The sequence below is a fragment of the Natator depressus genome, chromosome 4 (genome assembly GCF_965152275.1).
Source record: "Natator depressus isolate rNatDep1 chromosome 4, rNatDep2.hap1, whole genome shotgun sequence".
Classification (NCBI taxonomy): Eukaryota; Metazoa; Chordata; order Testudines; family Cheloniidae; genus Natator; species Natator depressus.
The window spans coordinates 132,476,820-132,602,600 of NC_134237.1; the positions used below are offsets into that span (position 1 = coordinate 132,476,820).

Here is a 125,781-nt window from a genome sequence, read left to right on the forward strand (position 1 = left end):
CCATCCGTGGCCCCACCAAGTCGCGGGATCTCCTGGTTAGCCTCCTCCTAGCCTTGGCTAAGACAGCCATTTATAAGACCAGAGAGCGGAGGTTGGCTCATGAGGCGTCCTGCGATTGTAGGGCCGTTTTCCGATCCTCAGTACATTCACGCATCCGGGCGGAGTTCCTCTGGGCGGCGTCCACCGACTCCCTTGACACCTTCGAGGAACGGTGGGCGCTGTCCGGGGTTCTCTGCTCGGTGACCCCGTCCGGTTCCCTCCGTCTGACCCTCTGATTGAGGGACAGAGCGAGAGACGCCAGCCACAGCCGTTAGCTGCTGTGAATACCATCGTTATTGTTATTTAGGAGGGGTCTCATAATGCATGGGTGTGCCCCCTTCCCTCCCAACCACCCACCCCGCAGCCGTGCCCATCTTGTCGGGCACTCTCAGGAGAGGGAGGGTCGGTGACCCTGGGCGCGGCACTAGGTAACTCGAGAGGGTGGAAGACCACGAGTGTCGAGGAAGCCCCCCCGCTCTAGGCCACCAGGTAACTCAGGAGGGTGGAAGACCACGAGTGTCGAGGAAGCCCCCCCGCTCTGGGCCTGGGCTAGCCTGAACGCCTCTCCCTCCTGAAAGCTGTTGTGTTATACCTTCTGATTGCGTTGTTTTGTTGCTAAGTTTTTCTTTATCTTTTTGTGATCTCTGTAACTGTTACAAATAAACTTCTTTTCTGTTTCAAAAAAAAAAAAAAAAATCCTTCCCTGTTGGCTGCATGAATTGCAACCGGTCGGTTTTCAAGTTGCACCACGGCAATATTTATATACACTCACGCTCCATACCCTTCACGCCCGCACCCTGGTGTCCCGCCCCGACACAAAGTGGCGAGATCTCCTACCACCCTTGGAGGGGGAGCAACCTCGGTGGGCCAGCCTGTACTCCACCTTGGTCCCGAGGCCCGTCGGGGACATCAGTTGGCGGCTCCTTCACGGGGCCGTGAGCACGGGCGTGTTTTTGACACGTTTCACCTCCGTTCCGGAGACTTGCCCCTTTTGTAATGTGAGGGAAACCCTGGCGCACGTCTATTTAGAGTGTGCCAGATTGCAGCCTCTTTTTCGGCTCCTCACAAATATTCTTTTGCGCTTTTGGCTTCATTTCTCCCCTCACCTCTTTATCTATACACTCCCCATCCGTGGCCCCACCAAGTCGCGGGATCTCCTGGTTAGCCTCCTCCTAGCCTTGGCTAAGACAGCCATTTATAAGACCAGACAGCGGAGGTTGGCTCATGAGGCGTCCTGCGATTGTAGGGCCGTTTTCCGATCCTCAGTACATTCACGCATCCGGGCGGAGTTCCTCTGGGCGGCGTCCACCGACTCCCTTGACACCTTCGAGGAACGGTGGGCGCTGTCCGGGGTTCTCTGCTCGGTGACCCCGTCCGGTTCCCTCCGTCTGACCCTCTGATTGAGGGACAGAGCGAGAGACGCCAGCCACAGCCGTTAGCTGCTGTGAATACCATCATTATTGTTATTTAGGAGGGGTCTTATAATACATGGGTGTGCCCCCCTCCCTCCCAACCACCCACCCCGCAGCCGTGCCCATCTTGTCGGGCACTCTCAGGAGAGGGAGGGTCGGTGACCCTGGGCGCGGCACTAGGTAACTCGAGGGGGTGGAAGACCACGAGTGTCGAGGAAGCCCCCCCGCTCTAGGCCACCAGGTAACTCAGGAGGGTGGAAGACCACGAGTGTCGAGGAAGCCCCCCCGCTCTGGGCCTGGGCTAGCCTGAACGCCTCTCCCTCCTGAAAGCTGTTGTGTTATACCTTCTGATTGCGTTGTTTTGTTGCTAAGTTTTTCTTTATCTTTTTGTAATCTCTGTAACTGTTACAAATAAACTTCTTTTCTGTTTCAAAAAAAAAAAAAAAAAAAAAAATCCTTCCCTGTTGGCTGCATGAATTGCAACCGGTCGGTTTTCAAGTTGCACCACGGCAATATTTATATACACTCACGCTCCATACCCTTCACGCCCGCACCCTGGTGTCCCGCCCCGACACAAAGTGGCGAGATCTCCTACCACCCTTGGAGGGGGAGCAACCTCGGTGGGCCAGCCTGTACTCCACCTTGGTCCCGAGGCCCGTCGGGGACATCAGTTGGCGGCTCCTTCACGGGGCCGTGAGCACGGGCGTGTTTTTGACACGTTTCACCTCCGTTCCGGAGACTTGCCCCTTTTGTAATGTGAGGGAAACCCTGGCGCACGTCTATTTAGAGTGTGCCAGATTGCAGCCTCTTTTTCGGCTCCTCACAAATATTCTTTTGCGCTTTTGGCTTCATTTCTCCCCTCACCTCTTTATCTATACACTCCCCATCCGTGGCCCCACCAAGTCGCGGGATCTCCTGGTTAGCCTCCTCCTAGCCTTGGCTAAGACAGCCATTTATAAGACCAGAGAGCGGAGGTTGGCTCATGAGGCGTCCTGCGATTGTAGGGCCGTTTTCCGATCCTCAGTACACTCACGCATCCGGGCGGAGTTCCTCTGGGCAGCGTCCACCGACTCCCTTGACACCTTCGAGGAACGGTGGGCGCTGTCCGGGGTTCTCTGCTCGGTGACCCCGTCCGGTTCCCTCCGTCTGACCCTCTGATTGAGGGACAGAGCGAGAGACGCCAGCCACAGCCGTTAGCTGCTGTGAATACCATCATTATTGTCATTTAGGAGGGGTTTTATAATATATGGGTGTGCCCCCCTCCCTCCCAACCACCCACCCCGCAGCCGTGCCCATCTTGTCGGGCACTCTCAGGAGAGGGAGGGTCGGTGACCCTGGGCGCGGCACTAGGTAACTCGAGGGGGTGGAAGACCACGAGTGTCGAGGAAGCCCCCCCGCTCTAGGCCACCAGGTAACTCAGGAGGGTGGAAGACCACGAGTGTCGAGGAAGCCCCCCCGCTCTGGGCCTGGGCTAGCCTGAACGCCTCTCCCTCCTGAAAGCTGTTGTGTTATACCTTCTGATTGCGTTGTTTTGTTGCTAAGTTTTTCTTTATCTCTTTGTAATCTCTGTAACTGTTACAAATAAACTTCTTTTCTGTTTCAAAAAAATCCTTCCCTGTTGGCTGCATGAATTGCAACCGGTCGGTTTTCAAGTTGCACCACGGCAATATTTATATACACTCACGCTCCATACCCTTCACGCCCGCACCCTGGTGTCCCGCCCCGACACAAAGTGGCGAGATCTCCTACCACCCTTGGAGGGGGAGCAACCTCGGTGGGCCAGCCTGTACTCCACCTTGGTCCCGAGGCCCGTCGGGGACATCAGTTGGCGGCTCCTTCACGGGGCCGTGAGCACGGGCGTGTTTTTGACACGTTTCACCTCCGTTCCGGAGACTTGCCCCTTTTGTAATGTGAGGGAAACCCTGGCGCATGTCTATTTAGAGTGTGCCAGATTGCAGCCTCTTTTTCGGCTCCTCACAAATATTCTTTTGCGCTTTTGGCTTCATTTCTCCCCTCACCTCTTTATCTATACACTCCCCATCCGTGGCCCCACCAAGTCGCGGGATCTCCTGGTTAGCCTCCTCCTAGCCTTGGCTAAGACAGCCATTTATAAGACCAGAGAGCGGAGGTTGGCTCATGAGGCGTCCTGCGATTGTAGGGCCGTTTTCCGATCCTCAGTACATTCACGCATCCGGGCGGAGTTCCTCTGGGCGGCGTCCACCGACTCCCTTGACACCTTCGAGGAACGGTGGGCGCTGTCCGGGGTTCTCTGCTCGGTGACCCCGTCCGGTTCCCTCCGTCTGACCCTCTGATTGAGGGACAGAGCGAGAGACGCCAGCCACAGCCGTTAGCTGCTGTGAATACCATCGTTATTGTTATTTAGGAGGGGTCTCATAATGCATGGGTGTGCCCCCTTCCCTCCCAACCACCCACCCCGCAGCCGTGCCCATCTTGTCGGGCACTCTCAGGAGAGGGAGGGTCGGTGACCCTGGGCGCGGCACTAGGTAACTCGAGAGGGTGGAAGACCACGAGTGTCGAGGAAGCCCCCCCGCTCTAGGCCACCAGGTAACTCAGGAGGGTGGAAGACCACGAGTGTCGAGGAAGCCCCCCCGCTCTGGGCCTGGGCTAGCCTGAACGCCTCTCCCTCCTGAAAGCTGTTGTGTTATACCTTCTGATTGCGTTGTTTTGTTGCTAAGTTTTTCTTTATCTTTTTGTGATCTCTGTAACTGTTACAAATAAACTTCTTTTCTGTTTCAAAAAAAAAAAAAAAAAAAAAAAAATCCTTCCCTGTTGGCTGCATGAATTGCAACCGGTCGGTTTTCAAGTTGCACCACGGCAATATTTATATACACTCACGCTCCATACCCTTCACGCCCGCACCCTGGTGTCCCGCCCCGACACAAAGTGGCGAGATCTCCTACCACCCTTGGAGGGGGAGCAACCTCGGTGGGCCAGCCTGTACTCCACCTTGGTCCCGAGGCCCGTCGGGGACATCAGTTGGCGGCTCCTTCACGGGGCCGTGAGCACGGGCGTGTTTTTGACACGTTTCACCTCCGTTCCGGAGACTTGCCCCTTTTGTAATGTGAGGGAAACCCTGGCGCACGTCTATTTAGAGTGTGCCAGATTGCAGCCTCTTTTTCGGCTCCTCACAAATATTCTTTTGCGCTTTTGGCTTCATTTCTCCCCTCACCTCTTTATCTATACACTCCCCATCCGTGGCCCCACCAAGTCGCGGGATCTCCTGGTTAGCCTCCTCCTAGCCTTGGCTAAGACAGCCATTTATAAGACCAGACAGCGGAGGTTGGCTCATGAGGCGTCCTGCGATTGTAGGGCCGTTTTCCGATCCTCAGTACATTCACGCATCCGGGCGGAGTTCCTCTGGGCGGCGTCCACCGACTCCCTTGACACCTTCGAGGAACGGTGGGCGCTGTCCGGGGTTCTCTGCTCGGTGACCCCGTCCGGTTCCCTCCGTCTGACCCTCTGATTGAGGGACAGAGCGAGAGACGCCAGCCACAGCCGTTAGCTGCTGTGAATACCATCGTTATTGTTATTTAGGAGGGGTCTTATAATGCATGGGTGTGCCCCCCTCCCTCCCAACCACCCACCCCGCAGCCGTGCCCATCTTGTCGGGCACTCTCAGGAGAGGGAGGGTCGGTGACCCTGGGCGCGGCACTAGGTAACTCGAGGGGGTGGAAGACCACGAGTGTCGAGGAAGCCCCCCCGCTCTAGGCCACCAGGTAACTCAGGAGGGCGGAAGACCACGAGTGTCGAGGAAGCCCCCCCGCTCTGGGCCTGGGCTAGCCTGAACGCCTCTCCCTCCTGAAAGCTGTTGTGTTATACCTTCTGATTGCGTTGTTTTGTTGCTAAGTTTTTCTTTATCTTTTTGTAATCTCTGTAACTGTTACAAATAAACTTCTTTTCTGTTTCAAAAAAAAAAAAAAAAAAAAAAAATCCTTCCCTGTTGGCTGCATGAATTGCAACCGGTCGGTTTTCAAGTTGCACCACAGCAATATTTATATACACTCACGCTCCATACCCTTCACGCCCGCACCCTGGTGTCCCGCCCCGACACAAAGTGGCGAGATCTCCTACCACCCTTGGAGGGGGAGCAACCTCGGTGGGCCAGCCTGTACTCCACCTTGGTCCCGAGGCCCGTCGGGGACATCAGTTGGCGGCTCCTTCACGGGGCCGTGAGCACGGGCGTGTTTTTGACACGTTTCACCTCCGTTCCGGAGACTTGCCCCTTTTGTAATGTGAGGGAAACCCTGGCGCATGTCTATTTAGAGTGTGCCAGATTGCAGCCTCTTTTTCGGCTCCTCACAAATATTCTTTTGCGCTTTTGGCTTCATTTCTCCCCTCACCTCTTTATCTATACACTCCCCATCCGTGGCCCCACCAAGTCGCGGGATCTCCTGGTTAGCCTCCTCCTAGCCTTGGCTAAGACAGCCATTTATAAGACCAGAGAGCGGAGGTTGGCTCATGAGGCGTCCTGCGATTGTAGGGCCGTTTTCCGATCCTCAGTACATTCACGCATCCAGGCGGAGTTCCTCTGGGCGGCGTCCACCGACTCCCTTGACACCTTCGAGGAACGGTGGGCGCTGTCCGGGGTTCTCTGCTCGGTGACCCCGTCCGGTTCCCTCCGTCTGACCCTCTGATTGAGGGACAGAGCGAGAGACGCCAGCCACAGCCGTTAGCTGCTGTGAATACCATCGTTATTGTTATTTAGGAGGGGTCTCATAATGCATGGGTGTGCCCCCTTCCCTCCCAACCACCCACCCCGCAGCCGTGCCCATCTTGTCGGGCACTCTCAGGAGAGGGAGGGTCGGTGACCCTGGGCGCGGCACTAGGTAACTCGAGAGGGTGGAAGACCACGAGTGTCGAGGAAGCCCCCCCGCTCTAGGCCACCAGGTAACTCAGGAGGGTGGAAGACCACGAGTGTCGAGGAAGCCCCCCCGCTCTGGGCCTGGGCTAGCCTGAACGCCTCTCCCTCCTGAAAGCTGTTGTGTTATACCTTCTGATTGCGTTGTTTTGTTGCTAAGTTTTTCTTTATCTTTTTGTGATCTCTGTAACTGTTACAAATAAACTTCTTTTCTGTTTCAAAAAAAAAAAAAAAAAATCCTTCCCTGTTGGCTGCATGAATTGCAACCGGTCGGTTTTCAAGTTGCACCACGGCAATATTTATATACACTCACGCTCCATACCCTTCACGCCCGCACCCTGGTGTCCCGCCCCGACACAAAGTGGCGAGATCTCCTACCACCCTTGGAGGGGGAGCAACCTCGGTGGGCCAGCCTGTACTCCACCTTGGTCCCGAGGCCCGTCGGGGACATCAGTTGGCGGCTCCTTCACGGGGCCGTGAGCACGGGCGTGTTTTTGACACGTTTCACCTCCGTTCCGGAGACTTGCCCCTTTTGTAATGTGAGGGAAACCCTGGCGCACGTCTATTTAGAGTGTGCCAGATTGCAGCCTCTTTTTCGGCTCCTCACAAATATTCTTTTGCGCTTTTGGCTTCATTTCTCCCCTCACCTCTTTATCTATACACTCCCCATCCGTGGCCCCACCAAGTCGCGGGATCTCCTGGTTAGCCTCCTCCTAGCCTTGGCTAAGACAGCCATTTATAAGACCAGACAGCGGAGGTTGGCTCATGAGGCGTCCTGCGATTGTAGGGCCGTTTTCCGATCCTCAGTACATTCACGCATCCGGGCGGAGTTCCTCTGGGCGGCGTCCACCGACTCCCTTGACACCTTCGAGGAACGGTGGGCGCTGTCCGGGGTTCTCTGCTCGGTGACCCCGTCCGGTTCCCTCCGTCTGACCCTCTGATTGAGGGACAGAGCGAGAGACGCCAGCCACAGCCGTTAGCTGCTGTGAATACCATCATTATTGTTATTTAGGAGGGGTCTTATAATACATGGGTGTGCCCCCCTCCCTCCCAACCACCCACCCCGCAGCCGTGCCCATCTTGTCGGGCACTCTCAGGAGAGGGAGGGTCGGTGACCCTGGGCGCGGCACTAGGTAACTCGAGGGGGTGGAAGACCACGAGTGTCGAGGAAGCCCCCCCGCTCTAGGCCACCAGGTAACTCAGGAGGGTGGAAGACCACGAGTGTCGAGGAAGCCCCCCCGCTCTGGGCCTGGGCTAGCCTGAACGCCTCTCCCTCCTGAAAGCTGTTGTGTTATACCTTCTGATTGCGTTGTTTTGTTGCTAAGTTTTTCTTTATCTTTTTGTAATCTCTGTAACTGTTACAAATAAACTTCTTTTCTGTTTCAAAAAAAAAAAAAAAAATCCTTCCCTGTTGGCTGCATGAATTGCAACCGGTCGGTTTTCAAGTTGCACCACGGCAATATTTATATACACTCACGCTCCATACCCTTCACGCCCGCACCCTGGTGTCCCGCCCCGACACAAAGTGGCGAGATCTCCTACCACCCTTGGAGGGGGAGCAACCTCGGTGGGCCAGCCTGTACTCCACCTTGGTCCCGAGGCCCGTCGGGGACATCAGTTGGCGGCTCCTTCACGGGGCCGTGAGCACGGGCGTGTTTTTGACACGTTTCACCTCCGTTCCGGAGACTTGCCCCTTTTGTAATGTGAGGGAAACCCTGGCGCACGTCTATTTAGAGTGTGCCAGATTGCAGCCTCTTTTTCGGCTCCTCACAAATATTCTTTTGCGCTTTTGGCTTCATTTCTCCCCTCACCTCTTTATCTATACACTCCCCATCCGTGGCCCCACCAAGTCGCGGGATCTCCTGGTTAGCCTCCTCCTAGCCTTGGCTAAGACAGCCATTTATAAGACCAGAGAGCGGAGGTTGGCTCATGAGGCGTCCTGCGATTGTAGGGCCGTTTTCCGATCCTCAGTACATTCACGCATCCGGGCGGAGTTCCTCTGGGCAGCGTCCACCGACTCCCTTGACACCTTCGAGGAACGGTGGGCGCTGTCCGGGGTTCTCTGCTCGGTGACCCCGTCCGGTTCCCTCCGTCTGACCCTCTGATTGAGGGACAGAGCGAGAGACGCCAGCCACAGCCGTTAGCTGCTGTGAATACCATCATTATTGTTATTTAGGAGGGGTCTTATAATGCATGGGTGTGCCCCCTTCCCTCCCAACCACCCACCCCGCAGCCGTGCCCATCTTGTCGGGCACTCTCAGGAGAGGGAGGGTCGGTGACCCTGGGCGCGGCACTAGGTAACTCGAGAGGGTGGAAGACCACGAGTGTCGAGGAAGCCCCCCCGCTCTAGGCCACCAGGTAACTCAGGAGGGTGGAAGACCACGAGTGTCGAGGAAGCCCCCCCGCTCTGGGCCTGGGCTAGCCTGAACGCCTCTCCCTCCTGAAAGCTGTTGTGTTATACCTTCTGACTGCGTTGTTTTGTTGCTAAGTTTTTCTTTATCTTTTTGTAATCTCTGTAACTGTTACAAATAAACTTCTTTTCTGTTTCAAAAAAAAATCCTTCCCTGTTGGCTGCATGAATTGCAACCGGTCGGTTTTCAAGTTGCACCACGGCAATATTTATATACACTCACGCTCCATACCATTCACGCCCGCACCCTGGTGTCCCGCCCCGACACAAAGTGGCGAGATCTCCTACCACCCTTGGAGGGGGAGCAACCTCGGTGGGCCAGCCTGTACTCCACCTTGGTCCCGAGGCCCGTCGGGGACATCAGTTGGCGGCTCCTTCACGGGGCCGTGAGCACGGGCGTGTTTTTGACACGTTTCACCTCCGTTCCGGAGACTTGCCCCTTTTGTAATGTGAGGGAAACCCTGGCGCATGTCTATTTAGAGTGTGCCAGATTGCAGCCTCTTTTTCGGCTCCTCACAAATATTCTTTTGCGCTTTTGGCTTCATTTCTCCCCTCACCTCTTTATCTATACACTCCCCATCCGTGGCCCCACCAAGTCGCGGGATCTCCTGGTTAGCCTCCTCCTAGCCTTGGCTAAGACAGCCATTTATAAGACCAGAGAGCGGAGGTTGGCTCATGAGGCGTCCTGCGATTGTAGGGCCGTTTTCCGATCCTCAGTACATTCACGCATCCGGGCGGAGTTCCTCTGGGCGGCGTCCACCGACTCCCTTGACACCTTCGAGGAACGGTGGGCGCTGTCCGGGGTTCTCTGCTCGGTGACCCCGTCCGGTTCCCTCCGTCTGACCCTCTGATTGAGGGACAGAGCGAGAGACGCCAGCCACAGCCGTTAGCTGCTGTGAATACCATCATTATTGTTATTTAGGAGGGGTCTTATAATACATGGGTGTGCCCCCCTCCCTCCCAACCACCCACCCCGCAGCCGTGCCCATCTTGTCGGGCACTCTCAGGAGAGGGAGGGTCGGTGACCCTGGGCGCGGCACTAGGTAACTCGAGGGGGTGGAAGACCACGAGTGTCGAGGAAGCCCCCCCGCTCTAGGCCACCAGGTAACTCAGGAGGGTGGAAGACCACGAGTGTCGAGGAAGCCCCCCCGCTCTGGGCCTGGGCTAGCCTGAACGCCTCTCCCTCCTGAAAGCTGTTGTGTTATACCTTCTGATTGCGTTGTTTTGTTGCTAAGTTTTTCTTTATCTTTTTGTAATCTCTGTAACTGTTACAAATAAACTTCTTTTCTGTTTCAAAAAAAAAAAAAAAAAAAAAAAAATCCTTCCCTGTTGGCTGCATGAATTGCAACCGGTCGGTTTTCAAGTTGCACCACGGCAATATTTATATACACTCACGCTCCATACCATTCACGCCCGCACCCTGGTGTCCCGCCCCGACACAAAGTGGCGAGATCTCCTACCACCCTTGGAGGGGGAGCAACCTCGGTGGGCCAGCCTGTACTCCACCTTGGTCCCGAGGCCCGTCGGGGACATCAGTTGGCGGCTCCTTCACGGGGCCGTGAGCACGGGCGTGTTTTTGACACGTTTCACCTCCGTTCCGGAGACTTGCCCCTTTTGTAATGTGAGGGAAACCCTGGCGCATGTCTATTTAGAGTGTGCCAGATTGCAGCCTCTTTTTCGGCTCCTCACAAATATTCTTTTGCGCTTTTGGCTTCATTTCTCCCCTCACCTCTTTATCTATACACTCCCCATCCGTGGCCCCACCAAGTCGCGGGATCTCCTGGTTAGCCTCCTCCTAGCCTTGGCTAAGACAGCCATTTATAAGACCAGAGAGCGGAGGTTGGCTCATGAGGCGTCCTGCGATTGTAGGGCCGTTTTCCGATCCTCAGTACATTCACGCATCCAGGCGGAGTTCCTCTGGGCGGCGTCCACCGACTCCCTTGACACCTTCGAGGAACGGTGGGCGCTGTCCGGGGTTCTCTGCTCGGTGACCCCGTCCGGTTCCCTCCGTCTGACCCTCTGATTGAGGGACAGAGCGAGAGACGCCAGCCACAGCCGTTAGCTGCTGTGAATACCATCATTATTGTTATTTAGGAGGGGTCTCATAATGCATGGGTGTGCCCCCTTCCCTCCCAACCACCCACCCCGCAGCCGTGCCCATCTTGTCGGGCACTCTCAGGAGAGGGAGGGTCGGTGTCCCTGGGCGCGGCACTAGGTAACTCGAGAGGGTGGAAGACCACGAGTGTCGAGGAAGCCCCCCCGCTCTAGGCCACCAGGTAACTCAGGAGGGTGGAAGACCACGAGTGTCGAGGAAGCCCCCCCGCTCTGGGCCTGGGCTAGCCTGAACGCCTCTCCCTCCTGAAAGCTGTTGTGTTATACCTTCTGATTGCGTTGTTTTGTTGCTAAGTTTTTCTTTATCTTTTTGTGATCTCTGTAACTGTTACAAATAAACTTCTTTTCTGTTTCAAAAAAAAAAAAAAAAATCCTTCCCTGTTGGCTGCATGAATTGCAACCGGTCGGTTTTCAAGTTGCACCACGGCAATATTTATATACACTCACGCTCCATACCCTTCACGCCCGCACCCTGGTGTCCCGCCCCGACACAAAGTGGCGAGATCTCCTACCACCCTTGGAGGGGGAGCAACCTCGGTGGGCCAGCCTGTACTCCACCTTGGTCCCGAGGCCCGTCGGGGACATCAGTTGGCGGCTCCTTCACGGGGCCGTGAGCACGGGCGTGTTTTTGACACGTTTCACCTCCGTTCCGGAGACTTGCCCCTTTTGTAATGTGAGGGAAACCCTGGCGCATGTCTATTTAGAGTGTGCCAGATTGCAGCCTCTTTTTCGGCTCCTCACAAATATTCTTTTGCGCTTTTGGCTTCATTTCTCCCCTCACCTCTTTATCTATACACTCCCCATCCGTGGCCCCACCAAGTCGCGGGATCTCCTGGTTAGCCTCCTCCTAGCCTTGGCTAAGACAGCCATTTATAAGACCAGACAGCGGAGGTTGGCTCATGAGGCGTCCTGCGATTGTAGGGCCGTTTTCCGATCCTCAGTACATTCACGCATCCGGGCGGAGTTCCTCTGGGCGGCGTCCACCGACTCCCTTGACACCTTCGAGGAACGGTGGGCGCTGTCCGGGGTTCTCTGCTCGGTGACCCCGTCCGGTTCCCTCCGTCTGACCCTCTGATTGAGGGACAGAGCGAGAGACGCCAGCCACAGCCGTTAGCTGCTGTGAATACCATCGTTATTGTTATTTAGGAGGGGTATTATAATACATGGGTGTGCCCCCCTCCCTCCCAACCACCCACCCCGCAGCCGTGCCCATCTTGTCGGGCACTCTCAGGAGAGGGAGGGTCGGTGACCCTGGGCGCGGCACTAGGTAACTCGAGGGGGTGGAAGACCACGAGTGTCGAGGAAGCCCCCCCGCTCTAGGCCACCAGGTAACTCAGGAGGGTGGAAGACCACGAGTGTCGAGGAAGCCCCCCCGCTCTGGGCCTGGGCTAGCCTGAACGCCTCTCCCTCCTGAAAGCTGTTGTGTTATACCTTCTGATTGCGTTGTTTTGTTGCTAAGTTTTTCTTTATCTTTTTGTAATCTCTGTAACTGTTACAAATAAACTTCTTTTCTGTTTCAAAAAAAAATCCTTCCCTGTTGGCTGCATGAATTGCAACCGGTCAGTTTTCAAGTTGCACCACGGCAATATTTATATACACTCACGCTCCATACCATTCACGCCCGCACCCTGGTGTCCCGCCCCGACACAAAGTGGCGAGATCTCCTACCACCCTTGGAGGGGGAGCAACCTCGGTGGGCCAGCTTGTACTCCACCTTGGTCCCGAGGCCCGTCGGGGACATCAGTTGGCGGCTCCTTCACGGGGCCGTGAGCACGGGCTTGTTTTTGACACGTTTCACCTCCGTTCCGGAGACTTGCCCCTTTTGTAATGTGAGGGAAACCCTGGCGCACGTCTATTTAGAGTGTGCCAGATTGCAGCCTCTTTTTCGGCTCCTCACAAATATTCTTTTGCGCTTTTGGCTTCATTTCTCCCCTCACCTCTTTATCTATACACTCCCCATCCGTGGCCCCACCAAGTCGCGGGATCTCCTGGTTAGCCTCCTCCTAGCCTTGGCTAAGACAGCCATTTATAAGACCAGAGAGCGGAGGTTGGCTCATGAGGCGTCCTGCGATTTTAGGGCCGTTTTCCGATCCTCAGTACATTCACGCATCCGGGCGGAGTTCCTCTGGGCGGCGTCCACCGACTCCCTTGACACCTTCGAGGAACGGTGGGCGCTGTCCGGGGTTCTCTGCTCGGTGACCCCGTCCGGTTCCCTCCGTCTGACCCTCTGATTGAGGGACAGAGCGAGAGACGCCAGCCACAGCCGTTAGCTGCTGTGAATACCATCGTTATTGTTATTTAGGAGGGGTCTTATAATGCATGGGTGTGCCCCCTTCCCTCCCAACCACCCACCCCGCAGCCGTGCCCATCTTGTCGGGCACTCTCAGGAGAGGGAGGGTCGGTGACCCTGGGCGCGGCACTAGGTAACTCGAGAGGGTGGAAGACCACGAGTGTCGAGGAAGCCCCCCCGCTCTAGGCCACCAGGTAACTCAGGAGGGTGGAAGACCACGAGTGTCGAGGAAGCCCCCCCGCTCTGGGCCTGGGCTAGCCTGAACGCCTCTCCCTCCTGAAAGCTGTTGTGTTATACCTTCTGACTGCGTTGTTTTGTTGCTAAGTTTTTCTTTATCTTTTTGTAATCTCTGTAACTGTTACAAATAAACTTCTTTTCTGTTTCAAAAAAAAATCCTTCCCTGTTGGCTGCATGAATTGCAACCGGTCGGTTTTCAAGTTGCACCACGGCAATATTTATATACACTCACGCTCCATACCATTCACGCCCGCACCCTGGTGTCCCGCCCCGACACAAAGTGGCGAGATCTCCTACCACCCTTGGAGGGGGAGCAACCTCGGTGGGCCAGCTTGTACTCCACCTTGGTCCCGAGGCCCGTCGGGGACATCAGTTGGCGGCTCCTTCACGGGGCCGTGAGCACGGGCGTGTTTTTGACACGTTTCACCTCCGTTCCGGAGACTTGCCCCTTTTGTAATGTGAGGGAAACCCTGGCGCACGTCTATTTAGAGTGTGCCAGATTGCAGCCTCTTTTTCGGCTCCTCACAAATATTCTTTTGCGCTTTTGGCTTCATTTCTCCCCTCACCTCTTTATCTATACACTCCCCATCCGTGGCCCCACCAAGTCGCGGGATCTCCTGGTTAGCCTCCTCCTAGCCTTGGCTAAGACAGCCATTTATAAGACCAGAGAGCGGAGGTTGGCTCATGAGGCGTCCTGCGATTGTAGGGCCGTTTTCCGATCCTCAGTACATTCACGCATCCGGGCGGAGTTCCTCTGGGCGGCGTCCACCGACTCCCTTGACACCTTCGAGGAACGGTGGGCGCTGTCCGGGGTTCTCTGCTCGGTGACCCCGTCCGGTTCCCTCCGTCTGACCCTCTGATTGAGGGACAGAGCGAGAGACGCCAGCCACAGCCGTTAGCTGCTGTGAATACCATCATTATAGTTATTTAGGAGGGGTCTTATAATACATGGGTGTGCCCCCCTCCCTCCCAACCACCCACCCCGCAGCCGTGCCCATCTTGTCGGGCACTCTCAGGAGAGGGAGGGTCGGTGACCCTGGGCGCGGCACTAGGTAACTCGAGGGGGTGGAAGACCACGAGTGTCGAGGAAGCCCCCCCGCTCTAGGCCACCAGGTAACTCAGGAGGGTGGAAGACCACGAGTGTCGAGGAAGCCCCCCCGCTCTGGGCCTGGGCTAGCCTGAACACCTCTCCCTCCTGAAAGCTGTTGTGTTATACCTTCTGATTGTGTTGTTTTGTTGCTAAGTTTTTCTTTATCTTTTTGTAATCTCTGTAACTGTTACAAATAAACTTCTTTTCTGTTTCAAAAAAAAAAAAAAATCCTTCCCTGTTGGGACACGGGACCGTCCCTCGCTTGCTCCTTAGCTATCTGCTCTCTATTCTTTCCTAAAGCCCCTTGGCCTGGATTTTTCTTACTTTTGGACCCTGCCTTAGTTTCCCCCCCAGACCAGGCCAGATGCTTTTTTGTTTTGTTTTGATTTTTTTGCCGTTTTTTTTCTTCCTGCCGTTTTAAGTGCTGGTCGTCCTCCAGCTTGCCGCCAGCACCCCCCCCCCCCCCCACGCCTGTTTTCGGGCGCAGCTATTTGCCTTCCTCCGGGGGTTTCAGCTGAGGCTCCGGATAGCAAAGTCGGGAGTGGAAGCCCCCAGACCCAACCGTTTTGCTGTCTGTTTGGAATTCCTTTCTTATCTCGGCCTGCCGGAAGCCTTGGTACACAGCCAACAAGCTGGAGAAGAAATCACCCAGGGAAACTACAAATCATCGTGAAGGGGGCCGTAAGACTGAGTAATTTTTTGAATTATACTCTCGTGGGGGGGAGTTTGACTGTGGTTTAATTGCGTTTGTGGCGGCACAGCTGCCCCCCGATCCATTGGTGCCCCCCCCAACATTACTACAACTGTCACGGCCCCCCCGCCGTCCGTCCCTTCTGGCAACCTGCCATGCCTTTGGATCCAGCTGTTCGCTTTGAACTTTGCCTTTCGGACCGGACATAACAGCCGACCAAACGAGACTCTTTGGACAAACGTGCGTGGGTCTACACCCCCCCCCCCCGAACTGCTTATCCCACAGCTTGCCCCTATTACTGGACCCCGATTTTTGTTTTTCCCCCCCTCCCAGTCCAAGCCATTTGGCATTCCCCCTCCCCCCGCCTGCAGCCCAGCAGGGAGGAGCAGTTAATCTGCTTACCCCTCCCCCCTCCTCCTTCCGGTGTCTCCCCGTCTCTCCCTGCTCACAATGGCGGGGAATGAGAAGGGCGAGGCCCCTCTAATAATATCAGTTGTCCCTCCCCCACCTACCCCCCTGCCCAACCCCCAAACCCCCCCACACACCACCACTGTTAGAATACCTGCCACCGCCCCGCTGGGGCACCGGCAGCAGGAGGCACCGGGGCGATTACTGCTGCTGCTACGTCCACCGCCCCCCCAGATTCTAGGAACCCCTCCCCAGTTGGCCGGAAAGGCCAGGGCGGGAAGAAAGGAAAGGGCCCCGCTAAAACCACTAGGCCCTCCATGGCAGGGGCTGCCCCCACCGTTGTGGCCTCTTCATCGACCATGGCATCCCTCCCTGCTGGTCCCTCTACCAGCTCTGCGAATGTCCCTCCCCCGGCCCCCAGGACGTATGCCCGGGTGGTGGCAGGCTCCCCCCTGCCTGCCTCCTCGTCATCTCGCCCACCCACTGCCTCCGCTACCATCACCAGCGGCCAGGGCCGCTTCCCCACCTTGACCAGGAGGCACGGTGTCCGTTGCCTCCTGGTGCCCGCCTCACCCCACGTGGAGACATACGTGCAGGCGTTGGCGAAGGTGGTAGGACCCACGGCTATTGTGGCGGCCTCCAAAATGTATGGGAAGGTCGTTCTTTTCTTGGCTTCGGAGGCTGCCGCCCAGGAGGCGGTGGAGAAGGGCCTGGCGGTGGGGCGGGTGTTTGTCCCCCTAGAGCCGCTAGAAGACCTGGGCGTTCGCCTCGTCCTCACCTCCGTTCCTCCCTTTCTACCCAATGCTGCCCTGTTACCCGCTCTCTCCACCCTGGGGAAACTTGTTTCTGTCATCAGCCCTCTCCCGTTGGGCTGCAAGGACCCCACCCTCCGTCACGTCCTTTCGTTCTGCCGGCAAGTGTAGCTTCTACCGCCGGCAGCGGCACGTGACGGAGAGGCGCTCGAGGGGTCCTTCCTAGTCCCTTACCAAGGAGCCCGCTATCGGGTCTTTTACTCCACCAGAGAGGCCCGGTGCTACCTCTGCCGCTCAGCGGGGATTGTCCGCAGAGACTGCCCTTTGGCCTGGGGGGGAGGGGCACCTGAGACCCCCGAGACCCAGCAGGACATCGGCCCCGTCGTTGCCGATGGCCCTGGCCACCCAGCACCTGAAACCAACCCTCCTCCTACTCGACCCACCGCTGCTCCTGTCCGGGCTCAAGAAACACCTTCCTTACAATGCCCAGGCGAGCAAGGGAGTCCCACCCTTGCTATTACCAATCTCAGTGCCTATGGAGGAGGATGTGGCAAAGATATTACCGGGTATAGGAGAGGGCCCGCCCCAAGGAGAACCCCCCACCCCTCATGCTGCCTCACCGTTACGCCCCCGAACCCCTGAACCATCGCCTCCGCCCCCCGACACGACCCCTGCTAACCAACCCCCAGACGAGGGCTGGACCCTAGTCCAGGGAAAGCGAGGCAAGCGGAAGGCTCGAGCTCCGCTGCACCCATCTGATGCGGAAGCCCCCCGGAAGACCAGGAAGGGAGGCACCGATATTGAGCCTTCTGCTACGGCCACGAGTGAGATCCATCCACTGGTGTTGGGAGGGGAGGACAGACTGGCATTGGAGGGCAGAATCCCCCCTCCACGGGAGACCCTCCCCTCCGAGACCCCTGAGGAAGCTCCTCCTGCCCGGATACCACCCGAACCCCCCGCGAACCCGGAAGCAACCGTTGAGGCAGGCCCTAGAGGAGAGGCCCTCGGGGTAGCAGGAGTTGGCCTCTCCTCCGTGTGTGCGGAGATTGAGGCCCTAGATTTGACCCCGGTCACCCAGGGAGAGGATGATCTACTGCCGGCTGGCCTCGATCTGGGCAACCTCACCCCAGCCCCCCTTTCCCCATGCTCCCTCCCCCTAATTGCCTTCCCGGGCGAGCACCCTGCAGAAGGTGGTCCACCACCTGATGCCATGGCCGCCAAGACCACCACGGAGCCAGCGCCTAGCGCCACTGGGAGCCCCCTCCCTTACCCCTTAACCCTTGACTCTGCTCAGGAGGCACCCTCTTTTAGCTGCTCGCCTCCTGAAACCCAGAGCCTTACCTCTGCCCCTGCCCCCACCCCTGTCCCTACCCAATTCACCTCCTCCTGCAATGCTATTGCCGCCCCTGGGGTTATTTTTTTCCCGCCTTCCGCAGACTCCCCCCAGGGAGCAGTCTTTGCACTTTCTAGTCGCGACCCATTAGGAGTTGCAATTTTTTCCCCGCCATCCCCCTCCACCCCAAGGCATGAAATGGATTTAATAACCCCAGCCTGTCAGATGCCCCGTCGGTGGTCCGCACCCTGCCTACCCACCTTGGCGGACCATGAGGCTGCATTAAGAGCCCCACCAGGGATACCCCGGAAATCGTAACCCCACCCCCCCATGAGCTGCGGCATGCACTACGGAAGTTCCTAGAACACACCCGTGGCGCCTGCAATAGGGTACAGCTGGCTCTTCAGCTATGGGGAGACTTTGATCAAATTCTTCAGGCCACAAGGGCCCTTATAAAGGAGGGCAGGGGGCAAGAAAAGCGCGGTGCTGCGGCCTATGAGCGGGCCCGCGGCTTCCGGAAAGATCTACTCATCCACGGGATGGGTCATGGGTTGCTGCGCAACCCGCCGGGGGCCACGAACACCCCCACCGATAAGAAACCTCCACCCCCCCAGCCCTCCGCATGACACCTCTCATTATTGCAACCTTGAACACCAGGGGCTGTAGGATGGCTCTCCGCAGGTCCCAGGTGCTCTCTTACCTTCGGGAAGGGGGGTACTCTGTAGCTTTCCTGCAGGAGACCCATACGGACTCGACCGTCGAGGACAGGTGGCGGCTGGAGTGGGGGGACGGGGTATACTTTAGCCACTTCACGACTTGGCAAGCTGGAGTGGCGACCCTGTTCTCCCCCACCCTACGGCCCGAGGTGCTAGGGGTCACTGCGGCCGTGCCGGGCCACCTGCTGCACCTTCGAGTCCGTATGGAGGGGCTCGTGGTCAATCTTGTTAACATCTATGCCCCGCAAATGAGTCCAAAGAGGCCACAATTCTATCAGCGGGTGTCCGACTTTCTCGGCACCCTAGATTCGCGCGAGTGCCTGGTCCTGGGAGGGGACTTAAACACCACCCTCGAGGAACAGGACCGCTCCGGGGCCGAGCCGAGCCCAGCCGCCGCAAACATTCTCCGAGGAATAGTCGAACATCACTCCCTAGTGGACGTCTGGCGTGACCATCACCCAGATGACACTTCCACGTTCACTTTTGTCCGGCTGGAGGCCCATCGGTCACACGATTCTCGGTTGGACCGTATTTACTTATCCCGTTTCCATCTTTCACAGGCCCACTCCTCCACCATTCAGCCGGCCCCATTCTCCGACCATCATTTAGTCACCATAACGGTCTCCCTCCGTGCAGAGAGACCGGGGCCGGCCTATTGGCACTTTAACAACAGCCTGTTGGAGGACGAGAGCTTCGTGACGTCCTTCAGGGAGTTTTGGCTGGCCTGGCGAGAGCAGTGGCGTGCCTTTCCCTCGGTGCGGCGATAGTGGGATCTAGGGAAGGTGCGCGCCAAGCTCTTCTGCTGTGACTGCACTCGGGGCACCAGCCGACGGAGAAATGCGGCGATAGAGCAGTTGGAACGGGAGGTCTTAGAGATGGAGAGGCGCCTGGCCGCCAACCCCGAGGACCCATTCCTCTGTGGAGCGTGCCGGGAGAAGCGGGAGGAGCTCCGGGCCCTCGAGGACCACCGGGCCCGAGGTGCCTTCGTTCGGTCCCGCATCCGCCTCCTTCGGGAGATAGACCGCGGCTCCCGCTTCTTCTATGCCCTGGAGAAAACGAGGGGGGCCAAGAAACACATCACCTGCCTTCTAGCGGAAGACGGCACTCCCCTCACGGATCCGGAGGAGATGTGTGGGAGGGCCCGTGACTTCTACACAAGCCTTTTCTCCCCGGATCTGACCGATCCTGACGCTTGCGGGGTGCTCTGGGAGGAACTCCCCACAGTCAGCGTAGGCGACCGAGACTGGCTAGAGCTGCCTCTCACCCTGGCCGACTTCTCGGAAGCCCTCCGTCGCATGCCCACCAATAAATCTCCGGGCATGGACGGGCTGACCGTGGAGTTTTACTGCGCGTTCTGGGACATCCTTGGCCCAGACCTAGTCACTGTCTGGGCTGAGTCCTTGCAGAGCGGGGTCCTCCCTCTGTCGTGCAGGCGAGCGGTGCTCGCCTTATTGCCAAAGAAGGGGGACCTCCGCGATTTACAAAACTGGCGTCACGTCTCACTCCTTAGCATGGATTACAAAATCGTAGCGAAAGCAATCTCGCTGCGGCTAGGGTCTGTGATGGCGGACGTGATCCACCCAGAGCAGACCTATACTGTCCCGGGTCGCAGCATTTTTGACAACCTATTTCTAGTCCGAGACCTTTTGGAACTCGGGCGGAGAGATGGTCTGTCGTTCGCCCTCCTGTCTCTTGATCAGGAGAAGGCGTTCGATAGAGTAGACCATGGGTACCTCCTGAGCACTGTGCAGGCGTTTGGATTCGGACCTCAGTTTGTGAGTTTTCTCCGGGTGCTGTATGCCTCCGCGGAGTGTTTGGTTAGGCTCAACTGGACCCTGACCGAACCGGTCAGCTTCGGGCGAGGGGTGCGGCAGGGGTGCCCCCTCTCGGGCCAGCTGTACGCTCTGGCGATCGAGCCTTTCCTCTGTCTCCTCCGCAGGAGGTTGACGGGGTTGGTGCTGCAGGAGCCGGAGGTGCGGCTGGTCCTGTCGGCGTACACCGATGACGTACTCCTCGTGGTCCAGGACCCGGGCGACTTGGTGCGAGTGGAGGCATGCCAGGCCATCTATTCGGCAGCCTCCTCCACCCGAGTCAACTGGGTCAAGAGCTCTGGCTTGGCGGTGGGGGACTGGCGGCAGGTAAGCTCCCTCCCACCCGCGCTTCAGACCATCCGGTGGAGTGCGGGTCCACTGCTCTATCTCGGTGTTTACCTTTCCGCCACGCACCCTTCCCCGCCAGAGAACTGGCAAAATTTAGAGGGCGGGGTGATAGAGCGGATCCGGAAATGGACGAGGCTACTTCGATGTCTCTCCCTCCAAGGGAGAGCACTGGTGCTTAACCAACTAGTCCTGTCCACTCTCTGGTACCGGCTCAACACCCTGGCCCCGGCCCCGGCCCCGGCCCCGGGTTTCCTGACCAACCTCCGGAGATTGATTCTAGAGTTCTTTTGGTCAGGAATGCACTGGGCCCCTGTCGGAGTTCTTCATTTACCCCTGAAGGAAGGAGGGCAGGGCCTGAAGTGTCTGTACACTCAGGTCCGCGTTTTCTGCCTCCAGGCCCTGCAGAGGCTCCTTTATAGTGCAGGTAGTTCAACGTGGAGCATATTGGCGCACGCCTTCCTGCGCCGTTTCCAAGGGCTCCGATACGACCGGCAGCTCTTCTATCTTTGTCCAAGAGGTTTTCCACGAGACCTCTCGGGGCTGCCGGTCTTCTACCAGGACCTCCTCCGGACCTGGATATTGTTTCTAACGACCAGGTCCGTGGCGGCCACCGTGGGAGCAGATCTCCTCACGGAGCCCCTGCTACACAATCCCCAACTCCGTGTGCAGGTGGCGGAGTCCCGCTCGGTGCGCCAGAGGTTGGTCCTGGCAGAAGTCACGAGGGTCGGAGACCTCCTGGACTACGACCGGAGAGACTGGCTGGACCCCCTGACACTCGCTCGGCGCATGGGGCTCTCCAGCCCTCGTACCCCCCGGCGCGTACTTCAGGAGGTGAAGGCCGCCTTGACCCCCGCTGCTCGGGCTTATGTCAACCGAGCCTTGCGCGAGGGCGCACCCCGCCCATCCTCTACCCCAGGCCCGCCGGACCTTTCCATTGGGCTCCTACCCTGCCGATCCCAATAGACCCCTCACCCTTTCACTGCAAGCCAGCTGCATGAACTGCAGCCGGTCAGCTTTCAAATTGCACCAAGGAAATATTTATACACACTCACTCTTCACACCCTTCACGCCCACACCCTGGTGTCCTGCCCCAATACAAAGTGGCGGGACCTCCTGCCACCTTTGGAGGGTGAGCAACCTCGGTGGGCCAGCCTGTATTCCACCCTGGTCCCGAGGCCCGTCGGGGACATCAGTTGGCTGCTCCTTCACGGAGCTGTGAGCACAGGCGTGTTTTTGACATGGTTTACCCCCATCCTGGATACTTGCCCTTTTTGTACTGTGAGGGAAACCCTGGCGCACGTATATTTAGAGTGTGCCAGATTGCAGCCCCTTTTCCGGCTCCTCACAAATATTCTATTGCGCTTTTGGCTTCATTTCTCCCCTCACCTTTTTATTTATACACTCCCCATCCGTGGCCCCACAAAATCGCGGGATCTCCTGGTTAACCTCCTCCTAGCCTTGGCTAAAACAGCCATCTATAAAACCAGAGAGAGGAGGTTGGCCCATGAAACGTCCTGCGATTATGGAGCCTTTTTCCGATCCTCAGTACATTCATGTATCCGAGCGGAGTTCCTCTCGGCGGCGTCCACCGACTCCCTTGACACCTTCGAGGAGCAGTGGGCGCTGTCCGGGGTTCTCTGCTCAGTGATCCCATCCGGTTCCCTCCGTCTGACCCTTTGATTGAGGGGAAGAGCGAGAGGCACCAGCCCCAGCTGCTGCCGCTGTGGATACCATCATTACTGTCATCTAGGAGGGGTCCAATAATACATGGGTGTCTACCCCCCCCCACCCCCAAACCGCCCACCCCGCAGCCATGCCCATCTTGCCGGGCACTCTCAGGAGAGGGATAATCGGTGACACTGGGCGTGGCACTAGGTAACTCGAGGGGGTGGAAGACCACGAGTCTCGAGGAAGCCCCCCCGCTCTAGGCCACCAGGTAACTCAGGAGGGTGGAAGACCACGAGTGTCGAGGAAACCCTCCCGCTCTGGGCCCAGGCTAGCCTGAACACCTCTCCCTCCTGAAAGCTGCTGTGTTATGCCTTCTGTTTGCGTTGTTTTGTTGCATAACTTGTTTTGTTTTCCTTGGTAACTCTTGCAAGTGTTACACAATAAAAAAATTCTTTTCTGTTTCAAAAATTAAAAAAAACCTTCCCTGTTACCTTACCAAGGGAAAAGGGACCTACTTAGCCTGCTCTCCTGCTGCTGCCCTCCGGCCTGGGCTTTCCTTAATTTTTGCCCCTGCTTTTTGCTTCCCGCCCCCGACCAGGCCAGACGCTCTCCCCCCTGTCTTTTCTTTTTGTTGTTTTTTTTTCTTTCTCTGCTGTTGCTAGAGTGCTGGCCAGCTCCCAGCCAGCTGTTAGGCCCCCCCCCCCGCCCTCGGACGCTGCTGCTGCTCCAGCTGAACCGCCCCCCAAGAGAGGGGGGGCCTGCCGGCCCGCTTCCCCCGGGGGGGGAGTGGAAGGACCCAGCCCCCAGACGCAGCCACTTGCTGTTTGTCTGTGGACCCGTCCCCAGTCGAGAGGACTCTTTTATCACTTGCTCCGGCATTTCTGGAATGCAAAAAAGAAAGCCCAGAACAGACAGAGAAAAAGCAGTCCACCGGAGGAACACCGCCCGGGGAATCTACAAATCTCCGTGGAGGGGGCCTAAGACTGAGTAACTTTCGAACTGTGCTCTCGTGTGGGGGGAGGCCTTGACTGTGTCTTAACTGTATTTGTAGGGACACAGGGGGTGTGGCACGGAGCTGCCCCCTGATCCATCTGTGTCCTCCCAACCCCCACACTACGATCTTCACCCCCCCCCCACTCTACCATCTTTGCTGGCTGTCTAACATCTGCCTCTGGACTCAGCTGCTCGCTCTGATTCCACCGCGTGGGCCAGAAGCACCAGCCAACCAAACAGGACTCCCTGGACAAGCGTACGGTGGTTCATGTGCCCCTCCCCCCCAAATTGTCCACCCCACAGCTTGTCCCTTTCTACCTGACCCCAACTCCTGTTAATCACCTGCCATCGCCCCCTCTGGGGCATCGGCAATGGAGGGCACTGCGGTGACCTCCGCCGCTGCCATGCCCATTGCCTCCCCAGACTCTAGGGAAGCCCCCCCTCCAGCCAGCAGGAAAGGCCAGGGCAAGAAGAAGGGGAAGGGCCCCGTTAAAACCACCCGGCCCTCCATGGCAGGGGCCATCCCCACTGCTGCAGCCCCGCCACTGATCATGGCGTCCTCCCCCGCTGCCCCCTCCACCAGCTCTACAGATGTCCCTCCCTCAGCCCCCAGGACGTATGCCCGGGCGGTGGCAGCCCCCCCACCTGCCGCCTCGTCATCTCTCCTGCCCACTGCCTCCGCCACCGTCAATAGCGGCCGGGGCCCCTTTCCCACCATGACAAGGAAGCACGGTGTCCGATGCCTCCTGGTGCCCACCTTGCCCCACGTGGAGACCTACGTGCGGGTGTTGGCGAGGGTGGTGGGGGCCTCGGCAATTGTGGCAGCCTCCAAAATGTACGGGAAGGTCATTTTCTTCTTAGCATCGGAGGCTGCTGCCCAGGAAGCGGTGGAGAGGGGCCTGGCGGTGGAGGGGGGGTGTTTTTCCCCCTAGAGCTGCTAGAGGACCTGGGCGTCTGCCTGGTCCTGACCTCTGTCCCTCCTTTTCTCCCCAATGCTGCCCTGCTACCCGCCCTTTCCACCCTGGGGAAACCTGTTTCTGTTATCAGCCCTCTTCCGTTGGGCTGCAAGGACCCCACCCTCCGTCACATTTTTTCCTTCCACCAGCAAGTGCAACTTTTACTGCCGTCGGCAGCGCGTGACGGAGTGGCGCTCAAAGGGTCCTTCCTAGTCCCCCACCAGGGGGCCCATTACCGGGTGTACTTTTCCACGGGGGAAGCCTGGTGCTACCTCTGCTGGACGTCGGGGCATGTCCGGAGGGACTTCCCCTTAGCCCAGCAAGGAGGGGCACCTGGGATCCCCGAGACCCGGCAGGACATCGGCCCCGTCATTGCCGACGCCCCTGGCCACCCGGTACCCGAACCTGCCCCCCCTTCGGACCACCACCTGTCCCGCTCAGGCCCAAGGGGCACCTCCCCTACAATGCCCAGACGAGCGGGAGAGCCCCGCCCTCGCTGCTGACAATCTAGTGGGGCCTATGGAGGAGGGTGTGGCAGAAATACTCACTCTGGCCGAGTTCTCGGAAGCCCTCCGTCGTATGCCCACTAATAAGTCTCCAGGCATGGATGGGCTGACCGTGGAGTTCTACCGCGTGTTTTGGGACATCCTCGGCCCAGACCTAGTCACCATCTGGGCCAAGTCTCTGCAGAGTGGGGTCCTCCCTCGTTCGTGCAGGTGAGCTGTGCTCGCCTTACTGCCGAAGAAGGGGGACCTCTGCGATTTACGAAATTGGCATCCCGTCTCGCTCCTCAGCACGGACTACAAAATCGTAGCGAAAGCAATCTCACTGCAGCTAGGGTCTGTGCTGGCGGACGTGATCCACCCAGACCAGACCTACACCGTCCCGGACCACAGTATCTTTGATAACCTATTTCTGGTTCGGGACCTTCTGGAACTCGGGCATAGAGACGGTCTGTCGTTCACCCTCCTGTCCCTAGATCAGGAGAAGGCGTTTGATAGGGTGGACTACAGGTACCTCCTGAACACTCTGTGAGCGTTTGGCTTCGGACCCCAGTTTGTGGGTTTTCTCCGGGTGCTGTACGCCTCCGCAGAGTGTCTGGTTAAGCTCAACTGGACCCTGACTGAACCGCTCAGCTTCGGGTGAGGAGTACAGCAGGGGTGCCCCCTCTCTGGCCAGCTGTACGCTCTGGCGATCGAGCCCTTCCTCTGCCTCCTCCGCAGGAGGTTGACAGGGTTGGTGCTGCGGGAGCCGGAGCTGCGGCTGGTCCTGTCGGCGTACGCTCATGACGTGCTCCTCGTGGTCCAGGACTCGGGCGACTTGGCGCGGGTGGAGGCTTGCTAGGCCATCTATTCAGCAGCCTTCTCTGCCCAGGTCAACTGGGTCAAGAGCTCTGGCTTGGCGGTAGGAGACTGGCGGCAGACGAGCTCCCTCCCACCCGCGCTTCAGACCATCCAGTGCAGCGCGGGTCCGCTGCTCTACCTCGGCGTTTACCTTTCTGCCACGCATCCCTCTCCGCTGGAGAACTGGGAAAATTTAGAGGGCAGGGTGATAGAGCGGCTCCGGAAATGGACGGGACTACTCCGATGTCTCTCCCTTCATGGGAGAGCACTGGTGCTTAATCAACTAGTCCTGTCCATGCTCTGGTACCGGCTCAACACCCTGGTCCCAGCCCCAGATTTCCTGACCAACCTCCAGACATGGATTCTGGGGTTTTTTTGGTCAGGAATGCACTGGGCCCCTGTAGGGGTTCTTCATCTACCCTGAAGGAAGGAGGACAGGGCCTGAAGTGTCTGCACACTCAGGTCTGCGTCTTCCGCCTCCAGGCCCTACAGAGGCTCCTTTATAGTGCAGGCAGTTCGGCATGGAGCATACTGGCGCACGCCATCCTGCGCCGCATCCAAGGGCTCCAATATGACCGGCAGCTCTTTTATCTCTGTCCGGGAGGTCTTCTGCGAGACCTCTCTGGGCTGCTGGTCTTCTACCAGGACCTCCTCCGGACTTGGAAAAGGTTTTTAATGACCAGGTCCATGGCGGCCACCGAGGGGGCAGATCTCCTCGCGGAGCCCCTGCTACACAACTCCCAGCTCCGTGTGCAAGTGGTGGAGTCCCGCTCGGTGCGCCAGAGCTTGATCCTGGCAGAAGTCATGAGAGTTGGAGATCTCCTGGACTATGACCGGGGAGACTGGCTGGATCCCCTGATGCTCGCTCGGCACATGGGGCTCTCCAGACCTCGTACCCCCCGGCGCGTACTTCAGGAGGTGAAGGCCGCTTAGCCGCCCGCCGCTAGAGCTTACCTCGATCGGGTCCTGCTCAAGGGCATGCCCCGCCCACCCTCTACCCCAGGCCTGCTGGACCTTTTAATTGGACCCCTGCCCCGTAGACCCAATCGACCCCCTTACCCCTTTACGGCGAGCCGGCTGCATGAACTGCAGCCGATATGCTTCCAAACCGCGCCAAGGAAACATCTATACACACTCGTGCTCCACACCCTTCACGCCCTCACCCTAGTGTCCCACGCCGACACAAAGTGGCGAGACCTTCTGCCACATTTGGGGGGTGAGCAGCCCCGGTGGGCCAGCCTATATTCCACCTTGGTTCCGAGGCCCGTCAGGGACATCAGTTGGCGGCTCCTTCACGGAGCTGTGAGCACGGGCGTGTTTTTGACACGGTTTACCCCCATCCCGGATACTTGCCCTTTTTGTACTGTGAGGGAAACCCTGGCGCACGTATATTTGGAGTGCGCCAGGCTGCAGCCCCTGTTCCGGCTCCTCACAAATCTTTTATTACGTTTTTGGTTGCTTTTTTCCCCTCACCTTTTTATTTATGCACTCCCCATCTGTGGCCTCACAAAGTCGCGGTATCTCCTAGTTAACCTCCTCCTGGCCCTGGCTAAAACGGCCATCTATAAAACCAGAGAGAGGAGGTTGGCCGATGGAGTTTCCTGTGATTGTTGGGCCATTTTCCGATCCTCGGTCCGTTCACATATCCGGGCGGAGTTCCTCTGGGCGGTGTCCACTGACTCCCTTGATGCTTTTGAGGAGCGGTGGGCGCTGTCCGAGGCTCTCTGCTCTGTGTCCCCGTCCGGCTCCCTTTGTTTTGACCCTTTGACTGGGGGAGAGAGTAAGGGACCCCAGCCCCAGCCATTGCTGCTGCAGACACCACCACCTTAGAGGGGTCCTTTCACACGTGGGTGCACGTGCCCCACCCCCGGGTTGTCCACCCCACAGCCTGCCCCTTTTGTTGGATGCTTTCAGAGGAGGGAATTGTTGGTGACATTCGGGCGTGGCACCAGGTAACTCAAGGGGGTGGCAGACCTTGAGAGTCGATGAAGCCGCCTTGCTCTGGACCACCAGGTAACTCGGAAGGGTGGAAGACCACGAGAGTCGAGGAAGCCCCCCGCTCTGGGCCCAGGCAAGCTTGAACACTTCCCTCCCCTGAAGCTAATGAGAAAACAATTGTGATTGGTTGCTGTGTTACACATTGCATATGCTGCTGTTTTTACTTTGTAAGTGTGTTATGCAAATAAAAACATCTTTTGCTTCAAAAAAAAAAATTACTCTCCTATAGCCATCTGGCCCGACCCTGTCGCAATACTTACAGTAGGATTTGAGCAAGGTATACCATGACATTCAAACCACATCAGCCTCACTTTTCCAGACAAGGATAAAGATAAGGTATAAAGACAGATATATGGCTTAATCCAATTCCCACTGAAGTCTTTCAGCTGATGTTAATGGCAGTTCGTTTGGCACTCTAAAGCAGTGGTTCTCAACCGGGGTACACGTACCTCTGGGGGTACACAGAGGTCTTCCAGGGCGTACATCAACTCACCTAGATATTAGCCTAGTTTTACAACAGGCTACATAAAATGCACAAGTGAAGTCAGTATAAACTCAGTGACTTATTTATACTGCTCTATATACTGTACACTGAAATGTACGTACCATGTTTATGTTCCAATTGATTTATTTTATAATTGTATGGTAAAAATGAGAAAGTCAGCAGTTTTTCAGTACTAACGTGCTGTGACACTTTTGTGTTTTTATGTCTGTTGTTGTAAGGAAGAAATTTTTAAGTGAGGTGAAACTTGAGGGGTACGCAAGACAAATCAGACCCCTGAAAGGGATACAGTAGTCTAGAAAGGGTGAGAACCACTGTTCTAAAGAAAGAGTCAATACACACACAGTACCACAACCATGAAGATGTGACCCAGGAATTTCATTGAGGGTTGATTTATTGTAACCTTTGTCCATGCCCCCCCCCTTTTTTTTTTGTTTATTACTGTAACTTGTAAACGAGGTGAGGTGATGTAGTAGAGTAGGCATTTGATTGGAGCTCCGGAGACCTGAGTGTTAATCCTAGTTCTGTCACTGACCTGCTGTGGGACCTTGGGCAAGTCACTTTACCTCTGTTTCCCTTCACACCATTTGTCTTGTCTGTTTAGATTGTTAGCTCTTTGAGGACTCTATCTCACTATGATGCAATGCCTACCTCAACGGGGTCTTAATTTCTGTTGCAGCTTCTCTTTGCACTCTAATAATAATGTAAGCCCGATGGTCCAAAGCCCTGGAAAGAAGACTCACTATTGACATTTATTGGTGAATAAGGAGAAGAGTAGCCCAGAGCTACTTGAGAACTCCAGATTGACCAGGGCTCAATCAGAGAGGGAGCTCTCTGTTGGCACCTGGTGGTGAGCAAAAAGAAATGACTGAATGGACCTGGCCCCATTTGCATTTCAGTTATGTGACAGTCTGGGACGCAGGTTAAAATACAGTTAAATTTTGAGTTTGGGGGCAATACAATTTGATTGTCTCTGTTGAGAAAATGAAAGGGTTAGAAACTGCACCAGATATGTTTGGAGTGAAGGGGTCACCCTGTCTGAAACTGCAGTCAGGCACAATTGGGTAGGGGAGCCTGGACAGGGCTAGAGAAAAGGAGGAAGAGGTTCTTATCTTTTGGGGGGAGGAAACATTGCCTTAAGTCATCCTATATGCTACCAATTTCTCCAGACACTTGGTACAGAGGCAGCATCAAGGCAGCAGACTGAGCTGAGATAGCTTGTGCTGAAGCCACAGAGAGCGAGAGTCGACCTGAGGGACTCTGGTGTGGGCTTCCTTATGCAGCAATCAAAGCTGAAATCACTTCGGCTGACTTAAGTGGTAGAGCCCACACACCAATTCCCTTAGTGGCTGCAGACTGATCTGCCTGAATCCTTGGACTCCACCAGCCCCTGAACAACAAAGTATGAGTGGAGAGCTGGGGAGGACTATAACAAGGTTCAAAAAAGAACTAGATACATTCAGGGAGGATAGGTCCATTAATGGCTATTAGCCAGGATGGGCAGGGATGGTGTCCTAGCCTCTGTTTGCCAGAAGCTGGGAGAGGGTGACGGGATGGATCACTTAGTGATTACCTGTTCTGTTCATTCCCTCTGAAGCACCTGGCATTGGCCGCTGTCAGCAAACAGTGGGCTAGATGGACCTTTGATCTGACCCAGTAGGGCCATTCTTATGAGGAGGGAAGTGGGTAGAAGGCATCAGCCACTCACAACTCTAAGATGATGTCTGAGGTTAGGACTATTTTTGAGACACCTATGGGGACGATAGCCTTACCTAATAAATATTAATTTATTGTTAGCCCATCAAAGCTGCCCAGGATGCTACGTACAGTTTCCCAGGCTTCTAGGTGGGACCTCTGCCAGTGTTTAAGTTTTCAGAAGGAACCCCCTCAAAAATTGAACCCAGCCCTTTTTGCTGCCAACAATACCTGGCTGAGAGGTTACAAAAATAAGTAAGCTGTCAGGGCAGGGACTTTGTTCTACAGAGCGGCAAGCACCTTGCATGCTTGGTGTTGTAAATAAAAATAAATAATAAAGTCCTTAGCTTGCAGGCTGAATAGGCACACACTCATCTCCAGAGACCTCAATACTTTTAGCCGTACTTACAGGGGGTTCATAGGCCTTTTGGAAGAGGAGGAAACAGTTGAAAGAGGAGAGCATTTAGGCCTGGTGGACTAGATCAGGGAGGAGTTCCAGGCCCAGGGGATTCCCTGTCTGCCCTCTGTTTTCCTATATTTCCTTACAATTTCTGGTCATTATTTATTAAACTAGCAAAGTTTTGTGCCAACGTTGACTTTTATAAACAAACACTCCATGGTCAACCTCCTCTTTGTTTGAGCTGTCGACAATTTGATCTCTGAATTAGAGCCATTTGTTCTCTCCTCTCTGTTCAAGAAGGGCCTGATCCAAAGGCCATTGAAGTCAATGGGATCAGGTCCTAAACTATCTTCTTAAGAATATAAGAATTGCTGTACTTGGGCAGACTAGTGATCCATTTAGCCCGGTATTCTTTTTTCCAACAGTGGCTGTTACCAGATGCTTCAGAAGGCATGAACAGAACAGGGCAATTATCAAGTAATCCATCCCCGGTCGTCCAGTCACAGCTTCTGGCAATCAGAGGCTTAGGGACACCCAAAAGATGGGGTTGCATCCCTGATCATCTTGGCTCACAGCCATTGAGAGACCTATCCTCCATGAATTTCTCTAATTCTTTTTGGAACCCAGTTATACTTTTGGCCTTCACAATACCCCTGGCAATGAGTTCCACAGGCTGACCTTGCGATGTGTGAAGAAATATTTCATTTTGTTTGTTGTAAACCTACTGCCTATTAACTGCATCGGATGACCCTTAGTTCTTGTGATATATGAAAGGGTACATAACACTTCCCTATTCATTTTCTCCACACCGCTCATGATTTTATAAACCTTTATCCTATCCCCTCTTAGGATATGTCTACACTGTGAAGTTGTCGACAAAACTTTTGTCTTTCATGGGTACTTTAAAAAGCCCCCGGCACGAAAGACAAAAGTTTTGCCGACACAGTGTGAACATGGCTTTGTCAGCCGCAGCGCTCTCCTGCCAACAAAGCTAACGCTGTGTTGGCACAGCCTTGTCGCTAAAAGCTGCGTGGTGTAGACAAGCCCTTAGTCATCTCATTTCTAACCTGAACAGTCCCAGTCTTTTTAATTTCTCCTTATATGGAAGGTGACCCATAGCCCTTGACTAATAGTTCTGCAAGTATTTACTATCATACATCCCAGCTTTGTTAGCGTTCATCCCACTCTCCTGCCTTTCTTTCTTGTGCTTAGGTTCTCCCATTGAGCTTTCTCAGCCAGTGGAATTGTCTGGATTTACAAGGCTAACTGTGCCCTGGATTGAGAACCTAGATTTATTTATCTTGTGCTACTAAGGAGAAAACAACTACCATACAAAGTTGTGTCAGTGCCTAGGTGCTCTTTGGGGTTCCTTGTTTCCCCACCACTTTGATAATTATATGCTGAGAAATGAGTGTATTCCCAATAAGACAAAACAGCATTTATTTCTCTCATCCTTCTCCGCCATTCCCATCCAATCAAAACAATCCTTGAACTTTAACTGATTTTTTAAACTACATTATTGATGTTTGTGAAATCCACGTTTTCATTCCGCGGCAAAGCAGCAGTAGAAAGTACTAATCTCTAACCACAATAATTTCCAGGACACTGAAAAGCTGTTGTCAAAATGTGGGATTCACTGGCTGCTAAAACACCTGTCCTGGATTATGGTCATTCTTGGATTGCTACGCCAATACAAACTGTGATCAACACAACACTAAACTAGGAGTTGGGTAGTATGCAGATGCCAACTTCAGAAGGTCCCATAGCTTCTCAGTCTAGAAGGCCTCCTACAAACTTCCTGTCCAGAACTCAAGATTTTATTAATGCATCCTCTTCCAAACCCTACATAACACAGAGTAAATCCAAGTTCTTCCTGGGGATAAGGACTATCTAGTCACCCCACCACTGGCCTAGGACTTGGGAAGTCAGATCAGTTCTTACCTCTGCCATAAACTCTGTCATCTTGGGCAAATCCTCACTTTCTAATCCTCTTCAGGCTGTAGCTCTTTCTCCCACTGTCTGTTTACACTGTAAGCTCTTCTGGGCAGGGCATGCGTATTTTAACTGTGTGTGCGTGTGTGTGTGTACAGTGCCTATCACATTAGGGCTTCTTGATGCCACTAAACATAATAGTCATAATTAACAGAGCTCTAGCTGGTCCAAACCAGCTGTTTTTCCTGCCAATGCAGGGATGATATTAATTGTCTTCTCAGAAATGGTTTCCATGAGTCATTTGGAAGGAGAGCTTGTGTCTGATTGACTCATTAGCTTTTGAGAGCCTCATTAGCCAAATGAGAAAGATAGAGTCAGATAATGCCTTTCAGGGCATGTCAGCTCTGATTTTCTCTGGACAGATAGTCGTGCACAGGGACCCTCTGGAGTTCAGCCCAGCTGCCTGCATTCTCAGAGCAGGTGTGCCGATGCTCTTATTGCTACAATTGGTACCTGGCTGGCATTTTGACAAGCAGCCCCATTTTCGCCAATTTTTAGTGCCGCTGTTGTACAGACCGTCTGGTCACAAACATCTTTAAAGGAAAAGGTGTGTTAGAAAAGGGACAGAATATCCATCTGATGAGGTGAGAGCCCCAGAAAAACCAGCTTATTAAAAAGTTAGCCATTTACACAGTGAAATTGTTAGACTTTTAACAGGATATAGGTAAACACCGACATATACACTTAGTACCTATTCTCTTATTCTTATCAATACAAAGTGAATGAGTTGGGGATTGCCAGCCTAATTAACATGTCTTTGATACCCATGCATAAGTGGATTGTCTTGATTACAATTGTAATGCCTCTTGTTAAGTTGTTATGGGTTATACACAGGTTGGCTGATCTGCCAGTGTCACAAGTATCTCCATGGAGAACAAATATTTGATAATGGCTCTTCTATCAAGCTGAGAAAAGCAGGTTCAATGGATGGAAGTTAAAGCCAGACAAATTCAGATTGGAAGTAAGGTGTAAAATTTTAACAGTGAGGGTAATTAACCATTGGAAATGTCATCTTTCTGCCGTGTGGAGTCGGCAGCAACAACGGCCAAGTTCAATATCTGGGGGCTCCTCTTAACACTACAAAACAGAACCAGGTCGAGCCCCCATCCAGTAATCTGGGAAAATTAAACACAACCATTGGGTGCCTCTAAGAGGCAATACATCCCCTCTCCAAAGCACTGCCTGTGAATAGCAAAGAAAACTTTTAACAAAAAGGGAAAAGGAACCTGGTATTAATTTGGGAAAACACCGCAACCACAATTCAAAAGCATATCACCATGAGCAAAAACCCAGTGTACATTGAGCAGTGACTTTGCAGTGTGAAAGTCTGACCACCAAATGTTCCTTTAACACGCCACTCCGCCCTCCCTCCACTGCACCCCACTCACAGTTGCTGTCCTTGGCCAGTGAAGACCCAGCGTTCACAAGTGCGTTCACATGAGATCACCTCCCACCCTGGGGGCAGACGGGTGGTGGGGGCAGAAGACATCAAGCAATGCCTCCGTGCTGTGGCCACTGCTGCACTGGCTCACAGTTGCTGCCTTTCATTCTGCGTCGCTGCCGGCTGACACTGCCACCACTCTCTGCTACGGCTCTCTCTGCTGCAACGTCACGCTCTGAGGTCCCACCACTAACCCAGCTCTCGGGGATTTCAGCAGACAGTGGGGAACCTCGCTGCTAGTGCAGGCTGTGCAGTCTCTTTCGCTGCAAGACTGTCCCACAACGGGTATAAGGGTCAGCACCTGGTTATCAGTGATTTCAGCCCTAGCGATCACTGAACAAAACTAGGACTCTCAAATGAGTCTTATCAGCCCGGTCTCTAAATAATGGATAGGGAAGGGTCAAATGATGTCTAGGGATTCTTAGGCAGAGGCCACACCACTGTGCAGGAACACCCATCCCCCACCCCTTTTTCCCTTCCCTGGGATTTGGCAGGCCTACTCGCTGCTTAGCAAATGAGGTACAGTGTAGGGTGACCCCCTCAACCAGGGTAGGCTACATACAGTTCTGCTGCCCTTTACTTATTCAGTAGGGATAACAACATTTCATTAACTCTGCACTCAATACTAAAGTGTTTGTAACTCAGCACCAGCTAAAATTCATTACTTTGGCAAAGGAGTTCCATCATGCTGCGTGCCTAGGCTGAGTAGGTGTGTTTACGCAAATATGGTCTGTTCCTGAAATCTTTTTCCCCCTCCCAGTGCATTCCTAGATGTCAAGGGAGAGCTCATTCAGACCCTGCTTACAGAACAATTTACTGAGGGTTGTGGGGAATTCTCCATCACTGGCAATTTTTAAATGAGGATAGGATGTTTTTCTAAAAGCTCTGCTCTAGGGCTTATCTTGGGGAAGCTCTCTGGTCTGTGTTATACAGGAGGTCAGACTAGATGATCACAATGGTCCCTCTGGCCTTGGAATCTGTGAATCTATAACACGGTCTGCTAAATTAATTACCGGTGTAACTTCAGTAGGATTACCCCAGGGATATCTGGCCCCGTATGTTTGTATATGACTCAGTTCTTCTTTTTATAACTTTGCTTTTTTACGCTTTTTTTTTTTTTTGGCTTTAGAAAAGTGAGGATAATTAATTAACCTGCAGTCACGCTGAAGGGCAAAAGCTCATCGAGATTTTAGTGGAAACACCAGGAGCAGTGTTGGGAGACGTACGTGCTAACATCAGCCACTGGACACATCACTCTGTTAACCACAGGGAGAACTGACAGGTTAAATTAAGCGAGCAGAGGACTCCTAGAGAGGAAAATAGAAACACATTGTCTATTTGAAAGGGAAAAAAAGTTCCTGTCTTGGCTAAGTCATTGAAGAGGGAATGAAGAGATGTGAGTATAATTCTCACTTCTACCAGATGTCTTCTGCGGCCTCAATATCACCATTCAGTGCCTCAGTGTTCCCATCAGTAAAAATGGACAATAATGGGTACTACTCATGCCTCCCAACACACTTGTGAGGGAGGTTTTTCATTAATATCTGAAAAGCCCTTTGAGATTTTGAACCAGAAGGCCTGACGTGCCCAAGCCTGTATCCACTGACTTCAATAGAGCAAGAGCCACAGAAATGCAAAACATTGCCATTGTTCTGAAATATCCGTAGCTTGGATTAGAAGCAGCTTGGTGAACCAGAAATGAAGACTGGCTTGTGTTTATGGGTTATCATTAGCGGTAAGAATAACTGATAAACTTAGGGCTCTTTTAGATTTGTAAAAGACAAACACTGTTAGTGCAGTAACCTGCATGGAACTTGGAGAGTGGAGCCCAGGTTGCAGGAGGGAAGAATTTGGAGGAGGTGCTGGGAAGTCAGCCTGTGGGCACATGGCTAGAATGCTACTTACAATTGCAGCATCTCTGTAAACAGTTCTCTTAATAAAGAGCCAGTTTAGTTTTACAAGCACGGAATCCTTTATATCACTTCCCAGCATGTGGTACAAGAAACAGATCCTAAGCAGGTCTAAATTAACATAGCTCTACTGATTTCAACGGGAGTAAGGGTAGCCGAATCTGATCCCAAGAGAGGCCAGTAGAAACCGTCTGAAGGATTCAAGTGGAGTCTACTGGGATTTTCATTGAGGATAGCCACTTATTGTTGGTATTATTAGCAGCAAGAGTAATATAGGATGCTTTATCATGGCATTGCTTTTCAGACACCACTAGAGATCCAGGTAACTCCACTGTAACTTGCACCAGGGCAATATTTGACCCACATCATTTTTAATGGGTATGACATTAAATGGAAACGACAGAGATGAAGTGGGAAGATAGTAACAAAAGTGGTGAATAGTGCTATTAATGCAAGACAGTTCTCACTTTGGGTCAGATCCCTATTCACAGGGCGTACTGCCTTACTCCATGAGTGTCCCATTGAAATCAGTGCAGCTACTTTCCAAAAAAGAGTGAGAGGGACACCATCTGGCCCTTTGTGACCAAAGAAAGCAGGCTTTGCCCCTAGTCAGCATGGCTGTGGCCAAGGCAATGGGTTCACTACAGGCAGGGGCGTTAATGCTGCTCGGGGGGGGCTGTAGTGGGGAGGAGGTTGTGGTTAACAACACAACAGGAGCTGTGTTTTCTGATCACATCAGGTGCCACTTTCAAATGACACTATAGCTCAACGAATTCACAATCTGGCTCACAATATGGAAGATCAGCTCATAGGACAGATTAAATTATCAAAGCACTTTTCTTTGCAGCTTGATGAATGTACAGACGTTGCTAATACGGCAATTCTGATGGTGTATGTGCGCTTTGAACATGAGGGTGATTTGAAGGAAGAGTTTTTGTTTTCTGCTTCACTACCAGCAAAAACAACTAGTTCTAAAGTGTTCAAGACTGTGAGCGACTACATCATTAACAAATGGGGGTTGGATTTCAAGTTTTGTGTAGGCGTATGTTCTGATGGTGCTGCCACAATGACAGGACGGCATTCTGGAGTGGTTACCCAGATTAAGGCGCTTGCACCCGAATGCAAGTTGACGCACTGCTTCCTTCACCGAGAAAGTCTTGCAACAAAAAAAATGTCAACAGAACTAAACAGTGTGCTCAGCGAGGTCGTAAAAATTGTGAACCATGTAAAGGCGAATGCTTTAAATTCGAGACTATTCACTGCATTATGTGATGATATGGGAGCTGATCATAAACAGCTCCTATTGCATACCGATGTACGTTGGTTATCGAGGGAAAAGTCCTGTCAAGAGTATTTGAGCTCCGAAACAAGCTTGCTGAGTTTCTTCAGGACAAAAAATCAAATTGGTCACAATTGTTCCGAGATGTGGATTGGATAGCCAAGCCGGCTTATTTGGCTGTTATCTTTGCCATCTTTAATGATCTCAACACCTCCATGCAGGGAAGGATAGCTTCGTGTCTTACCATGGCAGACAAGATCGACGGACAGAAACAAAAGCTAAAAGCATGGAAGAGTCGAGTGTCAAGAGATTGTGATGACGTTTCACAACTTAGCGACTATCATCGCCGATGCAGGTGAAGACCTTGATGTTACACCTCTACAAAATGTCATCAGTGAACATTTGACGAATTTGGCAGAACGTTTTGAGTTTTACTTTCCAGTAGAAGAAGATCCACGGAAAGGGACTGGATGGATCCAAAATCCATTTATTCCATTGAAAGATGACTTAACTGTCACTATGGAGGATAAATTGTTGAAGCTGGCTGCTGACGAAAGATTGAAGATGAGTTTTGAAACTACATCACTTGCTTCCTTTTGGATAAAAGTGAAAGCAGAATATCCTGAGCTTACTGAAATTGCTCTGAAAACTCTTCTCCCATTTCCTTCAACATACCTCTGCGAGTCTGGCTTCTCAACCATGAGTGTCATTAAGACAAAGTACAGGAATAGTATGGATAGTCATTCTCTATTACGTGTGGCACTGTCCTCAATCGAACCACGACTGGATAAACTGACAAAGAAGAAACAGGCTCACCTTTCACATTAGTAAAGGTTAAGGTTTTAACATGCCTATTATTGTGTTAATAAATTTTTTTATAATATCTTTGTTAGGAGACTTTGCTGGTTTGATTTTTTAATATTTTTATTTGTATTGTAATATTGTATTATTTGTTTACAAAATAAACATAAAATAAAAAATGTCTGCCAACTTTTATTTTATTCATTATATTGTTTCTGATATAAATTAATATTACTACAAATGTTCAAATAATATTTTCTTGGATCGTAAACGAATAATAGTCATTTCATGCTATCCGCACAGATGCACAGCCTTTCAGTCAGTCTTCAATGTATTTAAATGGGAACAATCTCTGCATGTACGCCACACTCCCATTCCAATTAATACAGTGAAGAGTGTTAGTTTTTCTGATCTGATATGTTACGTGCCTATGTGAAAACGATAATATGGCACACATATGGTACCGGTCCCTGGCAAATATGGTCCTGGTCCCTGGCAGATATGGTCCCGGTCCCTGGCACATTGGGGGAAAAAATTGCCGGTCCGCCACATCAGATGGTTTGAGAAGCACTGATCTAGACCATTCCTGACAGGTGTCTGGTAATTGATTGGCTCTCAAAAATCTCCAATGATGGAGAGTCCACAACCTCCCTAGGCAATTTGTTCTAGTGCTTAACCACCCTGACAGTTAGGAAGTTTTTGCTTAACCACCCTGACAGTTAGGAAGTTTTTCCTAAATGTCCAACCTAAACTGCCCTTGCTGCAATTTAAGCCCATTGCTTCTTGTCCTATCCTCAGAGATTAAGAAAAACAATTTTTCTCCTTCCTCCTTATAACAACCTTTTATGTACTTGAAAACTGTTATTATGTCCCCTCTCAGTCTTCTCTTCTCTGGACTAAACAAACCCAATTTTTTTTCAATCTTCCCTCATAGATCATGTTTTCTAAACCTTTAATCATTTTTGTTGCTCTTCTCTTGACTTTCTCCAATTTGTCCACATCTTTCCTGAAATGTGGTGCCCAGAACTGGATACAATACAATACATGTTCAGCCCTGGTATTGTACATAGAAAAAATTGTATTACCTTTTTAAAATATGTGTCTGCTTTGTTCCCTCTTGTGGTGTAACTACAATACTAATGTTAATAGCAAATAATACCAATCACTTGGTGGTTTTAAATTTCTTATTTTAATTTTAAAAGTGACCCTGTGCTCAAGAGTGCATTTAGCACTATATCTGCATAAAATTCCAAATGTTATCAACAAAGTCAATAGAAAGCTAGAGGAGGCTGAGGAAATATGAGACAACAGCCTTAAATGTCAAAGGGGGAAGCATTTGTCATTAGAACTGGTCAAAACTCAGAATTTCTGTTTCACGGGATATTCTAACATTTCAGAATTTGTTTTCATTAATTTCATCCATCTGCAATCAAAATGAAAACATAGTTTGTGTTATAACGAAACAATTTGACACTTCCAGGAAGCACTCAATGTATTAATTAGCTAAGCTGCTGTTTTCAAGGTCCTTGTGTTAGCCTGGAATCTTTTTTTTTTTTCCTAAGCTAATAAAAACAGCTGCTCCTCTAGAATGTAACACATATATTACTTACATTTCAAAATATTTTGGTGCGGGACATTTTATCATATCTGTATGATGTTGCAGAAAAAAATCATTTTCATTGATACGGCATTTCCTGACAGAAAACTGTTTCAACAAAAAGTTTCCAACCAGCTGTAGTTGCAACTCCTTTGAATTCTTAAACTGAGCAGATTGACTTGCAATCTTATCTACACACAAAGTGGCACCTCTTTGGCTAAACCAATTGAGTTTAACCAGTGCGGACACTCTTTTCTCTGTCAAAGAGTGGTTTATTTGCTTTCAGCTCAAACCTGTTTGCTAATCAATTTAAATTTAACCAAATAATCCTGATTGAAATTGAAATAAGTGGCCACACAGCCATTTGCCTCAGTTTAACTAAATTAGTTTTAAACCAAGCATTCAGTTCAACCATTGCAACTCTGTATGACAACAAGGCCCAGAGCCACAAAGGTATTTAGGTTCCTAACATCCATACCTTTGTAGATCAGGGCCCCAAAATCCAGAAAATTAAATACTTTTAGGCTAAAGATTTAGTGTAATTTTGATTGTGAGTAACATTCTATTCTGTTCTGTTCTATGTAGGTTTTTATACCATACCCACCACCATAATAACAGAGTGCTGTCCAGTAGTGCATTAAGCAATCTGTCTACACATTAAAAAGGAAATTTAAATACTGCTTTACATAAAAAGTCAACTCATCCTTAACTCTGGGGAAATGTAGGTTTTCCTCTCTTTGTGTGCACATAGATTAGATGAGATATACTTATCTAGAGCAATAGACAGTGAGATCTATCTAAAGCTGTATAGATGTAGCTACAAAATTTGCTGGGCTAAGAGGATGGCAAGATGAACTTGGCTTCCCAGGAAGAAACAAAAATAAACAGGGCAGGTTGAAATGTTTTCATCAAAGCATTTTCTTTTAATGAAAATGGCTTTTTGATGAGAAGAGAAAATTGTCATTTTGATTTAAGTGTTTTGTTCTTGCTAAATAAATAAATAAATAAAGATCCGTTTGGGCATGTTTGAGGGTTTGTGTGTGTGTGTGTGTTTGCCCTTGCCCCCTTCTTTTCCACTGGGGGAAAAAAGCTGGAATGTAGAGGAAGGAGGATGAAAATCTCCATTGCAAACATAAAACTTACACGCACAAGCAAAATTCAAATGGAAGGGATTTTTTTTTCATTTCCTTCAGAGAAATACACAATTTTTTTGAGCAGTTGCTGCTCAAAACATGAATCAGCAGCCTCTGCTCAGGCTGCAGTTAATTCACTTTGCTGCAAATGTTTGTGGTGGTGGGGGGGGGAAATAGTTGTTAAAATGCAAGATAAACATAATGGAAAGCAAATATTTCCTGTGTACAGTAGGAACTAGCTTCGGAACCATTCCAGGTCACTGCCCTACCATAAGTATGGAAGCAGGAGGGGAAGGCTCATTAGAAACAAATCACTCATTAGAAACAAATTAGGAGGGATAGTTCAGCGGTTTGAGCATTGGCCTGCTAAACCCAGGATTGTGAGTTCAATCCTTGAGGGGGCCATTTGGGAGTCTGGGGCAAAAATTGGGGATGGGTCCTGCTTTGAGCAGGGGGTTGGACTAGATGACCTCCTGAGGTGCCTTCCAACCCTGGTATTCTATGGCTGGAAACGGGACTTGGGTTTATCAGTGGGGAAAGCGACTGTATAAACGAGCCCCCAAGCGATGCCGCGACATTTTGACCACAAGCTGCTGTTTCTAAGTCTTGCAAAAAAGCTTATAGCACAGGGGGCGATTTCCTAGTCGCGCAGTAGCCCTGCCCAAGTGCCTTTCTCCTGCCCTATACTTTTGGGGGGCTGGATCTTGGAAGGCAGTGCTGCCTACCTAGGCTTGAGCTCCAGCACCTGGCTGCGGGGCGGGGGGGAGGGTGGCTAAAAAGGAAGGCAGGACGATAACTGGGGGTACAGGGAGAAGGGGAGGGGTGGATGGGAGGCAGCGGGGCTGGGAGCTCCCGGCAGAACGGGGAGGAGCTGAGAGAAGCAGGGCGCTGTTTGGGGAGGTGGCCGTGCTGGCAGTGCCAGGTAGGGGGGTTAGGGAGGAAAGGGGCCTGCCGGGCGCAGGGGGCTAAGGGGCGGAGGGAGGGGGTTGCTGGGTGTAGGCTAATGGGCAGGGGCCGCTAGCGGGAGCCTGGCAAGCCCAGGGTCCGTCTCCCAGCCTGTCATCAGCCCCCCTCACCCCCTCGGGGGGGGGGCTGTTCCCCCAGAGGGGCTCGGGACCGCTCTACCTAAGGAGGCTGGGTCAGGCCCCGGGAGGCAACCCGCGGCAGGAGCCTGGCGCTGGGCTCGATCCGGCGACTCCCTCCCCTGGAGTCTGAGCCCAGTGGCTCTGGCGGGAGAGGATTCCAGCCATTTTCTGCCCCCTAGCGTTGGACAGGGGTCTCTGTGCCGCCTCGCGGAGCGTCGGCTCGGAGCGGCTGCCGCAGGGGGTAGCGGTCTATATCTAGCGGTGCGGTTGCCTCTTTCTTTAAAAGTGCCCCGGCGTGGCTCCTTGCCCCAGCGCTTGCCCGGCAGAGAAGGCGCTTTTTGCATCCTCCTGGCGTGGCGCTGGAACGGATCCTCTTGATGCCAGGCTCGGGGATCCTTTTTCTTTCCAAAGTAACAACTCCCTCCTCTTCCTCCTGCTCCTTCAGCATCCCGCCCCCGCCCCGATCAGCAAGGGGACGCAACAGGAGCGTCAGGAGGGGTTTGGAGAACCGAGCTGCTTCTTGCCACCACCCCGGGAAGCCAGGCACAGCCCCCGCTCGCTCGCTCTCTCTCTCTCAGCCCTGCCACCCATTGAATGCAAAGTTTGAGCATCCGAGGAGCTGGTACTTTCCGCCCCTCCCTCCCGCTTAGATCTGGATTTTCCTTCCTGCCTCCTGGACTGGGAAGGGAGGGGAGGATGGGCGTGAAATTTACAAGCGGGCTCTTGTTGCATCCGTCCGGCCAACTCCTGCATCCTCAAGCGATGCATCTTCTTGGATGAAGGCGAGCAAAGGGGTCCCCACGCTCTTCGTTTCCTTTTGCTCCCCCCACACACACACACCCCCATCGCTTCCCGGGAGACTTGCCCGTGTGGGGTGGGCTGGAAAGGGGGGTGGCTGAGCTACAGCCTCCTGGCTGGGGACTTGACTGGGGGTGCGGGGCAGTGAGCTGGGGAGGAAGAAACTCTTTGCGGTGCAAGGGAGGGCGGAGCGGGGAGCATGCCCGGCGTCCCTTTCACGGCGGAGCCATCCTCCATGGAGACCGGACCCTTCTAAAATGACTTTCCCTGATCTGATCAATGCCAGCTTGAATGGGAACCGGACGGGACAGGGCAGCGCGAACCGGTCCTGGAGGGAGTGGGGGCTGCCGGGGGAGGAAGCGGAGACCAATGGCACCTCCCTGCCTTTGGCCCTGGATCTCCAGGCGGTGGGCGTAGGGGTCTTCCTGGCCCTCTTCATCCTTTCGGCTATCGTGGGCAACATCCTGGTGATCCTCTCGGTGGCCTGCAACCGGCACCTGCAGACGGTCACCAACTACTTCATCGTCAACCTGGCCATCGCGGACCTGCTGCTCAGCACCACCGTCCTGCCCTTCTCGGCCACCCTGGAGGTGCTGGGCTCCTGGGCTTTCGGGCGCATCTTCTGCGACATCTGGGCGGCGGTGGATGTCTTGTGCTGCTCCGCCTCTATCATGAGCCTGTGCATCATCTCGGTGGACAGGTACATCGGGGTCAAGTACTCCCTCAAGTACCCCGCCATCATGACCGAGAAGAAGGCGCTGGTGATCCTCGGAGTGGTCTGGCTCTCCTCCATGGTCATCTCCATCGGGCCCCTGCTGGGATGGAAGGAGCCGCCTCCCCCGGACGAGAGCATCTGCAGCATCACCGAGGAGCCGGGCTATGCCCTCTTCTCCTCCCTCTTCTCCTTCTACCTGCCCCTCATGGTCATCCTGGTGATGTACTTCAGGGTCTACGTGGTGGCCCGGCGGACCACCAAGAGCCTGGAGGCGGGGGTCAAGAAGGAGAGGGGCAAGTCCATGGAAGTGGTGCTGAGGATCCACTGCCGCAGCGTGGTGGAGGACTCGCTCTCCAGCTCCCGGAGCAAAGGGCACAACTTCAGGAGCTCGCTTTCCGTGCGCCTCCTGAAGTTCTCCCGGGAGAAGAAAGCGGCCAAGACCCTGGCCATCGTCGTGGGGGTTTTCATTCTCTGCTGGTTCCCTTTCTTCTTCGTCCTGCCTTTCGGTAAGTGAACCACCCCCTGCGCTGTCCTGTCCTCCCCAGCTAGGTGAAGGACCGCGACCCCTCTCGCTCTCAGCGGTTGCTCCCTGCCATGGGTGAACTTCCAGGCTTCATTTCAAGCTCTGGTTGCAATTAAAGGGGGGTGGGGTCCTTCTCAAGGGCGGAATAATAACGATACTCTCCAAAGAACTTCGCAAGATCTGCGCGCCCTGGTCCGCACCGCGGTGGAATGTCCATCAGCAGCTGGGTCAGAAATTGACTTAAGGTTGTGGTAAGGGGTGGGGGGGGGGGGGAAATACCACGCGTTTTATGCTGTGACCGTTCTGAAACTGCCCAAACTGCCCTCAGAGCTCGGGATCATTCTGGCAAAGAGACACTAGGGGAAAAAATCAAGTTATTTAACATGATCGGTCAGGCGCCTCAGTGGTCACTTTGGTCTATTTCTCCCAGGTTCTGTGCTCTTGGATTGGGTTGTCCTGGTGTAACGCCTACAGACCCGTTGGCAGGCGGGATCAAACCTGGGACCTCTGAAGCTAAATGCATGAGCCGCTACTGCGTGCGCTAAAAGCCACATGGCCCTGAGCTAGGGCTGGAGAGCAGACGCATTTAACTCTAAGTGGTCTGGGTGCCAGGAGCTGGGACAGAACCCCACACCCAGGAGGTGTGTGGGTTACACTGGTCCTTTCTCAGTTCCCCATGAGTCAGGCTCCTGATTGGCAGCCCTGACCCTCATCACAAATAAGTTGCCAAGACTAGAGGCCCTGAACCAGTGTCCGCACTGGTCAATGGGAAGCCTCTCCTTGACTTTGCTGGGCTTTGGATTGGGCACCACATTTGCAAATGAAGAGGGCAGACGTGGGCAGAACAGAAGGCATCCTCTTGTCTGTGGCTGCAAAAATTTTGGGCTAAACCCGTGTCTGGTGTAACTCCATTGCCTTCAGTGGAATGTGATGCCAGGGATGTATTTTGGACCATGAGCCAAAGTCTTCTCTAGAATGGTAACACCTTTCTGGGTGATGTCCTGTGATTTCCTGTGGCTGCTACCAGTCTCTATGCTAATTGCTGAGAGATGAAAATCTTGTTTTCTCTGCATTTCGCTGAGACCTTGTGATGTGCCATACTATTTATCAGGGGCTATTGATTTCCTCATTCTCTAGCCTAGTGGTAGGAACTAGATTCTATTCCTGAGTCTGATTCTGGCTTGTTCTGGTGCATTTGGCAAGCGATTTCACCTTTCTGTGCCTCCGTTTGCCCATCTGTAAAATGAATACAGTATAGACCCCCCCCTACCTTACACGGAAGATGTGAGGCTTAGTTCTGAGTGTCTGGGGAGCACTTTGCGATCCTCCAATGAAAGGTGCTATAAAATGCAAAGCACTGTTAAGATGATCTTTCCCCTGCCGTTAGAACACTCTCCCGCTTGAGTGCCTTTCCCCAGCCAATATTCTAAGGGTTAAAATCGTTGAGCCAATATTGCTCTGGCATGCAGGCAGCCTCTGTAGTTTTGGGAAGAAGAGCTGGCAACCCCCATTTCCAAAGCCAGGTTTCATTCCCTTGGTTAGAAACACAAGTACTAGTTCACAGGGTAGGACAGAGGCATCTAGGCCCATACCAGCAGATCTTCCCCTTGAAGTAGCATAGCTAGTTCATAAAGAAAAAGGAGTTTAAATACCGCTCATTCCCTTTCAGACCCCCCCAAATATAGTTAGTGGGACAGATCCTCAGCTGATGGAAATCAAAATAGCTCCTAGAAGTCAGTGTAGACCATCTACAACAGCTGAGATCTGATGCCGCATCATCAACCATCCCTCTCCAGTCACAGACAACTCAATAAATAAACAGCTTTAGGGGAAGTTCTATGGTCCAGGAAATCTTAGAGCCGTTCTGCATGGGATTTTCTCATGCTCTTAGTTATTGTTGAGGGGGTGCTAGAAAGGTCAGAATGCATCTTCTTGACACTAGCCAGGCATTTTTCCCATCCTGTTGTCATCTGAGCCTACAGGGAGGTGTCACGTGATCAAAGGCCATGTATCTTAGATTCAGATTACATGAAACACCTTATTGCTTTTTGTAGGCAGCATAATAGTCAGATTTGTTTAGTCCACTGGAAAAATCAATTACAAGAAGCATGCAGGGTCTCAGGAACACAGCAGCTCTGTCTGAACACTTTTAAAAGATATTTGTTGTGGTGGGTTTGTCCCCTTTAAAAATCATTTCTGGACTTACCGTTACAAACAACACTTTAAAAACCTAAGGTTTCAGAGTAACAGCCGTGTTAGTCTGTATTCGCAAAAAGAAAAGGAGTACTTGTGGCACCTTAGAGACTAACCAATTTATTTGAGCATAAGCTTTCGTGAGCTACAGCTCTCTTCATCGGATGCATACTGTGGAAAGTGTAGAAGATCTTTTTATATACACACAAAGCATGAAAAAATACCTCCTCCCACCCCACTCTCCTGCTGGTAATAGCTTATCTAAAGTGATCGCTCTCCTTACAATGTGTGTGATAATCAAGTTGGGCCATTTCCAGCACAAATCCAGGTTTTCTCCCCCCCCCACACACACAAATCCACTCTCCTGCTGGTAGTAGCTTATTTAAAGTGACCACTCTCCTTACAATGTGTATGATAATCAAGGTGGGCTGAGAAAATCATGGTTTAAGGTCATAGCAGGGAGCCAAGAACTTGTGTGTTCTAATCCTGCCTCTGACCATATGGCCTTGGCCAAGTCACTTGTCTGCTTTGCCTCAGTTTCTCTTTCGTGATGATGATGATGATGCTATTTTCTCTACCTAATCAGGATGTTGTAAGGATTAATTAGCTATATTTAAGAGCCAGTTCTCACCCTGAGTAAAAGAGGAAGAATATAAGAACAGCCATATTGAGTCAGATCAATCCATGGTCCATCTAGCCCAGTATCGTGTCTTCCAACAGTGGCCAGTGCCAGATGCTTCAGAGGGAATAAACAGAAAAGGGCAATTTGAGAGATCCATCCCCTATCGTCCAGTCCCAGGTTCTGACAATCAAAGATTTAGCATGGGGTTGTGTCCCTGACCACCTTGGCTAATAGTTAAGTTCATGGAGGATAGGTCTGTCAATGGCTAATTCTTTTCTGAACCCAGTGATACTTTTGTCCTTCACAACATCCCCTGGCAAGGAGTTCCACAGGTTGACTGTGCGTTGTGTGAAGAAATACTTCCTTTGGTTTGTTTTAAACCTGCTGCCTATTGATTTCATTGGGTGGCCACCAGTTCTTGTGTTATGTGAAGGGGCAAATAGCTCTTCCCGATTCACTTTCTCTGCATAGTTCATGATTTGACAGATTTCTATCATATCTCTCCTTAGTCACATATTGCATGTTGCTCAGAGCATGGGACTGGGAGCCAGGATTCTCATTCACTGTGTCACTTTAAATCACCCACTTAACCCTCTCTGTGACTCAGTTTTCTATTGCGCTAAATGGAAATAATGTTACTGACCTACCTCCTGGGAAGTATTGTGAGGCTTAATAGTTTGTAAAGAGATTTGAGATCATTGTACTTGGTGTGACCACATGTCAAATACAAAGCTGACAAAAGAGATTTGAATTTATACCACTCGTGTTTCTATAATCAAACTTTTCATTTCCATAGCACACTCTTATGCACGCCCCTTAAAAGGGCACGGATGGTCAAAACTCCAGCGTTAAATCCTACCCCAACTCTTTTGCATGCTGTTAATGAGCCTGAGAGTTTGGAAGCTCTACTACAGAGTTATTTCAAATAGGAAACAGAGGGGAAAGATTGTCCAACAATATCTCTTTTTCATAAACATGGTTTTCTTTTTCCAGTTGGAAAGTTGGACTAGATCCTCAGCTGGTGTAAATCATTGTCGTTCCATTGAAATCAATAGAGTGATGCCAATTGACACCCACTGAGATTCTGGCCCTTCTCCGTGGAGTGTATTTCCTAAGTACATTTTCCTTTCTCCGTTTGTGTAAAAACGTTTCAGTGTAAAAACGGCTTCGGTGTCAGCTTCCCGGTGGCTTTTAGATATGTTTTTCTAAATTGTACAGGTTCCTGTATGTGGTTGACTTTCAAAAAAACAACCCACGCGGCCTCTGATTTCTTTTCATTGCGTTGCACCCTTTCAAATGTGTGAATGCCTAAACAGTGCTTAGCAGGAGAGCTTTTGCAAATATACGGTGTGACTTTACCGACATAAATACAGCTCCTCCGTGGATATAAATCAATAGACCTCCACTGCAATCACACCATTTCCCACCAGCTGAGGATCTGTCCTCTGTGGAAAAGAGCATCCTTAGTGATTAGCAGGAACCGAGCAATTAGGACTCTGGGGTTCTATTCTTAACTTCCTACGTGACCCTCGACATACTACTTGACCCCGCTGCTTACCCACCAGTGAGACAGGGATAATAGTTACCAAATTTCTTGGGGTTGGGGAGCTTAACTAATTAATATTTTAAAAGCACTGTGAGATCTTTGATAAGTCTGCATATAAGTGCAGTGGTGTTATTCATTTTTTGGTCCTAGGACAATCTGCAAAAATATTGCTTGAAATTTAAATGTATTCCCTAGTACCCCTGTGGATTTTTATCAGCTGAGTAACCCACACCCTTCCTGGTATTGTGATACATATCCCCAAGCATACGATGCAATCATCAGGAGTATTGGTGCAATTAATAAGAATATGTTTGTCTGGCTAATAAGGCACTTTAGGAAGCTGTTTGCTTAGCAAGGGACGAAACCCTAATCACACCTGGAGTGTATGCTTCCCTTTCTGGGCATGTGCAGCTCCTGTTGATAGTAATAGGAGTTCTACGTTCCAATGGAGAAGAGAATGCATGGACTCTGTGAAGCAGACAACTGGAGTTAAATTACTCCCTGCTGCATATGCCATAGCATCTTTCCCATTAGCAGGGATCCAGCTGAATGCCTTTTGAGGCTAGGGACTGGATTTCTAACGGTGTTTAGGCATCTAAAGATTCAGATAGGCCCCTAAATACCTTTAAAACTCCAGTCCATAATCCGTATCTGATCTCAGGCCACCTGTGTAGTGCTGTATAGTTGTGATGCTCACCGGGGGTTGGTTGGGGGGTGGCACCTCGCAACCACCTACCCTGAGCATGAGGAAACCTAAGAGGTGTCTGGCAGAGGTCAGTTCCCTGACAGAACAAGAAGCAATGGTCTCAATGACAGAACAAGAAGCAATGGTCTCAAGTCTGACTTCAGTGAATACATCATTTGTAAATTACGTGACAGGGAAAGGGTATTTGTTTTGAAGCTAATCTGAGAAGGAGCTGCAGTCAATTTGGTCATGAAGGGGGAATGTAAATCCATATAGGATACATGGAGGATTGTTTTAAATGGGATTTAGGAAGGTGGTGTGAAAGGATGTATTGTAAGTATCATTAAGTATTACTCCAGTTTTATTCCCTTTTAGATAAGGTGGTCATCAGTCTGAGAGATGTCAGAACTAGAATGGAAAATACAATGCACTAAGCTGAACCCTGGTGTAAATCAACTGAGCCAAATACATCAGTGGTGTAACTCCACTGGCTGAATTGGGTTGATACCTGGGAAGAATTTGGACTGATCCTTTGTCTAAATTAGAATCAAACCTTTTTATGGGCACTATTGTAACTTACAGTCAAGTCTGCTATATGACCTTTTCCATGCCTGATCCATGGAGGACATAACTCTGCTAGAGTTACCAGCTGAGGGACTTAGGGTACATCTATACTGCAAAAAAAGACCCCCAGCAACAAGTCTCAGTCAAGTGATTCAGGCTCACGTTATGGGGCTAAAAATAACGGTATAGATGTTCCCACTCAGACAAGATGGGGCTGTTCTCAGAGCCCAGGCTCCAGCCCAAGTGGGAATGACTACACTGCTATTTTTAGCCCCGAACTGGGAGTCCCCAAATGCACATCAGTTGACCCAGCCGCTGGGACCCTCTGCTGCATGATTTTGGTTTTTGCAATGTAGATGTACCCTCAGTCCTTTAGCTCACACTGCTGAAGTTCATACTTTAGCCCGGGGTTGAGTCCCTGGTGAGGATCGAGATGATGTTTGTTTCAGCAAATCACTTGGACTTTTATTTATGTATTTTCTTCCTGAAGGGGGGTTCCAGAGAGGATGGAACTCAGTGGTGGCAGATGACAGAACAAGGAGCAATGGTCTCAAGTCGCAGCAGGGGCGGTTTAGGTTGGATATTAGAAAAAACTATTTCACGAGGAGGGTGGCGAAGCACTGGAATGGGTTACCTAGGGAGGTGGTGGAATCTCCATCCTTAGAGGTTTTTAAGGCCCAGCTTGACAAAGCCCTGGCTGGGATGATTTAGTTGGGGTTGGTCCTGCTTTGAGCAGGGGATTGGACTAGAACTTCCTGAGGTCCCTTCCAACCCTGATATTCTGTGATCATGAGAACAGCCATTGAGTCTCAGGGTATTTCTGCCTGGGAGAGTAAGAGGAGATGCTGAGAAGCCCATTAGAAATCCCCTTCTCTTGAGTTTTCCTGCTCCATTTTTCAGAAGCAGAAGGCTCGGATAGTACGGCTCAGGTCTAGACCTTTGGAGTCTGATCTGAACCAGCCCCCTCAAAGACCTTGCAGACTTCTTGGAGGTTCATCCCACAATAAGGGCCTACTGGTATAAGGTGTTGAACCTCCTTGATTCCCATTGACTTCCCATTGACTTCCCATTGATTGTTCAGTTCACTGGCCATTCAGAAAAATTGAAAAACAGTCTTTTTTGGGTCACCATGACAATAATTTTTTTTTCAAATTTCTGGAAAATGAAAAAGTTTTAAAAAATAGTTTTGGGTCAAATGAAATGTTTCATTTGACCCAACACAAAATATTCTGTTTTGATTTGAGCAGGGTTTTTTTTAACGTTTTTTGGGGGGGTTACGTAAAATTGAGGGAAATTTCTAAACATAAAGTCATTTTAAACAACATGTTTTATTTAAAAATGTCAAAATGAAACTATTTTTTCAGAACGTTTTAAAAGTTTGTTTTTTTCCAACCAAAACAAATTGGCAAAATCAACACAAAGTCACAAAAAGTTTAAGCAAACCTGGAATAGTCAGATAGTGGCATTTTTGGCCAGGAAAAAAGTATAGGTCGAAAAATTTTACCTAGCTCTAATTGGGGGTGCTCAACACTTTATGGGATCAGTTCCTAAAAGAGATACACTTAAACCCTAAAAGCCTGGATCTGAACATACCAACCCAGTGCTTGAAACCTAAACTGAATGATGCAAATAGACCTATTAATTCCATATCCAAACTCTGACAAACTTTAGGGTGTTTGAAATCTGGATCAGAATCCCCCTCTTTCCTTCAGTTTCACTGAGTTCTCCTAGGCTGAAGCTGAGGATTGGCCCTGCATGTATGTCTTAGACTTCACTTTTGAAATGGCAAATTGCCCTTTGTCCTTTTACTAACTGATTTGTGCCTTCCCAAATAAAGAACCATCCCACTGAAAATCACCAGGCTTATTTCACATCTCCTGGCTGAAGGTTGGGAAAGAAAGAGCACCAGATGTTCTTGCTGGGGTTAGAACAGTCTGGAATACATTTCCCATGTGAAAACTCCCTGGTAGTATTAAAAAAACAAAAGGGTTGTCATATATTTAATTATAGGAGTTTTGATAGTGAGGCATTGGTAAATGGGATTTTTTTTATTTCCTTTTAGAGGGGAGGTGTATATAGCACATAAGAATTGAGTATCATCTCTTTAAATGGTTTGGGGTCCATCCAGTGGTCCTCCGTTGTCTTCTGTCACCTAAGCCACCAGAATCTAACAGAGTAGTAGCGTAAACGTATGTAGTTAGGTTTTGTATATTTGTGTATGGTTAGTAAAAATTATATATTGTACACCAGCTATATCCGTGTACTTTCCTCCTAAACGTAATGTTGTGTAGAGCAGTAGTTCTCAACCTTTCTTTCATTTGCGGACCCCCCCGGCTACAAAATTTCGAATGGAGCTGTGGGCCCTTTTGGAAATCTATTGTCTGAATAGATAGCTGAATTCTGTTCAGTCAGTTTTCAGTCTAAGTCTTTCGCGGACCCCTTTGACATAGGGTCTGTGGACCACAGGTTGAGAGCTACCTATGTAGAGAGCAAAGCTACAGCAAGGGTCCTGTTGTGTTTTATGGTCTCTGATTCTGCATAAAGGACTTGGCATTTAGATGCCTACAATGGACATTTATAATTTTGCCCAGCTCTAGTTGGAACCAGGCTGGGCTGGGGACCCTGATAACAAGACTCCAGTGACTATGAACTATTTATAGTCCCTGTGCCCTGTCTAGTCCCCGGAACCATAGGGTGGTAGCCATTTTGCCTGGGGACATGGCTTTGATCTAACTGAAAACAGTGGGAGATAGCAGCCAACTTTATTAAGGGCAGCTTCACTTCGACATGCAGAGAGACTGTAGGGAAATGGCAGCCATCTTGCTGGCTCGAGCCCTATTGACAGTAATAGGAGATGGCGGCCATCCTGAATTTGGGAAAATTCATGAGTTGGCACCTTTCATCATATTTTCATGAGGCAGATAAATAAACACCACAAAATTGCTAGAGTTGTAAGGAAATCACAAGAGTTGGCAATAAACTCCATCAGATGGCATGAACTGGGGTCCCATCCCCCACTGCAGGCCACGGCTGGAAGAGCAGCAGTAGAAGGGCTGGGAAAATGGTTGTCTCGCTCTCCCAAATATCCAGTTTAGGCATCCAAGGTTGAACACTGGGTCTGCTTTGTCTTGCCCTAAGTGAGGTGCTGAGGCAGTGACAGAGCTGGACACAGAACCCCCCGAGTTACTCTGCCACCAGACCACATCAGCCAATTGCCAGACTGTCCCAAAGAGAGACAGTGAAAGCCAAATGGCTGTTTTAGGTTGTCGCCCTGACTCTGAATACAGTTTCTATATTGGGAAATGTCATACAAACAGGAGAAAATATAGAACCTGAAAGATTTAAAATGATTGTGATTCAGTGAGCAAAATCCTATAAACCTCTAGACAAACTCTGTGAAACCATGGAAAAATGTACTGTGTTAAATAAACGATCTGAAGCCTGTGTTATGCGGGACTCTGGACTCAACAAGTGGCAATAGAGAGGTTTCGTAGTATACAGGGTTATATGGGCATGTATCGATTTAATTCATTTCTGCACTGGAATCCATGATGTCAGGCAACACACAGTTTCAATAGGTAGTATATTTCTTTCAGCAGAGTGTATTGATTAACAGTATCACATGTCATTGTACCAAGGGCAAGGGCTAACTTGTAAATAATATGAAGGAAGAGCAAGACATGGGGCTGAAGCCTTAGCTGTGTATATTAAAGGCCCATCTGAGATAGGAGATAGGAAAGTCTGGTCCCTTTGTAATCTAGAGCAGCCTCAAGCCTGTATCAGGCTGTTCTAAATTTTGTCCAGCTTCCTTATGGCCTGCTGCCATATGGACAGCCTGTCAATGTTGCCTTTCTCCTGGGAAATCCCCATGTACAGGAGTCTGGAAGAGGGTGGCATACAGCCAGAAGGGGGCTGCTCAGGGACTCACTGAAGCTGGCTTTCTGGCTGCTTTTTGCTGGCAGAGTGTTGCAGAGGAGCTGGAGTAGACCTGAGTATCAGACCCACAGCTGAGTGAACTGTACACAAGATTGGAAGTGACAAATTCTCATTCTGCCTCGGACACCTCAGCTAACCTCCCAGGAGTGTTTTGTGGCTATATTTATTAATGCCTGTGATGTGCTTTGAAAATAAGGGCTGCTATTATTAGGCCAGACTCTCTGTTGACGTACAGATAGTGACGCTGAGACAGTTTACAGCAACAGAGACTTTTGCCCAGGGTAGCTAGTTTGACATTTTGCAGGGGAATTGCGTTGACACTTAACATTTCTTTGTTCCTGATCTTTCACCCGCAATATTTTGGATTTCTTATAAGAGGGAAAAACTGATGAATTGAAACCAAACTCGACTGCATAATAAACAGATTTTTTTTTAAATCAGCCCCATGGCCTTGTTGCATTCAAATGCATAGAAGTTTGCCCCAGAGTTCAGAGTGACCAGGCCGCCCGGTGCGTTGGGCAGTGCAGCCTCAGCGCCCCCAGCCCCTAGGCAGCACGGCCGCAGCGCCCCCAGCCCCAGTGCTCCAGGTGGTGTGGCTGCAGCATCCCCAGCCGCAGAACTCTGGGTGACCAGTCCCGGGGCTCTGGGTGGCCAGCTCCAGAGTGCCGGGTGGGCAGCGCGGTCCCAGAACCAGCCACCTTGAGTCCCTGTGGGAGGCAGGCCAGCCAGCCCCAGCCAACCTGGCCCAGCCAGGGCAGAGCGTTGGGAAAGAAGGAGCGGGCCTGACCTGGGGGCAGAGCATGAGCGGGGCCACAATAGGCTCTTTGGGGAGGCACAGCCTCCTCCTGCCTACGATTCCTGCTGCCCATGCCAGAGTTCTAGAACGGAGCATTTAATGACCTGTTCCTTTTCCATTACCCCAAATTTTGGCAAATATTTGCTGATCACATCTTGTAATGTGGTTAATGAGACATGATATAAGCTTGATGCAAAGTTAAACATGGGTGCAGATGCAGTTTTGAATGATATTACGGTGAAGCTACTTAATCATCTTTTATCAGCTTGTTTTGAATTGATTCTGCCAGAACAAATAGGATTATCTACAGCTACTAACAATTTTGTGGTGATAACAAGCCATGTTATAAAGGCGTCAAGCGATCCTGCCTATAGGGCTGTAATTTTGGAAAATTTCAGCTAGCATGGCTCAGCTATTTTTGAGAGTGAGGCTAGGAAAAAATTACATTGTTTTGCCCATGTTAAATTCTGGTGACTTTTTATTAAAAAAACCCTCCAGTGTCACCATGCTTTGGCTCAAGGACTCGAAATTTTGCAGTGGGGCGGCTGTTATGTCAGGGAGGTACCTTTTGCCATCCCCATGAAAATCCACTTAATTGTAGCCAGATTACAAGCCTTTGAAAAATTGCAGTGTGCACTTGTTCAGTAAAGACTTCTTAGTGCACATGGAATCTCCAGAGATTTTCGCTCTGAGCATACTCCCGCAGGTGAGTAGGACTTTCCCAGCAATTCCTCATCTGGAATGTTTTGGGTATTGCTGGCTCTGGGTCCAGGCACCAGAACTGAAGGCAGAGAGTCTTTCTCTCCTTTGCTTTCAATGACTCCCTTGTTGGGCCCCGGCAGCATGGAGGAGGAAGCTGCCTGATTTGACTGCCGAGTGGACAAGAGACAGCCTTATGGGGCAGATGAAATAGATTGAGCCAAGGAACTGAGGGAAGTGGGGAGAACACTGAGGCTGGACAAGGAAGCCAGGGAGGCAGACTGGGACTGGGAACCAGTGGGACTGAGGAGTATGGACAGGGCACAACTGGGGGTCAGGGGAAAGCAGAGAGACAGATGAGATGAGGAGCTGAGAGATGGGAACCTGGGACTAGACTGGGACTGGATGCATGAAGGGGGAAGTCTGAGATAGCAGGGTGGGAATTGAACCTTGGACAACTTGTCCAGAGAGGGAAACTAGGACTGGCTTGCCAAGGAGACTGGGACTGGGTTAAGAAACTTGAGGAGTAGGGAATGGGACTGGCTAGGTGAAGAGAATGGGAGTCGGATGAGGAGCAATGGGTGGGGAAGACACGAGACTCTCATAGGCAGGTTGGAGGGTACACAACAAAAGGGGACAAGTCTGGGGGAAGGAGCAGAAGAGGTTGTGCCTAGTAGAGAATATTCCCCTCTGGAGCCTAGAATGGAATCCAAGATTCCAGAGTCTCATAATTCCTCTCCGGTCAGCAATTATCTGTGAAACCTACTGGAAGTGTGTGTCCCATCCCCCTCTAGTGCTGGTCCACGTAGAGCATAACAACTTACTACTTCTGTCAGCTACTCCCTAAGCTCAAGTGGCAGGTGTCTGTGAGGTAGATCTAAAGGTTTCAGCCTTGCTGTTGACCCACGTGGGCATGGGTTTGCTTTTTTAAACACCTAGGAAATTACACACACAAAAAGCTACACGAAGAGAACTTTATTAAGGTTGCAAAGTCAAGCACTCAAAAGTTAGGATATGTCAGAATTAATGTTTCCCAAGTAACCTTGGAAAGGGGAAGTGGTGCATCATGGAAGTCTCTGGCTGTGGTGCATCATGGGAGGTGTAGTCCAATTGGGCAGCCCATTCTATTGAGGAGAATGAGGCACATGAGGCACTCAAACTACAACTCTCATGAGGCACCATGACAGAATTTCCAAATTGAAACATTGAGGCTATTTGGGAAAATATCAACATTTTCACAGAAAGTGGACACTTTTCAGACAAAATTTCACTTTTGACAGAAACCCAATTTTCTGTCAAATACAAGTTTCAATGTGAAGTTTTTACCAGCCCTAGTAAGCATGTCCCAGTGTTCCCCTCTCCACCCCTCTCACGCAAAGTTCAGTCACCTACTACCTCAGTAAGCTGCAGCAATTGACAAAGGCCCCAATTCAGCGAGGCACGTAACCTTGTCTTCACTTCAGTGGGGCTACTGGCGTGCTGAAAGTTGGGCAAGTACTTAATTACTTTGCTGAATCAGGGCCCAGATGGAGTGAGTTGTGATTAATATGATTTCTACTGCTGAGAAAACAAGCAGGCTTGATTTCCCCTTGCCTGGCATCTTGTGTCGCCACATGACTATAAAATGCTCCCATCACTGTAAACGAGTGGAGAATTCTCACTGCTAGCAGAGCAGGTGCCAACTAATGCCAAGGCCCATCCGCACTGACCACTGACAAATGCATAGCTGGAAACCAATCTGGCTCACCTGTTGGTTCGTATGGTTAAAATGGATATTAGTGCTACAAGAATGTGTTTAGTTGTTAGACTTTATGGAATGCTTGTTGGAAGCTGCATATAGGAATCTCACTTATGGTATCACAGGGTATAAAGTTATGTTGAGCGTTTGCATTCTAAACCTCTGTAACTGTGTAACTCACCAAACAGGAAAAGAAGCACTGATTAAGATAAAGTGCTCGTCCTGCACACAAGATGGCCTGTGATGGGATATTAGATGGGGTGGGATCTGAGTTACCCAGGAAAGAATTTTCTGTAGTGTCTGGCTGATGAATCTTGCCCATATACTCAGGGTTTAGCTGATCGCCATATTTGGGGTCGGGAAGGAATTTTCCTCCAGGGCAGATTGGAAGAGGCCCTGGAGGTTTTTCGCCTTCCTCTGTAGCATGGGGCACGGGTCACTTGCTGGAGGATTCTCTGCTCCTTGAAGTCTTTAAACCATGATTTGAGGACTTCAATAGCACAGACATAGGTGAGAGGTTTTCTGCAGGCGTGGGTGTGTGAAATTCTGTGGCCTGCGTTGTGCAGGAGGTCAGACTAGATGATCATAATGGTCCCTTCTGACCTAAATATCTATGAAAAAAAAAGATGGCCCATTGAAGGCAAACGAGGCATTGTATAGCATCAAAGGACAGAGACTTTGTTGATTGCATTCCGAACTCCCTCCAGGAAGGGGAGACCTGCTCATGAACTCATCTTGGATTCTGCAGTGAAGGGGATTTAAAATCCCTGACAAGGAGAAACTGAGATCTTTATGCTATCTGGACTCTGAGGGGCAAAGATTCCTGAACGTAAGCAAGAGATCCCCCTGCTGCTTGGCATGGGTCAGCCCTAAAGGACATATAGAGCTGCTAATTATAGGAGCTTATATTACGTTTTTAAAATCTAACACTGTAACTCATTTGTGTGTGTATGTAAATAACTCTCATTTCTTTTCTTAGTTAATAAATCTTTCATTAGTTTATTGCAGGATTGGCTACAGGTGTTGTCTTTGGTTTGACATCTGAGTACAAAGTGCCTGGTACTTTGGGACTGGGAGTAACCTGACTATTGTTGTGATTTTTGGTGTAAAGTGACCATTTATCCCATAGTCCAGCTTGCCCTGGTGGCAAGATAGACCGGAATGCCCAAGGGGACTGTCTGGGACTCCAAGGCTGTTATAGAGCTTTAGGAGGTCACACTTGTCACTGGGTTGGTGAAATCTAATGGTAGAACATACAGCCAGTTGGGGGTTTCTGCCCTGCTTTTTGACAGTCTACCCTCAGGTTGGCCATCACGGTCATAAGCCACTTCCGACAGCATGACAGGGCTGGTGTTTTGTGAGTGGAGAATTCTCACTGGATGGTGTTTTGTGTTGACTCTGAGTAGATGTAGATGACCACATGAGGTACAAAGGCAGTGGAGAATCAGGTCCATTCTGTCTCCATGTCCACATCTGTAAAACAGGGAGAAGGATACCAAAACACCTCTCTAGCAGGGTGGCAGATGCTGGGGGGAGGGAAGGAGTTGATCGGGGGGTGCTCAGCATCCACCCTTTTTTCCCCGCGGGTGCTCCAGCCCCAGAGCACCCACAGAGTCAGTGCCTATGTCTCCAAGCCCTTACCAGATATTAATCAATTCTTAAGCTTCTCAGACATCCCTAGAAACTTCACTGTTGTCACTTCGCAACTTGAAGTCTTTAGATGATTATGGATTTGTTGCAACATTTAACTGCCTTGCAGGGATGTTGTAGCAGGGATGTTGGTCCCAGGGTATTAGAGAGACAAGGTGGGAGAGGTCATATCTTTTATTGGACCAATTTCTGTTGGTGAAAGAGACACGCTTTTGAGCTTGCACAGAGCTCTTCAAAAGCATGTCTCTTTCACCGACAGAAGTTGGTCCAATAAAAAAATATTACCTCACTCACCTTCTCTCTCTTCCAGGGAGGTTGCCAGGCTGTTCTGAACTTCAGGGTGATAGAATTCAAATCTTCCTGCTCACAAAGAACGGGGCTTTATGGTTTGCATAAAGAAGTTTGAAGAAGAACTTTTGCTAGTGGGATCGGTTCTATGATTAAAAGCATGCAGCACAAGGAAGAGATACACATGCGAACCAACCAGGTCATTACAGCTTTTATTATACGTAGTTTGCAGTGGGGGAAACTGAGGCACAGCAAGATTATTAGGTCACTGACAAAGTCAGCAGCAGATCTGGGGCTAGCCCACAGCTCAGCAACCTCACATTCCCATATAAAAGTTGTCTTATGGACACAGAATGCTGTATTTTATCATGTCCAATATTCATTGGCATGGTTAGTGCAAGAATGGAATTATAGGAGTGGCTGGAGAATATGGCTCTTTAGCTAATCCTAACGGATAGCTTTTTGTTGATAGAGTCCTTTGCTAATGCATTTGGTATGAAGCCAGAAAGCTGTAGGCTCCCATAGCAAAAATTTCCCTGCCAGCTCACAGAAGAGAGGTCATTTCTGATGCTTATGATGTCCGAAATGGGCTGCCTGTCACAGATGAGGCATTAGAGGCTTGAACTGATCCTTTTTGCTCTGTGAGAAAAATCCCAGCTGCTTTTAGAGCCTTTTAGGGGAAGATTTACAAAAGCACAATGAGCAGGTAGGCACCCAATTCCCACTGCCTTTGAAAATCTACAGCTCAAACAATGGCAGGATACAAGACTGGGCATCAGGAAGCAAGGGTTCTAGTCCCAGCTCTTCCATTCACATGATGATGAGCAAGTCATTTTGCCACCTTGTGCCTCAGTTTCCCCCTATATAAAGTGCAGGTAATGCCTTTGTAAAGCGCTGTAAGGTCTATGGATTCAGCTAGTGAACAGGAGCAGTGAACAGGGGAGTTTGGCAAGGCAGTTCTCTGGAGGAAGGAGAAGTGACCATGTGACCCTTGTGGTGAGTTTGTTGTCTGTTGTTGTATGCTTCTTTGCATGCCCTATGCCCGCTTGATTGAAGTATATAATGTGGTCTGCTAGGGGCATAGACACCGGCTTCCTCCATGCCCGGGGGGTGGTCAAGCCCCTGCTTTGCCCCAGGCTCCACCCGCACCTGACCCCTTCTCCCAAGCCCCCGCCCCGCCTCTTCCCTGCCTCTTCCCACTCAGTTCCGCCCCCTCCCATGAGCATGCCCCATCCCCGCTCCTCCCCCTTCCTCCCAGAGCCTCCTGCATGCTATGGAACAGCTGATCGCAGAAGGTGCTGGGAGGGAGTGGGAGGAGTTGATCAGCGGGGCCGCCGGCAGGCAGGAGGCGCTGGAGGGGATGGGGGAGCGCTGGCTGCTGGTGGGTGCTAAGCACCACTGATTTTTTTCCGTGGCTGCTCCAGCCCTGACAGGGGAGTGCCCGGAAATGATGGCAATTTGCTCCTGGTTGATGCAATCTCAGTCTTTGTTACGAGTGAACAGTCTGTTGCTAACAAACTCCTTTGCTAGGCCTGTATCCCTTGCTTTCCTGCCATGTTGTCACTGAAGGGGTTACTTGAGAAACCAGAGTTCCCCCAGGCAGATGGACTCTGGGGAAGTGTGTCTGAGTGACAGGGGGCTTAGGAGGACTGTGGCACTGGTTTTGGGATCTAGACAGCTGGACTGTGGGATCTCGCTGCCCAAGGAGGATGTCAGATACAGGATCTGCACCTGAGAATGCATCTCAGAGACCCAAAAGCTAGGAACAGTGACCAGTCACTGCTCAGACCCAGGGGGCTTAGAAGCATGTGAGATCCAGTCCACTCACAATAGATGGGTGTCTGTCCAGACAGGGGCACCAGGCCAGGGGCTATAACATGATTTTGGCAATTAATTGATCTTTAACTATTCATGGTAAATAGGCCCAATGGCCTGTGATGGGATGTTAGATGGGGTGGGATCTGAGTTACTACAGAGAATTCTTTCCTGGGTATCTGGATGGTGACTCATGCCCACATGCTCAGGGTTCAGCTGATCGCCATATTTGGGGTCGGAAAGGAATTTTCTTCCAGGGCAGATTGGAAGAGGCCCTGGGGGTTTTTCGCCTTCCTCTGCAGCATGGGGCACAGGTCACTTACTGGAGGATTCTCTGCACCTTGAAGTCTTTAAACCATGATTTGAGGATTTCAATAGCTCAGACATAGGTGAGAGGTTTTTTGCAGGAGTGGGTGGGTGAGATTCTGTGGCCTGCGTTGTGCAGGAGGTCGGACTAGATGATCATAATGGTCCCTTCTGACCTTAATATCTATCTATGAGTCTATATAAGTACCTTAGATAGATGGATAGTTGTAGACACTTGGACATACTTCCTGTGTGATCTTGGCTCTCCTATTGGTGCGGGTTGATTAGAAACAAAAAGCTGCAGCGTGGTTCTGTGGCATGAGATTCCATGTCAGGGGGACTTCCAGTATTTGCAGGCAACATCGGCTTTCCTGTAAAGGAAAAGAGACCCTGCTATGGCAGATCCATGCAGCTTCCGCAGGCTTGCATCTGAAATCAGTTGACGCTCCGTTCTGAGTGACAGTCCTTTGTACATGTGTGATGTCTTCCCTCTGCGTCTGTTAATAGGCTCTAGCCCCTTCAGACACACCCAGATGGAATCTCACAACACCCCTGTGAGGCAGATGCGTTGCTATCCCTATTTTAAAGATGGGGAAACTGAGACACCAGGCACTTCCCTCCATGCTCTCTGAGGCAGCGTCCTGGGGCAGTACGACTGTTGGAAGGGAGAGTGCAATGGCACAGGGCACCTGCCACCCCCACTCTACTAGCAGGTCGAGAAGCAGCCAGTGCAGCCCAAAAAGTGGGCGGGGCTGGCTGGAGAAGGCTTGTGACCAGTGCACCGGACATAGGCACTGATTCATCCCTGGCTGCCTTCATCAGTAGCTTTTCAGAGTCAAGGGAGATCTGTTCATTGACTTCAGTGGGTCCTCCACTCTAAAGCCCCAGCGATACATCCAGGCTTCTGGGGCCTGATCCTAAACCCACTGAAGTCAATGAACAGACATTCATCAGCTTTCACTCCCCACTCTCTCATAGCTACCCCATGGGGACAACTCAGGCTGAGACAGATTAAGTGACTTGTCCAAATCACACAATAATTCGGCAGCGGAGCTGGGATTTGAATCTAGGACACCTGACCCCTAAATCCCTGGTTTCACTAGGCCTCCGTGCCTCACTTATGCTTAGACATAGCAGGGTGCTATGGAATGCTCAAGGCACCAAAAAAGAAAAAAAAAGACACGTCAGAAACAAAGAAGACGGTCAGCTGCTTGGTTTTGAGGCCCTATCTGAGCACAGCTGTGGAGGTCCTGGGTTCAAACCCCAGCAGGCAGCTGCTAAAGAATCTATGTTTTTAAAGTGAAATTAATTAGGAGACACATTTACAAAATGCACCAGGAAAGTTCTCTGAACTCCTGCTATTTCTGTACCTGGGTCCTTTCTGTAAGAATTATCTTGAAGGCTGCGAGGCTGTGTTGTGAAGTCGAGCTGGCACACAGCCACGGGCTTGCCTGCCTTCTTTGCTAACAAGATCGGACGGCGGATTTGGGAAACGAAATCCGTTAAGATACAGGGTTTGCCTTCAACGTGCTTGTCGCTGAGACTAGAATATGCCGAAGCTCTGGGACGGAGTTCATCATGAGTCATGTCAAAATCTGCTTCGTTGCTGGCTTCTCTCTGCCACCGCTCTGTACTGCAAAAGCCAGAATGTTCGAAAGTCAGTCAGACACAGGGCCTCATTTCAAGATATACTGGGCTACTTTAGCCCCAGATCTTGCACACCCTTACGTGAGTAGCCCTGCCTGCCTCAGGGTCTGATCTATCTGTCTCAGGTACTTATAGGACTCCCATGACCTAAGTCCCTGTTCGCCACACACTTTTGAGTGTATGTATCCTCACAATGCCTCTGTGAGGCAGGGCAGTGCTATTCTCCCCAGTGTAAAACGGGCTACAGAGTGACTTACCCATGGTCACTTAGGAGATCTGTGACAGATCAGGGCCTTGAATCCAGCTCCCCTTTGTCCATGCCAACCATTGAACCATCTTTGATCCCCTCAGCAGCGCGAGCTCCCATTGAGATTAATAGGAGTACTAGTTTGTGGGGTAAGTTATTTATGATAGTTATTATTGCTAATGCTTTGTATTACAATAGCACCTAAAGGATGCAACCAAACGTGGGGCCCCATTGCTCTAGGCCCTGTACATACACACAGTAAGAGATGGCCCTGCCCCCCTAAGAATTTAGGTGATAATCTATCTAGCGCATGAACAGCAGAAGTGTGTGAAATATTTGCAACAAGATGGAACGTATTTTAAAATAATATTGAGATTTCATTATGAATGCAAAATTGCCCCATTGTTTTGAAAATGTTCACAATTTGCGGGCTTTCATTTTCAGGGTGGAGCAAAGAGTTCTAGCTACCTACTGACGTGGTTACCCCACAGTATCTGAGCACTTCAAAGTTTCATCCTCACACTCTCCCGCGAGGTAGAGAAGTATTATGGTTAGCCCCATTTTACAGACACACAGAGAGATTAGGTGACTTGCCCAAGGTCCTACAGGAAGCCTGTACCAGAGCCAGCCATGTGGACCCAAATCTTTTGAGAGCCCCTCCTGTGCCTTTCCTCTCTGGGTTCTTCCACATCCCAACTTCCACTCATGATACAAGATTCCCAAGGGATCTAATGAAACAGGTCTGGAAATCAGGCAATGGAAACAGAAGGCTTGAGCCTTGTCTCACTGGCACTCCTATAAATCAGGAGTAAATCCACGAGATAATTACACGTGAGACCAGACACCCTGCAAGAGGCATTTATGGGATAGCTTTCCCACAGGAAAAGCTTCTTTCAAATCTTCCATTAGTTACATGTTGTTCGTGCCCTAAAGCATGAGATCTTGGTACCTGAATAATATCCTGTGACAATGAGTCCCACGGGTTAATTTTGGAGATGAGTCATGAGCATGGCAGCCTGAAGGCATTACGGCTGCTTTCCTGCCAGACTGGCGCTGCTTAAATCGTTACACTTGTACTGCCATGAAAGGAAAAAGAACTAGGACTAACGTCTTGATGTACTTAGCAGCATGACCGCCAATGCAATGCCAGTATGCTTTAATCTGTGCTTGAAGATACAGATGTGTGTCGAGGGGGTGGGGGGGAATAAGAAAGGAAGAGAAAACCATGCATGATAATTTCCCTGGAGCTTGAATTCTGTCGGTCAGACCCTCAGCTGGTGGCATTCTAGTGGGGCTGGGTTGAGTCACATCAGCTGCGGTTCTGTTTTTCGCAATATTGTTTCCTTTGCTGAGAAACGATCCCGGAGCCCAACACTAGCAAGTGCACGTCCTCTGAAACGCGACTGTATTCCGCGGAGCCCAACTAACTCGCCCCATTTACAGCTTCGCTGCGCTCTGCACCTGGAAGCACTGAGATGTGGAAACTGGGCCAGGAACCAGAGGCAGCAAAATGGGGCACGAGGGTGGCTTTTCTGCTTCCTTTAGTCTCACTGCATTCCCGACACACAAGGCAAATCACTCGGATTGCACACTGCTTGGTTACTTTGTGTCTCTCTACGTACAGATGGGATCAGGGAGGTCCCATTCTGAACATCCCCAAAGCTCAGGGGTGTTGGAATTTGGGGGTTTTGTTCAGCCCATTGTAGTCATAGGGGAGAAAGACAAAGTTTGTGTTCAGATCAGAGCTTCCCCAAAGTTTGCTGCTGTTTGGACTGGGGCAGGGGAGGGGAGTTAATTCAAATCTCTCTCTACTATATTTAATATGCTATTCACTACTTAAAGAATTATCCTGCATTTTCAGCTGGAAAAGGTCTGCTCCCTCCTGTTCTCTCCTGCACTGTTGTGTGGTATTGCTGTTGTAATGTATGTGAGGCCACATATTTAAAGACATTGTGATCACCAGCTACACCACCCACCTGGAGCATGGGTGATAAAACCATCCAGCTCCAAAACCACAGACATCTGCCTCTTGATCTAAAGGAGAAGCTCTTTAAATGGGAATAGTATTACGGATAGCCTCTTGCAGCTGACATAACCACAAACACTTGGTCAGGTCTGATATTCCACCAAGTAGAGGACAGCAAGTGGAGACATGTAGACACTAGCTATATATTACACTGGGCACTGGTAAAAAACAGCCGCCTTCCACCCCAGAGGTGGCTGCATTCCAGTGCTGCATGACGTGATTCCTTTATAACTCGTTGGTAGAGTGAGTGCTTTGGGATCATTGCAAATGAAAGGCCCAAAGAACATGCAAGCTCTCCTCCTTCTAGTGAGCAAAGTGGATAGAGACATCACCAGCTGTGTTTTTGACTCTGACACCGTGTTTGTCACTCATTTTCATTCTGCACACCACCTCCTACGAGCCAGCCTCTCATGGACCTCGCCTCTTAACCCACCAGCCCCTCAGTGATCCTTGCTTCTCCAAATACTAATCGGCAGATCGTTGCTGCTCTGGCATACAGATACCACTGGAAATCTTTCATTTGAGACTCGGTGCCTTTGTAAAAGGAATGCTGTCGGTCAACCACACATTCTGGGGCTCACTTGTGTCAGAAGGGCGGCCAGTTCATGCAGTGGGGTTGTAAGGCTTGCATTCTGTTGGAGGTCAGAGTAGATGTCCTTAATGGTCCCTTCCAGCCTTACATTCTACGAATCTGTTCAGCCAAAGTATTTTGATGACCTCTGAAACCTGGGGCTATATGGGAGAACAATCCGTTATGCTCTTGTTGTTATGATTAGAGAACGGATTACACTTGCCCTCCTGAAGAGGACAGTGAATTATGGCATTGAGCCAGCTGTGGGGAATGGACAATTCCCCACAATTCAATATAAGGGGCACTCTGGTATTTCAAGCTTGATATTTGGCCAACACCAGCTTCTGGCTTCTGAGAGTGTCATCAGCACACCCACAAAGCCACTTACAAATCCCAGGGTAGAGTCCATCCACAAAAACATGCCACCACCTACCCCCAAAATACGTGCGTGGAGGGCTTGCAGATTGTTTATTTCATATGATTGCCTCTCCATCCTGGAGTCTATCTGCTTAGTGGGGCAGAGGGTTTTCTGGTCAGCAGCATTCTACCTCCCTCCAAAGCCATATTTAAAATAGCTCTGCAAATCACACAAATGAAAACACGTCGAGGGCTTTTTAAAGCCTTCCAACTCCACAGCAGCCAACTGTGACGTGCAGTTCATGAGGGGGAGGTGGATGCCGGGGGGGGGGGGGGCAGGAATACTTCTCTGTGACTGCCTCCTGATGCCGCATCAGAAAGCTGCCAGATGGGCGTCATCTTGTCTCCAAATCTCATGGGTACAATCACCATGGCGACTGGGTCAAATGGGTTGGAAATCTGAGCTGGGAAAGTCAATTTTCTTTCCTCCTGATTTGTTTGTTTATTGTCACTTTCACGTCTCTTTTTCTTTCTCTTCCTCTTGGGAGCTCCCCGTCCCACCAAGGATTGAGGTGCGTTTAATCCATTTGGAAATGCACTCGCTGATTAGCTGCTCTCTGCTGCTCACATTCTCAACACCTGTTGCCTTCCAGAGAGCATCATAAGCAATTTGCTTCTTAAGGACAGAGTGGCAGAGGAACTGAGAGTGCAGGAGAGATCATCTCCCCCAGATTCTGTCCTTCTTTGCCCTCAGACGCACTTGCGATACAGGTTGCAGATAGGATGTGCCACACTAGGTTGATCCACCTCGTCTCCTATCCTGCCTCTCCCACTGTCCAAGCTCCGAAGTATCAAGGAAAAACAGACACGCTCACAGAATGTACCAAGACAATTTGTCCAATGGTGTGCATGGAGGAGACAGCAGCCTGCAGCTTTAGGACTGACACCCTGAAGATTGATGGGCATCCTGCCATTGTTGATGGCACCTTAATAAAAAAGGACCCCTCTTTTTCAGCTTCAAAACAGTGATGAGCCAAAGGCAGGGTGGAAGGGATGCTCTTGTGGCTAAGGCACTGGCTTGGCATTCAGGAGGGACAGGGTCAATTCTCCACTCTGCCACAGATTTCCTGTATGAGCTTGATTAAGTCACTCAATCTCTCTGTGTGTAGAGGTTCCCAATATGTAAAATGGGGATGTGAATACTCCCATCCCTCACAGGAATGAGATGAGGCGAAATCCATGAATGTCGTGAGGCACTTATGTGACAGCCACCATCTTGGCTGACGCAATGCAGATTAGACTGGGGATGTGGAGAGCGAAAAGCATGAGCCGTTAAAGCACCAAGGTTCAGTAGATGGGACTGTAACAAAGTCATATCCCCTGCAGATCATGCACCTCTAACACCAGTGGTTTCCATTTACATACTTCAGCCAGGAGGCTCTTAAGAAAACCCATAAATAAAAAACAAAACCACCTGTAAAACGAAGAAAGGGCAGTCTTGGCTTGTTAGACCAAGCTCCTCGAGGCAGGACTGTCTCTTACTATAGGGGTGCAATGTCTAGCTCAGTGGGGCCTGATCTCAGTTAGAGGCTGTCCTCTAGGTACCGTAACATGATATATAACCCTGCATGTGTAATGCCATTTGATAGGGTTTGTTGGCTTGATTTCAGATCCCTGCTTTTGAACCTGCCGGTGTGATTTTGTTCACTGGTCGAGGTGAATTCTGAAGGTATCTGGGCCCATCTCTAGCTTAAAGTGATACCGTATTTATAGCACTGGCGTTTCTTTTTCATTCATTTAAACATAATGGTAAATGTTGGACTCCTAACCACAGAAACAGTGACGGAAAAAACCAGTTAGGCCACCGCCTCCGGCCGCCACAAGGTTGTTCTTAACCGTACATTCTCCTTCCAGTTTTAAACATCCCAAGCAATGAGGCTTACAGTACTTCACTCAGGAGACTATTCTGCGGTTTAGAAAATTTCACAGTTAGGAAGTTTTTCCCTGATTTTCTTCCTAATTATTCAATTTTCATCTCTTTAACTTAATTTCTAGTGAGGAACAAGTTGCTGTCCCTTTGCAGCTTTTGCACAGACCTTAGAATTTGGATTCGGCACATTTTACCAGATCCTGCTATCAGTGTAAATCTGGAGTACCTCCACTGACATTACTCTGTTTAGCACTGATGTCACTGAGAGCACAATTTGTCCTAGCCAACTTTTGAGCTAAGCACTAGAATGGTGGCAAAACCAAGGTAAAAAAGGTCTAAGCAGGTGAAAGAAGGAAAAGGAATTTAGCAATGATCATCCATTATTAAAACACCGAGAGGGTGAAAATGCTGATCATTTGAGAGTATTATTATGCTTGTTATTATTTACTTGTAGTGTGGTAGTAGTGCCCAGGAGTCCCAGTCATTGACCAGCCCCCTGGACGTGCAAGTGGCTGTACAAACAGAACAGAAAGATAGTTCCTGCCTAAAAGAGTTTACAATCTGAGGCCTGGTCTACACTAAAAAGTTAAATTGACCCAACTATATCACTCAGGGGTGTGAAAAATCCACACCTCTGTGTGAGATAGATAGAGAACCCAGAAGTTCTCAATCAGAGGTCCGGGGCCCCCCGGGAGGCCAAGAGGAAGTTTCAGGGGGTCCTCCAACCAAGGATGACATTAGACTCACTGGGGCCCAGCGCAGAAAGACGAAGCCCCGCCACGCAGGGCTGAAGCCCGGAGCCCCAAGCTCTGCCACCCTGGACTGAAGCCGAAGCCTGAGCAATTTAGCTTCATGGGGCCCCCTGTGGCAGGGGGCCCCAAGCATTTGTCCTGCTTGCTGCCCCCTAACACTGGCCCTGGCTTTTATAGGCACAGGCGGGCCATGGAGGTTTTTATAGCATTTTGGGGGGAAGGGCTCGGAAAGGAAAAGGTTGAGAACCCCTGAGTTAAGCCAACCTAACCCCCAGCGTAGACAGCACTTGGGCAATGGAAGAATTCTTCCCTAGACATAGCTACCACCTCTTGGGGAGATGGAGTAACTACACTGACAGAAGAGCCCTTCCCGTCATTGCCGTGAGTGGCTACACTGAAGCACTGCAGCAATTTAAGTGTAGACGCAGTGTAGGTAATCCAGAGTAGTCTCTGTCCCTGCCAAGCTGTGTGAAGAGGTGATCTCTCTGTACACACCAGTCTGTAAAGCTCTCGGTATTCCTTCTGAGTAAAAGGTGCGGTGCAAACACCTGTTTTTCTTAGTAACAACCAGCCTGTGATGCAGTATTGTTGCGAAATTTTAAAAGTTCCCTCCTGTTGGCCAGTCTGGGGAGCAGCCCGGGGCTCATAATCTCTCAGGGCTAGAGGACAAGTTGATGAGATCTCCAGACTCTGAAATCACAGGGGGGAAACGGGCGGTTTGAGCCTATCCCATGCTGATTGGCCGTGGCATTTCATGATGGAGGGGGTTCCTTATCTGTATTTGCCTCCTGATGCCACATCAGAAAGCTGCCAGACAGGCATCATCTCGCATTTGCATGCTCTGCTGCAAATCCAAGCCTAGGAGCTGAAGGAGGGTTGTAGGCAATCATGAGAGGGTCTCTTGGCTTTTAAAGTGAAATCCGTGCGCCATCCTGTCTGGAGGGGGTCAATGAGACATTCTTGGCCTGTGATGTATCCGCCGTCTTGGCTGTAAGAGCCAAGAGAAATGCCAAGAAAAGCAGCAGCAGCAAGCTCTGTAGCAGGAACAGCAAAGGCGCGGGGCTAGCTGCGTTCTGTGGCCTCACAGGATTCCAAGCAATCTGCCTCAGCCTCACATGTGCTGGACGGAGAGAGATGGGGCTAGATCCTCAGTTTGGGGTACATGGCTGAAATCAATGGAGCTACATACATTTACGCAGCCCTAGGACTGTCTTAGCTGGCCAGGCAATTCCCCCTCTCATAGTGCCACTAAAGCTGCTCCTTTGGCATTTCCCCTTCAGCCATTGGTATAGGGGGGCTGAGTTAAGGGGAAAGAAGGGAAAGGATCATAGCTGGGTGTCTGGACACCCTGCCAATCCCCAGCTGCTGGAATACCATGGGGAATCCTCTAGCAGCAGCTGACATAAATTAGAGCAGCTCTCAGGCTGCTCTAGTTTATGCCAATGACCAGCCAGCTCAGGATCAGGGAGGTGGAAAGGGACACTTGTGTCGTCGTTCCCCCTACACACACACAGCTGTAACAAGCACTCCCAAGCCACAGCTGGGGGGTCAGGATATTCGTGTTGTCCATAGTGTGTCTAATTCCTTTTTGAATCCTGCTTAGCCCTTGGTCTCAATGATATATTGGGGAAAGGCTTTCAGAAAAGGAGCATGGCGGGTGTGGTGTTCCGGGAGGCTAACCCTGTGTGGTGCAAGACAATTCAAGGCCTTGCACAGGACTGGCCTCTAAAGGGGTGAGACCAACTCTCATCTTCTTCTTGAAGCCATGGATGGATGGATTATACAGAGAGCTTTGACACACACACACCCCGCCTCCATATCACTTTATCTCAATTGAGTTGTTCCTTGTACAGAAGAGCCTTGTTTTCCTCAATCAGACACAACAATCTCTTCTTTTAGAGCCTTTCTTTTCATTTTCCATTCAAGGTAACACAAACTAAGGTTGTGCATTAGGCATGATCTCGGATTCATACTGTAAAAAGAAAGGTTTGGGGGTGTTCTTTTCATTCCATTTTCCATTTTCAGAGAAGGTCTGTTTTCTTTCCAGGAATAGGAGGAAGTGATTCAGTTTGAATCTATAATAATGTGTGATGTGTAAGTCTGGGCCCATATGTTACGTCGACAGTTTGGAGCGGGAGGGGAGGTGGCATTTTTATTTTTGTAATGAAAAGGGCCTATTGAATGTTGTGCCTTATAAACTCATTGCAGTTGTGGGCACTCACACATAAGCAGTCATTATGGTATGCCAGCCAAGGGATTGTTGCGTCGCCAGTTTAACGGTTGTACCATTACTTCTCCACATTATAAATCATGATACTACTTATCCCCTGTGGAGGAGAGTATGTGGTCCAGGACAGCGGTTTATGTTAGACGAATGCTCTGAGATGCTCAATGCCCGTTAAATTCAGGTGGCATTGAGAATGCTCATCCCCTTGCAAAATCAGTCCCTCGGGCTTTTACACAATCTGATCCACCTGTCACCACTTGCATCCTCAGTCAGCTGATGGCGTGGGGCAAAGAGAGATAGCCTGCAAGCTCTTTGGGGCAGGGAATGGCTTTCCATGTGTGAGGACAATGGCCAGCACATTGCAGGGCACGAAAGATAATGGTAATGGGCTGAGCAAAGAGAGGTCCCATGCTCAGTTCAATGGTATTTTTCTTGGGAAGGTTGGATGGAGGAGGAGGGGGTGGGGCAAGGGGCTTGGGTGGGGGGGATGGATGGAGTATGGGAAAAGCTGGGGGGAGCTGGTCAGAGGGGATGAGGGACCTTGCTGGTGGGGGCAGGGAAGCTGACTGGTGGGAGGGGCTGCTTGGAGTGGGGTTTGAAGGGCTGTTCTGCTGAGCCCTTAGTGGAGCTGGATTGATCGCTGGTTAGCTCATTATCACGCATGTAAGTTCTTTTATTGTTTTTAATGTTTTCTATGTAGTGCTTTTACCTTAGAATAAAAGTGCTTGCTTAGAAAGAGCCGTGTGGTAACTTAAAAGTGACAACTATGCTGTTTAGCTATTAAGTGGGGTCCAATGAACAAGCCATTTTGTGCAACTTGGCACACTCTAAAAACAAAATATACATATTGCACAGAAATATTTATATTACTATTATATTATATGCTAGCATCATCTGGGTATATCTCACTAAATCAGTTACCGGTCATTGCAGGGGTCTTGGGCATTCATAGAATCATAGAATATCAGGGTTGGAAGGGACCTCAGGAGGTCATTTAGTCCAACCCCCTGCTCAAAACAGGACCAATCCCCATCCCAGCCAGGGCTTTGTCAAGCCTGACCTTAAAAACCTCAAAGGAAGGAGATTCCACCATCTCCCTAGGTAATGCATTCCAGTTCTTCACCACCCCCCTAGTGAAAAAGTTTTTCCTAATATCCAACCTAAACCTCCCCCACTGCAACTTGAGACCATTACTCCTCAATCTGTCATCTGCTACCACTGAGAACAGTCTAGAGCCATCCTCTTTGGAACCCCCTTTCAGGTAGTTGAAAGCAGCTATCAAATCCCCCCTCATTCTTCTCCTCCGCAGACTAAACAATCCCAGTTCCCTCAGCCTCTCCTCATAAGTCATGTGTTCCAGTCCCCTAATCATTTTTGTTGCCCTCCGCTGGACATTTTCCAATTTTTCCACATCCTTCTTGTCGTGTGGGGTCCAAAACTGGACACAGTAATCCAGATGAGGCCTCACCAATGCTGAATAGAGGAGAATGATCATGTCCCTCGATCTGCTGGCAATGCCCCTACTTATACATCCCAAAATGCCATTGGCCTTCTTGGCAACAACGGCACACTGTTGACTCATATCCAGCTTCTCGTCCACTGTAACCCCTAGGTCCTTTTCTGCAGAACTGCTGCCTAGCCATTCGGTCCCTAGTCTGTAGCGGATGGACCTTGATGGACCTTTCCTCTACCCGTGGTAGTGTAATTTCCTGAGGGCTCTAATACTTTGATCTAATTCTGGTTGTTGGGCTAGGTCTGGGGGTGGCTGGATGGTGTTGGTGGCTTGTGATCTCAGGAGCTCAAACTAGATAATCTGGTGGTCCTTCTGGCCTTCAACTCCATGACTCTACATCTAAACTGGGCTAATTTGTATTGGCCCTCCTCCTTATGGACTCCTTCCATCTGGAAAATATCTGGTTTGGTAACACATTGCCCTATTGACATGACCTCACAAGGTGCAGAGCAATGAGTATGGTCTCTTGTTTAGAAACCCTTTGGACTGTTCAAGACTGAGCAGTGTTCTGGTGCTCATGGCAGCATGTATCACGTAGTCAGGATTTGCCTTTTGTATTACCTGATGCAATGTCCTGGGAATGTCACCAGATTCCTGAGCAGGACTTTGGAACAATCCAAGGCATGACAAGTGCCCAAGCAATCCTTCTAGAGATGTACATTTGGCCCAGTGAACAGGGAGCTAGTACTGGGTGGATACTCATTCAACACAGACACATTCAGTCAAGCAGAGAGTCTCTTACTTCACCATTGAGCTGCAGTTCAAGAATCTCAGTTACTTAGGAACCTGAACCCATCTCTCTCTCTCTCTCTCTCTCTCTCTTCCCCTCCCCATCCCTCCCCCCCCCCCCCCACGCCCCCCATCCCCATTTCTGCTTGAAACAATTTTACTCAGACTCTTGATGAGGATTTCCAAAATTTAGGACTGTGTACATGCCTTTTCCTAACCTTGCTGCATTGTGACCTGAGTTTATTCCACCAGCAACACAGTTGATCAACTCCCATGCATGTGCCTGTTGAATACTGTCTAGCTATCAGGTTTTGAGTCCCTGCTCTTTGAGTACCTGAAAGACTTCTCTCTCTTGGGCCGATGCAGTCGCAGTTGCAATCTGTTGAAGTGCTAGCCCCTTGCTCAATTGGCAGGACGTTCTCAGGGAAAGACACTCAACTCTGAACTCACACCTCCACCCCCTACCACCACCTCTTTGGCCAGACAGAGCCTAGATCATCTGACCTTCAGAGCATGCTGAAGGGCCTGGCTGTTATCTCAGGCTTTCCCTGAGAAGGTGGAACAAAGTGATATATGTGGGGCCTCAGGGGAGGATCTGCCTCTTGGTGGGTTAGGAAGAGTTTATTTTGCAGCTACAGATGCAGCTGATGCTTGTATAAAATGAGTGTCTAGTGTGCTAGATGGGCAATTAATACATTTAGAACACGAGCCGGGAAAGCAGTGGGATTATGAGCAGTGGGTGGTGATGGTTTGGCATCCAAAAATCATCTCCCTGTAGCCTCTTCTGTACAGCTCGTAGTTTTGCTTTTCAACAGGAAGGCTTAGAGCTGTTCATGCAGATTTGTCCCTGATTAGCAAAACCTGAATTAAGCAGCCATCCCAGGGGCCAGCAAAGGTCGCCTGACACACACCCCCCACACACACACAACCTGCAGCATAGTGGCGTACAAGGAATGTGAGGGGGGAGGGGGAAGAGGGAGGGGACTTGCCTGAAATACAGTGTGTTCTGGCCCTTCGGGGCTGCTGTGGTGGCCCACAAACTCCCCCCCCCCAACAGAACAGGGTTTGGATCAACGGTTCTGGTCTCAGCATCATGCTGGAGTAAAAGCAAGTAGGTTGTGAACAGAGTTGCTCAGACTTTCCCAGAGACCATGTGAACAATATCGCTAGTTCACAAGCCCTTTGCGAGCGGGCCCCTCTAACCTTGGTGAGCACACCTACTGAAGTCACCTGCACCAGGAGCTGCTCAACAATGTCACTAAGGGGTCGCAGTCTGGCCCTTCATTTCTAGCTGGACAGCCTCCTTTAGACACTTTGGGCCCATGTCTCTCCTCACACCGATGTGTCATCCTTGTAACCCCATTGATGTCAGAGCAGCCACCCCTGTGAGAGGAGAGAATCAGACCCCTTTTTTCCCACCCTCAGACAAAGGATCAGTTAGCTTGCCCTTCCTCCTGTTTGGGGGGGAGTGATGCCAGTAGCACGGTTACCTGGGGGCTTGTTCATGAAGCATACATGGCCGCACGTCAGCATTTCAAATACTGTTGGTTGTGTCTGTAATTAAAAGTCATTAGCAAAAGGCTGGACCACGACCGCCTTCTTGATTTGTGACAGTAATAGCACTTACTGAAGCTGATGTGGATAGACACTGCAGCGGTGCCTCCATCCGGACTTGGAATTTCTAGTCCTGAGCCTCTTAAGTTACATCCTCCCAGCAAGCATCAGCGAGTCTCAGAACGCATAGGCGTTCAGGCCAGAAGGGACCACTGTGATCCTTTAGTCTAACCTGTACATCACAGGCAACAGTACCTCACCCACCCACTCCTGTAACAGACCCATAACCTTTGGCTGAGTTACTGAAGTCCTCAAATCATGATTTAAAGACTTCAAGTTACAGAGAATCCACCATTCACTCTAGTTCAAACCAGCAAGTGACCCGTGCTGCAGAGGAAGGCAAACAAACCCAGGGTCTCTGCCCATCTGACTGCAGGGAAAATTCCTTCCAGCCCCCAAATATGGTGATCGGTTAGACCCTAAGCATGTGGGCAAGACCCACCAGCCAGTCACCTGGGAAAGAATTCTCTGTAGTAACTCAGAGGCTGCCCCAACTAGTGTCCCCTCTCTGGCCATTGGGGATATTTGCTACTAGCAGTCACAGATGGGCCACATGCCTTTGTAGGCAACCCCGTCACACCATTCCCCTCCACAAACTTATCAAGCTCAGTCTTGAAACCAGTTAGGTTTTTTTGCCCCCACTGCTCCCTTTGGAAAGCTGTTGTACAGACTCTGGCTTGAGGGGCTGACACTCCGGTGATGAAAACAGCTGGGTAGACATTCAGGCTCAGGCTGGAGCTTAGGCTCTGAAGTCTAGGGTGGGGGGGCTTCAGTACCTGAGCCGAAATGTCAACACAGCTAGTTTTACTGCCATAGCGTGAGCCTGAGTCTTTGAGGCAGCAAGTCTGAGAGCCTGAGACTCTGTCTGCTGCTTGCTGTAAGCCTGGTGAGCTGTGGGTGATAGAGGGACACGTGGACACAAACACAGGCTATTGGTGAGATATAGCGCTGCTTGAAAAATTTTCCAGAGAACAGTTTCCCATCAGAAGATGCAGTTTTGTCAAAATCAAAATATTTCATGGAATCATGTCGATTCTGATTACATTTTCAACGGGAAAGTGACTAAACCAATTGTTTTGACTTGCTCATTTCAGTAATGTCAAAACATTTTGTTTCAACTTTATCATTTCAATTCATTTAGATTTGAATTTTATATTGTATTAAATTATTGATTTTAATAATATATTACATTTATCTATTTAATATTATATATATATATATATATAATTTAATGTTTCACGTCAACACTATAATATAAAACAAGCAAAACACTTTTACCTGATCAAAACAAAACGATGGATATTTCCAAATCAAACATTTTGGAATTTCTGTTCTGTGAAAAGTGTAGCCTTTTCATTCTGATTCAGAGTTAAACCAAATTTTTAAAAGTCAGAATTTCCCGCAGAACAGAAATTCCATTTTCTAACCAGTTCTACTTATATGTGCAGTAGGAACATTATAATTAAGGTCATTGAATTCATTTTGCCTTCCAATATAGGGCCATATTCTATCCTCACATTTTATTATTATTATTATTATTATGTGTGTTATTATAGCACCAAGAGAATCCAAATGAGATCAGAGACCCGTTGTGTAGATGGTTTATCTGAAGAGCTAACAGTCCAAATAGACAAGATAGACAAAGGGCAGGTCTACCCTATGGGGTTAAGTCAACCTAAGTTACACAACTCCAGCTACATGAATAATGTAGCTGGAGTTGACGTAGCTTAGGTCTACTTATTGCGCTGTCTACACTGTGCTGGGTCAACGGGAGAAACTCTCCCATTGACTTACCTTATCCTTCTCATTCTGGTGGAGTAACGGAGTTGATGGGAGAGTGACCTGCGGTCGATTTAGTGGGTCTTCACTAGACCCACTAAATCGCAGCAACGTCGATCCATGGTAAGTGTAGACCTACCCTAAAGAGTGAGAGGGGCAGAGCTCTTCTTGACCTGCTGCTCACAAACTGGGAAGAATTAGTAGGGGAAGGAAAAGTGGATGGGAACCTGGGAGGCAGTGACCATGAGATGGTCGAGTTCAGGATCCTGACACAGGGAAGAAAGGAGAGCAGCAGAATACGGACTTTGGACTTCAGAAAAGGAGACTTTGACAACCTCAGGGAACTGATGGGCAGGATCCCCTGGGAGAATAACATGAGGAGGAAAGGAGTCCAGGAGAGCTGGCTGTATTTTAAAGAATCCTTAGTGAGGTTACAGGGACAAACCATCCCGATGTGTAGAAAGAATAGTAAATATGGCAGGGGACCAGCTTGGCTTAACAGTGAAATCCTTGCTGATCTTAAACACAAAAAAGAAGCTTACAAGAAGTGGAAGATTGGACAAATGACCAAGGAAGAATATAAAAATATTGCTCGGGCATGCAGGAGTGAAATCAGGAAGGCCAAATCACACCTGGAGTCGCAGCTAGCAAGAGATGTTAAGAGTAACAAGAAGGGTTTCTTCAGGTATGTTAGCAACAAGAAGAAAGTCAAGGAAAGTGTGGGCCCTTACTGAATGAGGGAAGCAACCTAGTGACAGAGGATGTGGAAAAAGCTAATGTACTCAATGCTTTTTTTGCTTCTGTCTTCACGAACAAGGTCAGCTCCCAGACTACTGCACTGGGCAGAACAGCATGGGGAGGAGGTGACCAGCCCTCTGTGGAGAAAGAAGTGGTTCAGGACTATTTAGAAAAGCTGGACGAGCACAAGTCCATGGGGCCAGATGCGCTGCATCCGAGAGTGCTAAAGGAGTTGGTGGATGTGATTGCAGAGCCATTGGCCATTATCTTTGAAAACTCATGGCAATCGGGGGAGGTCCCAGATGACTGGAAAAAGGCTAATGTAGTGCCCATCTTTAAAAAAGGGAAGAAGGAGGATCCTGGGAACTACAGGCCAGTCAGCCTCACCTCAGTCCCTGGAAAAATCATAGAGGAGGTCCTCAAGGAATCAATTCTGAAGCACTTAGAGGAGAGGAAAGTGATCAGGAACAGTCAGCATGGATTCACCAAGGGCAAGTCATGCCTGACTAATCTAATTGCCTTCTATGATGAGATAACTGGCTCTGTGGATGAAGGGAAAGCAGTGGATGTATTGTTTCTTGACTTTAGCAAAGCTTTTGACACCGTCTCCCGCAGTGTTCTTGCCAGCTAGTTAAAGAAGTATGGAGTGGATGAATGGACTATAAGGTGGATAGAAAGCTGGCTAGATTGTCAGGCTCAACGGGTAGTGATCAATGGCTCCATGTCTAGTTGGCAGCCGGTATCAAGTGGAGTGCCCCAAGGGTCGGTCCTGGGGCCGGTTTTGTTCACTATCTTCATTAATGATCTGGAGGATGGTGTGGATTACACCCTCAGCAAGTTTGCAGATGACACTAAACTGGGAGGAGAGGTAGATACGCTGGAGGGTAGGGATAGGATAGAGAGGGACCTAGACAAATTGGAGGATTGGGCCAAAAGAAATCTGATGAGGTTCAACAAGGATAAGTGCAGAGTTCTGCAATTAGGACGGAAGAATCCCATGCACCGCTACAGACTAGGGACAGAATGGCTAGGCAGCAGTTCTGCAGAAAAGGAACTAGGGGTTACAGTGGACGAGAAGCTGGATATGAGCCAACAGTGTGCCATTGTTGCCAAGAAGGCCAATGGCATTTTGGGATGTATAAGTAGGGGCATTGCCAGCAGATCAAGGGATGTGATCGTTCCCCTCTATTCAACATTGGTGAGGCCTCATCTGGAGTACTGTGTCCAGTTTTGGGCCCCACACGACAAGAAGGATGTGGAAAAATTCGAAAATGTCCAGCGGAGGGCAACAAAAATGATTAGGGGACTGGAACACATGACTTATGAGGAGAGGCTGAGGGAACTGCATCCGATGAAGTGAGCTGTAGCTCACGAAAGCTCATGCTCAAATAAATTGGTTAGTCTCTAAGGTGCCACAAGTCCTCCTTTTCTTTTTGCGAATACAGACTAACACGGCTGTTACTCTGAAAGCTGAGGGAACTGGGATTGTTTAGTCTGCGGAAGAGAAGAATGAGGGGGGATTTGATAGCTGCTTTCAACTACCTGAAAGGGGGTTCCAAAGAGGATGGCTCTAGACTGTTCTCAGTGGTAGCAGATGACAGAACAAGGAGTAATGGTCTCAAGTTGCAGTGGGGGAGGTTTAGGTTGGATATTAGGAAAAACTTTTTTACTAGGAGGGTGGTGAAACACTGGAATGCATTACCTAAGGAGATGGTGGAATCTCCTTCCTTAGAAGTTTTTAAGGTCAGTCTTGACAAAGCCCTGGCTGGGATGATTTAGTTGGGGATTGGTCCTGCTTTGAGCAGGGGGTTGGACTAGATGACCTCCTGAGGTCCCTTCCAACCCTGATATTCTGTGATTCTATGAGAGGAAGGAAGGCTATTTCCCAAAGAGATCATCTCCCATCTGGGCACCCAAATATGTGGTTAAAATGTCAAAGGAGCACAGCATGTCAAAGTAGACAGGATGCAGTAAGAAGCCCCAAGGATGACTGTCATAAACATACAGCTAAGGGAAGCATAAAATCCCTCCTTTACCTGTAAGGGGTTAAGAAGCTCAAATAACCTGGTTGGCACCTGACCAAAAGGACCAATAAGGGAAGAAGATCCTTTCATATCTGTGGGGGAAGGTTTTGTTTTTGTGCTCTCTTTGTTGTTCTCTCTGGGACAGAGAGAGACCAGGGCAGGAAAAATACATCTCCTAAAACCCTACCTGAAATAAGCATCTAAGATTACAAATTGTAAGTAATAGCAAGGAAATGCACTAGAATATCTTTTGTTTTAGCTTGTGAATTTTCCCTATGCTAAGAGGGAGGTTTAGTTCTGTTTTTTGTAACTTTGAAGTTTTGCCTAGAGGGGAATCCTCTGTGTTTTAAATCTTATTACCCTGTAAAATTACCTTCCATCCTGATTTTACAGAGGTGCTTCTTTAACTTTTTTTTCTTTATAATAAAGTTCTGCTTTTAAGAACCTGATTGGTTTTTTTAGTGTCCTAAAAACCCAAGGGTCTGGTCTGTGCTCACCTTGTTTATCTATTTGGTTGGTATATTATTCTCAAGCCTCCCCAGGAAAGGGGGTGAAGAGGCTTGGGGAGATATTTTGGGCAAATAGGCACTCCAAGTGGTCCTTTTCCTGAATCTTTGTCTAACTCACTTGGTGGTGGCAGCAGTACCATCCAAGGACAAGGAAGGATTTGTGATTGGGGAAGTTTTTAACCTAAACTGGTAGAAATATATTTAGGGGGTCTTTCATGCGGGTCCCCACATCTGTACCCCAGAGTTCAGAGTGGGGAGGGAAACCTAACAATGATACTGGATGATTTGGGGTTTCCATAAGGGATGATCAAACAAGTGTAGAGGTCTTTCTAGGTGGTAGATGTGGTCTAGTGATATGTGCATATGGATGGGAACTACAAGCACCTGTATTTTTATTCTAATTCTTAACATTGACTACCTCAATCAACTTGAGTGGGTTCCTTAACATCTCTGCATCCATCTTTAGTTTCCCTATCTGTAGAGAACCTCATGGGGTGGTGGTATTTAAATCGTGCCAACAAGTAAAAAGAAATTGAGAGAATGAGCCTGAAATAACCCTTCAGAGCTGAACACACCCAGACTTTGGGAATTGCACATCTGGGTCGGGGTCTTATGCCTGGCCTCTCGCATTCTAAGGGATAGGATCCAGAGTGACCTAGACAAATTGGAATATTGAGCCAAAAGAAATCTGATGAGGTTCAACAAGGACAAGTGCACAGTCCTGCACTTAGGATGGAAGAATCCCATGCACTGCTACAGGCTGGGAACTGACTGGCTAAGCGTCAGTTCTGCAGAAAAGGACCTGGGGATTACAGTGGACAAGAAGCTGGGTATGAGTCAACAGTGTGCTCTTGTTGCCAAGGAGACTAACAGCATATTGGGCTCCATTAGTAGGAGCATTGCCAGCAGATTGAGGGAAGTGATTATTCCCCTCTATTCAACACTGGTGAGGCCACATCTGGAGTACTGAGTCCAGTTTTGGGCCCCCCACTACAGAAAGGATGTGGACAAATTGGAGAGAGTCCAGCGGAGGGCAACAAAAATGATTAGGAGGCTGGGGCACATGAATTATGAGGGGAGGCTGAGGGAACTGGGGTTATTTAGTCTGCAGAAGAGAAGAGTGAGGGGGCATTTGATAGCAGCCTTCAACTACCTGAAAGGGGGTTCCAAGAGGATAGAGCTAGGCTGTTCTCAGTGGTGGCAGATGACAGAACAAGAAGCAATGGTCTCAAGTTGCAGTGGGGGAGGTCTAGGTTGGATATTAGGAAAAACTTTTTCACTAGGAAGGTAGTGAAGCACTGGGTTACCTAGGGAGATGGTAGAATCTCCATCCTTAGAGGTTTTTAAGGCCCAGCTTGACAAAGCCCTGGCTGGGACAATTTAGTTGGGGATTGGTTCTGCTTTGAGCAGGGGTTTGGACTAGATGACCTCCTGATGTCTCTTCCAACCCTAATCTTCTATGATTCTATGATTCTAAGAGGCTGAAACAAATATCCTCTAGCACTTTAGGAAAATCCAGATTTGCCTGTGCCCTCTGTGGCTTGGGCCAATCAATGTTTTTCTGAAGCCCCTCAGACCTTTGGGTTATTTTATAAGGTCATTCTTCAGTTAGAAAAACAATTTTTTCAAAGTCAGAAGAACCATCTGACTGCAGCGTGTAATTACTGCACTGTGTCTGCTGCCTCGGGTCATGCCCTCTATCATTCAGACACAAATAGGGAAAGGATCAAACTACCTGATTGTCTTCCAGTGACGCACAAATGATGCTGCAAGAGATACCACACCTGACTGGCTGTGTTTGGAGAGCGGGAAATGTCTCTCTTCTTCCGGATGCAAATGCCAGCAGGTCACTTTGTGTGACATCACTGTATAGCTCAACAGTACAGAAAGCACCGAGCCCAGGATGCCTGGACTAGAATGCATTTATTAAAGCATTCATCAGCCATAGCTATTTCGTGGGCTGAGTGAGCTACAGGGCCAAAGGCACCCCTGGCATAACTCCAGAAAGCTGTCTAGATCATCGGGCTCAATGAGTAGTGATCAACTGCTTGATGTCTAGTTGGCAGCTAGTATCAAGAAGAGTGCCCTTTGTCCCACCTGCTTGGGGCAAGTCTAGCACCTCAGCGGCGATGCTAGGACCTCCTTCTCCACCAAGGGCTGTGCCCTATCTTGACAACGCTCCAATGTCCTAAGGTATTTATGGCAGCACACAGTCTTACTCCATCCCCTTTTTTGTTAATATCAGAGGTGGATTAGGGTAATGTGGGGCTCAGGGCCAGAGCAAGTGGGGCCTCCTCCCCACCCCTACCACCTGTGGTCCCACTGTACAGGTGCTCTTGCTGGGGAGCGGAGTCAGGGCACGGGGGCTTGTCCTACTCACTGGCAGGAGCGCCGGGCAAGTGAGAGGGGCAAGCCCTCCTGCCCCATCTCTGCTCCCTGGCAGGAACTCTGGGCGGACGGAGGGAGTGGGTTTGGGGCACGGGGTGCCCATTTTTCCAGGGCCCCCCAATTGGCCGGGGACCCTGGGAACAGGCCCAGTTGGCCCAGTGGCTAATCCGCCATTGGTTAATATGATTCCTAGGCTGGCTTTCAGCACAAGTGACTGTTCTCTGAGACCCTTGCATAGCCTCAGCAACTGACAGCCTTCCTTAGCTGCTGGAGTCAAGAAGGAAGGAGCACATGGCCCAATACACCCTCCACCACACACACACTTCTGGCTGGAGGCCTGAAGTAGGAGGCCATGTTTGGTAAGGAGGACCAGATGGGAAGACCTTAAAGGACCTGCTCTGGAAGTGGGAATGGAGGAGGAGGCCACTCACAGTCCTATTCCCCCACCTCCAGCAGAAGAATCGCAAGGCGGGGCGTGGGAAAAGCCCTTCAAATCCTAAAGCCAATCCTGTTCAGGATTCTGGCTCTGCTGACCAAAGGGCAGCGTTTTCAAACTACTTGCACCAGCAGTGCCATCCTGGGATTGAGTTCCCTCATTGGGCCATGGCCAGGAGCTAGCGTGTGTCCTTTGCCACATGTCCCTAGCGTGGGCGAGCAGCACTAGCAGAGAGGAATGAACCGACAGCAAAGGCTCGATGGGCGTCTGAGGAGGCAGCCTGAGAAGGACACATGAAGAGAGCTCGTTGTCTCCTGCTAGGGCAGGGAACAGACTGTTCCCCTCAGGATCCAAGCACAGATTCCACAGCCCTGAGCAAGCTCAGCCCCTCTGAGGCAGAGTCCAGAAAATGTTGTGAAAGCCCCAAAGGAGAAAGGAAAATATTTATGAGTTGTTTATTCTTGTTGCCATTATTGGTTGTAAGGGCAGGCAGGGAGAGCTCACATCTGAACAGATGAGGGAGGAGATGGGAGCATTTGGGCTGGAGGGACATAACTCAGGACGGCCCTGTTCGGTAATCCTAACTCAGGCAAATCTCCCACTGATTTCATTAGCCTAGGCCCTGGCTGCAGTGCCCAGAGATGCAGGGCAGGCCTAAGGCACAAGTAAAATAAGTGACTGGTTGGATGGCCATTCTTATGGGGGCACTGCAACCCATTCAGCTCACACGCTCGCCCTCTCCTTCTACCTCCAACACAGGAGCGTGCAGAGAGGAAACTGAGCCGGGCTCCCATAATCCCCTGCGGCAATAGTACAGGAGTGAGGAAGCAACTCAAGGCCTGGTTTCCCCCATTCCAGCAGCATGAGCCTTACTCTTGACTGGGGCCCATCAAGTTGTAACCCAGCCTTGACACTACTACTGTCTGCACCCTACCATGCCCAGCGCTAACATTCCCAGGACCTTCCCTACATATTGCACTGAGCCTGGTCCTGCATTCCTTATTCAGACACAATTCCCTTTGATTTTGATGGTGAATTTTACCTGAACATGGATTCGGCATCAGGTCTATAGTGCCAGGGGGAGGTGGTCAGGAAGGTCAGTGTCCCATTGCTGGTACTTAAAAGACCACGGACGAACATCCCCGGTGATCATTATTACAGTGCAATGGCAAGGTACTAATCCATTTGATCTAGGGCACGTGGGCATTCACAGGAGTGAATAAGTAAGATGTGGGGGGGAACATACAGTAGTTGGCTTTGTGGGGAAGAACATGAGCATTTCTCCACGGAATTTGGTTTGTTTACTGCTGGTATTTACTCAGTGGTGGATTTAGAGTTAGTGGGACCCAGTGCTCAGCTTCATTTTTGGGGGCCCTCCTTGGGACCCAGCCAAGAAAAAGAACATTCTCTCTTATCTCCCCTGCACCCCTGTTTTTCATTCTTTTTTTCTTCATCCTCTCCTATAAGTAATAGGAAGTACATGAAAATAAAGTGAGGTACCTTGATTGTTTTTGTAGTCTAACTTTTTTTCCACGGACCACTTGAAAATCGCTGAGGGTCTTGGCGGACCACTTAATGATCTTTCCAAATATTGTTTGTACCGTTAGCTAACTAGTGTAAAGCGCTTTGGATAAGAGCACTTTATAAAAAAAATGTAAAAAGCATTTGCATGCGGGGTCTGGCCAGGACTTATGGTGCTGGTTGGGGTGTGGAGAGCTTACCTGGGGCAGCTCCTGTTTGGTGCAAGGGGTGCAGGTGGGGATGTGGGGTGTGTGTGCAGGAGTCAGGAAGGGCAGGGGGCTGGCGGGGGACAGGGGGTGTGGGGGTTGCAGGAGTCAGGGAGGGCAGGGTGTGTGTGAGAGTGGTGCAGGAATCAGGGCTCGGAGTGTGTGAGGGGGTGCAGGAGTCAGGGAGGGCAGGTGGCTGAAGGTGTGTGAGGGGGGTGCAGGAGTCAGGGCTGGGGGTTGGGGTGCAGGGGCTGGCCAGGAGTTAGGATGCAGGAGGGGGCTCAGGGTTGGGGCAGAAGATTGGGGTGTGGAGCGCTTACCTGGGACAGCTCCCATTTGGTGCTCAGGGTTGGGGTGCAGATGTGGGGGGGTGCAGGAGTCAGGGAGGGCAGGGAGCTGGGAGTGTGTGAGGGGGCTGCAGGAGTCAGGACAGGGAGATGGGGGTGTGGGCTGCGGTTATGGAGGTGACCTCAGCCCCCTGCCCCACCTCACCCCTGCTTCTTCTCTGCCTCCTCCTCCTAGCGTGCTGAGGCCCCGCTTCCCCCCGTTCCCTCCTGGAGTAACCTGAGCGCCAGCAAACAGCTGTTCGGCTGCGGGGGAAGCGCCTGGGGGAGAAGGGGGAACGCGGCATGCTCGGGGGAGGAGGAGGAGAAGAGGCGGAGGAGGGGGAGCTTGGCTACTGGTGGGGTCGGAGCCTGCAGCAGGAGCCCCAGGAGCCGGAAGGACCAAGCTTCTGCCCCCGCAGCTCCCTGGCCCTGGGCCCCTGTCACTGGGGGGCCCTGTGCCAGGGCACCCTGTGTTTCACTGTAAATTTGCCTCTCTATTTACTAGCAAACCAAAGGATATTTGCTCTCGACATGAGAGTGCAGAGTGAGTTCATGATTTCAAAAGCCAACATTGAATCTCATTCTAATTAACTAAGGCCCGGTCTACGCTGGGGGGGGGGGGGGAACGATCTAAGTTACGCAACTTCAGCCACATGAAAACGTCGCGGAAGTCGACGCACTTAGATCCACTTACCATGGTGTCTTCACTGTGGTAAGTCGACTGCTGCCCCTCCCCCGTTGACTCCGCCTGTGCCTCTCGGCCTGGTGGAGTACTGGAGTCGAAGGGAGAGGCTCGGAGGTTGATTTATCGCGTCTAGACTAGACGATCGCTGCCCGCCAATCTGGCGGGTAGTATAGACATACCCTAAGTTTTCACATGATTCCCCAATGACCAAAGCATTCATTCTATGCAACTAAACCTCTTGACAGGGACACTTGATTCACTGTAATTTCCTGCTCACACAGAATACACCCTAGTGTAGGCACTGTGAAGAGAACACAGCGAAGGACCTTGTGGTGGATGATAAGGCTCCATTGCTATATATAATTAGAGCAGTTTCAGTAATTCATCAGTTGTGGTGATCTAGAGTGATTTGTACCACAATGCTGTTTGCCGCAACTACCTTCCACAGCTCTTTGAACTTTGAAGTCCTATCTGTACTAGTTCTGTTAATTCTGACCACTAGAAGGAGTGCTCTCGCCAAAGCCAGATTCATAGATTCAAGTATTTTAAGACCAGAAGGGACCATTATGATAATCTAGAACATAACATAAGAACATAAGAGCAGCCATACTGGGTCAGACCAAAGGTCCATATCGCCCAGTATCCTGTCTTCTGACAGTGGCCAATGCCAGGTGACCCAGAGGGAATGAACAGAACAGGTAATCGTCAAGTGATCCATCCCCTGTCTCCCATTCCCAGCTTCTGGCAAGCAGAGGCTAGAGATACCATCCCTGCTCATCCTGGCTAATAGCCATTGATGGACCTGTCCTCCATGAACTTGTCTAGTTCTTTTTTGAACACTGTTATAGTCTTGGCCTTCACAACATCCTCTGGCAAACAGTTCCACAGGTTGACTGTGCATTGTGTGAAAAAATATTTCATTTTGTTTGTTTTAAACCTGCTGCCTATTAATGTAATTTGGTGGCCCCTAGTTCTTGTGTTATGAGAAGGAGTAAATAACACTTCCTTTTTTACTTTCTCCACACCAATCATGATTTTATAGACCTCTATCATATCCTCCCTTAGTTGCCTCTTTTCCAAGCTGAAAAGTCCCAGTCTTATTAATCTCTCCTCATGCGGAAGCTGTTCCATACCCCTAATCATTTTTGTTTCCCTTTTCTGAGACTTTTCCAATTCCAATATATCTTTTTTGAGATGGAGTGACCACATCTCCATGAAGTATTCAAGATGTGGGCATACCATGGATTTTTATAGAGGTATTATGATATTTTCTGTCTTATTATCTATCCCTTTCTTAATGATTCCCAATCTAGTCTGACCTTCTGCATAACACAGGCCAAAGAGCTTCACACAATAATTTCTGCACCAAGCCCATAACTTCTGTGTGAGTTGTTTCATATCCTTTAGGACAACATCCATCCAGGCTTGACTTAAAGACTTCAAGTGATCGTGAATCCACCACATCTCTTAATAAGTTGCTCCAGTGGTTAATTACTCTCACTGTTAAAAATATGTGCTTTATTTCCAGTCTGAATTTGTCTAGCTTTAGCTTCCAGCCGCTGGATCTCAATATACCATTATCTGCTATGTTCAAGAGCCATCTACTATCAGAAATCCCTTGTCCGTATAGGTACTCGCACCCTGTGATCAAGTTACCTCTTAATCTTCTCTTGGATAAACTAAATAGATCAAGCTTCTTTAGTCTGCCACTATAAGGCAGGTTTTCCAAACTATGACTCAATCTTAAGGGCTCTTTTCTGAATCGATTCCAGTTGTTTAACCTCCTTTTTGAAGTGTGGGCTCTGAAATTGGACACCTATTCCAGATGTGAGGTTTCCATTTTGTCCTCTTCATTGGTCCTGTTCATCTGTTCCCATTCTTGACTTGTTACATATTATTCTGTGCTTTGGTTGTTGTTTTTTGCCTTATATCTGTACTGTCTTTTATATGTGGATGTCAAAGAGCTTTTATACACAGTAGTTAGTTAAACATCACCACAAGAGCTGGGCAAGAGAGGGCTTTTCCCATACCATAAGAGTTTTTGAAATTTCACATTTTTTCCCATCCCCAAATGGGGCAAATGTCAAAAAGTTTTGTGAACCAATAAGCTGGGAAAAAATCAGATAGGTCAATCAAAACATTTCAAAACATTTTTTTTGGACCTTTTATATTTTTATCATTTTTTAAAAGTATAAATTAACTAACATTTCAAAACAAAATGTCGTTTCAAAGCAAAAAAAAATGAAACCCTTCATTTTGAAAATGTCAGAACATCACATTTCAGCAATTTGGAACTCTTTTTGCTTCCCAAATTGTTTTTGACTTGGGAGATTTGTCAGAATCCACCCTTTCCCACAAACAGGTCTGGTTTTGACAAATCAGCATTTTCCAACAAAACAATGTTTTGTCAGAAAATTCCAAATCTGATCTAGTGTCTACCCTTCCCTGAGGTTGTTAACAATAGTCATAGCATCAGTCAGTCAACAGAACCAGCACTAGAAGGCATTCCCCTGAAGTGCCATTTTGCCCGGCGTTGCAGTTGAGAGAAGCTGCAGCAGATAGCAGAGAGTTTGTTCATTTCTTTCTTCTGTATAACTGGAGACAATTCCTGGGGACAGACGAGCTTCCTGGGAACCAGGTACTGATGTGTGGGCTGGGATTTCTCAAAGAGGGTGTTTCCTGCATGCCATTTGTGACTGCCTCTGTTCTGAGTCTGATGTATGTGTGTAAATAAAGCATATCTCCATGTCATGGATCTTCCTCCAACCTGCAAGGCCCCAGAATTTGCTGCCACTCAGCAGGGTGGCAAGCTTGGTATAAGAAGCAGGCGACTAATTTCAGAAGAAAGGGCAATAGAAGTTATCTGAGATTGTGTTTAATTTGTTACCTGCAATATGAGAATTGTCACAGTCGTCTGGCTTTTAATATTGATGATTCAAGAGGCTGGGGACTGTTCCTTTTGAGTGTTCAAACAGTAATTAACAATTGAGGACACATAGTGACATCCAAGTGTAACATGGATGCCTTAGCTAACCCTTAGGCTAGTTAATTAAAGAACAGAGCAGGCAAGAAGTCTTGCTTATTCAGCTGGAAAGGCAATGGTGAGGAAGGCAGCTACCACACAGGATGCACGTAAATTGGAGATGGGCCCATGCCAAGAAATATTAATGGAGCTTTGACCCTGTTCTCCTCAAGAGCGCAGAGTAAAAAAGAAGTGGGCCATGGACTGAGAATTAATGTGCCAGTGAAGGAAAAGGCTCAAGCCTGACCTCATCGTGATAACGAGGCACTTAGCTACACCATTAACCTGGCAGGCACAGAGCACCACTCTCCTTGTCACAGCATCCCATTGCCCTGTACCCCATGGAGCCATTTACACCAGCGCTCCAGCCTACCTCATTATCCTCCTTCAAATCTGTACAAAAAACTTGGCAACAGTGAGGCTGCTGGGGCACTGAGACCACTGCTGATCGTGCTGTGTCATATTGTCTCATTGTTTCCTTGTTCTCTCATCTCTGTATCAATCTGTTGTCTCTTGTCTGATACTCTGTAAGCCCGTTGGGGCAGGGACCATCTCTTTGTTCTGTGTTTGTGATGCACCTACCACAATGGGATCCTAGTCCATGACTGTGGCTCCTAGAACAGTTGCCAAGTTTCACACAGTAAATAAGCACCCTGACTTTCACGATAAGACAGAAACCAAGCTAATCCCATTTCAAAACAAAGCCAAAGGAAGCCAATCCCTAGGAACCCCAACACTCTGTGTGACTAGATCCCCCCGGCGTGCAGTCTGGGACTGTGGTGAGCCCACTGTGCACCCCTGACTCTCTCCCCACCTTGCCCCTACTTGCCGGGAGCTGATCAAAAAAAAAGAAACAACAAGCTACAAGCCAAAAACTAGCCAGAAAGCAACTCACAAGCCAATTAAGCCAAAAACAAGCTCACTTTCTGCGTTTTTTCTGCAGGTTTGGCATGTCTGGCTCCTAGGTGCTATGGTAATACAAATAATCAATAATAACATAACTGGATGTAAACAGGCCTGGCCTTAGGGAAAATGGCACTCTGGGCGAACTTGTATTTTGATGCTCCTGGCCCCCGCTGCCTCCCCAGGCCACCCACCCCTCCCCTCTGGCCTCTGCTGCCCCCCACCACCACCACCACCATTGCTCTGAGCTCCCTTCTGCGGCCTCACACCGCAGGCCCACCTCGCACCTTATCTCTTGACCATGACACCCCCCTGACCTAGACAGTTACCCACATCACCCACCCATAAGGCCTTTCCTGGAGGTAAAGCACTGCCCCATCAGAACGGTAACATACCGCCACTCGTGTAAATGTCTGCACAAGGTGCAATGGCAAAGCTGGGCCTGAACAGCTTGTTCCTATTGAAGTCCATGGGAGCCTTTCCACTGACTTCAATAAGAATTGGATCAGGCCCTAAATAATAATTATTGTTATTATTATTATTTATTTGTATTACAATAGCATTTAGGAGCCCTAGTTCTGGACCAGGGCCCCGTTGTGCTAGGTGCTGTACAAATCGTGTTCCACACCTTCAAGAGGATGATATAAACCAAAGCAGGAAGTTATTCAGGGCCTCAGGAAGTGGTCAGAGATTCTTCTTCTTCATTTTAATTGCTTTCACCTAGGAGCCCCAGTTCTGCTGTTGCTGTGGTTGTTTTATTTGTGCAGGGTAGAGAATGTCAAAGAGAACAGCTTCATTTATAGTGACCTGTGTTTTGCCTGCTCCTCATTTTCTGGAAACGTCTTTTTTGGGGCTATGCAGCCATGTTGGTCCCAAGATATTAGAGAGACAAATGAGGTAATATCTTTTATTGGACCTGCTTCTGTTGATGAGAGAGACAAGCTTTGGAACCACACAGGGCTCTCCTTCAGGTCTGGGAAAGGAACTCCCAGCATCATCGCAAAAGGCAAGGTGGAGCAGATTTTTTTAGCATAAGTAATACTGTAAGGGACTATTCAAGTTAGAGTGGCCCGGTAACACCTCAGCAGTCACAGGACAAAAAGAGGGGGTTAATGGGTTACAGAGTGTTGTAAAAAGCCGTAAATCCATCAATCTCTCTCACCAACAGAAGTTCATCCAATAAAAGAGATTATCTTCCCCACCTTGCCTCTCTTTGGGGTATACTTTTCAGGTCTTGGTCTCAGCCAAAAGATTAATATCTTTTGGCAGTTTGAGACATAGTCGTCCCATCTTGGCGGGGGGCCATGGGGGTGGACGGAGGGGATGAAACCACCAACACTTTTCCCACTGCAAAAAATGATGGGGAATGATCCACGTTTTTTCACACAGACTAACTCAGGAAGGGGTGAACTTTTAATCTTGGCTTGTTTGGAGAATACCCAGGGCCATGAGGAATTGCTTGGCTGGTTCTAAATAACCACTCTTGGGCACGCTCAGTAGGGATCTGCTAAGGGGTTTAGCAAAGCCTCAAAGATCCTGCCCCCCCTTCCTTTGTGAAATCACAATGCCCATTCCCTCTGCCCATACCCAGGGCTTGCTTCTTTCAAGCCACCTGGATGAGAATTTTTGTGGTCTTATGTGGCATTTACAGTCAGAGCCACGGTGAAGGTGCAGGAGTTGAACTGCACCGGGAGCAGCAGCTGGTGACGTTCTGGCTGTTGAATTCTGAGGAAGGCAGAAAACCCCAGTCGTCGTTTTCAGGTGTACAGTTCTCTGGCCTCAGTAGTTCCACCTATACTTGGACTCTGGAAACATTCACCCTAGAGCAGAGAGCATGTTTGAGGCCATGTTAAGGGCTGAAGTGAGTCATGGGGTCATATACACTGAGTGAATTTCATCCAGGAGAGGTATTCCGGCAGGGGACGGGGTGGAACTCACCCTTTTCTTGTGAAGCTAGGAACTGGCCCCAGAGCGTATAAACATGCATGTGTTCCCAGTGGGATTCAGATACTCCAAAGCTGATCCTGCAGCCAAGTCTAAACTGCATATTTATGAGTGTTTAAACAGGAGTGGGGAGTGCAGGGGGAGGGGACGTTCCTCCAAGTTCACATTCTTAGAAAACCAAGAGAGGAGACAAGAACTTCTGAGTTAGAAAAACAAAGAGTCATCTTGGGATGGGCCCAGCAAACACAGAGGTTTTTCCAAGCATCTTGCGACTTGCTTGAGAATCTTTTATTTCCTTTTCCCCAGGATTTCCCAAGCTGTCTCTTTAAAAAAAAATGTTCTCCCTATTTCTAGCAGCAGCTGAGGAGAGAGCTTGATTGCAAATTACCTTTTATCATGGGGGTATGTTGAAACCAGACTTCTTCTGGTCTTCTCCTCAGAAAAAGAAGCAGTTAAATGGGGATGGAGGTTGAAGAGCGTGTTAGGACCTGCACAGAGGAAGCCATTTGCAGGGCACTGCACAAAGTTTTATTGGTCTACAAAACCCAAAAGCTCTGGGCCAGAGTCTTGAATGTCACCTACTGGCACCTTATCCATGTATATGCGGGCACAGAGCACTCTTGTAACAGGGTCTGGCCATGGTCCTCTCTCCAGAAACCTTTGATAGCTTTCCAATTTCCCCTTCGTTACAATATAGGACTTCTGGTAACAGGCTCATAGCCGAAATCTCCTAGCTCTGTCTACTTATCTATGGGCTTTCTGTTGCAACTGTTGTCAATAGTGTGTAAGTGTTTCTCAAGTAATTTACATGGCATTGTGTGCCTCTAGTGGACTTCATGGAGTCTTCTGTTCTTTTCTCTTCCTAGGTTAAGGAAGATTCTGCTTGGTTAAATATATATTCAGCCTAGTTCCCCTATACATCAGCCTATACACACACTTTCTTCCATCCTGGTCTTTATTTATTGTTGGTTGTTCAATTATTTTTAAAAATTTGATTCGTTCCTGTTGTGATGGGAACGTTTTCTCAGAGAGGAGGATCTGGCAAAACGCCCTAATGCTGGTTAGGCTCTGGATTAGTCTGCCTTCCTCTGGGAGTTTCCTCCACAGCCAAACCCCCTCAGCTGAGAACACTCCATCTCTGCCTTCCACACGCATCACGCTGGGCTTTGCGAACGGCCTTTTCCCGAGGAATGTGGCTGCCTGAGGGGGTGTCACGGATGAAGATGAGGCAGTCACGGATGTTGCTGAGCTGATGACTTTGAAGATCAGGTCCAAGGTCTTGCACTGGCACTGGAAGCAATTTGGCAGCCCATAAGAGGAACTGTAAGCAGGGGTTACAGGCCTTCTCCCCTGTACAGTTGTAGGGGATCTCTGCAGAGAGATCACTGGCAGCAAGACCTTGATGTGTAGGAGGGCTTGATGCTGGTAAACCACTACTCTCCCAAGCCTGTAACAGCTGGAAGAGGCCAGTGTTGCTGACTTTGACTACTCGGGTAGTAAGGATTTGGGGGATTAAACTGCTGGCCCTGGCACTGCCCTGGCTCAGCACTGTTTAGCTTGAGAAATAGGAGGGGATCACAACAGAAGGCGATAGAGCTGCCAGTGCACTGCAAAATTGTGTGTCCGATTTGGCTGAACTGGGTCTGGTGCAGTCTGGAAGGTCAGCTGCTGTGAGCTGATAGAAACATCAGGATCTCCCAGGACAGGGGTAGGATACAGGTAGCCAGAAAAGGCTATTTTTGCAGACGCTGCTCTAGCCGGCAGACAATTTAACCCCTCCTGCCTCCCCCACACCCATCCTGAGAGCAACATATGGAATGGAAGTTGCTTTATGTGGAATGGCAGCAAACAATCTAGTTGTCAAGGGGTAAAGTTATTCAGTGTTCTGACATTTCATAGCGGGGAAATACACCCCTATGCAGAGAGCCAGAACAGGGCCTAGGCACCACCTGCATCACATGTGAGCTTAAATGGGACTTGAGTGGTTCATAAGCCTTCTGCCAGCCCTTTGCATATGAGTGGATTCCCCCCACGGTGCATTTCATATCCCACCCACTGCACTCTGTCACTGCTGCCAATCAGCTTTGAACTATATGCTCCCTGTCCCACTGGAGCTGGCTACAGCATCCCAGGATGTGGTTGCAAAGGCTCAGGCAGTCTTGTGTGCACAGATTCTGCGATCACATGCTGCGAGTTCTTCAAGCACCGATGCTTAAAAAACTCCAGAGCTCACATCATGGAAATCTGCAGGCATTGTAATGGAATGCTAAGCTGTATCATACTGTTCAGCCACGACTGTGTGTAAAATACCTTAAACAAACCTCGGCCCTACCGGGCGGAGCATTAAAAGATCTTATGATGAACACGTCTGGTGTGTATAAGCAAGCTCTGTGACCAGTTTATACACATGATATGGTGTCAGGAGTAAACTAAGAACAGCAACAAAGGGTGCAGACAGAAGGAACAAAGCAACAAAAGTTGCATGATCTCATCGACATGCCAATGCCCCCAGAGAACTTCAGCTTCGACAAACTTTCAGAATGGACAAGCTGGAAGCAGTGTTTTACAAGATTTCACCTTGCAAACAAATGCCACAAAGAAACTGGAGATATGTGGGTATCTAATTTATGCTATGGGGAAGCAAGCAGAGTATAGCTTTAAATACTTTAACTTTACTGAAAACAGTCACAAAGATGACTACGAAAGGGTTCTGGCTATATTTGACCCATACTTTATACCCTGGAGAAATGTGGGTTGATGAAACAGCATGTTTTCACCAGAGAATTCAAAAACTGGGGGAAAGTGTTGACTGGTTTATAAGAGTTCTGCATACATTGGCTGAAAATTATGGTTTGGGGAATGCAAAACATGAAAATATCAGAGACAGGCTGGCTACCGGGTTACCAAATAAAAATCTTTCACAGCAGCTACAGTTGAAGAGAAATTTAACCTTAGCCACACCTATACAGATAGAAAGCATTCAGAATTAGTCAAACAGCAGAATAAAAGGCAGGAGCAACATGAAAAACCTGAAGCTAGTTTAGAAGCTATGAACGGATACTTGAGTATTAAAAGTCATCATTGTAAAACCCCTAAGAAAGGAGAGAGAACTCCCAGGCAAGAGGGACAAAGTCCAGCCTACATGCACAAGGTGTGGACAAAGTCACATTCCAAGAGACAAAGCATGTCCAGCTAGAGGCACACAGTGTAATAAATGTATGAACTATGGACATTTTGCAGCTGTTTGCCCTGCCAAAGGGAATTAACTCATATTACAGAAAAACAAGAGCCCTTGTTTCTGGGATCTATCACCTGTGACGGCATAGATCCTGCCCAAATCATTTATTCTGAATCATCCTTAAGGGCTCTTGGGAACGTCATGCATCACTTGTGTTCATTCAGCCCCCGCTGCAGATGGAATTTTTCTGAAGACCATTGAGTGCTTGAAGCTCAAGGCTCTTTGGCGTCACCCAGTGTCATTTGAGCAGATGAAATACAAACCATCCAAACAAGGATCTTATAATAATCTCTCTAGTGCATATTTACCTTGTATTAGTTCCATCCAATGACTTCCATTCTTCTAGCCCTGTGACCTCAAGCAAGATGTAAACAGTAGAAGATCCTGAGCATTCCCTGTTCTCAAGAGACAAATTATGTCTTTTGTTTGGAGTCCCCGGTTTTTTTGCACAAATAACAGTCACCCTGCGGCCTTTCCACAGATTTCCAGGGTGGACAATTCTCACAAGTCTAGTGACCCAAGGGTTTTTCTGGCCCATGACTCAGGCTGTTTCCTGAGAGTCTCAGCTTTCAGTTAAAAAGAAAGTTTCTAATCCTCCTGGTTGTGAGGAGAAGTTTGAAAATATGACCCTTAAAATGCTCCAAAATCATAACTCAAATAAAAGAACCTATTTAAAAAAAAACTCATGCTTTTTCAGTCAATCTCATCATTTTGGGGGGAAGGGGCTGATATGATTTTTGGTACTTGGGGATCGGCGATCCTGGAGTTGGCCTTGGCCATTACTACTGCTGGGCAACTAAACACGCAGTTGTGACTGTTCCATAAAGTTATTGTTATTGTATGTTATTTGTCTTCTGATACAGACCACAATGTGCTAGGGGCTGCCCGTGCACACAGCAAGACACGGTCTCTGCCCTGAAGGGCATACAATCTGCGATTCTGTGGGCCTGATTCTCTGCTGCCTGTTGTCATTTCCACCTGTGTAAGGTGCATGGCAAATTAGTATAAAAGCCTATCCCGGTGTGAGTGAGTGGCATTGCGAATCACCGAATTCAGGTATGGCTACCTAGCAATAAAATTAAAAAAAAGAAAAAAACCCCACATTAGCAAATTTGAGCCCAGGGTAACTGAGTCAAGCTTGCGGGACATGCACTGCAAGGCTAAAAATAGCAGTGTAGACATTCAAGCTTGGAGCCTGAGGTCTGAAACCCAGCAGGGGCCGGGGGGAAGGGAGTGTCTCAGAGCCTGGGCTCCAGCCTGAGTCCGAACGTCTGAGCTGCTATTTTTAGCCCTGCAGCCCAAGCCCTGTGAGCCTGAGTCAGTTGACCTGGACTCCAAGACTCACGGCCACAAGGTTTGGTTTTGTTTTTTGTTGGTTTTCAGTTTGGGGGGGTTTTTTTGGCTGTGTAGCTGTATTGCATGTACAAATCAGAACGAGGACCAGGAATCACACAATTGCTTTTAGAACAGGAGGACCTGTGGCACCTTAGAGACTAACAAATTTATTTGAGCGTAAGCTTTCATAAGCTACAGCTCACTTCATCAATTGCTTTTGACAGCTAGCGTTTCATTTTAAGTGTTCCTGACAGTTCTTCATGCTGGCCCCGTAAATCACTGTTTCAAAAGTAACCAATTCTTTTTAATGTGCGCCCTCCTCACCGCACTCTGCTAGCCCATCGTAAGATGGGGAGAAAGACTGTCATGTCTCTGCTTGTGAATGGTGAAGCTTGCAGCTGACTGGCATGTGTAATAGGAAAAGGGATGGTTTTGTGGTCACACCACAGGGCTGGAAACGAAGAAATGTTGGTTCTGTTCCTGGCTTTTATACAGACCTAGGGCCATATCCGTCACTGAAGTAACTCCCATGGAGTCAATGACATTACAGCAGCGGGTCAAGTTGGCCCTTCCTGTGTTGCCTTGCCTGAGGCATTCATCTGCTCTGTGGATTAGGCTTTCCATTGCTAAAATCAGGGCAATGATACATCCCCACGGCACAGGGGTGTAACAAAGCTTAATGTGTTATGCCAGCATCGTGCTTTGAGATCCGCAGCTGGCACGTGCTGTGGAAGTGCCTGGTATTAGTGCAGTAACTTTCTGGGCCCCTTCAACTGCTGCTTTCAGATCTGTGTCCCCGTATAAGAGCACTGATGCTCATTGTTCTCATGGACCAGTTTCTTTGGCTTGCAGCGTCCATTGCCCTGGGAATTGATGTATCACTAGGTGGCGCTATTCCATCCCAATGGCCTTGTCTGCCCAAAAGGAATTTGGCACGTTGAACCCTGTTTGGTCCCCCTAACACCTCTCTAATACATCACACACACACACAAATGCTCCCAGTAGTGCACAGGCCATCACAACACTGGGTTCAGAGCAAGGCTAACCACTGAGTTGTCCTCCACCCAGCCAACCCCCACCAGCACAGTGCCAGTGTGGTTGGAGACCTTGGTGGAACGGCCCCGCCAGAGAGAATGGTTCTCCCACTACCATCCATAGTGCATCGATCACAGCTTAGAGGCCTGTATGGTCTACTTACTGCAGTCCATTGCACGGGGTCCCGTTTGCTGGAGCACCTGAGCTTTACGGATAGCCCATACAGTGAGCAAGGACTTTAGAGATCTGTGGCTACTGTTCTGGGTTGATGCCACATTAAAGAACAGGATCACCCATGAGCTGGGTGACGTGTAAGGAAATGGAAGACGGGGAACAGTCCTGCTCTGCTGGAGGCGTGACTAGTGCCCCATAGCACATGCACGTCTGTAATGCTGTCCCGCTGAGGAGCTCAGCAGGCTTTACAAGCATTCATCACTTTAGCCACAGCTCCCGCCTGTGAGGCAGGTATGTCTTATTAGACCCATTTTTGGATGAGGACACTGAGGTGCAGAACAATTGGAGGCCCAGTCCTGCAAGATACTGAGTGCCTCCTGGGGGGACGTTGTACCCCTTCCATTCCCATTGAAATCAGGAGACGGACAATTATCCGGTGATTTTCTGCTGTGAACAGGCAGCAGCAGGGAACTAAACAAAACTGCTCTGCCCCTGTTATCTGTGCCTTGCAGCAGATTTGAACCCAGCTCTTTGGCTGTCAGAAGCTGCAGTGGAGAAGGCTTTTCTACTAGCAGTGTGGGCAGCCAGTGGAAGACAGACAGAGCAAGGGAACATTGTGGCTGAGGACCTGGGGACAAACCCCTACTTGTACCATGCAGTGAGTCAGGACTTTTAATGTTCACGCAGAGCAGACGTGGCCTCTTTTCTTTAAGGTGTCATCTGGAAACAACACACCTGCTAAGCTGCCTGGAAATCATATGGCAATGAAGGGCTTTCCAGTGACCCAGCTGCAATCTGAGCTCCTTGGTCCAAGGCATATTCTAAATCTGCAGATCCCAAAGCATCACCTTCAGGGGTAAGGTGGGTTAGTGATTAGGGACAAGGTCAGGGAATCAGGAGACTGGAGTTCTGTTCTGGCCTCTACCACTGGCTTGCTGTGTGACTGTAAGCAATTTGTTTGAACTCTCCATGCCATCTGTGAAAAGGGGCTAGAGACACCTCCATACCTTGCCGGAGTGCTTTGAGATCCCCAGATCAAAACTGATGAGCGCCGCTGCTGATGGTAATTTACAAGCAGCCACCCGTGGCTCTGGACTTACAGTCACTGGGGGAGATTTCCATGATCCATGCTTTCGCTCCTCACCACGGCCCTGAATTCAGGGAACGTAGCTCTTAAAAACCTCTAGAAAATGCCATGGTGTTTGGTGGCATGAGGGAAGCCGTTTGTTATTGTTGGATTGTTTATGGGGCTGAGCCTGCATCTGGGACATTTACAGTCTTTGAGGAGTTCCAGTGCTGGACCACTTGAGATCCTAGCTCCGTGACCTCCAGCAAGCCGGGGCTCTCATCACTGGGAAAATGCTGTCCGCTGCAGCTTCGCATGTGCCTCTCTGCCCTAGACGAGGCAACTCCCTACTGCCATCCTGACAGTGGAGTGACCTCCACAACCGCCCCAGTCTACGCTGCCATGCCTGTGGGCAGCGAAACCTTGGCCCCTACCAATCCTGCCACTCTCACAGAGGCTGGGAGGAAGTGGTTTTTAGGGGTTGGAGCGGCAGGTCAGTCAGGGTCTCCCAGCAGGCAGGAGGCAGAGTGTCGGGAATCTTGACCCACCCACGCCTCCAGAAACCCTCACTGATTCCCAGCCCTTGCGCCCAATTCTTGACGTGAATGTCAAGGCGGTGGGATGCAGGTCGGTCTGGAGCTCACATCTGGTAGGGACCAGCAGGACGGGAGGGCAGGTGGATAGAGAGTGAGAGGCAAAGCCAGGGCTCCTTGGGTTTGGGGGATTAGTAGGGCTAAGGAAGTGAGAGCAGGGGCGTAGCCCTGCGGGGGGGGTGGGCACGGGGAGGGCGGATCTGGGCAGGGCTAGCACTGGGGTTGGAGACGGGGTCAACAGCGCCCGGTGCTGGCAGGAGGGGGACACATCCGAGCTCACAGACACTGAGCTGGGGTTGGGAGAGGTGGGTGGAGCTCCAGCCCCTGTAGGGCCCCCATCTGCCCCATGGGCACACCCCACAGCCTGTGTGCTCCAGGTGCCTACTGAGCAGTAAGGGGAAGTGAGGGGAGGTGAGCCCCCCCATCCCTTCTGCTCCCCTCCCCGGGGTCTCCTATCCCTTCTGCCTCCACCCCCCTACCCCCCATCAGTGCCCACCCACCCGAAAGCCGGGGCCCACCCAGTTTTCCTGTCCTAGCTATGCCACTGAGTAAGAACCCCCTTGTTCTGTTGTGAGGAGGGCGTGGGGGAGATCAGAAGGTAAGGGAGTCCCTTTAAGGTCCCTCGAGGCCATTATCTCACCTTTCTGCTGGCAGGGTCACATAGACTGCTACTGGGTCAGTGTACAGAGTGCTGTCCACCTGGGACAAAGCACCTGTGCAGTGGCGAAGTGTCACTATCCCCACTAGGGAAACTGAGGTATAAGAGAGAGGTCCGGTCCTCAACCCTGCCTGTCTAGATTCTGTGCCCATGGTTGTGTTATCTGAGCATCTCGATACCATGGTGAAGGGGGTGGGCTGGATGGATAGACAGAGCTGATTTGCCCAAGGTCACACAGTGACTTAGCCCCAAACCCAGGGATGCTAAAAACTTCAGAGAGGGAACCCCAGCCTCTTGACACTAACACCCACTTCTCAATACCAGTTGTCACCTGCCTGCGCCTGGAGACACTGTGGCATTTCTCTTCCGCAGTTATTCAGGGCGTGCTGTAACGGGTATCCTTGTGAAAGGACCAGCCCCCCACACCAACTGCGTCAGGAAGGAAGCTGCTCAGAGATTCTGGCTGCATCCAGGGAGCTGAGGCCAGAATTCAATTGGAGTCAGTCCAGTTTCATTTGTGCATTTGTCATTTTCATGACTGGCAACTCACAAAACAATCCGATGGTAGCACCTTAAACTGTCGCTGCCTGGGGGATGAGCAAAGGCCATGGGATGGAGGCAGCATAGGAGAGGTCAGTGTGTGGATGGGAGACCTCCATGCGTGTCTTCCTGGTGAGTCAGTGGGTGATGCTCTGCCCATACAGGGTTCGGAAACTGTGGTTGATAACTAACTGAGCTTCCCACGAGACATCCTGTGAGACAGCCAGGGGGTGCCCCAGCTGGGAATGACCGAATGAGGTGTCCTCAAAACCCCATGATAAGCAGAAGGTGAGGGTGTTCACCCATGAGCCAGGAGGAAAGCTGCTGGTGAAAAGGAAAACTAACTGGCTTCCTGGATGCTCTGTGAACGTATTTCAGCCAAGCCTCTGTGATGTAGGAAAACATCGGTATCCTGACAGAGAACTGAGGGGGAAAGTGACTTACCCAAGGTCACAAAGTGAGCCAAAGTGGCAGCCAGGACTGGAGCCCCTGGTTCATATTTCCACCTTTAGCCCATGAGACTGCAGCATCTCCCACCAAGTGACTTCATTTCTCTAGAGCAGGGGTGGCTCCGGAGCCACATGCGGCTCTTCAGACATTAATATGCGGCTCCTTATATAGGCACCGACTCCGGGGCTGGAGCTACAAGCGCCAACTTTCCAATGTGCCGGGGGGTGCTCACTGCTCAACCCCTGGCTCTGCCACAGGCCCTGCCCCCACTCCAACCCTTCCAGCCCCCTGCTCTGAGCCTGCCATGCCCTCACTCCTTCCCCTCCCCCCTGAGCCTCCTGCATGCCACGAGACAGCTGATTGGGAGGTGCAGGGAGGGAGGGGGAGGCGCTGATCGGCGGGGCTTCCGGTGGGCGGGAGGCGCTGGAAGCAGGGGCGGGAGCTAATGGAGGGCTGCTGATGTATTACTGGCAAAGAGTTGGAGCATTAGCTTTCATGGGTGAATACCCACTTCGTCAGATGCAAGTGAATACCCATTTCATCAGATGCATCTGACGAAGTGGGTATTCACCCACGAAAGTTTATGCTTCAATACATCTGTTAGTCTATAAGGTGTCACAGGACTCTTTGCCACTTTTACAGATCCAGACTAACACAGCTAACCCTCTGCGACGTATTACTGTGGCTCTTTGGCAATGTACATTGGTCAATTCTGGCTCCTTCTCAGGCTCAGGTTGGCCACCCCTGCCCTAGAGCACATTTGTCCCATTGCAGTCCTATGTACCACGCAGCCTCAGTGCCCGAGACCTCAAACCTGGGAGACAGGGAAGAGCTGGGGTCAGCTGTCACTTTTGAGAGAAAGGTTGCTGCCGATGTAGGTTTTAAAGCCATTGCACATTTAAATAAGTGCCTTTCTCTGGGCATCTCACCATGCAGCTGACCCACACACGGGCGCCACATCTATTGTGTAAGATCAGCCCTTATAACTGAATGCTGCCCATGCACCGCAGTGTATTTTCAAACATGCGCTACTTTCAGATTCTGCACCCACATATTCTCAGACTGCCCAGAGCACATACTCAGGACGGGCCACGCACACACAGAGAAATGTGCTTTTTCGCCCTCTCCTGACCCCAAAACACTTACACGGCTATTGCTCCAAAGTCACCTGCTGGCCGAATCCAAACATAGCCCAAAGGTGAATGGTTTGGACAATCAGGAGCACATGAAAACAAGAGGGTTTAATGGAAACTGTACCGTGGTTTTATTTATGGCAGGTCCTACTGGCGAATGGGATAATGATGCATCACTACAATGGGATTCCCCGTCCTGCTGGTCTTACTCATGCAAAACTCCAATGAAGGACTGTATAAGGATTGCAAGATTTGGAGCAAAAATTTCAAAAATGCCTAAATGCCGTAGGCCATTGATTTCAGTGACAGTTAGTTGGTCTTTAGCTGCTTAGGAGCCTAAATCTCACTGAAAATTGCTGGGATTTTGGCTTTTATGTGCTTAAATCCGTTTTGAAAAGGGGCTCCTAACTCACTTAAGTGCTTTTGAAAATTTGATCCTGGGTCCTTAGTGTGTTCAATATGCAGTGTTCTCACACCATGCCTGGATAGCATCTGCAGTGTAACTATTACATAACGTAGACCCAATCCTGAAAGCCCTCCATGTGGCTATGTGGGTGAGAGAGAGAGAGAGAGCTCGTTCTTTCTTACTAATGATTTTTCTGCCTTATTGAAGGCTCAGCATTATTCCTGCCTACCAGACTGATGAATGCTTAAATGTATATAATGTTACTAGCCAAGGACATAAAATATGAGCTGTATAATCACACTGCAAGTGGTGGGATGAATTATGGATGCACTTATCATAGAATCATAGAATCATAGAATATCAGGGTTGGAAGGGACCTCAGGAGGTCATCTAGTCCAACCCCCTGCTCAAAGCAGGACCAATCCCCAATTAAATCATCCCAGCCAGGCCTTTGTCAAGCCTGACCTTAAAAACTTCTAAGGAAGGAGATTCTACCACCTCCCTAGGTAACGCATTCCAGTGTTTCACCACCCTCCTAGTGAAAAAGTTTTTCCTAATATCCAACCGAAATCTCCCTTAATACACTTAATATGTGTCTCTTTAAGGGGCATGCATATTTGCATACTAATAGTGATGCTAATGAGCCCCTAGGTTTGGTATGTACACAAAATTCTGCTGGGAGAAAAACAACCAGTGTTAAACTTCAGTGAACTCTCCTACTGCTTTTCGAATACACAGCTTTTCCGACACTACAGAAACAAGCAGTCACATTACACCAACAGGTGATAAGTGTGTGGGTATGTATTTTTTCCCTAAAATGTGCTATTGTAAGCACGAATTGATCTCTTAGCTGGCATGACTCAAGACATAGGTTCAGGATTCATTTTTAAAGAGCCGCTCCTTTTCTCTTTATTGTTGTAGCTTTGTGTTCTTTTCCTCTCTTTTTTTCCTTTTAAATAAGAACACTTTGGACTTCTGCTGCGCCTTTCATCTACAGAACTCACTGCACTCAACAAACAGTCCTGAATTAAGCCTCACAACACTGCTGGGAAGTAGAAAAAGGTTGTTATCCTCATTTTGCCTGCAGGGAAACTGAGGCACGGAGCTATTGCGTGAGCTGCCCACGGTCACACAGCAAGTCAATGTCACAGTCAGGAGTAGACCCCCATAAGATCCAGCGCACAGGCCTGAGCTCCAACCACTGGACTGTCCTCCTACTCTTTGTATTTAAGAGACAGACACACACACACCTAGAGAACCACATTCAAATTAGAACTGGATCTAAGCTGGAAAATATGGGTGTGGCTCGAGAATTTGAACCTTCCAGAGGTTAGGGGCACCCAGATCTGGGGTTTGTTTCAGCGCACAATAATGATGAGAAGCAGTTGTGAAATTCAGATCAGGATCTGGGTTTGGAGTCCAGTCTCCAGCACCAGCACCGATGTATTTAAAATAAACTGGCTAAGTGCAGGTGAACCTGCCTATTTCTAGTAGCTGACCTCAGCCATCTCACACCGCCAAACCCAGCTGCCTTTTTGCCATCTTCGACGCATTCCTTAAACCCTCCCCTCCTGCCTCCACTGCTCTCTCGGCACAGGATATCACTGATGTCTTTCAAGAGAAAATTAACAACAGGTGACATGACCTTCCCCGTCCCCAAAGCTTGTCTTCCCTTCCCCTCCTGCAACTGTCTCCTCCCGAGTCACAGACGCAGAAGGTTCTCGTCTGCTCTCCTCTTTTAACCCCTTCCCGTCTCCTGATGTCCCTCATGCCCACTCGCATCCCCTCCTGGCTCCTTGACTCTCTCTTCTCTTTAACCACGCACTTTGCTCTGGCTCTGTCCCCTCACAACAGAGGCATAACATAAGTTTCTCCCATCTTGGGAAAAATCACCCTTGACCCACTTCCCTCCAACTACTCCCCATCTCCCTTCTGCCTTACCATCTCTAAGCTCATTGAATGTGCTGTCTAAAATCGGTCTGGAGTTCTTCTCCTCCAATCCCACCCTAGACCCTCTCCAGTCCAGCTTCCACTCCTTGCACTCCACTGAAACTGCTCTCACCAATGACCTCTTCCTAGCCTAAGCTCAGAACCAATACTCCACCCTCCTCCTCCTTCACCTGCCAGCCCCCTTCTCCACCATCGAACATGCTCTTCTTCTTGAGACTTTGTCTTCCCTGGGCTTCGGTGACTCTGTGCTCTCCTCCTACCTCTAATCGCGCTCTCCATGAGCCCTTCAAAGGATCCTCCTCATTCCCCCTCCAGTTCCCTGGGGCTCCATCCTTGATCCCCTTCTCTTCTCCCTCGACACCTCCTCTCTGGGTAATCTCATCCAGAAGCACAAATACAGCTACCATGACTGATCGATCTACCTCACTACTCCAGACCCATCTCCTGTCCAAACTACAATCTTGACCTGTCTTTCTGACATCTCAGAGCCACCAGCTCAAGCTCAACATGGCTAAAACAGAGCTCTTAATCTTCTTAATCTTCTCCCTAAACCCTTACTACTACCTCTTTTCTCAGTCAATGTGGAGAACACCACAGTCCTCCCTCTTACTCAGGACTCTAACCTGGACATGATCTTCAACTCGGGCCTCTCTCTAGGACCTCACATCCAAGCATCTTGCAGAGTCTGTCTGTGTAACATGTCTAACAGGGCTGCTGAGCCCCAGTTAAAGTGTGGGGGAGGAAACACAGATTTCTCCTCTTGCCTCCTGACCCCCTCTTCCCCTCTCAGATGCCCCACCACCACTACCAGCCTGTCCCCAGCCCATGAGCCCCTACACCCACCCCCTCCAAATCTGAGTGAGTATCATTGCAACCCAGCATGCTACATTGCAATGCCACTCAGACTTAGTAGGGGTGGGTGCAGGGACTCATGGGTCAGGAAGTTTGTGATGGAGGGGCAGGTGGCTGGGCCAGATCAGAGTGAGTTGCTGCTTGGCCAAATTTGAGTAAGGGGTGTTGCAACTGGGCACATAGGGTCATAGAATCATAGAATATCAGGGTTGGAAGGGACCTCAGAAGGTCATCTAGTCCAACCCCCTGCTCAAAGCAGGACCAATCCCCAACTAAATCATCCCAGCCAGGGCTTTGTCAAGCCTGACCTTAAAAACCTCAAAGGAAGGAGATTCCACCACCTCCCTAGGTAACGCATTCCAGTGCTTCACCACCCTCCTAGTAAAAAAGTATTTCCTAATATCCAACCTACACCTCCCGCACTGCTACTTGAGACCATTACTCCTCGTTCTGTCATCTGCTACCACTGAGAACAGTCTAGATCCATCCTCTTTGGAACCCCCTCTCAGGTAGTTGAAAGCAGCTATCAAATCCCCCCTCATTCTTCTCTTCTGTAGACTAAACAATCCCAGTTCCCTCAGCCTCTCCTTATAAGTTATGTGTTCCAGTCCCCTAATCATTTTTGTTGCCCTCTGCTGGACATTTTCCAATTTTTCCACATCCTTCTTGTAGTGTGGGGCCCAAAACTGGACACAGTACTCCAGATGAGGCCTCACCAATGTCGAATAGAGGGGAACGATCGATCTGCTGGCAATGCCCCTACTTATACATCCCAAAATGCCATTGGCCTTCTTGGTAACAAGAGTATACTGTTGACTCATATCCAGCCACTCAGTTTTGGCACGGCCAAAAGGTAGTAGTTGGACCATGGTCCAGGTGGTGTCCCCGGCTCTGCGGCCTATGTCTATGATATGGCCTTTCCTATCCATCTGCACAGCTAAAACTTTGTTCCAGGCTCTCATCATCTCATGTCTCGATCGCTGCAACGTCCTTCTCTCTGGCCTTGACAAATGCAGTCTTGCCCCGCTCTCATCCCTTCAGAAAACAGCTGCAAAGATCCTTTTCCCAGCTTGTCACTTTCACCAGGGCACCTCTCTCTTTGGATGCCTCCACTGGCTCCCCCTTCTGGTCATACCCAACATAAGCTGTTTTTCTTCACTTTCAAGGCCCGTCACAATCCGCTCACATTCACTACTGAGATGTCGACTTCCTGCTCCATTTGGCCCGTGATGCCAGCCTACAGCGCCCACTTGCACTTTTTCAAACCAGCGCCTTCTTGCTTTCTCCGAGGCTGCCCCTCATCCTTGGGGGGCATGCCCCAGAAACACCCACAAAGCTACTTCATTGTGCCCCTTTCCATTCCTCCTTAAAACACTCCTTTGCCAGGATACCTACAAAAACACTTGACAACAATTAGGCGGTGGCTTTGGCACACCAGCAGCCTGTCCTGCTGACCAGCGTTGTGTCTGTTTCCTTGTACTCCCCCATCAGTCTGTATCCAGCGGATGCCTCTTGTCTGATATTTACATTGTACGCTCTTTTTTGTTTGGTGTTTGTACAGCACATCGAACAGTGGGGTGCTGGGCTTGACTAAGGCTCCTATGTGCCACAGTATCACTAATCATTGTACCCGGGTAAAACCCAGCCACTTAATCATAGCTCAAGTGGTTTTGGTGTTGCACATCTCTATTGACAATAGCGTTGCCTGTTTCAAAGATCAACAAAAGCCTAAACGTTCAGAGTTAGCTGCTGTAACTCTCCACTTAGCCCTGATTCAGCACGGGGTTTTGGTCCCAGTTGAAAGCCTCACTATTCAGGCTATTGCTTAAGCATATAATTAACTTTAAGCACATGCTTAACTCCCACTGAGGGCAACTTAAATTTAAACACATGGCTTGAGTGCTTTCCTGAATGGGGTCTTATGCACATACTTAACTTTAAGAACATGCTTAAGTCCAGCCTTCCCTATGACATCACTTAAACATGTGCCTAATTCCCCTGGGCTTCAATAGGACCTAAGCACATGCTTATAGTTTCAGCATGCACTTAAGGTCTGTGCAGAACAGGGATGGATTTAAGCACACGCTTAAAGTTAGGCATGTGCTCAAGTACTTTGCTGAATTAGGGCCCTGGGTTTTATAGAGTATATTTTCGTCTATCAGCTGATTTTGGAAGCTCCTCACTGGACCATGGAAGGTTTTCTCCTTAACGCTGAATTTCTGGATCATTGTGGCTTCATGCCAGACTCTCAACACCCTTTCGACTGTTTTGACACCAGGGTTATGTGTGCAGATAAAATAATAATGATACCCAGCGCTAATGATATTTACTAAAATACAAATTAACCCTCAGTCACACAGTGTCGTGATTTGTCACCCAGAGCTAAAATTAAAAGCAGTTAAGGCTGAGTCAGAAAGTTATTTCAGGCTTTTCTGTGTAATAATAAGTAGCAGACTCTGCAGGTGCAACAGTGACACCTGCTGGCTATGATGGGACGTCCTGGCCTTTTGTGTCAAGAAAAACAAAGGTGGAAAGCACAAAGCAATGATCTGTTTGCATTCCTTTGCAGTGACGGTGGAATAACGTTTAATTTAATCATGCTAAATTAATTATTATGGTATGTTAAATTCATTAATTTTAAATTCCTGGTTGATTTAATAACATTAATTCAGAGAGGGGTTGTCACAAGTGCCTACCTGAATTGGGATTGAAAGTCACTGGGACTCATGTTCCTAAATCCCTTTGGCACTTGTGACAATCCCATCCTTAAGCCTCTTGCTCACTGCATTGTATTTTTGCTTGTGTGTTTCTTCTAAAGTTAATAAAGCAAAGAGCAAGCAAAAAAATAACTGGGAAGATTTGAGAGGTTATATTTTGTTTGAAATTTTTTTTTAAAGGCTCAAGAGTGAATAACAGTCAGCGCTTAAGTTGCAATTTTATAGCTGCAAATCTCCAAACACTCTGCAAAGAAAGGTCCATACCATTTTGCCCCTTCGACAGATGGGGAAACAGAGGCACAGAAAGGTGAACTGAGTTGCACAAGGTCAGTGCCAGAGCTGAGAACAGAAGCCAGGACCAGTGCCTTATCAATTAGAACACTCTGCTTCCAGGTCCAAAAAGCACTCCAATTAATTAATTAATATCCAGTTCAAAAGACAATAGTGGTGCTATGAAGATGGAAGCCTAGAATCACAGCAGCTGTTGCAGGGAATTACATCTCTCTGAATTATGCTGGCCCTTAGACTGCACCCCTGGTCTGTAATCCCACCACTCACCCTCTCTCAGAGTTTGTGCTGTGCAAGGCTGCTGTTGCCATGTGCTGAATCGGCATATCTTCTTGTCCTGCCCGCTCCTGAGCCAGCGCCTAAGGTTTTTCAGGCTGGGCTGGACTCCCTCATTTGGTCCCTGCAGTGGGAGGGAAGTTGTGGCTGTTCTGTGCCATTGCATTCTTCTCTTGGTGGACTCTCCACTCAAGGGCCACCATACAGGCTGTACATGGGTAGAAGCCAGTGTACATCCCTGTCAAGAGCTGGCCCACGATATCTATAAAAGCAGCCATTTGTTAAAATGGGCAAAGTAAAGAAGACATAATTAGAGGGTAACTTTGTGCCCCAGTTCCTTTTCCTATCCCAGAAGGGGACACACACATCCAAGGTATAAATTAGCAGTAAAACAGTGTTCCCAGGGCTCATGCTATTCACTTTTTTCTTTAAGTCCCAGCTTCTGGAGTCACGTGATTATGTGAGAATCTCAGCTTTCGTTTAAAATAAAAAGTACGTTTCTAGCCCTCAAGGTTGGGGAGACAAGTTTGAAAAAGGGAACCCTACAGGCTCCAGGGCCAGATTGTAAATGAAAAGAACCCCACATTTATTTATTTTTTAAATCTCATGATTTTGTGGACCTGAGTCATGATTTTTGAAATTTTGGGCTTGGTAATCATGGGAATGACTTAATCACACAGCCAACGCCATGCAAAAGCAGTGATGTCCCAGTGTGGTGCATGCTGGGATGCCATAACAGAATGAGGAGCCAGCAGCCTGTGATGGGGGGCAGAGACAGAAGGTAACTTTTGGTTGTGCAGGATGCAATGCCGCTCATAACCTGGTTAATGGTCGCATTTGGCATCTGCCTATTACAGAAAAGTTCTGTAGAATTGAACAGTCCTCTCTGTGGACTTTTGAAACCCGACACTTCAGGTTCTTCCCTATTCAGCTCTACAGGGCAGTTTCAAAGTTCTATAGAAAAGATTTCATTCTCTAAAATGTGTATGACGTTGAATATCAGACCCTGATAAACGTCCAAGCTGGTAGGGGCTGCCTCTTCTTTTTCAGTCCATTCTTTGGTTTACAGAACTGCTACGCATTTTGAAGGCAAATCTAATTTTGTTATGTATCCCTGGCTCCTTGAGTTATGGGTAGGGTTCTGCTGCGCCCCACAGAAGAACAAAATTATTATCCCAATACACCATCTCTTGTAAATCTCTCCTGGGAGTTAAAAAGGGTCTTGGCGTACGTGCATGCTTTGACTATGTACAGTTGAACGAGACACTTAGTTACGTCTTTCTTTAGGTTTCTTAAGTAGTAATAAATAGTGTGCACTAGTAAAGCACTATTCAGCTCAGGATCCCAAAGCACTTTAGACACACTATTGAACTAAGCCTCATCAAACCCCTGTGAGGTAGGTTTACATCACTAGCCAGATGGTTCATCTGGTGCCCAAATGGCCTCATGAGTCAGTAGCAGATCTACGGCTATAATAACCCCGGAGTCCCCCGCTCCCCACCACACCTCCCCCACTTCCTTGCCATATTTACACATGTATAGTTCACTACACTGTTTTTTCCATTCTCCCTAGCTAGAATCCAAGCTGCAGGGACCTTGAGGATTGTATAAACTGGCCACATGCCTCCGCTCTCCAAACAGGAGAGGAGCGGCAGCTCGGGACAGAGCTCTCCATAAAAGTCAGAGAGATCCTGTACATGCACCCTGGGTACAGATTACTGTCTTCCCTCAGAATTTATTAGTGTTTCCTCTGCCTTGAAACAGGAACTGCCTTCATGTTGATAACTGACAGCACTAGTTTCTCTGTGGCTTCCACAAGCACCTCAGTCTCGCTTGTTCAATTGCTCTCCTCTATAGTTTGCAAGCACACTGCAGTGTTTGTCAGTGACTGCCATCAGCGGTCCCTTGGGGACTAGTTCTTTGTCTGGCGCTAGCACTGGGGAAACCGTCAATGTCACACACAGCTGTGCTGTCTGTCTGCCTGGGTTCATACACCACACTCACCGCCGCAGCAGCCTGGTGCTGCAAGACTCATTCTGAGCCCTGCCTCCTTTTCCTCATTGATCACAAGAGCTCAGCAGTTAACGTGGTTAACCTGCACATCAGGGTCCAGGGCCAAATGAGTGATATCCTCTAACACATGCAGATAAAGACCCTGCAATGAGGAACTGGATGGCTCAGGGGATTGGTAGATCAGCCCCAGGAGACCTGTGCCAGCCCGTGCCAGCGTTGAGCAAAAAGCAGCTGTCCAGTGGCCTGCTTGGGCTGGGTTGAAGGTCTCAGCTTGCTGCCAAGTAAACATGTGTCTATCATAGAAACCTTCATCACAACCCACCCACCCCACTGTCTGGGAGCCTCCAGCTGGGCCGGGTTTTGGAGGCTCTTTCCTGTGAGGGCATCAAGGAAGCGGGTGGTCTGATGTGCTGTCACATCTATTGCATTTAGAAGACTTAGATTCCAGGCCTGTCAACCAGGTACTTTCCTGAAACACCTAGTTCACTCAAAGATGGTATCACAGGGGCCAGATCCTCCCCTGGTACAAATGGGCATGGCTGCATTGACTTCACTTGCACTGTACTGATTTGCACCAGATGAGAAGCTGGCTTTATACCTTTACAGGTAAGAAAGGAAACATTGCCTTGTTGTCTGGATTGTGGCTTCTAAGCCTGTCTCTCTGTGAATCATGGGAAATGGTTTAGGCCCCAGTGCTGTCCCCAGAGCCCAGCCCAAGCAGCCAGGATGGGCGCTGGGCAGGCAGGTGCGGGGATGGTAAGAGAAATAGCTTCACCAGTGCAGTGCTGATGAAGGCACTCAGCATAGGGGAAATGTTTCATCCCTGAGGCTGTCCCACTGGGCCGGGGGTACTGTCGTTCCCATCTCCTGCACAGTCTGACTGCACTGTTACGAGCACCTAGGGGCCAGGCCTGCCAGCCTTGCTTCTGCTGAGCAGTACCTCGCTGAGCAAAATGGCGCTGCTCAACCTGGGGCATTGAAACAGAGAGTGAGACCCTCAAATCTTGGTCTACGGCGCGTGTTGATTTTATGCAGGGTTACAATCAGTTTCGCCCTTCCTTGCAGAGTTTTATATTCTGAGCTGCCGTTCAAGGTCCCCGTGGCCTCCCTCTAACCGTGTTTGTCCCAATTTCCTCCAAGGTTCCTTCTTTCCTTCCCTGAAGCCCTCTGACATGGTCTTCAAGATCATCTTCTGGCTGGGGTACTTCAACAGCTGCGTGAACCCCATCATCTACCCCTGCTCCAGCAAAGAGTTCAGGAGAGCTTTCATCCGGCTCCTCAAGTGCCAGGGCCCCCGGCGCCGGCGGCCCATCTGGAGGGTCTATGACAACCACTGGCGTGCCACCTCCATGAGCAGCTCGGAGCGGGATTCCGACAGGGACGTGGGGCCCAGAATCACCGCCCTCAACTCTTTCATATTGAACTCCACCCCCCAGGAAAGAACCCCTAAGAGGCGAACGCTAAGCTTCAAAGGGTGGAAAATGGTCACCGCTTTCCAAAAACCATCCTCCACCCAGCTGAAAGAAAAGATGAACAGCCTCTCCAACAAAATAAGGGGTGGCTCCTGCAAAGGGGGCATGACCGCAGCTTACAAAATGGAGGTGGAGTCCGTTTCTATAGGGATCCCTAATGACTTCACGGAGGCTATTGACTACCAAGTGTACGATTTACCAGACTGCTGCGGGCTCAGAGAAACGGATATTTAAAGCCCCGGGACAACTATTTGTTTGTTTTAAAATGTGCATTATATGTGGTTAGAGGGGATGAAAATGGGATGCAATCGATGTGTTTGTCAGGCAGACTGGAAAAAGCGATCAGGTGTCAAATGAGCCACCGGAAGGTTCTGTGATCACCGCCCACTAAGGTTACAGGGTGCTAAGGGCTTAGCATAAGGGAAATACTAATGCTCTAATGCAATGCCAGAGTCTTATCCGCTGTATTGCCAAGTGAAGGAAGCAGTGGGACTGTGGGGTCTAGGGAAACGATCTGGTTCTTCTAGTCGGGTGATGGTGTTTCAGAGCTGCTGTGCAATTCAGGGGAAACTAGAATGCATCCTTCACGATTCCAAAAAAAACAGGAAGGTCAACACCATGAAGGCACCAAAGCTGGGTGTCATTCTCCTGTCATAGTGCACGTGACCGCGGCTCCTTCCAGAGGCTGTTCCCAGCAAGGATTCGGCTGCTGCTTCGTGACAGAGCTGTTCCATTAGCTTAAGGGTAAGGGCTTCTGGTGAACGTCCCAGGGTTTGATTCCTGCTGTCGACTGTGGGGGTCTCTGATCATAGGATCATAGAGTATCAGGGTTGGAAGGGACCTCAGGAGGTCATCTAGTCCAACCCCCTGCTCAAAGCAGGACCGATCTCCAATTTTCACCCCAGATCCCTAAATGGCCCCCTCAAGGATTGAACTCACAACCCTGGGCTTAGCAGGCCAATGCTCAAACCACTGAGCTATGCTTCCCCCGCCACAGGTATATCTGGCCACAGGTTACTACATATGCGTAAGATGGGTTTATGGCTGAACAGTCATCCTCCCTTACACGCTGAAGCAAAGGGAAGCACGGGTCTTGTTTCTAATCCAAATCTGAGATACACTTCTCATTTTACTTTGAGTCTGAAAAGTACCCTGAGCCTTACACAGCACCCACTGCCAGCACCAGCGCGAGCGCATGTTTCTCTGTGTCAGCAGCGAGGAAACACTGCCAGGAGTGCTTTTGGATATTGGACGTGTCTGGCTCTTCGGCCCCCACCTCTTCCTCTCGCTCTCCCTCTCAAACAATAAGAGAGAAACAGTGGCAGCAAAGTTCAGCTCAAGACTCAAACTTCCCCATAGCTTGGGATGGATGTTTCCATGTAGGCCCATCTCTAAGGTTCGTGTGTCAGAGCTAAAGTCAAACATCTCTCCATAGAGGTTGGAGTTCCCCCTTGTAATGCGCCAGGTTCTTGAGCTGAGTCAGTCCACGATGATCGTCATCGCTCTTGTGCCGTTCTGACGCAATTCCTTGCCGAGACGGCGGAGCTACCCAAGCTGAACCGTTCAGTGGCCCTCAGTAATTGTAGGTTTTGTTTGCTCTTGCTGGAGCCAAAAAGGGTAGCAATCATTTTTTTCCCCACCATGCACAGATCCAGAGCGAGACCTCATCCGAGAGGATGTAGTGGTCTCCAGTGCCCTAGACTATGTGGAGAAAGAAGATGTGTGCCCCCCCCAAAAAAGGGCACCATCGGTAGCACCAACCTAGTATGACCAGGCACAGTGTGGTGTGTTATGCTTTGTTGTATATTTGCACTCAGCCAATTAGTAGGTCACACTCCACCGAGCTGCGTATTTCATGTGTCTATTTTGTTGCATTTTTGGGCCACTGATGAGCCCAGGAGGCTCCACAAAGAACCTATGGTAAGTTTAGAAATAGGCTCGGCCCACAATCCCTGAATTCAAATGCCCTGGGGACTTGGGCAGAGTGCAGGTCTGAGTCTAAAAGTCTTATCTCAGGTCCATTCTCTGGTGCAAATAAAAATATAGGAAACCATGCTCCATAGTGGAGACATGCTGTCAAATTCATCCCAGGTGTAATCCCACCCAGGTCAGTGCAGTCCCACTTGGGGCAAATTTGGCCCATTAAGACTAACATGGCTTTTATTACTGGGGCCTGGTGTATGTTTATCCAGCCTCTCTGACTAAGCTTTTGCAAGAAGAGAAACCCAGCTGCCAGGCTCACAGTGTTAAAAAAACCGGGTGTTATGTTTTGTCCTCCTTGCTCTTTGTTTTTATATGGAAACTCAATATACAAAGTGTAGAAAGAAAGAAAGAAAGAAAGAAAGAAAGAAAGAAAGAAAGAAAGAAAGACTAATATATTGGATACCGAGATGCAGTGTATGGAGTGGGTCGTAGCTGAACTCTGCAATACCCTTGTCAAGCTGACACTGAACGAAATGAATTATTGCACAAGCAAGTCTGGTGTGTGTCAAACTATTCCCTGCAGGAAGCCAACAATATCAAGCAGCACTGGCCAATGGTGCACTCGCTGTGAACCATGTCTGGTTCGTTACAGTGTGTGTTCAGAGATTTCTAAGAGGCTTGCCAAATAGCGCTCAGAAATCCCAGTCGGCCCAATCCTGCCAAAAGTCCCAAGGGGAACCCAATTGGGCCTTCTCAGTGGGAAAATCGTATTTCTTTTTGGGTTTGTAGGAGGCCTGCAGTGACCGTAAATAAAGGGTGAGCTGAGAATAACCAAATAGCCCTTTAGCGGTATAAGAACAGTGCCTGCAAATGGTTAACATACAAAGCATGACACAGGGCCCAACCCTGCCCCCTCCAAATTCCCACTGCAGTTGATGGGTGCTGTTCAATTTGCAGTTATTGTTTATTTACTGCTAATTGTTTGGAGCCCAATCCCGTGGCCATTAAAGTTAGTGGAAAGACTTCCGATGAGTAGGAGCAGGCCCTTCTAAGCATTGTGTAGCCATGCCTGGGACAGTACAGCCATGCAAAGGTGGGAGCCCCCAAGCCGAGGAGCTTGCAGCTTAAAGGCACTGTTGGGCCCATAGCACTATGAGACAGCACCAGGTAGGCAAAGCCAGAGCGGTGTGTGGTCACTGGTGCTGGAATCTAGCCCAGAGCAGGTGGCTTGTCAGGAGCTCTGGAAGGAGAAGAGTCCATTCACCCTGCCCTTGTCCCCCTACTGCAGACACATGGGCATGTATTCCATTGATATTAAGGGGAGAGCTGCACTGACAATAGAACTAATCCATTGGACAGGTAAGGTGCTGTGTGGAAACAGGTAGCTATTCCAGATCTGCTGACTGCAGGGGAAAGAAAGCCCACTGGGGACAAAAGGTGCGTATAATCATGGGCCCACGTTTGTAGCTGTGGTAATTTGCGGACATTTAACCATCTAAATACCTGACCTCCAGGTGCAATCAGGCTGTGAGTTGTACAAGTGATGTTAACTGCACCCACCAAAATGGAGGCCTAGTTATGGGCAGGATGGAAATTTGATCTTAAATGGGAATTTCATATAATATTAATGGATTTATGCGGGTAACTTCCCATTCAGTGAGATGAAAATACATCCATCCATGTGTATATGTGTGTGTAGATTTATATGCTGCATACAGATACACACACACATATATATATACCAACATACTGTCATTTCCCAAATCACAGATATTTTCTCATAAACTGAAGATTTTCCAGGGCTGTCTAGCTGTTCCTGGCAAGCATTTTATCAAATATTCCTCCCAAGTTGCTGAGGCTGTTGCTAACACTTCTGCCTGACCTTTTAAATTAGCTTCTTCTGTTTCATTTTTATGATTTCATATACCTGAATGTATAACCTCTGATCACTTGAAAGCATTCAGCAAAGCAATGCCTAATTGTTGTGTGTTTCACTGATTCTCCCTCCGGGTTCTATTCAGGGCTGCAGGGGAACAGAGGAGATAAAACTAGGCTTAAACAAGCAAACAAACCCCACACATCTCCTTTGTTGTGTTAATTGCAGCTGTCCCGGTGTTTGAATTAAGACACCTGGAGACGCATAGATCATAAAGTAGAATTATGTGGGGCGCATTCACTATAATGCTGTTTAATAATACCTGCTACTTGCGGTAGCCTAGTGCATTTAGGCAGCATTTTTGTTCTTCGTTTAAACCAGGGATACAAGTTCCCCCTACCAGGGATGGCTTAGTTTTGTGCAGAGAGGCTGAATCCATCCGAGGAAAGGATTCCAACACTGGCTGCTGTGCAATACTTTTACGGGGTCTTGCAAAATTCTGCCCTTCTGTCAACTGATTCTGGTTGCATTCGAGATCAGCGTGGGTATTAACTAAGCACATATGGAAGCTACAACACCCTTCAAGACAGGCTGGGACATCATAACCTATAGCTGCCCATGTTCGGGTGATTCAGTTCTATCTTCCTGGTCAGTCTGGAGCCCAAACCTTAGCATTGGTTAAATACTGATGACAGAAAAATATAACTTATTTGAGGGATTTTGTCCGACAATTTGAGATAAATAGAAAATAAGCATTTCTAAAAAAAGGAAAGCCGGATCCTCTGCTGGTGCGAATCAACATCACTTCATTGAAGCTGGAGTCCATTGGTGCTGTGCTGATTTACACCTGCTGGGAGTCTGATTTAGATCTTGATTACACTGGTGTAAATCTAGAGTCACTCCAGTGAGTTCAGTGGAATTACGTCAGAGGGATACCAGCACAGAATCAGGGTCATAAGCTAGCCTTCATCTCTTCACACAAAGCTCCCGTTGCTATTGACAGGCATGAGATCAGTGGGTCAGAATATGGGCTGGAGTGTTTCCTATAGATAGTTCGAGTCTAAAATGGCTTTAGAGACCATCCCAGTCTATCAAGGGAACCAATATCTTGGCTCATATAAATAATTATTATAAGGAGTGAAAAAACACTCATGTGGGAATTTGGAAAGATGCAGTTTTTTTACCTGATTGGATAATGACTTTGATAAACACTTTATAAATGACATTTTCCTGTGACTGATATAATTGCAATGTGGAATGACATATATTTTGGTACAAGCACTCATTTTGAAAATGCATATTTATTTACATAATTGATCATAATGGCTCCTGAGGAAGGGTTATCACGAATCCAGTCAAAGAAAAATAAAACCCAGCACAGAAAGTACACGTCAGAAAGTAGATATTTTACCCAATAAACTATAGAAGTCCATATGATATAATCTGTAAATCCTATATTTACAAGTTAATGAACCAATATGTAATTGAATTATTGCAGAGGTCACATGTATCAAATTCACATTCAGTAAAAAACCCATGGAATATTTAATTAGCATAAGATGCCATTTGCCATGGTTCATGCAGTCTGGTCTCCATGTTGTGGCCAATAGGCGATGTTGAAAAGGAAGGAGAAAATAACCCTTAATGCATGTACCCAACTGTGCAACAATGTCCATCAGAAAAAAGTTCCTTCCTGACCCCTGCAGGGACTTATGCCCTGAAGCATGAGAGCTGATCATCATTATCCAAACTAGAGCTGGACCTGAGCTGCAGCATTTAGCTGTGAATGCAGTTTGAAAATCTTAAGCTGGGCCTGAATCAAAAACCTCTGTATCCTAACATGGGAGGTGTTCAAATTTGGAGGAAGTGTTGTTGTTTTTTAAACAGCACTGTAAAAATCAGTTGGTAAATCCCAAGGACACCCGCTCCCAACCCTTTGCACTAAGATCAGAGGAAAGTGTTGTTAGGCTCTTGGATTAAAAGGAGCATATGGCTTTGGCCTAACCTTCTCCTGCACAAAATATCCCTCCACAAAAAACCCTCTGCCCTGGTTCCTTTTCATGCTGTGCATAACAGGGGCCCCATTCTCCCTCCTCTAGGGGAACAATGACTCCACCAGCTGAAATTCACATGGGTTTTCTCTCTTTCTGTCAAGGAGACAGAATTTGTTTCTGCTCCCCTCCCCCCACACCCACGTAAAGAGCCAAACACAAGGTGCAGCTGGCTCAGCTCTTACCCCTCCCCGCCCTCCAAAGCACTCAGATCCTAACTGTGGTGATGGGGGCCATATAAATACCTAGATAGCTAGAAACCTGCAGATCTTGTGATCTTCCAGAGGCAAGTGGCTTCCTTGCAAAGTGGACCCTTGCTTTGCTTTACCACCTGCCCTCTCTCTCCATCTTCCTGCAACCCCTGGAGCTCCATTGGAGTGTCCTCAACCCTCCCCTCCCCCCCAACCACCACCAACCACAATCCACCAGCACAGGGTTCCTTCCTTTCATGGTGATCTGAAATCCTGAACTGTGTCCTATCAGACGATGATTGGCCATTACCAAGCATACACCAGAAGAACTTTTTTCAGTTTAGGCCTGGGTTCCCCCCACTAATGTACCCAGTTTGCTGGGAGAGGGGGACATCTAGCTAGAACACTTGTGATCTGGGTGTCTATAGCAGTGCATTGCCCTGTGATCCCGTCACCAAAGGAAATCGGCAGGGGCCCTCCGAAGAGCAGAACTTTTGGAGGAGACCTTTCCTCATTCAGTTTTCCTTTACCAGGGTGAGGAAATGGGTCAGATACTTAGCTGATGCCCATGTCATAGCTCCATTGACTTCAGTGGAACCAGGCTGACGTACCCTAGGTGAAGATCTGTCCCAACATCTCCAAACCATCCAAGTGATTAATCATTGGGCCATTTCATAAAGCACGTGCATCACTGGTGTCCAAGGGCTCTCACTTCGTTATACTGGCTTGCTGGGGTCACTTTTAGCATTGTTACACTTTGTTGCTTCAATGAACTAATGCCAAGACTGGCTGGCTGCAGCACTTATGTCAACAGAACCTCCCAGCTTCCATTCCTAGAGGGCAGAAGGTTTTATCCACCATTAAGATGGACTGAAGTTTGGTTACATTTCTATTGTTTACAGTGTGTATATAAGTGTACATTTCCTTTAGCAACATCTGGATTTTTTTTTTATGTATAGATTTTTATTTTTCATCCTCAATGTATTTATTAGTCAAAGTATTTCTGTGCTGTGATTCGAGGTACGTTGGATTGATGTAAAGTCTACAAAACTGAATGCACAAGTTTTGGTTTGTACCAAATACACGCACAATGCTGTATAAAAGGTGCAGTATTATTGTTAAGGGGCAGTATCGTTGCTTGATATGATTTTTGAAATATGGGAGGGACGGTTGTGATAAAGCACACATTTTAAATTCATGTCTTTTCACCCACATATAAATGGTCTAAAAAGATTATAAAAGTTTGACCAGCTGGTACATACAATGGGAGTTTGAAAAGAAGCCATTTCTTCCTGAAATGATCTAAACCCAGGAAGTCTCAGGCTGAGGATCACAGACAGTGTCAGGGGTCATGACAACCTTGCTCTTCCCACATTGCTGAATGGGGAAGGGCATGTTCTGGAGGGAGTGTGTGTCCTGGGATGGGGTGGGGGTTCTGGTGTGGAAAAGGGGACCCTAGTATCATAAATGTTAAGATTTAGGGCTGGTTGAAAATTTTTCTATTGAAACTGCTGTTTGATGGAAAATTGTGCAGGGGGAGGGGTAATGATTTTTTTCTGAAAAATATCTGCTTTCCTTGGAAATTTTCAATTTTTAGTTGAAAATGTACGAAACCTGAAATATTTCCATTGTGAAGTGCTTCACAGGACTTGTCGCTTGGGTGTCTCATGCTCCCGTTCTCCTTTATGCATCCGGCTCCCTGGCTGGACTACATCTCCCATGAAGCATCACGATCTCCCTTCGTGGTAAAGAGAGGCAGTGCACATGGGCCGTCATATGGTAGTCGTGCATTATGGGAGGTGAAGTTCAGCATGGGGAGAATGGAATCATGGGAGCAACCAGACTGTAACTCTTGTGGGGCACCACAGCAGCATTTTACAATTGAAATATTTTGGATTTGGGGCAAAGTATTTTGCCAAAAAGTTGAATTCTTCTGTGTGTGGAGGGAGTGGGGGACCAAGTGTTCCAACCAGCTCTACTGAGAGCCTCTGTCCCAGGGAGACGGAAATAGGTCCTTACAACACGAGTGATAAAACACAGTCTGAGTGGATCTCATGTTGCTTTAGCTGTACAAAAATCACAGACATTAGGGATGAAAAAGACTAAAAGGTTCGACCTTTTTAAGGGGCTTCTTCTAACTTTCTGCCTACAATTTAGTACCCACTTGTTGGGGTGACATTTTAGATGCAACAGGAGCAGGGGAACACCCTTTTATTCCCTTTGTAATGTTGCAGAGCCCTGGGGAAAAAAATAAAGGAAGTCGTCATTGTCACATGTACTTAATGATCTTTCTGTACCATAGAATTTGCCTGGGTAAAATGTCCCATCTCAGCTTTCACACACGCCCTTCACCTTGCCTTGCCTTAGAGTTTGTGCAATACTTCCTCTGCCTGATGCATGTGGAAGGTTACATACCATTACCTGAGAAGTCAGAGGCTCAAAGGCAGGTGGCCCGTGGCTGTCCTTTGAACATAGCACGTCTGTCTGGCACCTGGATGTGTTGTATGGCTCGCCTGAGGCACATGGTAAAAACAAGACAAAACTCACTCAATTCCCAAGAGCCTGCTGAAGTCAGTGCCACCCCGGAGCCACTCGAGGTAAGTGGGCTGGGCTGGAGCACACACCCCGAACCCCTTCTTCACCCTACACCCCAAGCCCCTGCCCTGAGCCCCCTCCTGCACCCTGCACCCCTCCTGCACCCCAGCCCTCAACCCCCTGCCCTGAGCCCCTGCCATACTCTGCATCCCTCCTGCACCCCAACCCCTTGCCCTAAGCCCCCAACTCCCTGCCCTGAGCCCCTGCCATACCCCGCACCCCTCCTGCACCACTCCCTCCTGCACCCACACCCCTCCTGCACCCCAACCCCCTGCCCTGAGCCCCCAACCTCCTGCCCTGAGCCCCTGCCGTACCCCGCACCCCCCCTGCACCACCCCCTCCTGCACCCCATCCCCCTGCCCCAGCCCTACATTCATGACCCTGCATGCAATTTCCCCACCCAGATGTGGCCCTCGGGCCAAAAATTTTGCCCACCCCTGCTTTAGCACACTGCTATTCATGTGGGATGTTTACATGTTTCTATTGAGTTAGTCTCATCACAGACTACTGTTTAAAAAGGCTACTTCTTAGTATTTGGGAAGAGATTTCTGATAGATAGCTCTTGAGCCGAAAAACACGTATGATCCAGCAGCTGAAAAGTGAAACGAGACAAATTCAGACTAGAAATAAGACACATTTTTAACAATGAGGGTTATTAACCAACTGAAACAAATTGCCTATGGAGCAGGTGGATCCTCCATCACTTGAAGTCTCACTCAGGACAGGAGATCTTTTTAATTTTATATGCTCTAGCTCAAATAGAGCTTAAAGGCTTGAAGCAGGAATCACTGGGTGAGGTTCTCTGGCCCATGCTATGCAGGAGGTCAGATGAGATGGTCATAATGGTCCCTTCTGGCCTGAACAATCTATAAATCTATACCTGGCCTAGGGGATGGACAGTGCATCTTACTGAACACAGGAAGCATTGCCCAGAAGAGCACGCCAGTTTTGCTCAACAGAGCAGACTTACCTAGCCAGGGGAGTTATCTGCTGCCATTCTGAAGCTCCAGGGACAGCTACACTTTCGCTTGCTTTTGACAGAGTGTCAGTCGTTTATTTATTTATATTTAGATTCTGGGTTTTGTGGTTTATAGTCTATCCCTCAAGGGCCATTGCAGCTATTTTCGCTCCTGAGAATTGGCCGCGGGGTTAGAAAAAGCTGTTTTGATTCATTTTTATTTATGTATGTAATTTGCAGCGTGAGTTATTGCCAGGGAAAGGTGCCATGAGGACAGCCCTGGGGGCCTCTCTCCCTCCCCCACACCATCCCGTTAAAAAACAGATTCTGCATATACCGTCATGACGGAGACCGCCCTGTACGGCCCCACCTACCGCTATGCCACTTAGCTGCATCCTAAAGCAGATCACCTTTCAGACCAATGAGCGCCAGCTGTCCTGGTGCGATTTGTGATGGAGGCACTTGTTCACTCAGGCTGGGATTATTCAAAAGGGCCTAAGGGGGGAAGGGGCGTAATAGGCCCCCACTGCCATTAAAAGCCAATGGGAGACGGACACCTCATTTCCTTAGGCAATCCCAGCTTTAAGGCCAAATCCAGCTCCCCTTGAGGTCAATTGAAGATGCCCATTGACTTCAAGGGGAGCTGGAAAAGGCCCTAAGCACTAGGCTGAGACCAACACGCTCAGTTCACATAGGCCACCAAGACAGCTGACAAGGATTTCTACTCTCCTGAGCTTTCCTGGATTCAAGCCATTGGCCTAGAAATAATGGGGGCCTAGCTTAAGAACATAAGAACGGCCATACTGGGTCAGACCAAAGGTCCATCTAGCCCAGTATCCTGTCTTCTGACAGTGGCCAATGCCAGATGCCCCAGAGGGAATGAACAGAACAAGTGATCATCAAGTGACCCATCCCCTGTTGCCCATTCCCAGCTTGCTACCTGTCCTCTGAAGCAGCTGCCTGTGAGCTATGGGTGCTTAACCCTTTCCTCATGGGCCGCAAAACGAAATGAGGATCAAGCAGAAGGGTTAATGGTGGGTTTGGTCGGGAGGGTCTTTCCCTTTGTGGGTAGGTACTGACTTTACTTTGGCATCTTGCTCACCAGAGAGCTTTATTGCTGGCACCAAAGACATAATGAGGAACAAATATTCCCAGTGCAGTGGCCTGCAGACTGAAAAAAACCCGCATCCCTATGGATCCACCACAGCCATTCAGTGCCTAGGTCAAGAGGGCGTCCGAAAATAGAATTAACGAAGCTTGTGATATGGACCCTGCCAAAAATGCAGGGAAACTGACCAGTCTTCCTCTTATTACCAAAGGGTGTACAATGTTGGAAGAGGGCCAATGTTTAGGACAAAGTGTCTTTAAAAAATGCTCTGGGTCAACTATGCGGCCAGTTGCGAGGAACTTTTACGGCTGTGCTGCACTTTGAGATGTCAGACACCATCTCCTCGGTCAACAGAGAGCTGCAGCAAGGCGCCGCTGTCACCATTTGAATGGTATTTTTAGATGACAAGCACTGAAGTAAACACGCGGGATGATTTTGCAGCCTCATTTGACAGATCGCTGTATGAACAGAGACACGTGCAAATGGCACAAGGCCCCAGGAAAACATCTTTCAAGAGCAAGAGCAGTTTCATTTGCCCCAGAGGGCAATGTACACACAGGTTGGCATGTGCCATGTTACTACTGCCCCTGTGGACAGACTCAGCCCTGCTCCAGAGTTATTAGTGCCCTATCCAGTGGATGGGCTAGAAAGAGGGGTGACCAGACATGTAGCCCTTGGAATCCTTAAACCCACAGCTGCTGTAATCTTTAATATGAGGATGGGGCCTGGGGAGACTACAAGTCCCATCATGTATTGCTCCATCTATAATCTTCTCCATTTCATGTAATTTATGTGATGACCTTTGGGCTCCTGACAAGCTGTTGGTTGGGCAGAATGTGGACAACTCAATATAAGCCCCAATACCACTGACTGCTGAGGAGGATCCTCACAAAGATTTCCTTTCCTAGAGCCTCCTCCAATGGGTTTTTCCATGAGAAGGGATGATTTCGGCCTCTATTATTCATTTCCTAAAGAGCGTTGACACAGTGTGTGAAAGTTGGTGGAAGAATTAAATTATCATTATAATATTAATATGAGAAAATGTTAGAAACGGTGCTCAGATACTATGCTGATGGATGGATGGATGGATGGATGGATAAATAGAGGAAGAGGCTGCCCCTGTTAAATGGTCACCATTAGAATTCTCATTAGATGAATTTCCAAGAAACACCATTCTGCTGAGGCCCAGATACTAAGCAGCCTGTTTAAAAACAAATATCTGGTCTTGTCTACATGCGGATAGCCAGAAAAATTAATTTGAATTAACTAAAGGTGTGAATTTGAAGTAGATTAGTTAAACGGCTTTAAATCCCTGTGTGGATGCTGTTTCAGAATGAAGGTGGCCTTAATTTGATTTAGTTTAAGTGAATTAAACTAAACCAAATTAAGGCTATTTTCATTTTGAATAGGGCTTTAAGGTTGAGAGGTTGTTTGAAGGCCAGAAGAGGGGATTCAGGAAAGATTTCTTCCAGGATGTCACCCCCATTGAGTATGGGTTGTAACTGTTTAATGATACCTATATGGGTTCCAGTGTGGGGTGGTAGGTAGCAATTGGGGTGTGCTGTCAGAGGGGGTTTTGTCCTGTATTGAAGCACGTTCTTACAGGGTATTTGGGTGGCCCATTCCATGATACAATCTACTTTTCTGGTGGAGTGTCCTTGTTTGGTGAAGGTGGTTTTAAGCATGGGAACGTGTCAACCCCAGGCTTTCTCCTCGGAGCACATTCTGAGATATCTAAGTGCCTGGCTTTAGAGAAAAGCTTTCTTGCTGTGTTTGGGGTTGTTACTAGATCTGTGAAGGAAAGCGTGGAGATCGGTGGGTTTCTGGCATTTAGTCGTATATATGGTGTCACCAAATCTTTCCCCAAATAACTCCAAGAGAAACTTCACAAACTCATCCCCCAGGAACCCATCCCAGGGAGCTTCTACATGCTTCCCAAGATACACAAACAAGGCAGACCCATTGTATCTGGCCATAGCACTTTTATTGAACAACAATATCAGGACTCAGGGCCATCCCTAGCTATTCCGGGGCCCCCTGCAGCCCCCACGTGGGGCGGGGGATGTGGGTCCCCAGGCCTCTGCAGGGCGGTGGGGCTGGTTTGGGATGCAGGGGGGAAGTGCCCCCCGCACTCACCGGAGGTGCGGCTGGGGCCAGGTTCCTGCACTTCCCCCTGCTGGCGAGTGCAGGACCAGCCCTGCTTCAGTCCTCAGGGGAGTGGGGGAGGGGCTGGGGCAGAGCAGGGGCGGGAAGAGGCGGGGCTGGGGCGGGAAGGGGCAGGGTGGGGTGGGGACAGAGGCTTTGGGGAAGGGGTGGAGTGGGGGCGGAGCTGGGGCAGAGCAGGGGCGGGAAGAGGCAGGGCTGGAGCGGAGCAGGGGCGGGGGCCATGGGGAAGAGGCAGGGCAGGGGCTGGAGCAGCACACTTTGGGTGTGGGTAGAGACAGCCCTGTCGGGACTCACACCACACACCACACAGTTTCCTCCAGGACACAACCAGTTTCCTTGAGAAACTCTGCAACACTAATAGCTTCCCTCAGAACACCATCCTGGCCACCAGGGATGTCACCTCCCTATTCACCAACAACTCGCACAATGGCGGAATCACTGCTCGCCTCAAAGATCTACAAGACACTCACATCCCCACCCCAAACTGATCCATTTCATCCTCACACATAACACTTGACATATGAACAAACGAACACTTTGTCCAAACCATGGAAACAGCCACAGGTACTAGGATGGCTCCCCACAGAGCAGGACACACCAACTCAAGTGACACCAGATCCTGTCATAACAACAGATACAAAACCTGCAGACATATTTCCACTGCTATGATGATCAATATCCCCCACAACACACTTTTCAAGATCCATGGGTCCTACACATGCCTATCACACGTACCTCATCCAGTGCACACAGTAGCAACTATGTCTGGTTTCACCCACAGTCACTATGCTCTTGAATGAACTCACACAGAAAAAGGATACAAGACGCAAACACCCTATCACCCATGGGTGAACACTTTTCACTAAATGATCACTCACTATCTGACGTCTTAGTCATAGAATCATAGAATATCAGGGTTGGAAGGGACCTCAGGAGGTCATCTAGTCCAACCCCCTGCTCAAAGCAGGACCAATCCCCAATTAAATCATCCCAGCCAGGGCTTTGTAAGCCTCACCTTAAAAACCTCAAAGGAAGGAGATTCCACCATCTCCCTAGGTAACACATTCCAGTGCTTCATCACCATCCTAGTGAAAAAGTTTTTCCTAATATCCAACCTAAACCTCCCCCGCTGCAACTTGAGACCATTACTCCTTGTTCTGTCAAATCCTTAAAGGAAACCTGCACAACCCCGTCAAAAGAGGAGCCTGGGAGCTCATATTCATAACTCTACTTGTCACCAAAAATCCTGGACTGAAAAGAGACACTGGGTTTATGGTCCATCATTACAACAATCCGTAACCCATTAACTTTCTTTTGTCCTAGGACTGCCGAGCTTAATTGCCCACTTCACCTTGAATAGTCTCTTGCAACATGTGTTAACTCCTTGTCTGTTCTACCTTCTATTTAGCTGTGACAATCTGAGTGCCCTTCCCAGGCCTGAAGAAGAGCTCTGGGTAGGCTTAAAAGCTTGTCTCTTTCCCCAACAAAAGATATGACCTCGCCCACCTTGTCTCCCACAAAATTAACATGGCACATATTAAACGGATTAAAAACTGGCTGACAGGTCTCAGCAGGTCATTATAAATGGGGAATCATCACTGAGCAGACATGTTTCTAATGGAATCCCCCAGGGATCAGTCCTTAGTCCCACAGTATTTAACATTGTTATCAGTGACCTGGAGGAAAACATAGACCCATCACTGCTAAAGCTTGCAAGTGACGCAAAGACTTAGGGCAGGCAGGTCTATACTACAAACTTGCACCGATGCAGCTGCGCCCATGTAGCGTGTCTGGTGAAGACGTTCTAAAGTGACAGGAGAGAGCTCCCCGTCAGCTTAATAATGCCACCTCCCCAAGAGGCAGTAGTTATGTCAGCAGGAAAAGCTCTCCCATCAGCATAGCGCTGTCTATACAGGGGGTTATGGTCAGGATAACTACATCGCTCCGGGGTGTGGATTTTTCACACCCCTGAGTGACCCACTTATACTGAAGTAAGTATGTAGTGTAGACCTGGCCTGAGGGAGTGGTGAATAAAGAAGAGGACAAGTCACTGACACAGAGTGATTTGGATCGTTTGGTAAGCTAGGCGCAAGCAGACAATTGGCCATATTAATATGCACAGTGTAAAGTTATACATCTAGGGTGAAAGAATATGGATCATACTGATAGGATGGCAGACTCTGAAAGAGATGTGGGAGTCACAGGCAATAATCAGCTGAATACTAGTTCCCAGAGTGATTCTGTGACTGAAAGAGCTAATGTGATCCCTGGATTTATAGACAGGAATATCGAATAGGAGTCAGGAGACTTTATCTCCTCTGTATTTGGCCCTGGTACAACTGCTACTGGAATCCTGCATCCACTTCCAGTGTCCACAATTCAAGAAGGATGTTGATAAATTGAAGGGGGTTCAGAGAAGAGCCACAAG

At 49.3% G+C, this 125,781-nt stretch overlaps 1 protein-coding gene across 1 annotated transcript; it reads left to right on the plus strand.

The window, feature by feature from the left end:
• Positions 1-42,376: 42,376 nt before the first annotated feature.
• ADRA1D (adrenoceptor alpha 1D) lies at positions 42,377-114,250 on the plus strand. Its single transcript, XM_074951908.1, has 2 exons — positions 42,377-43,340; positions 110,154-114,250. Exons 1-2 carry the CDS (start codon positions 42,377-42,379, stop codon positions 110,717-110,719), a joined length of 1,530 nt encoding a protein of 509 aa, XP_074808009.1. The 3' UTR covers positions 110,720-114,250.
• Positions 114,251-125,781: the final 11,531 nt, after the last annotated feature.

Bases quoted from the DNA above. Each gene is read 5' to 3' on its own strand.
- ADRA1D (XM_074951908.1), top strand. From the start codon at position 42,377: ATGACTTTCCCTGATCTGATCAATGCCAGCTTGAATGGGAACCGGACG. The intron at 43,341-110,153 runs GTAAGTGAACCA...ATTTCCTCCAAG, and splicing joins CTTCTTCGTCCTGCCTTTCG to GTTCCTTCTTTCCTTCCCTG.